General features: G+C 49.0%; 3 protein-coding genes across 7 annotated transcripts; 1 reads left to right on the top strand and 2 right to left on the bottom strand.

Moving 5' to 3' along the window:
• Window positions 1-23,383: 23,383 nt before the first annotated feature.
• Prss38 (serine protease 38) lies at window positions 23,384-25,553 on the bottom strand. Its single transcript, XM_027922408.2, has 5 exons — window positions 25,382-25,553; window positions 25,137-25,299; window positions 24,342-24,613; window positions 24,059-24,201; window positions 23,384-23,828 (listed from the first exon to the last, which is right to left on the bottom strand). The coding sequence occupies exons 1-5, from the start codon at window positions 25,551-25,553 to the stop codon at window positions 23,574-23,576; spliced, it is 1,005 nt and encodes a 334-aa protein (XP_027778209.2). The 3' UTR covers window positions 23,384-23,573.
• A 33,086-nt stretch (window positions 25,554-58,639) lies between these two features.
• On the bottom strand, window positions 58,640-133,016 carry Snap47 (synaptosome associated protein 47). 5 transcript variants are annotated; one of them, XM_027922415.2, is made up of 7 exons: window positions 132,915-133,014; window positions 131,709-131,771; window positions 108,553-109,096; window positions 90,406-90,896; window positions 80,933-81,057; window positions 66,597-66,766; window positions 58,640-66,300 (listed from the first exon to the last, which is right to left on the bottom strand). In XM_027922415.2, exons 3-6 carry the CDS (start codon window positions 109,050-109,052, stop codon window positions 66,620-66,622), a joined length of 1,263 nt encoding a protein of 420 aa, XP_027778216.1. In that variant the 5' UTR covers window positions 109,053-109,096; window positions 131,709-131,771; window positions 132,915-133,014; the 3' UTR covers window positions 58,640-66,300; window positions 66,597-66,619. The 5 variants fall into 5 exon arrangements, with proteins under 5 accessions (XP_027778216.1, XP_027778215.1, XP_027778217.1 ...); XM_027922414.2 differs by lacking the exon at window positions 131,709-131,771 and having other exon boundaries at window positions 132,915-133,016; XM_027922416.2 differs by lacking the exon at window positions 131,709-131,771 and having other exon boundaries at window positions 58,640-66,297; window positions 132,915-133,016.
• A 64-nt stretch (window positions 133,017-133,080) lies between these two features.
• On the top strand, window positions 133,081-141,940 carry Jmjd4 (jumonji domain containing 4). Its single transcript, XM_027922413.2, has 6 exons — window positions 133,081-133,496; window positions 134,721-134,886; window positions 136,998-137,132; window positions 137,239-137,506; window positions 137,835-137,981; window positions 138,182-141,940. Exons 1-6 carry the CDS (start codon window positions 133,235-133,237, stop codon window positions 138,479-138,481), a joined length of 1,278 nt encoding a protein of 425 aa, XP_027778214.2. The 5' UTR covers window positions 133,081-133,234; the 3' UTR covers window positions 138,482-141,940.
• Window positions 141,941-143,263: the final 1,323 nt, after the last annotated feature.

The following is a 143,263-nucleotide window of genomic DNA, read 5'->3' as shown; positions in this document are numbered from 1 at the left end:
GCTCCTGCTGTAGGAGGAGAGGAACCTGCTCCCTGACACCGTCTTCAGTGTGTGGCCTCTGGACAGCCCGGTCCTGAGGACAGCCCAGAGCCAGAGAGAGACAGAGAGGCAGAGAGAGAGAGAGAGAGAGAAACAGAGACAGAGGAGCAGAGGGGGACAGAGATAGAAAGAGAGAAAGACAGGCCAACAGTGCAGGTCACCTCCCCTGGGGAATGGAGCAGACAGGGACAGTCCTAGCGCCCCCCTTCCACTGGCGCTAGGCACTAGGGGTGCTTGGCTGGAGGAGGGGGTGGACTGGGCCCTTACTGGTGCCCCCCACACCCTCTCTGAATTCTGCTCCCCAGACCCCTGCATCTCACCCAGCCTAGCCTCCTCTCTGGTGCCTAAACCCAGAAACCTGGGGCTGCGGCCTCCTGGGGGATCAACCTGCTCATCCATCTGCCCTTCCACACTGTGACCCTGTGGCCAGCAACTGGACTGTCCTAGGATGCACCCTGTCAAGACCTAGGAGCCTGCCTGGAACCCCAGCCTTCTCACCCTTCAGTCAAACTCCCTTTCCAAGGGCTCAAGTGGCCAGGTGCAGTGCCACACCTGTAACCCTGGTAACTCTGGAGGCTGAGGCAGGAGGATTGCAAATTTGAGGCCAGCCTGGGTTACTTTGAGAGGCCCTGTGGGGGTGGGCTCAGCGTAGAGCCTGGCTTAGTCCCCAGTGCCACGCACACGACCCAGGTGCCACGTCCTCCTGCCTGCAGCCATCTGGGTTACCTGCCAGGCCCAGGGGATGGGAGTGAGGGTACACCCATCGCCGGGGGGATGCACCTCGTGTCTGTGTTCATGGGGAGAGGGGCTCTCTGGACCCAGGGTTGACTGGTGGAGGAAAGCTCAGGACGCCTCCCCAGCGGGGGTGAGATACGGAGGAGAGGCCAGACTTGTCCCTTGCTGCCTCAGGACAGTGATCAGTGCTGGCTGCCAGGAGCCCAGGGGAAGCCTGGGCGTGGGCTGGGGCGAGAGCTCACGCCAGTCAGTCCGCAGGGCTGCGGGGCAGGGACGGAGGGGGAGTATTATGTAAACACTCGGCTGCCGCATTCTAGCAGGATGAAATCATGCTCCTCTGGCTCGAGGCTGGGAGCCGGCCAGGAGGGCTGGGTGGGCCTGGGGCTGCACCAGGCCCTCAGTGAGGGGTCTTGGCGAGGGGCGTGCTGGAGTCCCCCAAGCTGAGGCAGCCAGAGTGCAGCCACCGCTGGGAAGCAGCGCCTTGGCTGGGTTCTTCTCCGCCAGGCTCAAGGGCCTGTGAGAGGAAGGGTCAGGGCCCTGCTGCCCAGAAGGCCGCAAGTCTCTTGTGGGGCCCACTCCTTCCATGTGGCATACAGAGGCATGTGCATAGAGGACGCTGCATAGCTCCTCCTGGACCCACAGCACCTGTGGCCACCTTGTCCCCTAGAGAGTCCACCCTGGAGGCCAGAGGCCTGGCTGTGCTGGACTTGCCCAGCCCCACTCAGCGAGGCCTAGTGCAGCCCAGGGCCTCCAGCCACCCTAGTAGCTCCCAATCTGTGGGTCACCCAGTGCTCAGGAAGGGACAAGCACTGAGGAGACCAGGGTGTGCCAGGTGGGAGAGATGCTTGGGGGCCAGGGTGTGACTAGACAGGGCTGCAGTGAGCCCTGCAGTCCCCTCTTGAGTGGGCAGTGCCGGACAGTCTGATGGCCTCCTGCCCCTTTCTGCCAGCTGAGGTCCAGGTGTGCAGGGCACAGGCTGTGTCTCATGGTGCAGACAGGGAGAGACAGGGGGACAGAGACAGGGATTGACAGACAGGGGGACAGAGACAGGAGACAGAGATAGGGATGAAGAGATAGGGAGAGAGACATGGGACAGAGATAGGGATGGAGAGATAGGGGGACAGAGACAGGGGACAGAGACAGGGGGACAGAGACAGGGATGGGGAGACAGGGAGAGAGACAGGGGACAGAGACAGGGTGAGACAGGGAGGGAGACGGGGATAGACACAGGGAGAGACAGGGAGGGAGACAGGGGGACAGAGACAGGGATGGAGAGACAGGGAGAGAGACAGGGATGGAGAGACAGGGGACAGAGACAGGGATGGAGAGACAGGGAGAGAGACAGGGATGGAGAGACAGGGGACAGAGATAGGGATGGAGAGACTGGGAGACAGAGACAGGGATGGAGATTTAGGGAGAGACATGGGGACAGAGACAGGGAGAGAGACAGGGGACAGAGAGGGATGGAGAGATAGAGAGACAGGGGACAGAGACTGGGATGGAGAGTCAGAGAGAGAGACTGGGATGGAGAGACAGGGAGAGAGATGGGGGACAGAGACAGGGATGGAGAGATAGGGAGAGAGACAGAGGACAGAGACAGGAAGAGAGACAGAGGACAGAGACAGGGATGGAGAGACAGGGAGAGACAGAGGGACAGAGACTGGGATGGAGATTTAGGGAGAGAGGCAGGAGGACAGAGATAGAGAGACAGGGGTCAGAGACAGGGATGGATAGACAGGGAGAGAGGGGATTGAGATAGGGATGGAGAGATAGGGAGAGAGGGGACAGAGACAGAGGTACAGAGACAGGGATGGAGAGACAGGGAGAGAGTCAGGGATGGAGAGATATGGAGAGAGACAGGGGGACAGAGACAGGGATGGAGAGATAGGGAGAGAGACAGGGAGACAGAGATAAGGATGGAGAGATAGGGAGAGAGACAGGGAGACAGAGAGTGGGATGGAGACATAGGGAGAGAGACAGGGGACAGAGACAATGACAGAGGCGGAGATGGGGACACGGGGAGAGACACAGAGACAGAGTCAGCGGGTGGGAGACATCCCCAGTCAGTGATGTGGCTGGGGATTGGCTGGGGTGGTGGCCCCAGGACATGGTAGTCTGTTGCCTCTGGGGAGTTCTAAGTCTTCTGAGGGCAGCTGGGGGGGGGGGTCACTGGTCATGGGGCCCTCATGTTCTGGCCTCTGCTCTGCGTGGCCCCTCCGTCCCCACGTCCCCAGGGGTGGACAGCCTGCTGCCCACTGCTCACCTCAGGAGCAGGAGCCCACACTGATGACTGCGCCTGCCTACTGGTGTCCCCCCGTTTCCTCAACCCCAGCCTGTGCTGGGTGTCACCGGTGTGTCCTCATGTGTGTGGGCAGATGGACAACAGGTGTCAGGGGCTGCAGCTGACGTGGGGATTCCCTGGGGACCCTGGGGCTCGAGCTCAGGTGCTGGGACCTGGGGAGAGACGTGGAGAGGGAACGTGAGTCGGCCATCCCGCCTGCCTTGGAGGGTGTGTGGCCAGGGACGGTTGGGGGCCAGGCCAGCCTCTCGAGTCCCCACCCCGGCTGCCTGCGAGCGCTGAGCTGGGGAGAAGCCCCCACTCTCGGCCCTTGGGCAGGGAGCCATTTGCCCACCTCGGGCAGGTTCCTGGGCCCTCCCCCATGGGTCCGTGGGCAACAGGTGGGAAACAGCGGGTCTTCCCAGCCCCCTGTGCACATGGGGTCCCCAGTGCTCAGATGGGTCTCCAGTGGTCCCAGGGTCACAGGGTCCCACTCTTGTCAGGCAAACAGGGAGGACTTCCTGGAGGAGGGTTGGGCCAGGCTAGAGCTGAGGTGGCCTCAGGGGACGGCATGGGATCGCTCTGGCAGCTGTGGGAAGAAACCTTGAGTTCTGTGTGTGCATGAGCGTGCATGTGCACATGTGTGCGCTCCCCGTCCAGGCCCTGTGAAGACCCCGGGAGCACAGCGACTCAGATCCATCTGACGGGAGACGCTGCGGCGCCGTGTGTCAGGTTCCGGGCAGTGGCGGTCAGCTCCTAGCCTGTCCCCTTCTGTGACTCCTACCTATGAGGATGTGGCAGAAGGCTCAGGTCAGGACAGGACTCTGAGCCGCTCTGGTGGCCTGAGGGCAGGGTGAAGCCCACCACCGCAGAGGCACGAGGATGTGGGCTCCTCTGGGTGACTTCGCTGATGCCACCTGCTTCTCAGCAACCCCGTCCCCTCTTCAGAGCTGCCTCCACTGGCTGGCCCAAGGGAGGGCCCCACTTCAGCCCAGTCCAGGGCTCTGCGCCCTGCCAGTGCCTGTCCAGGAGCCCTGCAGGACTCCAGCATCAGATCTGAGGTGGTGGTCCAGACCCCTGCTGCTGAGAGCAGGAGGGGAGACCCTCACCATGGCTGGGGTGGCCTACAGACCCCACTTCCCCATGAGGCTGTTGAGGGAGGACATGCCCAGTCTGGAGACTTGGGTCAAGAATCACGTCTGGCTGGTACAGATGAACTCAGCCCCCTCAGCTGCCCTGGGGATCAAAGTCCACTCTGGATGGGTCTGTGGCCTGTGTCTGGGAGTCTGGCTACCACCCGTGACCATCTCGGACCTCTGAGGAAGGGCCGCTCCAACCCCATCTCCACAGGGGCGCTCCTGAGCAGAGAGCTTCTTCCTCTCCAAGGTGGGTGGGCACCCAGGGGCAGGCTATGCAGGACAGGGCTGGGATACTGGGCAGCATCTTTGTGTGACCCCATGGAAAGTGGTAAGGCAGCTGGGTCTGGGGATTGGGTAGGGGTGTCCAGAAGAAGGAGGGGGATAGTCTCCCATCCCAGGCCCCTCTGCCCTCACTCTGCACTCCTTCAGAACCACAGGATCCTGAGAACCAGCCTCCTTCTGGCCTCCTGGCCTTTGTGTGGCCTGGCCTCTGGCCTGGAGTACTCTTCAGGCTTCGTGAACTCTTATTCACACAGCAAAGCCCATCTCAAAAGGCCCCCTTCCCTGGGCCATCTTCCCTGATAGCACCCCTGGACAGAGAGCTGGAAATTTCCTCTAGATGACTCTCCATCCTGGACCTACCCCACCACTCTGCATACGAACCTGCTCCAAGTGCCCCTTTCACTGTGGACCCCAACCTGGGCAGGATGGAGGTGCCAGCTCCTAGAACATGGCTCAGGGTCAACAAGTGACCACTCAGGGAGGGAAGATGTAGGACTGGATGGTCAGAGAGCACACTCGGATGGGGAGCCTGAGACCTAGAGAGACCCCCGGAAGCAGGTGCCCATGTGCCCCAGACTTCCCACACTCCCCTTCCTCCTCACTGCTGCCCTTTGTCCTCCTCCTGGGCCCAGTGGGCAGCCCAGGCCTTGCTGCCTGAGGGGAAAGCAGCTGGATGCCCATCCCTGAGCCCACGTGAGACTCCCAGTGGGCTTGGTGCTGAGCAGCTGCCTGACACACGCTGTCCACTGGGCCCTCAATGGGTGGGCACAGCAGGCCCCCATGACCAGGTGGAGCTGCTCTCCCAGCTGAGCATGCCCGGGGCCTGAGGCTGGCAGCCCTGAGGGACCTCCCCTCACACCTGGGGCCACTCTTCCCAGGAGCAGGCCGAGCCCCAGGAGCCCAGGCTGATTGCTGCCTGGTGGATGGCCCCAGCAAGAATGATCCTTTCCACCTGGGTTTGGGATGGGGAGGAACATAGAGAGGTCAGAGTCTGTCCTTGGCCAGCTACTCCATTCCTACTGAGTTCTGCCCTGACCACTGGGCGCCCATGCTGATCTTTGCACTGTCCAGCTTGGGGAGAACCCTGCTGTGTCGATGCAGCCGAAAGCCCTGCCCTCGCTGCTGCCCAGCTCCTCACCCCTCCACCCTGGATGATGTCTGGCCACTGGCCTGCTGAGTCTTGCCAGCTGGGTCCAGCCAGAGTGCCTGACCTGTGTCTTCACTGGGTCACTTTCTAGCGTGGACCTACCCTTGGCCACCAGTGTGCACTCACCACGGTGCTGGGGCACAGCTCTGTCTGCTCCCCACTGAGAGACCTCCCTATAAAGTCCTTCTGTCTTGACGAGTGTTGTTAGGCCTTTCTTTCTTAACGGAGGGACAACGGCAAGTCCAGGCAACGTCCCCAAGTCCCCCACTGCCCGGGGACGTGACTCCTGCTGCTCTGACGGGTGGGCCACCAGACAGAAACTAGAGTCCTATTATCCATGTGGACCATGCGAGTGGCCTCCGTGCCCACAAGTTGCCAGGCAGCCTCCGAGCCTTGTGGACGCCGGCAGTGGGGCCCTCTACCTGAGAAGCCTTGCCCCATTCCCCCACCCTCAAGCCCCAGGGGCCTCCTGCTCCTGGGCAGCCCCCGCTTCTCTGGGTGTGCACGCTCCGACCTCTCCACCTGTGTGTGTGTGTGTGTGTGTGTGAGCCTGTGAACGCTGAGAGACCCATCCCGCAGCAGGAGCTGGTGCTGCCCATGGGCAGGCATGGATGGGCACGTGTGTCCTGGACACACTGCAGACGTGGTGCGCGTCTGCAGGCACTCGTGTGTTGGCACAAGCACATGTGGGCACTGGCATGAGGCGGTGCACAGGCAGTGGTGTGGGCATGGACACGGGACGAGTGCATCTTGGATGCGTGTCTTGGGCACAGGCCTGTCTTGGGCAGCCTGCGTTGCTGCCGGGGAGATGCGTGGACACGGTATTTCAAGCTCAGACATGTAAGTCACGGGCACCCTGCACCCGCGTGTGGGCTCAGACCTGAGTGCCCAGGTATCTGTGCTCCACGGCTGTCCGGCTGCACCCGCCCTGTCCTACGCCCGGGGCTGCCCCTGCCCCTTGGCTTACTCTGCTCTCCCTGTGGAAAGGTCTGATACATCTGAGAAATTCCACTCCCAGGCGGCCCCAGGGACAGGTCTGGTTTCCTAACTGCTGGAGAGGAACTGGGGCTGCTGCCCGGGGTGGGGCTCCTGCCCCCTGCGGGTGTGTTCCCAGGATGAGCCCTGGGTGGGGAGGGCAGTTCCCACATGAAGGGCCCCAACTGTGTGGGGGTGACATTTGGGGACCCTGTGCATGCCACCAATGCCTGGGTGCTGCCTTGAGGAACCCCATTCTGCATCCTGGGTGGGCCTGGGGTGGTCAGGGGAGAGGCTGGAGGGGTGAGTTGGAGAAGCCTTGGGGAGCTCAAGTGCTCCCTGCAGGGTGCCCTCTGGCTCAGGTCCCGCCTCCTGCACTCTCCAGGGCAGCTGGATCTGTCCTGCTGGGGCCACCCTGCCTGCTTTGGAGACTGAGGGAAGCTGGCTGCGGCCCTTGTGGGAGGGCTTCACCCTGAGTCTGTGGGGCTCATGGGGACTCACTGGTGTGGGCTGATCAGCGGGGAGACTCGACATCCACTGGCCTCGCTGCAGCTGTGATAGCTCAGGACCCAGCAAAGCTGCAGCCAGACCACTGCCCACCAGCCTGGGGAGGACATCTGGAGACACCGCTGGGTGCATCCTGGGCTGGGGTAGGGGCCAACGGTTCCCTCTGTTCTCCTGGGGTGCTGGCACATCGGGCATGCCCGACCTTCCTGTGGCCTAGGAGAGGGGCAGGCTTGGAGAGGGGCAGGGCTCCCTAGCAAGGGTGGGGGTTGCTTTGCCAGGCAGGGTGCCAGCCCCAGACCTGTTTGTTGAGCTCCCCACCTGGTACACCTCTACCCTACCCTACCCCAACCCTTTCTTCTGGGGCCCAGAGACCCCAGGGCCTTGGGTGGCTGCTAGTGGATGGACCCTGGTCAGTGGCCACTGCAGCCTTCTGCTCTCCTGCCTCTCCCATAAACACAGGGCCCATACTGCTGCAGCTGCCAGCTGAGCTCCCTGAGAGTGCTCAGGCGGGTCCTGAGGGCCCTGCCCAGACCTGGCCTTGGTTCACCACAGCCTCCCTGGCCCCAAAGGCAGCCCCTGGTCCCGGCAACCTGGGATGGGCTGTGTGTAGCTGGCCCTGTCTTCCCTGGATGTCTGGGGCAGACAGACCCGGGGTGCTTCCCTGAGCCCCAGCTGGGGCTGATGGACGGAGGACATGGTGAGGCCAGTCTGAGGAGCTGCCACAGGGAGGCGGTGAGAGCAAAGGGCCCTGGGGGGGTTTCCAGTGTGTCCAGCCTGGGGGAAGGTGGGTGGTGGCCCTGAGGACTCCACTGTGGACTGGGAGCTGGTTTCTGCAGACGGAAAGGTGACAGTCCTCTTGAAGACTTCTGAAAGCCACTATCCAGTATCTGGAAAGTCACACCAGTCTTCCAGCACCTCTGGCCCCCTGGCTCTCCTCCCTGTGAATTCCTGGAATTCCTTCCCCGCCCCCTGCTGGGCTGGGTGCGACTGGGGCTGCACTTCCCAGGGTCAGTCAGGAGCTCAGCCTCCAGGCCCCAGGCAGTCGCCCCTGCCAGGCACCAGGCTGCCCTCAGAGGCCACCGGTGCTGTGGGGCTTCTGCCCTGCACCCAGGGCTTGGTTGCAGGAAGCTTGAGCTCATCCACCCCTCACCCTGGAGGAGGACGCACTGTGGGTGTCCTGTGGGCTCCTGACCACACATGCAGGGGTCCAAGAGCAGGTAGGGAGAGGCAGAGACAGGGGGACAAAACGGGGCGGAGACAGGAGGCCAGTAAGAGAGCAAGAAGGGCTAGGGGTAGCTCAGAGGTGGAGTGGGCACTTGGCTGGCCTGTGAGAGAGTCCTGGGTTCATCACCAGTGGAAAAGAGAGAGAGGAAAAGAAAGAGAGAGATGGAGAGAGAGAGAGAGGGAGAGAGGGAGGGAGAGGTGGAGAGAGAGAGAGAGGGAGAGAGAGAGAGGGAGAGGTGGAGAGACAGAAATGGAAAGAGAGAGAGGAGAGATGGAAAAAGGAGAGAGAGAGGAAGAGATGGAGGGGGGAGAGTGATGCAAAGGGGGGGGGGGAGAGAGAGGAAAGAGAGAGGAAGAGATGGAGAGACAGTGGGGAGAGGTGGAGAGAGAGGAAGAGATGGAGAGAGAAATGGAGAGAGAGATGGAGAGAGAGAGAGGGAGAACGATGGAGAGAGAGAGGGGGAGAGAGGTGGAGAGAGAAAGGGAGAGAGAGAAGGAGAGAGATGGAAAGAGAGGGAGAGAGATGGAGAGAGAGAGGAAGAGATGGAGAGACAGAGACAGAGGAAGAAAAAGCATAAGACAGACCGAGACGCAGAGGCAGAAAGGGAGATAGAAAAACAGAGAGTAAAAGAGGGAGAGAGACACCCAGAAACAGACCCAGATAGACAGAGCTGTAGAGAGAGGGAGAGAGAGACTGATGGGGACAGAGGTGGCAGGACAGCTGGGGCAGGCCGCAGCTGCGGTCTTTCGTGCCAAGGGAGAGGTCTCAGGCTGTGGCAGGAGCCCCGCTGGGGGGAGGTGGTGGTCTGGAACACCCACGGCTCTGAACTGCTGCTGGACATTTGGCCTTGTGGCTCCCAATGCGAGCTTCACCCTGACCCCAAGCCTGCCCTCTCAGGCCCTACTGACCCCACATTTAAATAACCTGTGGCTCAAGGCAGGTCGCCTGGGCCCTTGGCCTGCTGGCTGCACATCTAGGTGACAGCATCCACCACCTTCTGATGTGCTGATGGAGTGGGGGAAGAGGGCAGCCCCCCGGCTCGCCCCTGAGACCAGGCGGCAGGCGGGCCAGGGTCCATGGAAGTATTTGCCGTGGTGCCTCCCTTGGGTCCCCAGTCCTACCTGAGGCCTCTCAGGAGAAACAGAATGTCCCTGCGCCTGGCCTGCCCCAAACCTTAGTTCCCTTCCTGGGTCACAGATGGGGCCGAGGACAGAGGAGCTGGATGCCCAGGGGTCCCCAGCCTCGAGCCTGCTGCCCACTGCTGGGCTGCTCTCACCAAGACCCTCACTTGGGCAGAGTGACTGCCCCTCACTGTGGCATGGCCTGGCCCTGAGTTCAAAACTCCCCTCCTAAGGTGGGAACCCCCCAGGGAGGTTCCCAGCAAGGACACCAAAGGGACCTGTGGTGAAAGTGTGGGGGCACAGCCCAACCCCCCCTTCATAGAGGGCAGAGGGGATCTTCCAGAAAAGCCCACAGATATGGCGCCTGGGACCCCCAAGCCCTTGGGACGAGGGTGGAGCTGGCTTTCTCCCATGGTGGGCCAGAGCTGCTGCTCCCAGCACCTGCAGGCCATGCCCGGGCTACCGCAGACCCATGCCCCCTGGCTGTGGAAGCCTGTCCGCACAGGACAGCTGGTGGCTGCCTTGGTTCCCCTGTGGCTTGTTCAGGAGGTAGGTGGCCTGGTAGAGCCCCACCCACCATCTCCTGGCATGCTGTGGGGTGGGCTTGGGTTAGGGCCCCGTGTGCCCGATGATGTCACCTCTATCCCCAGCCTCAGTTTCCCCAGCTGTGAGAAGGAGAGATGACAAGGTTTCTTTCAACTTGCAGATAGGAGGGAGAGCACTCACTCCCCAGAGGAGCCACCAGAGGGGACATTTGTCCTGTGGATGCTCACCCTCACTGTGGCTGCAGCTCCCGACCCCATCGGCCTTCCCCTGCAGCCTGAGGTGGTCACAGTTCAAGGGGTGCGCTCCCTGCCCTGAGGCTCCTGGGGACAGCCTGGGTCCTGGCTCCTGTCTGGGGGGTCCTGCGCTCACTGGGCAACAGCAGGTACACCGTCAATGTGAAGGGACTACAGAGACCTTGCCAGGCATCCCTCTCCCGGGACCCCAGCGTGGCCCTATGAGCTGTGGGTGCTCTGGGACCAGTGTGTCTGCCTTTCCTTCTGACCCCGCGAGCTCCGGTGGAGATTCCTGTCGGCTCTGGGCCCAGCACCACTGCTGAGAGAGTGTTATTTCACCTGCTGGCTTCCAGCATTCCAGGGCAGGGCCGGGAGGCCATGAGAAGGTTGCGGTAACCTATATATTATTTTTATGCTGGTGCTTAACACGGCGTCTTTGACACATGTGCGGGAGTCCCCTCGTAAATCAGGCTGGGTCCACTGTGCACCCGTGCAGGGGGCCGCCAGGCCTCTCACACGTGTTCTGTCCGCAGCCTCCCTCTGGGAGCTGAGCTTCAGGGATGGTCTGGGCTCCAGCTGCTGCCAGCGGCTTCCCTTTGCCTCCCACTGAGCTTCCCCAAGAGCTGGGAAGGCCCAGGCCAGATGCCCAAGGCTAGTGTTGGATTTGGCGGCCATAAGCACATGTGAAAGTGTCTGCGTGGGTGTGCTCATAAGTGTGCATGGGCGTGCTCCTGTCTCAGTGTGAGCTGTGCTCATGTGAGTGTTCCCAGGGGTGTGTGTGTGCTTGAGTGTGAGCACTCATGTGGGCACGCGTGCTCCTGTGTAAGTTTGGATGTGTACATTAGTGTGCCACGTGTGCATGCGTGTGCTTGCTGGTGCACTGGGCGAGGGCTCTGTGCTCATGTTTGCAGGTGTGTGCTGGTGTGCTCGCGTGGCATTGTGTGCCAGAGGGCTCCCAGGCTCCCACGGGACACGGTGCTGATGCGTGTGTGTGGATGTGCTGGGCAGAGGCCCAGCTGCCCCGTCCACTCTGGTGTGGCCCTTGCTGTCTGCCTGGTTGGGCCAGGACTTCCCCAGGTGCTGTGCCTGGGCCTGGTGGCTCCCCTCCTGAGGGGCGAGGACACAGGTGATGGCACCATTCCAAAGCCCCCGGGGAACCCTGAGTCAAGCCTGGGATCACATGGATCAGGGCTCTCTGGACCTGGTTTCCCTCTCTGTTGCACACACAGGCCATCCCTGTGTTGATGGACTGGGCCTCAGATAGGCTGAGGGGACTGTGGGGACAGTAATCTTCCTTGGGGTACCTAGTCTGTGGAAAGTGGACATGAGGGATTGGTGGCCTGGGGAGACTCGTGGTAAAAGTGGGTCTTCTATAAATTGGGTTAAGGATCCTGGCCTTCCTGACCTGCCCCCCACCTGCAGGAACTTTGTAGGTGTCCTCTGACCCCATTTCTTTGGCCCAAGGCCCCTGGTCTGGGCAGCATGTGCTACTGAGGGCCACAGAGCCCTGGCCTAGCCCAGGGCTGGGCCCCTCCTTCTCTCTGCTGTGAGAGCAGACAGTCCCTCCTGGCTGGGGCACGAGTGGACGGTGGGTCCCCATAGTTGGCACAGCACATTGCGCCCAGAGACGTAGGAGAAGGGTGTTTTCTAAGGCGACCGTCCATGTCTTTGTGCGTACCTGTGGTGTGCATGCCTCAGTGGGCCTGGACCAGCACACCTGTGGGATGGCCCAACATGCCCCCTGGTCCTCAGGAGGTCTTCACTGCAGGACTTCAGGGTGTGCTCTGGTTGCACAGTGACACAGGGGTGGGGCCGATCTCAGCATCTGTCAATGGACACCCAAGGGGCTTTGCTGCCTGTATTGCCCAAGGGGCTGCGGTCCCAAGGTGGCCATGCTGTGGTCTTCTGAGTCTTCCGAGGGCATCTGCAAACGAGGGCTGGCTGTTGGCAGGGGCCTCGGTTTCTCTGCTGAGGGTCTCATGTGGTTGCTTGACTGGCAGTCCAAAGGCAAAGACGTCCCTCTCACTTCTGCCACATGTGTGGGTGCCAAGGGCCACCCTTAGCTCAGGACAAGTTGGACTTTCCAAGAAAAGCTTCATGATGCTGCTTCCTGGGCCTGATCTTGAGCCCAGGCTGAGCTGAGGCCCAGGAGGGATGAGCAGTGGAGAGGGGCATGTCTGGGGACCCCTCAGCCCAGATCCAGAGCTGTGGATACTGTGCAGATGCCGCCAGGCCCGGCACTGTGGGGAGGGCGGCTCACAGTGCTGCCTCGCCAAGGCCTCGGCTGGCTTGTAGAGTAGGGCTGGGTGGGCTGCCCCACGCCCCAGCCTCTCTTGGCCCCTCAGCCTCCCCATTCCTCCCTCTCTGGGGCACTGACCACCATCGAGGACCCCTAAAGCCTCCAGTGGATTCCAGTGTGCTACACCCTCAATAATCTCAAGAAGATATGGCCAGGGAGAGGACGGGGCTGAGAGGCAAGGGCAAGGGATTGGGGACCCTCCAAAGGGTCAGAGGTTCTCTCCATGGGTGGATTCATGGGAGGACAGGCAGGAGCCATTCTAGATAGCAAGGACAGCTGACTCCTCCTCTCCTGCCTGGAAAGCTTAGGGGAACATGGCTGGAGTAAGGTAAGGATTGAGATGGCCTGGAGCCGAGGGGAAGAGGGACACAGGGAGGGTCCTGGGGGCAGCTTCTCAGCACCCTGGGCAAGGGGTGTCTGGAGGTAGGCAGGGAGGGGGTGAGGTGGAGACTTCTGGAGGCAGGCCCCAGGTGGGACTGCTGAGCTGGGGTCCCAAGGAGGGAGCTGTCCAGCAAGTGTCCAGCTGTGAGTGAGGACCCCGGCTCAGGGGAACACAAGCCCTAAAAGGGAGGCCCTTCGTGACCCAGCTGCACCAGCCCCAAGCCCCCAAGTGGGCAGCAGTCCAGGCTGTCCAGGAGGGGCCTTGGGGGGAGTGTGGAGGGGTGGGGGTGCACTGGGCCTCAGTCAAGGGGCCTCTGCACAGAGGTGCCTGTGGGCTGCTGTGCCTGAGTACCCGGCCTCTCAGGCCCCTGGTGCCAGGCCACAGAGGCGAGCAGCTGATGATGAGGAGAGGAAGTCCTGTCAGTGCTGGCGGGAGGTCAGGCCGCGGCTGGGCACAGACAGGCTGTGAAGCAGACACCAGGGCTGGCTGAGGCCACTGGCCACCACATAGGCCACACAGGGCTGCTGGGCTGAGGTACTGGGGAGCCCCACACTGTGAGCTTCCTGGACCCTGAGGGCAGGACCTCGACCCAAGAGCCACAGTCCAGCCAGGCCAGATTCATCCCGGGGCTCACACCCCTCTGTGCTGAAGGAGACCCTGGCCTTGGGGGTAGGGGCTGCCTGGTGAAGGGCCCCTCCCCTGCCCCTGCAGCTCGAGGACATCCTGAGGGTTTCCAAGGCCCAGCCCTGTCTGTCCACCTGGGTGTCCTCCCTTTGCCCAGGGAGGCCAGTGGCGAGACCAGGGGATCTGGGGGCAGAGCCCCTGCTGCAGCAGCATGCTCACACACATTTTATAAGGACCCAGGACGATGGCTATGTCTGCCTTCCGCTCCAGCGCATTTTATTAAGAAGGAAAAGGAGGGAAAAGAAAGAAAAATAAATGAGAGTCTCCCACAAGGACCACACACGGTGGCCCAGCGTGGTCACGGGGCAGGGCTGGCCCAGCTGGCAGGCTGCAGCCCACAGCCCCTCCAGATCCTGACGGTGGCAGCAGCAGCCCTGGTGGAATTTGGGCCAGATGGGTCCCACTTTGGGTTCCTCACACCTCTGCTGCCCCTGGCTGCTCTGAGATGGGGGCTAGCGAGGCGTCCGTGTCCTTGGCGTGGTCCTGGTGAGGTCTGTTTGTCATAATCCTTGCCAGCAGCCCTGGCCCTGGCAGTGCTGCTGACCCAGGCAGGGACCCCCCCTCCTGGCTGCATGCCACCAGCCCATTGTGCCCCCTGGGCACACTGTCTCCATCCATCCACCCCATCTCTGCAGCCTCTGCTGGACACCAGGAGGTCCCAGGACTGGGCGAGGGCTATGGCCTGATCTGGATCCTGTAGGGATAAGGCCAGGGGCCTGGCATAGTGTCTGTCCCCCCTCCTGATGTCCCACCCGCAGTCTCGTCACCAGGACCCATAGGCCTGACAATACAGGAAGCCCCTCTGGGGACAGGACTTTGAACTGGGAACCATCCAGAGGGAGCAGGGGCTGGGAGAGCTGGGAGCCCCCCTCCCCATAGCAGAGCAGGCATTTGGCTTCTGGCTCCTTGGTTAACAACAATGGAGGGGGTGGGTGCAACCTGGAGGCCCCCCCCCAGTGTGCCTGTCCCTCATGCTTGCTTCAGGAGACAATCACTGTGGACCTCTTGGAAAAAATGTTCTCATTGTGAACATAAACAGGCAGCCCAGCTCTGCCAGATGTTCCTGGAAAATGTTTAGGATCCCAGTCAACATATGAAATTTCCATCAGACCTTTTATTAATCAGAAGGCATTTGCTGTCGGTTCACCCCGCCTGATCCCCTGGACGTCCTGGGAGAGGCCTGGGCCCCAAAGGGGACTGTCAGCACAGGGCCTCCTGCCTCCCCTCCACCCCCAGCAGAGAGGGCTCCAGGACTTCCACAGGGACCAGCCCCTGTCACTCAGCCTGTGGGTCCTCCAAGGACCAGGACCCTTCCCACGCTCCCAACAGCCCCTCTCCCACCACCTCTTCCCGCTCCGGGCAAGCCCAGCTGCTTCCAGAGGTTCTGGGCAACTCAGTGGTGATCTCTTTTATGGGGTGGGAGACTCGTAAAGAACCAAGAGCCCCACTTAGGAGCTGAGAAGCTTGGCTGGCTCCACAGCCCAGGAGGAGAGGCGGCGGGCGAGTCCTGGGGGTCAGGAGGGAGGGAGTGGCGGCAGGAGCAGGAGAGGTGACCTGAGGGGGAGTCCTGGGGGGGGGAGGCCTGGAAGGAGTCCTAGAGGGGAGGCCTGGGAGGAGGGGGCCTGGTGGGGCAGGCTGGGGGCAGGAAGCTGGGTACTGGGGAGCCCCAAGAGGGAGGGAAGGCCTGGAGGGGGCAGGAGTCTGTGGGGGAGGGGGGAGGGAGGGGAGGAGTCCCAGGGCTCACCAGACAGGGAAGCTGGGTGGGTGGGACCCCCAGACTGGACCCCGGGGCCCTCTCTTAGTAGGATACCCGGGTCCTGTGTGAGTCAGTGGAGCCCCTTGACTCCCCAGGCCTGTGGTGTGTATCACAACCAGATGGGCAGTGGCCCTGGCCACAGCAGTCAGGAAGCTGGAGCTGACTTTCACCCTGGTGTGAGGATGGGTGCACTCCCTCGCTGGCTCTGGGCGGGGCTGGGCAGGGGGACCTGGGAGGGCCATGCTGCCCAGGGGCTGGGGGTACTTCCTGCCCTCGTTCCTAGTGCGGCCTGCTCACCCCCAGCTCCTGAGCCTGGGGCCTCTGCCCTTGGCAGGGAAGCTCAGATTGGTCACCTCAGAGGTCCGGGCTCGTCGTCCTGGCACACGGCCAGCTGTGTCCTCAGCCCTCCTTATCTGGGCTGTGCAGGGCTGCAGGCCACCCTGGCTCGGCAAGAACCCATCAGCTTCCGAGATGAATGGCCGTGGTAAGGAACTCCGCGTGATGGCTCTTGGATCAGGTCCTGGCCGCAGTGTCAAAGCATCATTTTTTATGGGCAGCTCTGTTTTGGCCATTAAGTCATAGAGGGAAGGCGGGAGTGGAGTCCGGCCTGTGCTCTGAGGGTGAGGCGCCAGCATGGCCCAGCTGGGGCCTCTGGAGCAGACCAGTGCCCTGGGATGATGGTGAGGAGCCTGCGAGGGGATGCCAGTGGGTGGGCATGGTGGGGGGCTGGGCAGCCCCCTCCCACTCAGGCCTCTGTCGCCTCTTCTGGCCAGGGAGAACAGGGAAGATTCTCCCAGCCAGCTGGCCAGGACTGGGACTGAGCCAGGTGGGTCTGGGGCCTTCCTGCACAGAACAGGGCAGCAGAGCCTCTTGAATCCCTTGCTGCCCTGGGGGTGGTAGTGCGTGCCCTTCTGTCCTGGACCTGGGCTTTGCCCACTGTGTAGCCCTCCCTGCAGCATCTTCAACAGCTTATGGGAGTAGGACCTCACTGCCGTGGGGGAGGAACTGGCTGGCCCTCAGTGAGGCCCTCTCTGCAGGAGCAGAAGTGGCGTCCAGGCCAGAGCAGTAGGTGGGGACCTGCTGGCTGCTCATTGTCCTGGGCGCAGTCTTGCTGTGGAAGGCTGGGAGGGGCCGCCTTCCACCCCAGAACTCACAACGCCCCAACAGGTCCCAAGAGCTTGCAGAGTACAGAGAAGCACAGGGACGTGGGGCAGGGTGTGGGACGGAGCCGAGCCCAGCTCACAACTCTGACCCAAAGAGCTTCAGAGCCCACAGTAGAACCAGCACCAGTCACTGTCCCCACTCCCTGACCTGCCTTGTCCAATACTGAGTAGGCAGCGACACTGAGGCCAGAAGGGTCACCTGAAGGATGGGGAGGAGGAAGAGTCCTTGGTGGTCCCTTAGAGGACACAGGGGAGGAGTCCTCGGCAGTCCTCTAGAGGACAGAAGAGGAGGGGTTATCCTAGGGAGGTCCCCTGGAGGACAGAGGAGGAGGGGGTCATCCTAGGGAGGTCCCCTGGAGGACAGAGGAGGAGGGGGTCATCCTAGGGAGGTCCCCTGGAGGACAGAGGAGGAGGGGGATCCTACGGAGGTCCCCTGGAGGACAGAGGAGGAGGGGGTCATCCTAGGGAGGTCCCCTGGAGGACAGAGGAGGAGGGGGTCATCCTAGGGAGGTCCCCTGGAGGACAGAGGAGGAGGGGGTCATCCTAGGGAGGTCCCCTGGAGGACAAAGGAGGAGGGGTCGTCCTAGGGAGGTCCCCTGGAGGACAGAGGAGGAGGGGTCATCCTAGGAAGGTCCCCTGGAGGACAGAGGAGGAGGGGGTCATCCTAGGGAGGTCCCCTGGAGGACAGAGGAGGAGGGGGTCATCCTAGGAAGGTCCCCTGGAGGACAGAGGAGGAGGGGTCATCCTAGGGAGGTCCCCTGGAGGACAGAGGAGGAAGGGTCATCCTAGGGAGGTCCCCTGGAGGACAGAGGAGGAGGGGGTCATCCTAGGGAGGTCCCATGGAGGACAAAGGAGGAGGGGTCGTCCTAGGGAGGTCCCCTGGAGGACAGAGGAGGAGGGGTCTTCCTGGGGAGGTCCCCTGGGGGACAGAGGAGGAGGGGTCATCCTGAGGAGGTCCCCTGGAGGACAGAGGAAGGGTCATCCTAGAAAGGTCCACTAGAGGACAGAAGAGGAAGGGTCTTCCTAGGGAGGTCCCCTGGAGGACAGATGAGCAGGGGTCTTCCTGGGGAGAAAGTTGGAAGGTAGAAGAAGGGGCAGAAATGTGAACTAGGTGGGCTGTCACGGAAAGGTATGGAGGCTCCTCAAATAACTACCAAGGAAAGGATGCAGAGTCCTACCACTGGTCCTTCCTCCAAGGGACATGAAGTAGCGTGTCGGAGAGACATCTGCACTCCTGGGTTCGCACTGTCCATGGTGGTCAGGTGGGATCAGCACAGATGGATGAGGAGCAAGTGGTGCCGTCACAGGCCATCCAGCCACAACAGGGGTGAGGTCCTGGTTTCAGTGGCCAGGTGGGAGGAGCTGGAGGATCGTGGATGAAACACGCAGGCACAGAAAGAAGGGCTGCACATGTCGGCCACCTGGGGTGGTATCGTGACCTCGGAGAAACTGAAGCTTGTGCCCTGCGGCTCACCTGCACTCACCCTGATGGACAGCAGGAATGGGACCTTTCAGAGCAGCTACTAGGGAGGACTCTGAATGTTCCCAGCTCAAAGAAAGGATGACTAATGGCCAAAGTCTGAGGTGATGGACCTGCCAATCACCTGATCTGATCATCACACGTTGCACATGGAGATTAAGCGGCCACTATACCCACTGAGGGTGTCAACTGAAAGGAAAATATGTGTTAAAAAAGGAGAATGCTGCAGCTTCTGTGTGGTCCTCTGCTTTGGAGGAGTGATTTCCTAGTTCCAGGGAGGGTCCTGACCATGGCAGAGCAAGGGTGGGAAGAAGAGGAAGTAATTTTGATTCACCACGGAGGGGCTGGGGCTGGGGAGGATTTGAATGGGCAGTGTCAAGGGAGGTTGCATTTGTCTGTCTCCTGTTACTATGCCAAAATGCTTGAGGTAGGGTGGCTTTTTAAAGAAAAGAGGTTTTGCTGGGCTTGGTGGCATGCACCTGTAATCCCAGTGACTCCAGAGACTGAGGTAGGAGGTTCAAGGCACAAGTTCAAAGCCAGCCTCAGCAACTTAGCGAGACTCTGTCTAAAGATAAACAAATTAAAATGGCAGGGGATGTGGCTTAGTGGTAGAGTGCCCTTGGGTTCAATCCCCAGCACTGCACAAAAAGGAAAGGGGTCTGTTTAGCTCACAGTTCTGGTGGTCCAAGATCCAGGGGACACATTCGGGGACTGCCTTCTCACAGCAGAGTTCTAAGGCAGCGTAGGGCACCACGCAGCAAGACAGGGAGTGTGCGTGTGTGTCCTCCAGTCTTCCTGCATGTCCTGTGCTCCTCAGAAGTCACCAGGACTCCTCCCCAAGGCCCCACCTCTGAAACCTGCCAGGGGGGCTCAGTCTCAACACAGGACACACACAGAGGGCTCTCCTCACACCACGAGACAGATGAGACAGACGGGGGCCCAGGCACTGCTGGGGTCAGGAGGGAGTCCAGTCACATGGCTCCCCAGGATGGAGGTCCCTGCGCCCAGAGCCTGGGGACACGGGGCTGCAGGCTGCACTTGGGCACGGCCCACTCCTGCTGTGGGCTCTCCGACCCTTACTCCAAGCACCTGGCACCATGAGCCCCCTGAGCTTCCTGGCCAGGTGTCAACCAGGAGCTGGTGGGAGCTGGGGACAGGTACGGCTGGAGTGGGAAGCAGTGCCCTCGCCACTATCTCATGAGCCAGTGAGGTCCCTCTGTGGGCAGCATGGCACACCCAGTGTGGCAGCAAGGCAGAGGCCCTCAGAAAGCCTGGCCTGGGCCTGCGGCTGGCCTCCTGGATGCCGGTTCTCTCTGAAGCCTGTGCTGGGGGCTCTGCAATGCCAGGGCAGCGGAGTCCCAACCCCCAGGTGCAGCCTACCTCCTCTGCTCAGCACCCCAAGCCAGCGTCACAACTGCCACTCACCCCAGGCAGGCCACCGCCCCAGCTTTGCAAAGTAGGCCACTCAAATGTGCTGGGGCCCAGGGAAGTCCCACTTCCAAGAGGCCAGAGAAGTGCCCCCTGGTGGAGGAGAGGGCAGGGTGCCACTACGCGGCCACTGCTTTGGAGTCCTTGGAGGAAACCATGAAGTGGGAATTAGAACCCAGAGATGTGCCGGGACTTCAGCCCAGGATGCCACAAAATCCTCAAGCACAGCCGCCAAGCTGGGGGCCAGGGTGAGGCCTGCCCATGCACTGGGCTCTCCCCTGCTGCAACCATCACACCATGCACACCCCTGCCGAAGTGCCACACAGAACCCCGCAGACATGTAAAGGGCCACGTCACTTTACAAACTGAAGCTGGGAGCAGGGGAGTGTGCCCATGATCCTAGAGCCTCGGGGTTGAGCCAGGGGGCCAAAGTTCAAGGTCAGCCTAGGCAACTTGATGAGACCCTACCTCAAAATAAAATAAAAAGGGCTGGTGCAGCTCAGTGGTAGGGGATGCTGGAGCACTTTGAGGTCCTAGGTTTGATATTTATTTGAGGTACTACAAATAAATAAACACAACAAGCTAAAGAATAAACATTCCATCTCTGAAACAAAGCGGGTTCCCTTTAAAACGCACTCTAGCCGCGTCCTGAACGTTGGCTCCGCAAGTGCTACTACACGGTGCTCTTGCCGGGTGGGGTGCGAATGCCCCAGTTTGGGGCGTGGTTCCTCCAGGAGCCATGGCCAATGCAGGCACCGCAGAGCCATCACATACGCGGGCGATGGGGAGGCCTGGCAGCTGCTGCTTCCCATAGGCAGCCTCTGTGGCTGCGAGAGTCCCCTCCTGGTCCATGGGGCTGCGCCCACAGGGGCACAGTGGCCGGAGCACCCTCTGCACCAGCCGCGTGGTCAAGTGTGTTTCTCTGCTTTGACGGGTGCTGGAGGTAGTGCTGATCCCGGCTTGGGCAGCAGCCTGACTCTGGCTCAGTGCCATGTCGTGCCCACTCCCCAGGTGCCTGGCAGCTCTGCTCACTCGACAGTGGGAAGCCACTCTCCCTCCAGGAGCACCCACAAGTGCCATGGATGTGACCCAGGAAGACAGAGTCACATGCTGACGCTCCTTCGGGGGGCTCCAAAGTGTCTGTGGCTCCCCAGGCCCAGTGCAGGTGGACGACAGGCCAGGGGGAGGGCCCAGATGTGGTTAGAGCTGGTCATAACTGATCGTGGCCAAAACCCACGGGACTTGCCGTGTAAAACCATAGCTCTGTAAACACCAGTAGAGCCAGATAGCGGAGCTTCGTTTCAGTCTCCCGCCAGAAAATAAGCCCAGGGACAGCAGAGAATGATCCTTCCATCTCCTTGCCTTCCCAGGGCTGTGACTGGGACACAGCAGGTGTCCCGTGAATGTCACATGGAATGTGTTTATGTTTTGAGTGCTGCAAGAACGCTTGTGTTCAGCTGCCCTTCGGGGCTGCATGACCCCCTCCCTGGTTGGGATCCTGTGATCTCAACTCTATTCGACCAGGTACCTCCAGGAACTGAAGCGACACTTGTCACCCACCAATCCCACAGGCAGGGTGCAGTCTGAATGTCCAGCCTTACCCACTGACTTCTGTATGCATGGCAGACGTGGATCATCCAGTCTGTGGCCTGCTGAACTGCAGCGTCCAAGTACAACGTGTCAGTATCTTCTGACCAGCTAACCCATGAACTGTCTCTCCCTGGGCATTCCTGCAAGTTCATGTTTTGATAAAAAGTTGGAAATCAACTTATCTAGGTACAGAGGAAAAGAAGAACCTTAAGCTGCTCTGTCGGAGCTGTGTATTATTCCCTCGGGTGCACCCGCCGTGGTAGGGGCTTGCCCTGAGGGTCGGCCCCTTCAGCCCTCAGCAGCACAACAGAACCCTCCTGGTTCTGTTGTGCTCCTCCTTAGGCCATGGTCTGGGAGTGGCCTTTGAAGCCCATGTGCTGGAAACCCAACCCCAAGGTCATGTGTTGGTGGTCTGTGGAGGGACAGGGTCAGGAGGCCCTGCTGTCACCAGGGCCCTAGCGGGTCAAGGAGGATGTGGCTTGGTTAGGAATATGCTTGCTCTGGCACACCTGTGAGGGCCATGTGAGGCCCTTCCCAGGTCATAGTGGGGCAGAAAGTCCCCTCAAGAGCCCATGCTTCTGCGTTCCAGCCTCCAGAAGATGAGCCAAATAAGCTTCTATTCTGTCTCCTGCCTGTCTTCCTTTCTCTTTCCCTCCTAACCTCTATTCTTTATAAGTTTCCCAGTCTGTAGTATTTAGTTATAGCAACAGAAAATAGACTGAGCATAGGGGCATTTTAAAGAGCTCTGTGTATGACCTTCCATCTCTTTTTGGAGGGGGTAGGTGGGCTGTCCATCTCATTGCTCAAACCTCGATGCCCCCTAACAGGTGCACAGACTGCGTTTACACAGCTGTCTCAGGACTGCTGAACTTCCTGTCACCTGGTCGTCTCGTTCTCCAGGACAGCCCCCCACACTAAAAGCCTTCTTGTTCTTTACATGAGGACGTCTTAAGTGACCCTGCTCATGTCTCTGGACACCTCCTAGGTGATGACAGAGACACTGTCCTCCAACGGTGCACAGTGACACTGGAGGCAGAGCCTGCCCAGCCCCAACCCACGTGTCAGGCAGGAGATCCCCCATTAGGGACATAATGGCATCTCTCAGTCCCTGATTGTCGAGAAGTAGAGAGGAATGCTTTTATAGAATTTGGTCTATTTGAACCTTCTGTTGATTTTGATTTTTAAAAAATTCCTAAAAAGGGAATTAAAACTCATTTACATATAATTATGTAATATCTTGTGATTTCTTATTTTTTTTTTCATTTTTTTTTCTTTTTTACCCCCAGTGTTGGAGACTGAACCCAGCCTTGCACATGTGCTCTACCACTGAACTATATCGCCAGTCCTTATAATTTTATTTTGAGGCAGGGTCTTGCTAAGCTGCTGGTCTTGCTAAGTTGTTGAGGCTGGCCTGAAATTCGCCATCCTCCTGCCTCAGCCTCCCAAGTCACTGGGACCATAGGTGTGTGCCACAGCATCCAGCTCCTCTTTGTCATTTCTTTTTTTGTGTTCTTGTTCTCATTTCTTTCTTGATTAGGTTAGTAATCCCCTCTCCCCTGCCACTACACACGTTTTAGTTTTTTTTCTTTTTTAAAAGCACCATTTTGAAATACAGTTGTCCCTTGGTGTCCTTGAGGGTTAGTTCTAGGACCCCCCCACAGGTACCAAAATTCAAGTCTTTGTGTAAAAGGCTCAGTATTTGCCTGTAACCCAGGCAATCCTCCGTGCAGTTTGCATCCTCTCTAGGTGGCTTACGACACCTCATAATATGTAAATATTCTGTAAATAGCTGTTATACTGTATCATTTAGGAAATGACAAGAAAAGTAAGTTTGTTCATAGTTAATAGAGACAAAATTTTGGGAGGACTTTTTTCCATCTGAAGCTGGTGAGTCTGGGGTGCTAGACATGTGGAGGGGCAGGGCTGACTGCCAGCTGTGGTATGTTTTGATTTGGGCTCATTAGTTTCTGCACAGATCCTCTGGTTCCTTCCTTGGGCCCAGCTACTCTCAGCTCACCTTTTCCAGTTTTTCAAAGTGGATGTTTAAATGTCTTCAGGAATTCCTTTCTGTTTGCAGGTTTAAATGTTCAGACAATGCCCTTCCCTCTTGCCTCAGCTCTAGCTACAGCCCACAGACTCACGATGGCCTCTGGGTAGTCCTTCCTACAAAGGCTCCATTTGGTCTGGGCTCTTCCTTTCATGCTATGGGAGCTGCCTCACCCTGAAGGTGGATGTACAGGGGACAGGTGGGCCCTTCTCTGCACAGACACTCACTCTGAAGGAATCTGCTGCAACCCTGGGGCAGAAAGACCAGTACAGAAGTGCTGAAATGCTTGCTTCATAAATATTTAATAACCTTACCAAAGCCCCTGGCTCTCCTGCTGCATCTCCTCTGCCCTCCTGGGAAGCCCCTAAGCCTCCCCTGGGAGACCCACCTATGGACCCGGCACCTGGCTTCACCTGGCTCTGGAGAGACTGCCAGGAGGAGCATAGGGACCCGGCAGGCTGCAGCTGGACTGAAGCAGGGCATGCAACCATGAGGAAGCTTGGGGTAGTCTCGGTCCTCACAACACTAACAGGCCCACCAGAGTGGCCACAAGGACACCAACAGTGACTTCTAGGATGGGGCAGAGAGCAGGGGTCGGCTGAGGAGGAATGGGTGTGATTTCTATGTTATAACGGATCCAGTTTGAGAAATAGGAGACCCGGGCATACACTCCAGGGTACAAGGGCTGGGTACATCCGCGGCCCCAGCTCACGATTCCAATCTGCAACCATGTGTGGTTGAATTCACAGACCAGCGGCCCCCCAGAGTCACCCTGCAAAGGAAGTGGGGTTTTCTGTTACCTGAGGGTCAAGGGCCTGCTTCTCAGGTGCAGGGAGGGTGGCCTCGCTCCCCACTCACATGGCCCCCTCCCTGGCGGCAGCAGGCCCAGAGCCACAGTCTAGGCCTAAGGCAGGTATGAGGTATTCATGCACCATCATCAGCACACAGCCATCCCAGGGTCCCTGCCCAGCCCCAACTCCAATCCTTCCGGTGGGGGCATACCTCACACACAGTCCTCACATTAAAGAGGTCCCCAGCACACAGCATGTCTGGCAGGATATAGGACGAGTGTCTGTACAGCAGTGCACACAGGGCCTTGGAGACCAGCGGCAGCTGGACCTCCTGCAGCTCATCCGTGGTGTGACCTGTATGGTTCGGAGAGGGGCAGCTGGGTGAGTTCCTGGTGGGCAGGAGGCAGGGACAACAGAGCCTCAGCCCGCAAGGAACACAGCCCACCTGGGAGAAGACATGTGCCGGCTTCAGCGTGAGCTGCCCTTGTGCCTACCTTGCTGCGTGACCACTCCCCACCCAGTGGCCCAGCAAGAAAGGTTGGTGAGGTTCACATCAGGAGGTGCCAGGCAGACCGGAAGGACGGCATCGGAAAACACAATGGGGGTCTTCAGCTGCACCAGAGCCACGTCACCCCCCACGGGGTGGAACCTTTCGTAGTTGGGGTGCAGAATCACCTGGTTCACCTCGAACCACTGGGTGTGCTCGTTGGCCACCAGGAGGTTGACGATGCCCACGTACATGTCAAAGATCTGGATGCTCTTGTCCCTGGGGGCCAAAATGAAAGCCACTGCATGTAGCCCCCGCCATCAGCCTATAGACAGAACCAAGACTGGAAGGCGGTGCAGCCTGACCAGCAGAGGTACCCACAATAGGTGCCTGACTCAGATCGCAGACCATCAAGGGCCCCTGGCCAACAGCTCTACAAGCCAGACACCCCCACATACGAACCCTCCCTTGCAGGAGGCTGGACAGTACACACTTCCCGCAGCAGGCAGATGGCCAAAGGGGAGTCTTGTCCCTGTGCACCAGGCAGCTGCTGTGGACGTGACTGAGGCTCAAGGGACAGGGCCTTGCTCGGTTAGCATCAGGGAGCATGGCTGGGATGCGGTCTCTAGCGTGGGCACCTCGGTGTGGGGCGGGATGGTGCAAGTGGGGACCAGCCTCTCGGAGCGGTCGGGGCCTCAGTGCAGAGAAGGGTTCTGCTCAAGCAGACGGGCGGTACAAGTGGGAACCCTTTACGAGGTGGACGCAACACCATCATGGTGTTCCTGCCTCCCGGCGCCCTCACCTGCCGAAGCAGTGCGCGGCCGACAGCACCCAGTACTCGTTGAGGATGGAGCCCCCGCACACGTGGAAGCCGGCATACTGCACGCTGACCTGCCATGGCCACTTCCCCGGGGGCGCGGACACACCGCCCAGGATCTTGCCCTGCACCGCGCGCCGGCCACAGGCTGGGGAGAGACAGGCAGAGTGGGCGCGCGGCGGGGCAGCGCGAGGGGTCTGATGGCTGCCGGCGCCAGGGACGGGACCTACCCACAGCACTGCTCAGGGAGTTCCCCGAGCTCTTAAGGTGTTGGTGGGCCGCGGCGGTGGCCCGGGCCAGGGGCGTCTGCAGGAGCAGAAGCACTAGCAGCAGGAACCCCAGGGCAGCGCGTCGGGATGAGCCCAGGCCGGATGCGCCCAGGCCGGATGCGGGGGCGGCCATGGAGGAGCCTGCGCAGCAGGTGAGTACGTAGTTGCAGGTGACAGCGCCCCCAGGCGGTGAGGGCGCGCCAGCCGGACACGTGACAGCGCCTGAGCCCTGGATACCTGATGGCGCCCCCAGCAGGACATGCTCCCACCAATGACTGCAGGCCCAGCAGAACAAGCTCCCACCAATGACTGCAGCCCCAGCAGGACACGTGATGGCGCCCACTCTAGGCATGTGACAGAGCACCCAGCCCAACTCTTGTAGGTGTGGCATTCCATCCCATAGTCACACCTCGATCTTCCAGCTCTGAGAACTTCTTACCCAGCCTGGTATCCCCAGCTTTCTCCTTGGCCAACTCAATTTGGTTGAATCATTGTCTCTCACACCTGTGCAATACCCTGTGAAAACCTTTTATTTTTTTAAATTGAGGCTTCATTTACACACAGTAAAATATACTCATCCCAGCTAGTTTTGACAAGTCTTGTTATCATCAAGATACAGGATTCCAAAGAATTACATAACAAAAATGAGAAAAATTAGGGCAATTCCAAACAAAATCCTGGCATGGTCTTTAAATGTACTCTACAAGCTGGTTTTAAAAGTTATAATTCATGTTGGGTGCAGTGGTGCAGGCCCATAACCCCAGCAGTGACTGGGGAGGGTGAGGCAGGAGAATCTCAAGTTCAAAACCACCCTCTGCAACTTAGTGAGACCCTCTCTCAAGATAAAAAATGTATGAAAAACGAAAGGACTGGGGATGTGGATCAGTGGCTGAGTGCCCAATCCCTAGTATAAAAAAATTAATAATTCATGTGGAAGGGTAAAAATTTAAGAAGAATAAGGCAGATGAATTTCCCTACAAGACACCAAATTTTATTATGATTCTGCAGTAATTAAAACATCAGGGGGGCATAGGCTGGGACAGATAATGGAATTATCTTTATCAGTTCAAGTTGCTATGACAAAATACCAGAGACTGGAGGGCATGTCAACAACAGAAATTTATTCTGCATATTTTGAAGGCTAGAAGCCCAAGTTTGGGGATCCAGCATGGTCAGGGACTGGGGAGGGCCCTCCTGGGCTACAGACTACTGCCTGCTGGTGCTGACCTCACATGGTACAGACAGGGTGAGGATTATGACTTAATCCCCTCCTCAAGACCCCATTTCTGGATACCATCACACAGGGAGTTAGGAATTCAACCTATGAATTTGGGGAAAACACAAATATTCAGTTTATTATAGGAATGAAACCCAGAATTAAATCCTGATAGATATGGAGCTTCGATATCTAATTGCAGTGGTGTGTTAATCCACTTTCCATCACTGTGACAGACTACCTGAGAAAATCAACTTTAAAAAGGAAAGATTCCTTTTGGATCATGGTTTCAGAGATTTCAATCTACGGTCACTTGGTCCCGTGGCTTCGGATCTTTGTCAAGGAAGCATCATGGCAGGGGACACATGGTGGAGCAGAGTTGCTCACATCATGATAGCTAGGAAGCAAAGAAAGAGAAAGGAAAGGGCCAAGGGCAAGCTAGTGCCTTCAAGGTCACATGTCCCCTAAAGTTCCTACCACTTCTGAAGAGTGCCACCAGCAGGAGAACAAGCCTTCCTTGGGGTCACTTCATATCCAGACCAAAACAATGACAAAACATAAAGCCATCTCCAGAAGCAGGAGACACTTATAATGCGGTAAGGACCACCAGAACAGTGAGATCTGGGGAGCAAGGAGACAATGACCCGCCCCATCTGAGTGGGTGCTGCCCTTGCAGAAACGGCGGCAAAGGGGTCTGTCCTTTTGAGGCTACTGAAACAAAATAGGAGTCAGGACCCAGCAAGGGGTGAACTGTGGTCAACCACACCTGCTTCCGGCTGAAATAAAAAGGGATGCTCCCCATAAATAAGGGTGAATCCTAGGTAAATCAGTCCTTTAATGGCCACAGCCCAACTCTGAATCAACTGGGTACTCAAACCTTGAACCTGGAAAATCTCAAGTTCTCAAGCCCTGAAGGCAACCAAAGGTAACTCCAAGTGGCTGGTGTGCCCATGCACCTGGAAAAAAGCCCAGTGAGCTCCTCTTAGGGCAATGAGAGCATTGTCCATGAGGCTAAGGATGTTTCACTTGTTTCTACAAGTGAAACCTGACCTCTTTTCCAGCACACAAGCAAAGATGGCCAGAAAGAAGCACGAGATGTGCACCATGACAGAGAACCAGCAGGAAAACAGACACAAGAAATCCCAATGCCTGGATCACCAGCCAGAAAACATGAAAGAAGGATGCTGACTATGGGTAGGCTCAAGGGGGTCAAAGGCTTGTCGACTGTTTGCATTGACTGGAAGCTGTAAATTTGACCAAGGAGAATGTGAAAAGAATCATCATAGAAATTATAGAAATGAAAAGCCCAAAACCCAAAATTCAGAAACCACTGAATGGTTTTAACAACAGTTGAGGCCCAGATGAAGAGAATCCATGAACTAGAATGTGAGTCAGAAGAAAGACCCCCTATGGGAAGGAAAAGAGATGCTCAGAAAAGAAATGTGGACGTACTATGTGCTGGGTGCACGCACTTTTAAGAAAGAAAGTGCTGCTTTTATTTTGATTTTTTAAAATAAAACAATAAAGCCAAGTTGTATTAACAGGACCAGAATGACCTTCCACCTGAAACAACTCCCACCCAAAATTTAATACAGGAAGCTGGTGTTTAAGACCAAACATCAGGCAGTGAATGCTGGATCCCAGAGAGACAGGGAAGGAGTGGAGGTGGCCACCACTGAGCGACTCCCAGGACACAGCACAGCAGAACGCAGCTCCAGGGCAGTTGGAGGAGGCTGACAGAAGAGAAGGGATAGCAGGACGGCCATGGTGGTCAGGTTCTCAGGAGAGGGCACCAGACACAAGAGAAGGACAGAGAGAACCCTGGAGGACCGGAGAGGGCACCTTTGTGTTCTCAGCCTAGAGTTTGTCACATAAGCATGTGACAAAACCACCCAAGGATGAAGAGAAAACCCCAGGAGAATGAAGTGGAAAGCCACCCGGTACTCACAACAGGTGTGAGAGTCCCGTTCACAACAGGCAGGTGGGAAAGGTTCCATGCCCACAGGAGAGTGGCAGGTGTACCCGACACTCTCAGTGATGAGAACCAGTCATCACTAGACCAGACTGCACCCTCACCATCTAGAAAACCACAGAAGCAAGACCTGAAAAGACTTAACTGGAGTCAAGCCACACAAATGAATTCAGATTAAATTCAGGAAGATCTGTAGGAATTAAAAAATATATATACAGCACCCAGTGAGGTAAAATTCACAATGCCTGGCATGGGTTCAAAGAAACTAGACAGGTAAAGAAGCAAAAGCTCCCATCCCCAAACAAGGACAAATCACCTGCAACTGACTTCATTGTCAAAATGAGCAAACAAGGACATTAAAACATATCGTGGCTGTAGGACATTAAAACATATCATGGCTGTATTCCATGAAAACAAGAAGTCACACAGAAGCCTAAAAGGCACTAAGAAGCACAACCAAACTTAGAAATGAATCCACAATCCTGAGGCTCACTCAAAGTCTTACAGAAAGCCTGAGAGGAAGGAGGATTGCATATTATAGGTGCTAAGAGTGGGGCTGGAGGACCCTCTGGAGAAGGTCAGCGGTGGGTTATGTAGCATAAGTGCTATGATCAGTGGGCTGGAGGGCAGAAATAGAGACCTTCTAAAGGACACACAAAGAGAATCACTTTCCAACAGTTTAGAGAATGGTGTCTGTTAGTCAGCTTTCTGTCTCGTGGCAAAGCCTGGGACGATCAGGCTTGGGATGCAGGTCTGGGAGACCCTTTCCTTAGCATGTGGGGGGCACGGGTTCAATCCCCCACAACATGGCAGGGGATGGTCCTAATAAAATCAACTTAAAGAAGGAAAGATTTATTTGGGGTCATGGTTTCAGAGGTCTCGGTTGGTGCCTCCCTTGCCCTGGCCTCAGGTGAGGCAGGACAACATGGCACAAGGGCTTGGTGGAGGACAGCAGTCAGCTCATGGCTGCCGGGAAGCAGCAACAGGAGAGGGAGCTCAGAATAAGATGAACCTTCCAGGACATGCCCAGGGGCCACCTCCTCCAGCAGGCCTTGCCTCTCTAGGTGTCCACCACCTCCCCAGAGCACCACCAGCTGGGGACCAGTCTTCAACACACAGACCTTGGGGGACAGTCCAGATCCAAACGAAACCAATCAGAAAATGAGTAAGATATAGTAAAAAAGAAATATGAGGACTGGGAATGTGGCTTGGTGGTTAGATACCCCTGAGTTCAATCCCCAGTACAAAAAATATGAAATTAAACAAAAAAAGCAGACACAGGCAATAATAAATGTCAGAGAAGAAAATAAAATAGGAAATAAATATATAAATAGTTGGCAAAAAAAAAAAAAAAAACACAAAGAAACAAGAGCTGTTTTTTTTTTTTTAAATCACTAACATGGAGAAACCTCCCAGCAGAATGGGCAGGAGCTGCAGTTGAGGTCCACGCTGCCAGCATAGGAGGGAGTGGGACGTGGCCAACATCCAGCTGACAAGCAATGGAGGGAAGGCGACATTTGGAGCATGTTGTTTGGTGTTTCGTTTTTGGAACTGGGGATTGAACGCAGGGCTTTGAGAATGTGAGGCAAGCATGGAGCTACATCCCAGTCCCTGGAGCACGTTTCTGCCACCCAGGTGAAGTGGGCAAAGTCCTGAAGGTGGAGCTCCCACAGGGCCCTGAAGAGCAGACACCCGAGGCATCTGTCAGCCATAATGAGGACGTTCTGTGGTGAGCACGTGGTGCAGAAGGGCCCCGAGGAGCATGCCACCGAACATGGGGCAAGTCAGACGAGGCTCACCCAAAGTCTTACAGGAAGCCTGAGAGGAAGGAGGACTGCCCAGTACCTCTGACACCAGAGAAACCAGAAGGCACTGAAAGTAAAGGACGTTACAGAACTGTTCCTTCATGAAACCAACGCAACATTTCTCTACAATTTTTTAGCAAATCAAATCTGAAGGACATGGACAATAGGCCCCAGGGAACTTCCCTTACTATTCTTCTACCCATCCTCCTGCCCCACCCTAAAGGAGCCCACCACCAAAATTCCTCCCATGACCTGGCCCTGCTAAACCCATACCCTTGTTGGAGCCCACCACCATTTTCCCCTCAAAAATGTGTCCCTTCATTACTTAATAAAGCATTGCTGGTCCAGTGAGCTCTGCCACCATTTTCTTTTTCTTTTTTTATTCCCTTTCATGTGCTGGCATTTGGGGCCAAAACCCAGGATGGAGATTTGGGGCTGTCTACCCTTTCCTGACCTAAAGAACCTCTACGATGTTTTCATATTTCCCTCCAATTCCCCCTGCCTCTTTCCACCTTATACTCAGAGAAGGAGGCCCTCCGTGAGTCCTGGGCTAGAGTTTTGTTTCTTTACTGCCACAAGGATGGAGCAAGGACCCCTATGGGTGTACAAACTAAATATTAGCAGCATCCCCTAATCCCATCTGCTCCAATTCTTTCCTTCTCTTATGTATTCAGACCTCCAGGCTGCTTTTTGCCATTTTGTTCCTGCCTGCAACACCAGGCTTCTCATTCTTTGGAGAGGTAAGTTCTCTTCTGGTCTCTCACAGAGGTGCCCTGCCTGAGACCCTCACCTTTTGGCTCATCTGGATACCAGGGGTCCTCCACAAATGGGATTGCAGGAGGGGACACCCTCTCACTTTCTGGTGGAACTCCGGTGACAGGAGACATTAAGGAATGCCTTGATCTTGACTGACACCCCAGTCAAACCTCTCCAACTTGGGCACTAACCAGCCCATCCCACAGGATTCCCTCTTAGGTTGTCTCATTAAAAATTTCAAAATCCTCCACTTCCAATCTGATCTTAAAAGTAAATGCCTTATTAGGATGAGTACTCGGATCTGGCTGCAATATAAACTAGACAACCTTGTCGATGGCCCAAATTCAGAATTTGTGATATTTGACCTCCAAACCCTCCAAGACTTAGACAGTTTCCTCCAATGAACTGACAAATGGCCTGAAGTTCCTTACCTCCAAGCTTTCTTTTGCCTTTGCACAAGGCCCTCATTATGCCAACCTTGCTCTGCTCTCCAATTAATTCTCACTGACTCCCCACTCCATAAGCCCCTTAGATCTGGTCCTGACTCCCAGCCCTCTTCTTCATTTATTGTCCCCCAAGTAGCAGATAAACCCCCAACAAAAGTAAGTAAAACTGAAGGCCATAAAGGAAAGTTTCATAGATAGGAGTGCCTGATAACTATCAAGAGACTATTAAGGGCTGGGATATAGCTCAGTTGGTAGTGTGCCTGCCTTGCATGCACAAGGCCCTGGGTTTGATCCCCAGCACTGCACACAACCCAACACATACACACACACAAAGAGACTGTCAGAGTCATAAGCCATTTTTCTGAGATCTACAAATCTTCCTAACCTCCTATATAGGCAAGCTTGATCTGTGTTTCTGTGTCTGCTAGTATGATTATCTAGCCCCAAATGTATACCTCATATTGGTCTAAACAATGTAACATGGCACATAATAGTCCTAACGAACTTTACTAAGAAAGTTCTAAGTAACAGAAATAGAGAGATCTCTACTAAGCACAGAGGTTATGCTAATAGAAAGGTATTTTGTAAAAATCAGATGACATTAGATAACTACATCTTATGGGGGAATCTGTGACATTATAAAACTAATTATTGTGATAATCCTGGCAATGTTAAAGATTTACATTCCCAAATAAAGGCCTTATCCTCACCAGCTTTGTTATGGGAACAACTTCTCAGCTCTTGCACCTCCTGGTGAGATTAATAGTTTCCATCAACTTCATGATATTCATTGATCTGTTCTAGATGCTGTGATATTATTTTGCATAATCTCATTCCAGTCCTCATGTCTTTTTGTTTCTCTCATAGAAGCACCCACCCCCAGATGACTTTACAACCCATTCTTTCCAAACCAGACTTTTGCCATGGACACTTCAACAGACCCAAAACATTCCTAAAATGGAAACCCAAACTGGCCCCAGGTCATCCTGTCTCAGCTCAAAGCAGCCAGAGCAGCCATCTTCACTTTTCCCTTACAGCAGTAAGATTCCCTTTCTCAGAGGGGGGAACCGAAGCCAGGAGACAAAAAGACAGTGTAGATAATAAATGATTGGGTCCAAAAGGAGGGGCCTGATTCAGGAGGAAATAGAATGTTCATACCTCCAGGACACTTCCCCCATCCCTACCTGTGGCCAAGGTGACCTGCCTCCAGGGAACTCTCCTCCTGGCAAAGAGTTCATAAGGAATGAATGCCCCCATCCACTCTCGCTTGCTCTTCCTGCCTGTACCCCTGGGCTTTGTTCCTGCCCTGGGATCAGCCACCTGTGGCCCTCCTTTTGTCACTAGTCACAGGACAGAGAGAGAGAGGCAGGATGGCGTGGGGGGGGGGGGGAGCCTGCTAACTGTTGTGTATGATAATTCTATCAAGTGGGCCCTCTGTGCTGACCCCCACATGCTTTCTTTTCCAAGAAACGATTTATCTGCAGCCCTGCCTGGCCCCTGAGGACAGGATATGTCACATTCCTTAGCAAACTACCTGTTCACTAAAGGAGAACTGCAGACCCAAAGTAATATTGATAAGAGGAAACCAAGTATCTCTGAGGAAGATTTCGTGACCAGATTCTGAAACTCTGGGAGGTTCTCAAAGTAGAACTCCCCTACCTTTAAAATGAGACACCCTTCTCTAGACTCTCATAATACACATTTTCTCCTGTACTCCCCTCATCTGGCAGGAAAAGACCAGATAGCTGTCTCCTTTAACTAGAGTAAAACTAGCCCTCATCTGTCTGTCATATTTCGGGAACACAAATCATTTCTCTAGTGAAGATGTCACCCAGAGCACTAACAGACTTGCCTCCTACTTGAAATTGAGGCACATAATACGAGATCATGGTCCTGTGAATTTGAGGACCCAAAAGGACAAAAGGAACATGTAAGAAACTTTAAGGGCACAATTAGCTGGCAAATGTCCTCCCTTAAATTAAAATATTTTCAAGAAGTTAGTTATTATCCTCCATTTTGAGTGAGGCCCCAGCCAGAGGGTATGGAGGAAAAGGCAGAAACTGCTGACCCTTACAGTCTCCAGCATAGGGGAGCTGTCTTCTAGCCAAAGAAACATTTTTTCTCGGCACAGGTGCCCATATTTTTCTTCTCTTTTTAAAATATTTGTTCAGAGGAGGGTCTTATCCTCAAAAGTAATAGTAGGGGATGACTTAATCACAGATGAGATAAAGGAGATGCCTAAAAATTTTCTGCCTCCAACGTGGCCTGATTACCAACTGGGGAAATGAAAAAGGGTCTCTGGAGGAAACATAAAATGCAGGACCATACCTTAAGAGACTGATTTTACCAAAAGAAAAAAAAATGGTTAAAATGCAAGCTCATAACAGCAGCTTCCCTCACTTAGCTTCTGCCAGATCTCTATCTCATCAAGGCTTGTGTTGAAATGTAAAAATCGTGGAGGTCTGCTGGGCTTGCAGGGAGCTGATTTAGGACCAAAAGGGGTAAAAAGTGTTACTTTTAAAGCCAAGCCACTTGTGAGACCTAAATGGCTGGTTTATTTCCCTTTTGCAAACTAATGATCTCATGTATCAAGTCTTCTTTACCTTGAGAATCTTTACCTAAGGATTTCAGGGCTCTCTCTCACATTCTTTTAATATCTGAACTCTAATCTGAGCCAAAAAGTGAACTCTGATCTTATAACAGCCATGTTATTTTTCCCCTAGAACTCTTGTTTTTAAATTATATATATATATTTTAGGGAGAGGCAGGTAGGTACTGGGGATTGAACTCAGGGGCACTTGACTACTGAGCTCCAGCCCTAGACCTAGCCCTAGCCCTATTTTGTATTTTATTTAGAGACAGGGTCTCACTGAATTGCTTAGCACCTTGCTAAATTGCTGAGACTGGCTTTGAATTCTTGATTCTTCCATCTCTGCCTCCCAAGCCACTGGAATTACAGGTGTGCACCACCGCGCCCAGCTAAATTTTATATTTTTGAGCTCATAGTTTTATGATAAATTCACATTTGATCCTGTGTGCCTAAATTAATATTTTTTTCCGATCAGTTTTATTTTATCTAACTGTAGAGGTTTTTATATTCTGTCTTTGTTCAGGGGCCAATTTTCAAGAATTAGGTCTCAAATACATTGGGAAAACTTCCTCTTACAACAAACAACTATGAGATCTCTGTCTCCTATCTGTTTTGTGTATGTGTGCACACCTATGTATTGTGGTATTGTATCTACATATGTGCTTATGTCCATACATAATGTACATGATATCAAAATTGGCATATAGATAAATGAATACTCATAAATTAAAATTTAAATGATGAATAGATCCAAGTACCTTCGTTCATGTGACTTTTAAAAAGGGGTTCAATTAGGTAAACAAATGAGAGTAAAGATATCTTTAAAAATTACTCACAAGTTTTTCTAGATGGTCAGACAATTAATAGAGTGTTGGTCTCTATAAAATGTCTAAAATGGGGCTGGGGATGTAGTTCAGTTGGTAGAGTGCTGGCCTTGCATGCACAAGGCCCTGGGTTCAAACCCCAGCAATACACACACACACACACACACACACACACACACAATGTCTAAATTGTAATATGCATTGCTTTGAGGATTTTTCTTCAAGAAGAAAGAGATGGCTAGTATTATTAACTACACTATCTGATATCTTGTTTTTTACAGTTAAAAATAAGTAAATTAGATTTCACATAAATGGTATTAATCATAAATGTGTTTTTTAGAGACATCTGATTAATTTACAAAGTTAAAGTGCTAACTGCTAAATAGAAATCAAGTATGCTTAACCTTTTAAATTCCATAAGATAATGTATTTAAACATTATGTGTGTTTTCATAAATTGGTGAATGGAAAAATGTTTGAGATTGCTTTGCCTGTGTCTTCATTAAAAACAAGGTTACTGAGAGTTAAGATTCTATCAGGTATAATTTATATGCAAAGAGTATAATAGGTTTCAGTTGGACTTCAATTAAAGTACCATAAAAACATAAAAGTATTTCATCTTATTAAAGATGAAAAGATTACTCCATCTTATTAAAGTGGAGTAATCCGTCTAAATTCAGAAATTTCATAAGGGTTGTTTCACAATGTAAATTTAGAAAAGGATCAACACCTAGGAAAGAGATATGAGAAGGTTCTAGGTATGGAAATATATTTTAGTATGGAAAGTAGAAGGAAAAAGGAAGTGTTTGTGTGTGAGAAAATCTTTGGTGATGTAAAAAGTCGTAGGATGTCTAAGCAATTTGCAGAAGGTTGATGGAGGTTAAATTTCAAAATGTTTGTATGTAACTAAGTTGGATATATATATATATATATATATATATATATATATATATATATATATATATATATATATATATATATTTAGCATAATAAGTTAAAGCTATTCAAGGCTTTTCCCCTAAGGTCAAATATTAATAATACTGATATAAACCAAAGTTTAATCCTGTATATGTTGAAGTAACAAGGATTTCTTAAAACATTAATCTGCTCTTATCTATCAAGATAATTTCTTGTGTCTGTTAAGTTTTAGTCTTCAGAAAAATTAGTCTTAAAGGAATAAGGGTTTGTACAACTCTGGCTAAACAACAACTGTTATTTTAGTGTATTACACTACATTACTGAATCTAAATTTTTCTTTAAAAGCCAGACTTGATATATAAAAACATCAGTGTAATTGTCGTGCTATTATTGGATTTTTTTATATACTCAATGTATTCATACCTTCCAAGTATACAAGTCTTTAAAATATAAGATTTAAAAGAACAAAGAACATTTTACCAATTGGTGTTCTTCAAACTAAAGTTTAGAGTAAAGGTTTGGGATTATAAAAATTATGTTTCTTGGTTCCTAGCTATGATACAAACTAAATAGGTTTTTGCTCTTGTTAATTTCATTTTGTATTTTCCTTGTAGACTTAACTGTTGTCTGTTAGTACCTTACAGAAGTACAACTTTCAATATAACAACCTGAGGTAATTTGAGATAGTAGGCCATCATCTATAGACAGAGAGGATGCAAGGCTAACTTCCAGTACTCACACAGACCCCAGTTGAATAGAAGGGGTAAATTACTGTAAAGTTATAAACATTAAAATTAAAACCCAGTATTCTTTCTGTAAGACTGATGAAACTGGCTTGCTGAATGTTTAAGACCAAGTTAAGAAAGTAAAAGGGCCAAGAAAGAAAATAGCCAACATTTGGTTCTTGCCCTTCAAGTCAGTTTAAACCCATGGAACAAGGAAAATTCTCTAAGGGCTTTGCCACTCTGGGCCACATGACCTCCCGATCAGGAAGACCTATGAGACCCTGGAGAACAGAACACTGCCAGTGCACATGCTGCAAAGATGGGGGGCATTGGATAAGGGAGACATTCCTGATGCTTCCAAGGGAAGCCACAGTGTCAAGGAGACCCTGGTCCATCCTGGCAAATGGCACTCACATCCTGGCAAATGGCTGCTCACAAGCTCCTAAGAGTGACCCTGAGGGAACTCAGCTGATTCTTAACAGCAGATAGGAACAAGATCAGTATGCCAACTTGATCTTGAACACCTAGCAAAAACAGTCATAACCAAGTTACAGCCATTCCTGAGCATTTAAAAGAAAAGACAATGGTTCTTTTAATGGAACTTAAGATGTACACTTGTGTCAGGCCCACGGCCCTGGTGTCCCCTGAATTCTGAGGCATTTTTTCCTTTGTGAAGCTCATATTTACCTGCCTACCAAAAATTGGATTGGCCTCTGTACCTTTGTCCTCAAATTGATGTTTTACCTGAAAACCAAAGTTTGCCTATCCTGATAATGGTATACACCTGACACAAGAGAGCCCTTAAGTTTATTCCCTTGCTCAAAGGGCTAGAAATATCCACTGGGATTGAAACAGGAGGAGCAGGACTGGAAATCTCTATTCACTCTTATAAAAAGTTGTCAGAACAGGTTATTGAAGATATCCAACAGGTTGCCCATTTGGCACTGACCTTGCAAAATCAACTGGATTCCTGGGTATCTGTCATCCTACAAAATCATCAGGGCCTAGATCTCCTTTCTGAAGAACAAGGTGGCCTGTGCCTCTTCCTCAGGGAAGAATGTTGCTTCTATGTCAATCAATTAGGACTGGTAAGGGATAAGGTTAAACAGCTGTAGGACTGACTAGAACAGCAGAGATCAGAACTAGCTGATTCCTGGTGGGCCTTGTTGGATGGGAGACCTAAAGCAGTGGGCTTCCTGGCTTCTCCCTCTTTTAACCCCTCTAATATTCATTTTTCTTATAATAACCTTTCCCTCCTGCTTTGTTTACTTTATACAGAAGCAACTTCTTGATAAGGTATCTAGCCCATACCACCTCCCAAGAACATGTGAAAGCCATTCTGCCCCTTCACTCACAACATGACTCTCCTGAGCCCCACGATGGAATAAAGAAGGAATCACCCACATGACATTGAAGTTCCCTTCCTCTACGTCTACCTCAAGCCACATCTACCAGGACTAGAAGCCTAAAATGCCTCCCACCTCCTTATTGTCTTCCAGATCTCTGACAGGGGATCCCTTACTCCACCCCTTCTCAGCAGGAAGTAGCCAGATATTATGACATAGCCCCAACTCATTATACCCCTTTCAGAGTCTCGAATGGAGGATATGGACAATGGGCCCAGGGAACTTCCCCTGCCTGCCCTCCTGCCCTTCCCTAAACGAGCCCACCACCAAAACTCCTCCCATGACCTGGCCCTGCTAAACCCTATAAAAAACAGACTCTTGTTTGGAGCCCACCACCATTTTCCCCTCAAAAAGTTGCCCCTATGTTGCTTAATAAAGCATTGCTGGTCCATTGAAGTCTGTCTCAATTTTCTTTTTCTTTTTGTATTCTCTTTCATGCTTTCCAAAATTGAATAATATATAAGAAAAGTCAGTACACGGTAATCAGTTGTGGTTTATCCTAGAATTGTAAAGTTGGTTTGACATTTTAAAAAGTCCATCTCTGTGATTCACCATATTAACAAACTATGGCTGGGCGTGATGATGCATGCCTGTTATCCCAGTGACTCAGAAGACTGAGGCAGGAGGATCACGGGTTCAAAACCAGCTTCAGCATCTTAGCAAGGCCCTGTCTCAAAATAAAAACGGCTGGGGATGTGGCTCCATGGGATAGTGCCCCTGGGTTCAAGCCCAAGTACAAACAAAAACAAAAACAAACTATGAGAGAAAATATTGCTCAACTCAATAGAGACACAGAAACATGAGAAAAAGTCTAATACCCATTCCACATTTTTAAAAATGTCTAGTATTATCAGCCATCAGGGATGTGTAAATCAAAACCACACAAGATGCCATTTCACACCCACTCAGATGGCAATAATTTTAAAAATGAAAAATAACAACTGCTTATGAGGACATGGGGGAAATCACACCTTGCTGGCAGGAATACAAAATGTTGTACTCTGTGGTATTGCACTGGGGATGAAGTTTTCAACACAGGGTTTTGGAGAAACACATCCAAGCTGTAGCAGGTTGACTCATTACAAAGACAGAACAATTACAAACATATGTGCATCTAACTATGGCCCCCAAAACCATGCAACAAGAACAGACAGAATTAAAGAGAGAAGCAGACACAGTAACACTCAAGATACTTCAGAAATCCACTCTCAGCAGTGTGTCAAATAACCAGCAAAGTGCAGTGGGGAGACACAGATGGGAGCCATACTGTGGACAGCAAGGCCCAGAAGATGGCGGGCACTTCACCCAACAAGCAGGATCCACATTCTTCTCCAGACATGTGAACTTTCTCCAGGACAGACCAACATGCAAGGTCAAAGATGAACTTTAACTCATCAAAAAGGATCGAAATTATACCAATGTGTACTCTTCCCAAAGTAGAAATAAATATGAAAAGCAAAGCAGAAAAAAACTGGAGGAAGTCCATGAATGTGTGAGAATTAAACAATATACTGTTATGTAACCCAAGATGGGGATGGGGTTCCAAGAAGATACCACAGGGTAAGTTAAAAATATTTTGAGATAAATGAAATGAAAGAATACCATGTCAAAAAATAAGAGATGTAGCTAAAGTAGTTCTTTTTTAAAAATATATTTACTTTTTAGGTGAAGAGGGACATAACACAATGCCTTTATTTTTATGTGGGGCTGAGGATCGAACCTGGGTCCTGCCTGTGCTAGGTGAGCGCTCTACCACTGAGCCACAATCCCAGCCCCTAAAGTAGTTCTTATAGGCAAATTTATAGCTTTATTAATTAATTAGGTACTGGGTTTTATTTTTTATTTTAAGGCTAGGCTTTGCAAAGTTGCCCAGGTTGTGATCCTACTGTCTCAGCCTTCTGAGGCACTGGAATTATAGGCATGTGCCACTGTGTCCAGCAAATTTATAGCTTTAAATACCTATATTAGAAAAGAAAGCTCTCTCTCTTTTTTTTCAGAAGTCCTCTGAAAGTTGCTTTGCCTCCCACTTCCCAAGATTGCCCACAGCCCAGCTCATACACTTCAGAGCCTGGTCTGTCATCTCCCAGCCTGGTCTATCATCTCCAAGCCCATGTGTGTCCTGACTCAAGTTCCTCCAGGATCTATCTGGACTGAAGCACCTCACTAAATGCTGTCTCCCACTGTGCAGTGAGTTTGCTCTGGGACTCCCGTCCCACATTCTCTCAGCCTGCAAGCTGACTCTCTTGCTCATATCTGGGCTGCAGACCTACAGTGGGATTCTCAGTAGACTTCCAGACTGCTGGCCACTCTGGGTCTTGCCCAGCAGTTTTCATCTCTGCCCTCCCCCTGAGATCTTTCCAGGTCTAAACCCCCTCTCCAGTGTTCTGGACCAAGGGGATTTCCCTGAGTACACACAGTCTCTCTTAAGGCCCTCATCAGTCTAGTGGGGGAGACGGATCTTGTAATATCAGGGCCCTGAGCTCCCTAACCCTCCCAAGCTTCCCAGCAGCAGCACCAATAGTGCCAAGAACAGCTCACACTGGAAACAATGCTGCCTGGCCCAGGCCTTCCATCAGGATGGCTCAGGAGGACAATGATGGTCCTGCTCTCAACTCTGCCTGGCCACAGAGGGTCAGAAGTCCAGGCAGGAGCAATGCTTCTCTCTGGGTCTATATGTCTCTTTTGGACTATACTGGGCTCACTTCTTCATCCTTCCTTTCTTCTCTTCCTCCTCCTCTTCCTCATTCTTTTCTTCTCCTTATTTTGCATTTAAGGGATGGCAAGAATCCCGCATGTTGCAGATGCAATACACACCAGTTGTTTTCACTTTTGTTCTCTTCTTGCTGTGATGAAGGCTATGGGCTGACCCTGCTCCACACCTTATAGGGACCTGGGCTTCAGATGTGGGTACATTCACCTTGTGCAGTGACTTGTTTTCCCCACTTTCTTGCACTACACACTGTGAAATGCAGGTTCTCAGAACACAGTCCAATATTTGACAATGGATCCCTGCTTCTGCTGAGTCAGCCCCCAAGGCACAGCATTTGCATTTCCCTGGAGAATTCCTGGGGACTCTTATCCTTTCCTGTCTCCATGCTGGGGACATCTGCTGCCTTAATTTGCAGGTGAGGGGGCCTCTGTGTCCTCTTTTGAGGAGGATCCCACATGCCCACCTGACAGGAGGGTGGGGAGGAGTCAGTGAGGAGGATCTGTCTACAGCAGTGCTCCAGGTCCCTCTGGTCTGTGACAGCAGCAGGTACTATCCATGCTTTCTGCTTGGGTGGAGCATGCTGGAAGCCTGTGGCTAGGATGACTTGCTCCACCCCAGCTGTGTCCAGGGTCACTAGTGAGTCCTCCAAAGACAGAGACATGGAGGCAGGGCCGAGATTGGCCACAGGGGGTTTCTGAGCTGGGACACTGGACGCCTGGGCAGGGGATGGATCTGAGAACTGAGCCCAAGCTGGACCTGGCCACATCTTGAGGCTTGAGGTGGGAATGCATGTTTCCTTCCCAGGAGGGTTTGAGGCTAGGCTGTTGTGTCCTGGGAAGTTTGTGGCCTCTTTGGACAAGACATAGGGGAAGGCAGGGCAGTTGTGGGCTTCCCCCAGGGAGAAGCCACTGGATGGCTAGATTCCATGTGGCTGAGAGTTGCAGGGCGGGCTCTCCATACCTTATGCCATGTGCATGTGCTCCTGAGATACACACACCTAGTGCTCCAGTTTGGGATGACCAGCTTGACTGGCTTTGTGCACCTGCGCCCAAACTCTCAACATGCTTTGACACTTCGACGTCTTTTGCACCCCCAACACCTGCCACCACATCATCCACACCCTTCCCAGGGGACCACCTCCTGGATCTGCCCCAGGAGGGCCCCTTCCAAGCTCCTCAGGGCAAACCAGTGTCCCTCTTGGCACTGAGTTAGGAAACAGGATGAGGCTGGCAGAAGACCAAGTGTAGATGGGTGGTGTAGGTCAAGAGGGCCCTTGCCAAGGGCTACGGACCATAGGAGAGCTGGGCAGCTACTAACAGTGCCAGCCATGCGTCACCATGCACCATGCACCATGTGAAACACCCCAGATCAACTTCAAGGTGTGGGATGCAAAGAGCCCTGAGCTCCATTCAAGCACCCCACTAGTGTTCTCACCCTCATGTTCACACAGCCTGCCAGGGGCCAAGGACCAGAGACCAGCCCACCAAGTGGGGGTAAAGGCTCATGCCAAGTTCTTGCAAAGTGGCAGGAGCCAGCTGCAGGAGGGAAGATGGAGATTCAGTGTGGGTGACCCAGGGTGGCAGGAAGAAGACTCACTACAGAGATGGCAACTAGAACCTTGCAGTATCTTCCCTTATAACTCTGCCTTGGCTACTCTGTAGAACAGAAGACACCCATCACAGCTATGTGACTCAGCTCCAGGTCCATACCTCCCCTTGGCCTCAAAAGTAGAAGCCCTGTGCCAGGTTGGCTGGCACATGCCTGCAATCCCACTGACTTGGAGGTTGAGGTAGAGGAATTGTGTATTCAAGGCTACCTCGGCAACTTAGCAAGATCCTGTCTCAAAATAATAAATGGGGCTGGGGATGTAGCTCAGTGGTAACTTGCCCTGGGTTCAACCCCTGGGACCAAGGGGGGAAAAAAAAGTAGAAGCCCTTTCTTCCCAGCTGTAGGGCCAGCCTTGGAAGGTTGACCTCCCCCTTGCCCTGTAGGATAAGGCAACCCCACAGCCCTTAGGACCTGTATCCCACATGCACCTTTTAAAAATCTCTTGTACTGGGCAGATGGTGGCACCGGAAGCCTTGTTCAGTCTGTAGGAGCTGCAGGTTGTGGAGCCACAGTTTTCTGAAGGCCATGGGCATCCCTTGGGTCAGTTGAGAAACGCTGAGCTCTGTCCCAAGTTCCCATTCCCGAGTCTGTGCAGAGCTTGGTGTCCTGATCAGCTGGCCCTTGCATAAATCAGGGGCTACCAGGCGACAGGAGAACATGCCCAGCCTGTGGGAGCTTGCAGATGGTCCCTGAATCCATGGCCCACCTGCAGCCATCGCCGGCTGTTAGACAGGCGGCCCTGACACGTGGCTTCAATCACAGCAGGGCTGGGAGGAAGGGGGGCCAGACTGACTCTTCTCTTCCCAGACCAGAATCCAGACGGGACAGCACACCCAGCAGCAGGCCAGCCCACCCAGTGCTGCTGCCTGCCAACTGTCTGCCTTTGAACTTGGGGAAATCGGAGGCAGATGCCTGTGGTCAAAAGAGTGTGTGCAGGTGGGGCTCAATCCTCTGAGGGGACAGGAGATAGGGAGAGGGGCTGGGCTGGCCACACTGACCTCCCTAGCCACTTTCATGTGCCTGTTGTTTACCCACGGCTCAGCTAAGCCTCATCCATCCCAGGATGGACCTGCCGAGCAAATGATCACCCCTCCCTCAACACACACACTAACTCCGCAGGGGGAGCATCCGCGATTACTGACCCTGGGGCGGCACAAGAACATCACCTCCGTCCCAGACAAGACTCCTCAAAGAGTGTTGTCAGGAAGGGCCTGGTGGCCTTGCCAACTGACCTCTGCAGCTGTCCAGGAGCCTCGAGGCAGAGGAACGCCCTGCCTTTGTGCAGGGTCAGCCAGAGGCCTTGGGAGGCACCGCCCACCAGGCCGGGCCTGTTCCCAGCCTGCTGAGGAAGGCCAGGCAACCAGCATGCCTGGAATGTTCCCAGCATCCAGCTTCACCTCGGGCTAGAATGGCCCCTAGGTCACCCCTGGAGCCCCACGCTGCTTGCTTGCCCCTGGGACATGGTCCAGGGCAAAGCTGGCTCCCTGTCTGTACTTGGTCAAGAATGCACTGGGGTCTTCCCAGGACAGACAGTACTGGGACAGACTGTGATATGGAAAGGGAAATGCCCAACACCTGATGGCCACTGCTCAGGTGTCCTGGATAGACTCAGGTAGGAACGCTGGCCGTACCTGCAGAAGCTGCATGATAAAGCTGCCACTTTTCGGGGCCCTCGGGCCCCTCCAGCCCCTCTGGTTCAACGCTACGAACAGCTGCCTTTTTGTTTACTGTTGCAGATTGAGCATCCGTAATCCAAAAATCTGAAATACAAATTCTCAAAAGTCCAAGACTTTTTGAGGGTTGATATGACAGCCCAAGAGGAACATTCCACATAAGACTTCATGGATAGGTCCCAGCCAGAGTCCAAGTGCACTAGAAGTCCTGCCTACAGGAGTTTCAGACTGTTCTTAAGTGGCCCTGAGGCATATATGAAGTGTGTGTTGAGATGTACATCACACCTGCAAGATGAATATGTGTATGTAAACATTCCAAAATCCAAAAACCAAAAATCTGAAATCTAAAACACTTCTGGGACCAGCATTTCAGACGAGGGATGCTCGTCTGCTTTTCTTTATTTCTCCCTGTGTTTGGGGGTGGGTAGGTACGGGGTGGACTCAGTGCCACTTGCATGTTAGGCAAGCACTCTGCACCGAGCTTACCCCACCCTACAAGCTGCACAAATACACTCTGAGACAACTTCTTAAAGCCCAACATACTTTTCTGTAGGACACAATTATTACTAATGGATTTGTATTGAACAGGTAATCCCAGAATCAAGTTGGTAAGCACTGCCAAAAGCCAAAAAAAACAAAACCTGAAAATAACTATTTCCACTGTGGCCAAGTGATACTGCAAGGAAATACAGAGTGTTTTCAAAAACAGGCAGGGCAAAACCTCACAGAACACTGGAAAATATTTAATATTTAAATATGATAATAGAATGACGATATGATTTTTGGTACCAGGGATTGAGCCCAGGGATGCTTAACCACTGGGCAATATCCCCAGCCCTTATTTTTTATTTTGAGACAGTGTCTCACTAAGTTGCTTACAGCATTGCTAAATTGATGAGGCTGCCCTCAAACTTGTGATCCTCTGCCTCAGCTCCCGAGTTGCTGGCACTACAGGCATGCACCACTGCACCTGGCTAACATTTTCGTAAGTTTACTGTTCTAGAAAGAGTCTTAACAACTGTTGGACGCTGCACTGTGCTCTTAGCCCTGCTCCTTCTCCTCCTGCTGCTGCTTCCTGCTCTTGGCATATTCATCTCTGTATAGATTCTTGAGATACTGAACTTACTGAGTTCCATCACTTTTGATTTGGGTTTGTTATACAGCCTAAACTAACTGATCCACAGCCAATTTGCAACAGTTGGACCTGGTTTAATCTGTCACCAAGTTCTGGGCATGGCCGCCTCATACAGCTGCAAGTGGTAGTATCCTCCTGGGGCCTGGCTTGTTCCTCCAGGGCTGTAAATCGAATGCCCATCCTCAGGCTGACCCTCATCTTTGCTATCAACAGCATGAACCTGCTGGGCCTGGGAAGAAGCCCCTCCAAGGACACAGTAACAGTCTTCCCTGGATGTTGGGCCAGTGGATGTCTTGTTTTCTCCCTAGAGGGCTGTGTTCTGCTCTCTTCTAGGTGGATGGTCCAGGAGTGGTCTCAGATCTACAGGGTAACTAGTGCCTCTGGACTGGAATCTGCTGCAGCTGAGCTCAGGGCCTCAGTTTCCCCACTGTGATAGGAAAGGCTGCAGCAGGTCTTTCCTGACAAGGTCATGTGAGCTAGGCCCATGGGGCCTTTTCCTGTAGACACATTCCCCCATCCCCCCAGCACAAGGGAGGTGCAGCTGGTTCTGATTACAGGGCCCCAACTCTCCTTGGTGAGCGAGCCTGTCTGGCAGAGGCAACCCAACCAGCCCCTCACCCACAGTCCAGGCCCTGGAGGATGGGGTCAGCTGCTCCTAACTTGCATGGCTCCTGAAGGCAGGAGCCTCCCAGGAGGTGGAGGGTGAGCCTTCCCACAGGAGAGCTCTTTGCATAGCTGTGACCTCATGGTTTTTTGCTCTGACCTTGGGTGGGTGGAGCGGGACTGCATTTTTTCCACTTCAGTGGCCAAAGAGCATCTGATCTGAGCACAGTAGGACTTTATGGAATTATAGAAATCTCCTCTCCTGGACCCACTAAGATCTAACTTCCTTTGGCCCCCATGAGGTTCCACCCAGCAGAATGGGAGAGGTTCCCCAGGCCCCTCTCCTCTTGACTTGCCTCCTGGGCTCTGTCTGCCTCCTGGGTTGGGGCTGAGCATAGGGACTCTTTCTGGTGGTGTACCATGCATCCCCTGGGCATCTGGAATCATGAGGGCCCAGGGCCAACACAGGCCCAAGCACCCTCTCTCCCCTCATCCCTCCCACCACAGGGGGCCTCGGTATCCCAAACATGAAGTTAGGGCAACACAACAGAGACCCACCCTTGGCACCCTACAAGGCAAGCTGCTCCTGGAATGTCAGCAAGGCCACATGGACTCCCTGCATGTCAACTGCATATGCAGGAAGGCTGAGCCATGTGCTCCTTTCCTGGGGCATGACAAATGGACCGGGGCCACAGAAGCCCTGAATTCTCAACACTGGGCCTAACCTCAAAGGAGGGTGTGGCTAAACCAGGACCCTGACTCCTCAACCCATATACCACAGTCCAGACTTTCTACCTATTTCTCAGAAGTGACCCTCACAACCATCCAGGCATATTGCTTGACTTGGAAACCTGACCTCCATGGGAAGTTGTCAGACTCTAGCCTCTGAGAGGGCCCTACTGGAAGCAAAGAGCCAGGCTGGACACTGAGCTGCAAGAAGACCTGGCACTTGCTGAGGGTTCATTCTCCTGAGGTCCCCTCACCAGGTGGTCTTTGGGGTGGCAAGGCCCCAATTCTCAGTCCCCTTGGAAGAGGTGCCCAGCTGGTATGGGAGCTGTCCTGGGAAGATGCCGGATGCCAGCTAATAGGGCCCTGCACCCTCCAGGACAGGGCACTGTGGGGCCAGGGAGAGGCCCTGTGAATGTGAGCACTTGTGCCAGGTGTGCAACAGTCTGCAGGGGCTCAGGGTCACACAGATATGCCAACGGGGACACTGATCTTGCAGCCCATTTAGAGGCCTGTCAAAACTCTGCCATCTGCAGTGAAGGTCCCAAAAAAGCAAGCTCTGGGCCTGGGGGCCTAATGTAGACCTGGGAATTGAGTAATGCCAGTCTCCCCACCATGCCAGGTCACATCTGAGGCTGCCCCACTACCTCTTCTTCCTTCTAAGGTAGAGCATCCCTGGGGAGGTGGAGTTGCCCTGCTGAGGTGGAGCAGCTTTGGGGAGGTGAAGCAGCTCTGGTGTGATGGAGCAGCTTCTAGGGAAGTGGAGCAACAGGGATGCTGGCCCCTCCCAGGTCCTGAGCTTACCTCCTGTCACACCCCTCTGGCCTCCAGTCCCAAAGGACTGTCCAAAGTGACACCCTGCTTTGTCATGATCTAATCTCCCAGCCTCAAGGGTCTGGGGAGGATGCTCCTGTCCTGTCAGGAGCTCCCCTCCCCTTGGCTTCCTCCCTTGCACATTGTGCTCAGAGGGCCTCAGTCCCACAGGATGAAGGTGCCGCTGCCTGGCTCCTACATTGTGTAAAGCTGGCTTTCTTGGACATGAACTGAATCTGCATCCTTACACACTGAAATAATGTCTTTGAAATTCTTTAAATTCAGGAGATGGACAGTGGTGTGTGTTTTGTAAAAAGCTGCAGTCGCTTTCTCTCCTGGCACAAAGATAAAGGAGGCTTCTCTTCAGCCACCATAGCTGGGCCACATTCTTGGTCCCTTGAGCATAGTGAGTGCCACTCCTTGAATCCACAGACAGGCTTCCTAGGCTTGGCCACACGTCCCTCCCTCTGGGGTCAGCATGAGTGCGCTGGTATTCCAGGCTCAGAGGGCAGAAGCCTGACACCTTCCCCAGGGGTGTCATTGTGGAGGGTACCCAGACACGATGCTGATGGCTGCTGGGTCCTGGCCCAGAGCCCCCACCACTTTGTGAGCTTCCCCTCGCCACAGCAGAGACCTGCCACTGAGACTTCCCTCACCTGGCTTTTTAATGGAGAGTGAGTGAGGGCTAGGAATACCTGGGGAACAGTCACTGGTGTCTCACATGGAGGTGTGAGGTTGGGAGCCACTGGCAGGGGCCAGGCTGGCCTCTGCAGGGATCTCCACCACACACTGCACCTGAAACGTAATGCATGCTCAGTTATTGGCTCGGCATGTGAAAATGTTTTCTTGACAGGCGTTGTCTGTGTTTGATTTCAAAATCAGTCCTTTCAGGTCGACCACTTTCCTTGTGTATTTAGAGGTAACCTGGGCTCTTGGGTGTCTTGCAAGTCTAGGCAAAGGGGTAAGTAGGCCACTATCCACATAAGGCATCCTTTCTTGCTAGCCTAGGTCAGAATGCACTGATTCTTTTCTTTAAAGATGGAAATGGCTTCACAATCCTCACTGAACAGATAGGGAAACCAAGGCCTCAAGAGGGAGAGAAGGAGATGCCTAGACCACACCACTGGAATTTGTCTCTTGTCCATCAGCCCCTCTCTAGCCCAACACAGGATGGAGACAGTGACACAGGGGATGTCTAAGCACAAACCCTCAAAGTACATTCTCTGGTCCCCAAATGGTGCTTGACCTTGGGGAGACAGCCCCCAACATCTCCCTCACAGATGCCAAAGCCACAACCTTCACTGGAGGCACAAGAGACAGCAGTCACACCAGAGCTGTGTGTGAGGTAGCACCCGAGGGGGACTGGAGAGGGTGGACCCTGACTCTCCCTGATCCCAGCTCTGGCAGGGGCCCTGGGGTCATGAATGTACACCTGAGTTGGTTGTTATTTTTCTGCCTGCCTGTGTGACCATGTGTCAAGGCCTAGCAACAGATGAGAGAGGTTCTGCAGAGAATGGAGCCTCCTGGGAATGTCCTTGTAATAAGAACACACGTGCCACAGTCAACTAACCTGAAGAAGTGGAGGCAAGGGGACTTCTTGAGGCAAAATGAAGAGAAGTCTATAATTTGTTCTGTTAAAATGATTCTTGGCCACAGAATCAATACTAAGCTAGGTGTCAATAACAAGAGTCGCTCTACCCAGGGTTGTACATCTGCCCAGATGTCCCTAAAGAAGTAATTCTGTGCAAGGCTGCACTCTTCTGACAGTCCCTGCATTAGTCCCTGTCACCAAGCAGCCAGTGCAAGAGCTCTTCAGGCCTCCCCGGCTCTGCTTTGTCACTGTTTTAAACCTAATAGTTTTCAGTTGGTCCATGAGTCTCTGTGTGCAAGGGCATATGTGCGTGCAAGGGCATGTGTGCGTGCAAGGGCATGTGCGCACACACTGCTCTGCTAGGGGCTGAGCCTCCACTACACTTGACTGGGGGTCAGAGAGGTGCTGGGGACTCTCCCCACGGTAGTTTTGGTGGACCGGCCCCAGGAACTGTGGCATGGAGGCACATCCAGCATGAGTGGCCAGGAGAGCTGACTCAGAGATCTCCCCCTCGCAGGCCCTGCTCATGAATATGGAGTGGACAAGGCTGAAATGAGCACAATGAGCGCCCCCCAACAGTCCAAAAACACATTGACATGATGCCAGGCTGCTCTCAGCACTCCAGTGGCCCCAAAGGGTGTCCATCATGATCTCAAAAGACAGACTCCCAAATGCTGAGATCCTCAAAGAGCAAAAATCCCTGAAATCTAAAATTCCCAAAATTGCAAACTCAAAAGATTAAAATCCCCAATATTACAAGCTGAATTCCCCCAAACTGCAAATCCCATAGGAAAAAAAGGGGGTGCTATATTCAGGGTGTATCTCAGAATCATGGGCAGCACCACAATTTATGGGAAGTTTTGTCACAAAGACAATACCTTAGTAAAAGAAGTCAGTTCAAATGTATGTTCTTGATCTCACATTGGAGACTTAAGTGGTTATTTTGTGTCTGCTGTGCATACTAAAGGTCTGCAGAGGAGATAAAACAGAGAGCAATGCAGACAGACAATTTATTGATATAATGCTGATATAAGGCCAGTTCTTTTGTCTTATAATCCTTCCATAACCTGAAATTTGGTTTATGGTGCATTTATTTTTAGCACTGCTTGAGCCTAACTTTCTCTTTTCTTTGGACTGAGACCTCCACAAAGGATGAGTGGGTTGGCCTGTTCTTTTCTTCACTGTATCCCTAACAGCAATGCTTGACCCCTAGCAGACACTCTAATAAATGTCTTATAAAGGGATTCAAATCATTTTTTAAAATATACAGTGTATGCATAAAGCCTTCAGTACTAGAAAAAAGGGGGTACACCACACTACCATATCACAATTTGCTATATTATTTATTTTATCTTAGCATCACTTCCAACACTGGAGGTATAAGTTGTATTAAAACTTTTAGAGAAAGTTCAAATTCATTTTGTGCAAATTTGACTCAGAGAAAATGCATTGACATGCTGACTTTGTGTGTATGAAAAATAAATGAAGAGATGCCCTTTTTGTACATCTGCATTTACAAAAGACAATTTCTCAAGATCTGGGCTCCCTGAGTGACTGCATATTCAGTGGTAACCAATCTCAGTTTTTAACAATCTCCTCAAAAGACTTAGTATAGATGACTGCAGTTATAAACCTGAATGTGCACAATTACCAACCATGGTGATAATACATTTATATATTTTGCTTTTTGACCTATTTCTTTGTAATATTGTTTACTTCCTGTAGCTACTAACCCCGTGACTATTAGTACATCTGAGTGTTCATGTTTGCAAAAATGTGTATATTGTTATTGCCTATTTTATTCTGTAAAGTGGCCTACGAAGTATTCTCTTGTGTTTTCATGTTTCTCAAATAAATCTGCTTTTTTAAATGCAATTTGATGTCTTTAAAGAATTTAAATTTTTTTCTAGAAATATATGTATGTATACATATATATGTATATATGTGTGTGTATATATATATATATATAAAATTTGGTATCACAGATTGAACCCAGGGGCCCTTAACCACTGAGTCACATCTGCAGCCATTGTTTACATTTTATTTAGAGACAAAATCTCACTAAGCTGCTTAGGGCTTCACTAAGTTGCTGAGGCTGACTTTGAACTTTCAGTCCTCCTGCCTCACCCTCCTGAGCTGCTGGGATTACAGGCATGTACCACTGTGCCCAGCCCAGAATTATATTTTTAGGATTTTCTAACTCTAAAGTCAGAGTTACAGTGTTTGGGATTGTTGTTTGGGATTACAGCCCAAATCAAACTGAAAATTCATCCAAGGCTCTTGGACTTGGGCTCTGCCCCAACACCCACATTCTGTCTGCATGTCTGAGTCCTGCTTGAAAGTAATCTCCTTTTCCTTATGGAGATTTAAAACACAAAGCAGGGAAGAATACTCCTATCCAGCATCCATTCCCTTTCCTTCCTCTCACAGAGTGTCAACTAATAGATTTGGAAATGTCCCCTGGAGGTGTAACACCAACAGGTGTGGGCTCTGGAGGGGACCCATAGGTGGGAATGTTCCTACACAGAAATGACTGAAGGAGGATCTTCAGGGCCAATGATAGTAAACTGGTGTTTGGATGTCAACTCCATCAGTAGAGAAAAACAAGGGAAGAACAATCCCCAGGAAGGGATCAGGGACGCCAAACTTGCTTTTAGCAATGAAACAGATGAAGTCTGTATTTTAAATTCTGCAAGTATTGTTATATGCTTTAGTATATAACATTTATAAAGACAAAGACAATAAGTAAGAATATATTGAGTCACATAAAAATATGAAATCTGAGATTGAGTCTCAGCTACAATGTATTCTATGGGTTGTGCGGTAAATTCGATGTTATTTTATTTGACTGGTAATATCAAAACACATTTTGATCAGATTGAACTAGAAGCTCAAGAGAAGGAACACTTTTGTTGCAAATCAGTCACAATTGCTTTCTGTGCATGGTCATCAAGAAGCTGGGTATGGTGTTATGTTACAGTCCCAGCTGCTCAGGAGACTGAGGCAGGGGGATGGCTTGAGCCCAAAAGTTCAAGGCAAGCCTTGGCAACAGTAAGAACTGGTCAAAAAAAGAAAAAAAAAAGTCAGCAGGAGACACCCAAAACAAGACCTTGAAACCAGCCAAATATGTGAAAGCATTCAGTTCAAACACAGGGCCAGGGCCATGGGCACTGAGGCACCAGGGCCATATCAAGGAGCCCTGGACCAGCTCTGCTTCTACTTCAGAGAACCCTGAGGCCTGCGCTTGAGGAGTCATGGCCTGGAGGGAGGCTGTCTCCTCCCACTCCCAAGCTTACCTGTGTCCATGTAGGGAGACAGCAGACCCAATCACTGGCCCATGACTTGGACTCCAGGAAACTTGGTGGCCCCTGCTGAGCTCAGTAATAGCCAGTCTACTTTGTCTTCTGTTCCACCAAATGGTTGTGCTGTTGTTATTTCAGTTTTTAGTGTTCTGTATACAGTCCTGCTTGGCATAATACTATTTTGGCCAATGATAGATGGCTTGTATGGTGGAAGTCCCCTCAGAATATATATTTGAAAATTTCCTATCATGTGACTGACCCCTGCAGTTGTGGTGCAATGTGTTCCTCTCGTGTTTGTAGTGAGTTTGGGAGACCGGGTGGTGTTCGCATCGGACTCAGCATCCGGGCCTTTCTTCCCCTACAAGCTGTGCAGGGTGGGGGCAGCACCTTGGTTCTCTGTTGCTAATGACACGACACTGTGGGCTGGGTGGGCCATGGAGAAGATAGATTTGTTGTGGCCCACGGTTCTGGAGGCCTAAGGTCAAGGCACACGCCTGGAGCGGGCCTGCTTGTCAGCAGAGTCCCAGGGTGGTGCAGGGCACCACGGGGCTAGAGACAGGGGATGGGTATACGTCTCTTCTGGTCTCCCTTACAGAGTCACCAGGATTCAGTCATGAGCTTACCTAGCCTGGACCACCTTCCCAAGGCCCACCTCTGAAAACCATGGTGGACAAGCTTCCTCCCTCTTCGCACCTCACAAGGGGACTGCCTTCCACATACGGAGCCAGGGCAGAGGAGCACTCAAACCATTTCCAAACCACGGAACGAGCCGCTGTCAACAGCACTGACGTCCAGCCCCAGTGTCACAGGGGCCTCTGGATGCGGGTGCAAGAATGGCTCCCATCCAAGCCAGAAGTGACCAGGCATAGGGTACCTGGCCCAGTATTCTTCGCGGGGTCTGTGTGAGCCCTGCCCGCCATTCAGTAAAGCTCTGGCAGGAGGTGGCCTGAGTCCCTCTCTCAGCAGTACAGATGGGTATGGCTGCACTGTTCAGAACCCACCCAAAGTCTGAGGGCTGGAGGTGGGGTGCAGATGTGAGGCCCACCTCTCATAGGGAGAAATAAAGGGGACACTACATGTCAGGGTCTTTGCTCCTCGGTGGGTAGGGGCAGCAGAAGAAACAAGAGCTGGACCTCAGAGGAGCAACTGCACCCCAGAACCTTCCAGGAGAGGGAGGAAGAGGCTGCAGCTCATGCAGGTGGGCTCTGGGAACTTGAGTCAGTTCTTGTTGATGAAGTGCTGGACCCTCTGACACTGCCCTCCCTCAGAAGGCGGGGCTGTGCATTTCCAGGGTTCCTTGAGGGCAAGGTCTGCTGACATGGTTCTGTGTGGCCTAGGATTGTCTTGATTTTAGCACTACAATCTCAAGTCCTGGAAAATGCTCCTGAAGTCCTGTGGCAACCCCCAAGCTAGGAGTTGAGCAGGTCCAGTGGATACCACCCCACACTCTCTCACACATCCTGGTACACATGTGCACACAGGTATTCACACACACAGACCTGAGTATGCCCATCACAATTGTACAAACACATATACACACACACCACAAGCACACACACCCCAGCACACAATCAAGTATACAAACACCTGAGAACACACTTAGGTAAGCACACGTCAGCACACTCCTCACTCTTGCACACCCCCCCCCCCCAGTACACTGGCCTCACCCTTGGGTGTGCTAGTGCTCACCAGAGCCTGGAACCCTGACAGTCACTGGGGGAGGCTCTGGGGACCGCCCAGGAAGCCCTCACACCACCTCCTCCCAGGCTCTATCTACCTGACCATACCTACCTCTGCTGAGGCTGGAGAGGCCACTCTGCACTGGGAAGTCCTGGGACTTGTGCCCTGCATTTGTCAGCGTGTCCCCTGGAGCTGGGACCTGCCTGTGCAATCTAGCAGTTCCCCGTCAGTGTGGGTGCAAAGGTCACTCAGCTCCCATGCCTCCTGGCCCTGGGCAGGGTTTCGCCAAGGGATGGTCCTGTCCTCCCATACCTGGACAGTCAGTTCCCTCCCTCCGTATGCTGGGCTCGAGATGCAGGAACCCCCACCCACCAGTCTTGGACACCCTTGCTCCACTCCCCTTATTCCCTTCCTAAGCCCCCACCATTGGACGCCCTTGCTCCCCCGGGGTCTCTACCCCAGTCCACCGTCCCACGGTGCCCCTAAAGTGGACACCGTGTGCCTGGGGCCCCTCCTCTACTCTATACTGCCACGGTGGGTGGATGCCCTTGCTCCCCTGGGCTCCCGGGCCGCCCAGCCAGTGGCCTGATCCATCCTTGGGATTTGAGGGTGTCCGCAGGCAAATGAGCGATAGGCCTCCCCACAAAGGACTCTGTGGACTCTTTACCCGCCGGGTGTGCAGCCAGGGCGGTGTTCAAATGGGCCTCTCTCTCTCTCTCTCTCTTTTTATCAGGCTCCAAACATAAGGAAGAAATTAATCTCTGAGGAGGTATCATTTCCAAATCTAGAGATTCTTGTTTTGGAAACGTCTCCTTTGGAAAGCAGAGAATTGCGGAGACTCATATTTATTTGTTCAGGCAGTGTGCTCTCCAGGACAGCCTCTGGAGACCAACATCTGCTTCTCATGAGAGCCAGGGAGTTGTGGTGCCCAGCACACTGGCACCGCATCATGCAACCCGCTGGTCCACCAGGCGGTCTGTCAACAGCCCTCACTGCTGGTCACGGCAGAATTTCAGCCACAGACTAGCTCTGCCTGCTGTACAGCCTTTCCTCTTACCAGAGGTTGTGATTTCCAGGGTTTCAGTTGGCCACTGTCTGAAAATATTAAGTGGAAAATTCCAGAAATGATTCTTTTCTGAGTAGCATGGCAAAATTTCACACTCCCTTGCTCTGTCCTGCTCATTTGGGATGTGAATTGTCCCTTCGTCCAGAGTCTCCATATAGTATATGCTACCTATCTGTCAGTTACTAGGGAGCTGTCTTGGTTATCAAAGTAACCATGTTGGTGTGTAGGGGATGTCAAAGAGAAGTCAGGAAGTTCTTCCTTGAGGCAGAAAGGTGAATGTTTTTGACTTAAGCAAAGGAAAAAAATGAATATGAGGTTGCAAAGATCTACCATAAATTGTTAATCTCTTACTGGGTCTGATTTATAAACTTCACCAGTTATGTGTCCACAGGAAAAACAGTAAAGCTAAAGGGAATGTAGGGAGGAAAGGAAAAGGGGAAGCACTGGGGAAAGAAATGGAGTAAGTTATATTCATGTAACATAATCATGTATTCATATGTTGCCATGAACCCCATTATTATGTATGATTATAATGTGCTAATAAAAACCAGGAGAGCTAGAGTTTGGTACTATCTGAGGTTTCAGGCTCCACCAGGGATCTTGAACATATCCCTTACAGATAAGGGGATGCTGTATGGTATTTCACAGTCAGATGAAGCCAGCCAGGGAGGGGTCATCCTGTCCCGGCACCCCAGCACATTCACTGTGGGGCCACAGGGAAACTCTTCATTTCCCCACCCAGAAGGCCACCCTCTCCTAGATGCAGCCAGGGACCTGCCCTCCTTGTGCCCTGGTCTATGGTTCTCCCTCCTGAGAAAAGCCCTTGTGTCCAGATCCTTCCTCTCTGGACACCAGCCCCCTGAGCCCAAGACAGCTTCTTTCCCCTCTCAAGGAGCCGGGTGGGGGGAATTGAATGATTTCAAAGCCAGAAAAGTCAGATTCTTCTGGAGCCCAAACATGAGCTCTGTGAGGCCAGGGGCCTTGTAAGATGTAGTCCCAGAAGCCCCCATATCTATTTTCCCCCAAAGCAGAAGCTATGTTTCACATAGCTCGAAACATCAGAAGTATATTCTCTTAACTCCCAAGGCCAGAATTTGATATCAAGGTATTGGCAGGCTGTGTCCTCAACTGGGGTTCATCTGGGGCTCCCCCAAGTTCATCTAAGTTGTTGGCATAATTCAGCTCTTTGTGGCACTAGGGCTGAGGGGTCTCTAGCTACCCTGGATGTCAGGAAGTGTTTCCTTGAGGTAGAAAGGTGAATGTTTTTTACTTAAGCAAAGGAAAAAAATAGATATGAGGTTGCAAAGATCTACCATAAATTGTTAATCTCTTACTGTGCCTGATTTATAAACTTCACCAGTTATGTGTCCACAGGAAAAACAGTAGCCTAAAGGGAATGGGGGGATGTCTGTGTAGGGTGTCCTGACTCCAGAACCTCCCTGGACCCATGGTCTACAACATGAAGTGTGCGAGAGCCAAAGGCAGTTGGGAATGGATTCCCCATACATGGGAAGGACTGAGGTGAGGTGAGGCAGAGAGAGCTCAGAGACCAAACCCCTCATGTCTCCATCTCCTCCCCACTTTTTCCTCTGTTGGGATTGATGTAGCCATGAGGCAACCTACACCTCTGACCAGTGAACCAAGCATGATGTCCTCCTTTAAACCAGCCTGCATGCTGGGCACGATTCCGGGGCCCACAATTCCTCTGTCTCTTGCTGACTTCACAGCCGTAAACACATCTCCCACAACATAAACCATTAAATTAAAAACATGCCTGACATGTGGAACAAATCCTGACGTCTCTGTGCACAGGCTATGCATTTACTGTCTTTTCTCACTGAGAGTCGACAAAGCAGGAAAGCCCCTCCTCTCCCTGGCCTGGAAGTTGCTGTGGCTGCTGAAATCACTCTGCCCGGGAGCTCAAAGCCAGCAGTGCCCTTGGAGGTGATGAAGCACCAACTGCCTCCTCAGCAGAGATGAAGGCACCAAGGGGTGGTCCCACTTATGGCTGCACTGTGTCCTTCGTCTCCTGCTGACACCATCATGGAAGCAGGGGGTGTCTGGGAGCCTGCCAGCTCTGAGCAGCTCCTGGAACAGGAGCAGCCTTCAGGAAGAAAGTTTACCACATCTCCGTCAGCCTCTGAAGCCACATGAGGACAGGAGGAACTGCGGAGAAGTGGCCCACACAAGCTGGGTCTGGGTCAAGGGCTTTGCCTAGTTGGGTCAACTAGTCTTCCGAACTGTACATGGGAGGCAGGGACATCTCCACATTACAGATGCAGAAACAGATGTTCAGAGAGAAGTAACTTCCTGGGGCCCACAGTCCATGTGGCACAGCTAGCATTAAAGAAAAAGGCCTGATATACACAGGAGAGCCTTGGGTTTTTGAGAAGGCTATAGCAGTAGAAACACAGTCAGTTTGGGCTGAAAAGGTACAGCGGCAGGACCAAGTCAAAAAGGGGTGGTGCAAGTGAGAGTGGCAGCCAGAGCATGGCCTCCTGGGTGGAAGAAACACAGAGACCCGGAGGTTCTAGCCTGGTGCCCACAGCTCTTATGAGTTATCAACCCAATACAAACTAAGTGCTGGTGAAAGGTTCTGCAGATGTCATCAAGGTCCTGGATGAGTGGATCAGAGACAGGAGAGTCCCAGTGGGACTTGTTACACCAGCCCCTTTAAGACCAAAGTGTTCTCCAGGTGGTTGCAGGAGAGACCAAGGTCTGCAGCAGGAGGAGGAAGATTTGTGCTGCTGCTAGTGAAAAGACAAGGGGACAAGGGTCGAGGACATCCAGGGTAGCTGCAGGGGATACCTCATCCCTACTGCCACAAGGAGCTGAATTATGCCAACAACCTAGATGAACTTGGGGGAGCCCCAGATGAGCCCCAATTGAGGACACAGCCTGCCAACCCCTTGATATCAAATCCCGGCCTTGAGAGTTAAGAGAACCCATTTCTGTTGTTTCAAGCTCTGCAATTTGTGGTAATTGTCAAGGTCACCCTGGGAAGTGAATACAGAAGTGGTGAGTGGCTGTAACAAATGTATAAACAAAGTGGCTCTGGAACTAGGAAGATGAAAAAATGGAGACACATGATGGAAAAAGTCTAGGCTACCTTGAGCAGACTGTTGGTAGAAACATAGATGTTAAAGACTCTGCCAGTGCCTTCAAAAGGAAATGAGGAATATGTTATTGGAAACTGGAGGAAACTTGTTATAAACGGCAAAGCAGTTGATTGAAATGTGTCCTCCTGTTGAGTGGAAAGCAGAACTCATAAAACATATACCTGAGGAGATTTCTATGCAAAGGGTTGAAGGTGTGGCCTGGTTTCTCCTTGTGCTGTTTATAGCAAAATACAAAGGAAAGAGATAAATCAAGGACAGAACTATTAGGAAAAACAAGTGAAAATAGCACTTAACAACTTGGAGAAATTCTCAGCCTGTCAGGGAGCAAAGTTGTTAAATTAGGATATTCACTATTAATAAAATGCTCTGGAGAGAAGGCCAGGGTGGCTGGAAAAATGTGGTGATTAGTTGTGGCTCATGGTGTACACAGCCATCTCAACAGAAGCAGTAAGAAAGATGGGGCTTCCTGGGAAAGGGCTGTAAAGAACTTCTTGTCTAATGACATTAGTGCCCATGATATGCACAGGAGACCTACAAGAGATTTGAGAATGTTTTATCATCCAATACACAGGCAGCTTGGACTGAAAGGTACATACAGGATGAAGCAAAAAAGAAATGTTGGATTTCCAGAATCCTACAGAAAGGAGAACAGGCTGATAGAGCTGGTGGGCTGTGGACAAATTCTATCCTTAAAGGAGGAGAAAGAATGACTCCAAGGGTGGAATTTGGGGCCCAGAGGATTATTTTCAAGGCCTTGAAACCTAAAGAAATTTGCTCTGCTGATTTTTGGACATTGCTTGGGATGGATGACTCCTCCCTCCCTGCCTCCTCCTCCTCCTCTTTCTTCCTTCTCTTACTTTAAAAGCAGTTGTAGGTTCACAAAATTTGAGTGGAAGATTCAGAGTTCTTATATACCCTGTTGCTATGACATTCACACAGCTTCCCCCAGTGTTAAAACAGATCTTCCGTTAAGCAGTACATTGGGTACAGTCACTGAGCCCACATTACATTGGGGTTCATCCTAGTGTTTTTACTCTTTGGGTTTTGACCAATGTGTAGTACTGTTGTTGCCCTAAAACCCCTCTGTGCTCCCTCTCTTCCCCACAACTCCGGGAAATCACCCATCTTATGTTCCCCTAGTTTTCTTTTCCACAATGTCATGGAGTTAGAATCACACCTGATGAAGCCTTTTCAGGTCGACCTCTTTCCCTTAGGCTCTTCCATGTTTTTTCTTGGTTTAATAAATCCTTTCTTTTGAGGGATGATTAATATTGCATTGTCTGAATGTATGCAGTTCATCCATTTGCTTACTGAAGGATATCTCAGTGGCTTCCAAGTTTGGGCAATTATGAAGAATGTGCATGCACAGGTTTTGTGTGGATATTAAGTGTTCAATTCATTTGGGTAATCACCAAAGAGCATAATTTCTGGATCATAGGGTAAGAGTATAGTTAGTTTTGGAAGAAACTGCCAAACTGTCTTCCAAAGTGACTGTACCATTTTGCATTTTCACTAACAATGAGATTTCCTGATGTCTGTGTCCTTACCAACATTTTGTGGTATCTGTTTTGGAATTTGGCTATTAGAATATGGGTGTTGATTCTGTTTCTACTAACAGTCTGTTTAAGGTAGCCTAATTTTTTCCTCATTGCTTTAATCTGCAATTCTTTAACGACATGAAATTAGAGATGCTGAACAACTCTTCATATGCTTATTTGCCATCTGTATATCTTCTTTAATGATGTATGTTAATACACATTTTTAATTACATTTTTCATTCTAATGAGCTTTAAGAATTCTTTGTGTATTATGGATAATAGTTCTTTATCAGACATGTTGTTTTGCAAAGACTTTCTCCCAATCTGTGGCTTGTCATCTTTGTCTCAAGTGTCAATTGCAGGGCAGATTGTCAACTCATTCTTTCATGGATCATGGGCTTTGATAGTCTATCTAAAGAGAAGTTCTTTTGTTGTTTTTATTGTTGTAACAGGGATTAAACCCAGGGTACTTCACCACTGAGCTACCTCCCCAGCCCTTTTTATTTTGAGACAGGGTCTCAAAATAATCATAAGTTACTTAGGGCCTCACTAAGTTGCTGAGTTTGGCTTTGAACTTGCACTCCTCCTGCCTCAGCTTCTCAAGCTGCTGGGATTAGGGGCATGCACTACCTCGCCCAGCAATTTGAACAGCTTTTAAGAATCCTATCAAGGTAAGTCTACTGACAACATACTCTCTCAAGTTACTTGTCTGTGGATGTCTTTATTTACGTTTGAAAGATAATTTCACAGGATAAAAATTGGTGGATTTTCCACTTTAAGTATTTTGCTCCATTCTCTTCTTGCTGGCGTGGTTTGGGAGGAAAAATCAGATGTCAGCTACTCTGTAACTATCGAGTGGTTTCCCCCCTCTGGCTTCTTTTGAGATTTTAAAAAAATATTTGATTTCCCTTGTTTTATTTTTGAATACACTAGGTATAGGTGTAGTCATTTGGTACTTCTCCTGCTTGCTGTTCTCTGAACCTCCTGGATATATATCTTTGTGTCTGACATTAACTGGAGGGAAATTCTCAGTTATTACCGCCTCAAAACACTTTGTTCCTTTCTTTATTCTCCTTTTAATATTCTCATATGTGCATGTTATAATTTTGTAATTGTCCCACAAGTCTGGGTATTCCATTTCTGTCTCTTTTTCTTTCCTTCAGAGTTTTCTCTTTGCCTTCTATTATGGAAGTTCCTATTCTCATGTCCTCAAGCTCACAGATTCTTTCCAGTCTACTGATGAGCCCATCAAAAGCATCTTGATTTCTGTTAAAAGTCTTTGATTTCTGGCACCCTTTTTACTCTTAGAATATTCGTCCTCCTGCTTATATCATCTGTATTTTTACACGCTGTGCACTTTCCGTGTGTCTTTGTCAGCTTTTTGGCTGCTGTAACTAAAGGATCTGACCAATACAACTGTAGGGGAGGGCTCACAATTTCAGGGGTCTTAGTCCAGAGAAGGCCAGCTTCATTCCTTGGGCTCGAGGTGAGGCAGAACATCATGGCAGGAGAGGGTGGTGGAGGAAAACAGCTTACGTCACGGTGACCAAGAAGCAGAGAGACTGCACACCCCAAATACAGATACATACCCACAGCCATGCCCCAATTCCCACCTCCTCCAGCCACACTCCTATCATGGGATTAAATCACTGATTGGGTTAAAACTCTTACAACCCAATCATTTCTCCTCTGAACCTTCTTGCATTGTCTCACATGTGAGCTTTTGGAGGACACCCTTAGCATAGCTATCATAGTATTTTTGGAAAGATCTTGGTCTGATAATTTCAAAATTCCTATTATCCAGCTCGGTTCTGATGCTAGTTCTCTCTTTAGTCTTTCCTTTTTTTATTGGTGTATTATAATTATACATGATGGTGGGATTCATTATTCCATATTCATACATGCACATGAATGTACTTCTTTTAGTACGTAATTTTTTTTTTGTTGTTGTTGGAGGGACTTTATGTGCTAGGTAAAAGCAACTGCTGCACACAGGATTTTGGCAATGTGGTGTAAGATGTGGGGGAGGGAACTATTCTATAATGATTAAGTCTTGGTAAGTCAATGTCCCTGGTTCATGGACTTCACGATTGCTTCTCAGCACAGACCCTGTCCCCCAACAACCTCTCAGGTAAGATAGAATGGTTGGAAGGACCTGTAGTTGGATACTTCCCCTTCCCCAGGTCAGCCAGGCCTTTGTAGAATGGTTTCTCTTGAGGTCAGAGCTCAAGAATAGAATGCTCTTGTATACTTCAAAAATTTGGTTACTTAATATTTTCCCTGAGGAAGCCCCAAAGGGATCTTTCTCCAACATTTACTGTGAGAATATGATTGAGCTGCTAAAGGTGAACTCACAAAAGGCCATGGTCTCCCCTCTTACCATGTCTCCTGCGGTTTTATCTTTCAGGATTGAGTACAATGAGGCTCCAACAATTTGTCATTAATGGTGCAGATTTTCCTACCCCAATTTGGCCTCCAGAGAAAATTCTGACATGAGTTTCTGCTCCAGGAAGAGGGAATCTGTCTTTGCTGTCTGTTGCCAGCAATCATGGCGGCAGTGTTGGCCCTGTGACCTCATTTCCCTGAGAGATCTAGGAAAGTCTGTTCAAACTTTTACTTCTTGTTAGGCAGAGGGATAACGCCAAGGTCCTCAATGCATGACTGCAAAGGGAAAGCCCAGTGGCTCCTTTCTAATTTCTATTTTTTCCTCTCATCATTGCAGTCATATGCCAGTTCCACCACTGGATTTTGGTAGCAGACATGTTTCTACAAGTCGGGTTCCACAGGTTCATGGATGAAAGGGTTTTGCCCCAAGGAGAACAAACCCAGCAAATCCTTACTAACAGCAGACTCAGGAGACCACAACCCAGAGTGTGACATTCTGTGGCAGTGAATGGACATGAGAGACCCTACACCACAGCATGAGGTTCTGTTCTGTAAGCACACAGGGGAGACTTCATCCCAGTGATACTGAGGACACCCGCCACTCACAGCATGAGGTCCTGCATCAGGGAGGTGTCAAGGGATGTAGGACACCCTATGTGTCACTCTGATCCGGGTCCTGGTAAATGGATGGGGAGCCATCCAAGCCAGAGACGTGGGACAGATGTGCATCCCTAGGTGGTGGGATGCCAGCAGAGATGAGTTCTCTGCTGTTGGTCAGAGGAAGTTAAGTGGGGCTGGGACTCACTGCCAACATGTTCTCTAACTGCGGACCACACGCTCTGGGTTGCTGACAGTGAGCTGCACATGCTGCTCACGTGGGGTGCCTGGCAAGAGCGTCTTCTCCATTAGTACTGTCATGCCTGGCAGCATCCCCAGCACTGCCCTACTAGTGGTCTTCCCACCTGCAACTCCCATCTCTGGAGCTGGCTTCTCCTTGTCTACCCAGGACCAAAAAGTTTCCTGTCAGGCAGTGTCCTTTCAGGGATGAACTAATGGGGAAAACAGGTGGTAATACCTCATATAGGAAACAGTCTATGGGACACGAGAAAAAGGGGTCAGTTTGAGCCTAACACCATAGTCTCCAAATGTCTGCATTTTACACTATTGTAGTCCTAGACCTGCTCTTCAGGCTGGCTCTTCCTGTGTCGATCAGATCTAACGAACTTACAGAGAGGCTCTAAGGAAGACTCTAGAAGATGTAGGTCCTGGGGCAGGTGCACACCGCCTGTCCGTTTTTTGTCAAAAGTGCACAGAGCTCTCCTTCCACAATACCAGCATTTGATTAACAGAAATGAGACATTCAACAAGGAAGGACCCGGGTCCAGGTGGGACAGGCTGGTGCCCTCCAGGCCTCCTGGTATCATACTGGCACTCCACGTGTAGCCTCAATGTTCTCTGAGAGTTGTTTTCTACAGCCTCTGCATCTCTGACACTCATCCCAGGGCCAGCTCAAGTGCTGCCTCTACAGAAGACTTCATCCTGGGATTCCCAAGTAGAGTCCCTCGAGTCTGGGATCCTCAATGACCCAACATGTGGTTTTCCAGTCACCACAATCCTATCCCTATGGCCACTGCACTGTCACATACTGGAAGAGGCAGCCCATGGTCCAAACAACTTCCTGCAAGGTACTCCTGGGGCCCTACCTGTCATTATCTGAGGGATACCCACAATACAAGCTGCTGTACCCTGAACTTTGAAGGGTCCAACACCTGCTTTCCCCATGCCCACGCTCAAAGTACTAGCCATACCAAAGGTGAATTTCTGCCACCTGGGAGCTGGCTTCTTTAGTGGCAGGGTGTGGTCAGGAGTGCCCATGCACAGGGTAGAAGCTCTACCAGGGCAGCTGTGGTTCTGTGTGCAGCTCCTCCCCCGCATATCCAGTTTTCAGAGGGTTCCGAGAGCTGAAAAGACAACGTGGATGTAGAAATCTGCGGCCAACCTGAGAACTGACTGAGCAGAACTTCTGCTGTGCATAGGAGGTCCTGGGTGTTGGGAAGCACCTCCAGGAGCTGGAGTATGGTGCTTTCTCCTAGAACACGAGAGGAATCACTGTGGGTGGCACTCCACCTCCACTCACCGGGCCTTTCTCAGCCTCTTCCTTTTTTGTTTTTATTTTTTTTAAACCTTCATTTTATTTGTTTTTTATTTTTTTATGTGGTACCGGGTATTGAACCCAGTGCCTCACACATGCTAGGCAATTGCTCTACCACCAAGCCACATCCCTGGTCCCCTCTTTTTTTTTGTTTTTAATTGCCACAATAATGGCACCTATTGCCTTAGTGCCTGCTGAAGGGGGAAAACACCAACATTTCAGTATGACATTTCAGAACAAGTCTACCATGTGTAATGGTCAGATCAGGGGTAATTAATATATCTGTCTCCTTAAACACCATCAATTCTCTGGGTGAGAATACTCAGAATCACCTCTTCTAGCTGTTTTGCAATATGCTACTCACTAGAGTCACTCTACCATGCAAGAGAACACCAGAATCTTTTCCTTCTAACTAGTTTTGTTCCTGTTTTCCTACCTTCCTTTTGACCCCTGGTAACCACTATCCACTCTACTTCTGTGAGATCAGCTTTTGCAGTTCCACATGACCAAGATCACATGGTATGAATAAAGAAACTATGGTGTGTATACACAAAGGAATATTATTCAGCTCCCCCCAAAAGATGAAATCCTGTCACAGCAATATGGATAAACCAGGAGGATGTCATGCTAATGAAATGAGTCAGGCACAGAAATACAGGCACTGCCCATTCTCGCCCATGCAGAGACAAAAAGCTGATCTCATAGGAGTAGAGAGTAGAATGGTGATCACTAGAGGCTGGGGACACAGGGGAGAGGACAGATGGAGGGAGGCTGGATAGCAGGAACTAAAACACAGCTGGAAAGGAGAAATCAGCCTTCATGTTCTACAGCCCTGACAAGTGACTACAGTTCACAACAGTCTATTATCTATTTTAGGAAGAAGAAGAAGAGAGGATTTTGAAGTCTCCTAATACCAATAAATAACAAATGTTTGAGGAAAATGAAATACTTATTGCCCTGATTTGATGACCACACTCATATACATGTATGAGACTGTCACACTAGAGCTCACTGTTAGCTTTCCACTGCTGTGACACAATGCCTGAGGAAAACAATTTAAAGGAGGAAAGCTTTGTTTTAGCCTATGGTTTCAGAGGCTTAGTCCACGGTTGGTTGTCTCTGTTGTTTAGGCCTGAAGTGAAGCAGAACACCATGGCTGAAGAGTGGAGGGAAGGAGCTGCTCAGCTCATTATTGCCAGGACGGTGTGAGGCAGCAAGAAGAGGGGTGTGGTGCTGAGGTCAAGATGTACCATTCCAGGGCACATACCCAGGGACCAACTCCCTCCAACTAGGGCCACCTCCTACAGCTCCACACCTCCCGACACTCTACTCGATTGGAATTCCTCCATTGATTAATCCACTGGTAAGGTCAGAGCCCTCATGATGGGATCACTTCCCAAAAGGCCCCACTTCTGAACACTGAAGCATTGGGGACCATCCATACAGGAGTGTTTGAGGGACATTCCAGTCCAAACCATAACACCCACAAACATGCAGTGTACATTAAATACACAGATGGGTGACAGTGGCCTGCTGTGATGTGGCTTATGAAAGGACCATCTTTCTCTCTCCCAGGGGCCCCCTGGGAGAGGTGTGAGTGTCCTAAGACATAAAACATGAAGGCCAAGAGTAGGATGCAGCTGCAAAACCTATTTTAAAACTAGCATTTCTGGGCTGGGGATCTAGCTCAGTTGGTACAGTGCTTGCCTTTCATGCACAAGGCCCTGGGTTCAATCCCCAGCACCACAAAACAAACACCACCACCCCCACCGCAAAAAAATTATCACTTTTTTCCTATTACTGGAGAGACCTCGGGTCTGTCCAGAAGACAGAACTCTGCACTTTTTGTTAAGGGTGCTGTCACTTCTCTCTTGGGGGCAAAGGCCAGGCAGGTGTTTGCTGAGTGCTCTGGAGGTGTATTGGACTTCGTAACGCACGGGGAGCGACAAGAGCTGTCCACCAGAGGAAGCCAGAGCAGGATGTGGTGGTGAGTCTGTGGCTGCAGTTCCCACTGGGGGGGCTTGAGTGTCACTCCCAGAGCGTGCCCGTGACGCTGTGATGGAAGGGCAGGAATGTGCAGTCGTGTTCCTTCAGGAGGACTTGGGTATTGCCTTAGTGCCTGCTGAAGGGGGAAAACACCAATGTTTCATGTTGGATAGCTTGGGCTGCAGCCCTGCAATGGCAGCACCAGGCTGGGATCTCACAGCTTCAGGGACAGCAAAGATGGTCATACTGTGACAGGGCTCTGCCTCCATGCTCATGACACCCAGGAGGAACCTCATGTGTACAGTGGCTCCCTCCTTCGGCTGCCCATCCTGGGGCAAGGTGGGTTCCCAGACAGGACTTCAAACACCCACAGCCCTGGAATGGCTTCCCAGGCCCTACTGCAAGGGACACACAGGCTTGGGAAGTGCAAACCTGGAGGTGCAGTGTGTCTCCTCCTAGGTCAGCCTCTTCATCCGTCGGTTATGCTTGTCCACGGTCAGGGTCGCACGGTCCACGGCTGCTGTGATGCCACCCAGGGCCTCATCCTGCCGCTCTAGCTCTGTCTCAGTGTCCAGCGCCAGCCCCTTCAGCTTTGTCAGGATCTGGGGAGAAGTGCAAATAACACACAAACAGCTTTCCTGAGGATGTTCAGGAGCACACACACCACTCACAGACCTCAGGAGCTGCATGTGAATGCACGAAGTTTTCTGAGTTGATGGCAACAGAGCCCACAGAGCCCACAGAGCCAGCTCCTGAGTGTGGCCGCAGCATATAGAACTCAACCCTGCCAGCCGCCAGCACACAGGACCACCTGGAGAGCTTTCTCTGTCTGCCCATGCCTCTGGCCTTGTGGGAATATCCTCCATGAACGTGGGTGCCTGGGTGTTGTGTCAGGTGGCTGGGAGCGTGGGGCTCAGTCCAGGTTCCTGGTCCCATCCAGTCACCATGTATGTTACCTGTCTGTGCCCATCTGGATGTGGATTAAACAAGACTTAAAAGGAAGAGCAGAGTACTGTTTTCCATGTGTAGAAGATGTCACACACAAATATAACAGGCAGAAAAAAACAAGTTCTGACATGTACCACACAGTGACTCTCCATCAGCAATGGACTACACATGTGACAGTGGTCCCATGGGATGGTGACAGCTGAGAAGCCCTTGTCACATGATGCTGTAGCAACATCACCCTCTTCATTTCTGTGGCTGTGCTTCATATCTGTGGGCAGAGCTAGTGTGCTGCTAGCATGCAAACTGCAGGGCAAGTCATTGTGCCAGCACGTGACACTTAGTAATAGCTACCAGGGCTATGGTATGCTCTGGCTTATGCATCTACCACACCACACGCTTCATGTTAGAGTGCACTCCTCCTACAAACAGTGTGCCGTGTCTTGCTGGCCACAACCTCGTGCACCTTGTTACTACCTCTTGGTGGCAGTGAGGCCACAGCAGTGACTGCTCCATATCTTCTAAGTGTGTGTAGGTCACTCTGTGACGTTCGCATGAGGATGCAATTGCCTCACAGCATCTTTCTCAGATTATGTCCCACTTGTCATCAACAGGATGAGGAGCTGTACAACACAAACCCACCAGAGTGGGGGCACCTGGCTGCACTGATCTGTGAGTGGGAGGTTCACTGAGCATGAGGGCCTGGGGACAGTAGGGATATGCACAGGTCACGGAGGAAGACTGCCTGGGCCACTGCTGGCCAGCTCCTGTGTGCTGTGACTCACGTCATGTTTCATGGAGTCTTGTTCCATCTCCATTCTGTGGACACTCATCACACTGTGCAGCACTGCTGTTGAACTCATGCTTACAGAGTGCACTGGTCAAAACCTTGATAGACTCAGGCTGACAGCAGGAAGGAGAACATTTCAAAAGAAATAGTAATGACAACTACTTGAGATACACACAATCACCCGCTTTCAAGGGCAGTTTCAGAGCACCATGAGGTCACTGAAGAGGACCTGCAGGGCCTGATTCATAGGAGGAGCCCCTGTTGTACTGGCAGCCTCCCCAGAAGAGAGTTGTAGAAGATCCACTTACAGCACATTGAGTGTGCACAAGGACTGCCTAGGTGGTGACTCTGGAGGGCCAGCAGAGCTCCTCTAGAGACTATGGCTGTGCCTGAGGCCTTCCCAAGGCCCCCAGATGACACAGGTAGGAGCTCTGAGTCCACAGGGGTCTGGGAGCTCCTCTAGGGACTGAGGCTGTGCCTGAGGCCTTCCCAAGGCCCCCAGATGACACAGGTAGGAGTTCTGAGTCCACAGGTGCCAGAGTGGGTAAGGCAGAGCCATCAGCACAGAGTTAGCTGTTACACCAGCAGGTGTCTGCAGGTATCTGGAGATGACCCAACAGATGCTCCATGGCCAAATAGCAGACACTCAGTTTCTAGCATCATTAACCCCTTGTTCACAGGTCTGGCCTCTAAAGACAGGGAGACTTCCCTGTGCTCTGTGTCTGACCAACCAAAACAAAACAGGAAACAGGAGCCTGAGACAGTAAGACTCAATAGCTTCCCTGTAAGGTGAGGTTCGCATGAACACACCACGTAAATGAGCTCCACAGACTGAAGGTGACTCTGCAGATCCCAGAGGAGCCCGTCCTGAGCATGTGCATTCTGCAAGTGGGCTGTGACAAAGGGGCCGTCTATCCCTCTCCAACATATAGTGCCTGCGCTGGGCTCGCTGTCACGAGACATGGCTGACTGCAGATGGCCGCCCCAGATGAGCCTTCTCACTCCCTCTGGTAACTGGTGGAAACTCCATCAGGTGAGTCATTTCTTAGGAACTGGCCAGAGCTCTGGAAAGTATACTGTGGGGTCAGCTGGCTCTGGGGGATGGGCTGGATGACCTCATACAAAAGTAGGTCTTTTCCATCTCCTAGGCCTATGACCTCACATGGCGGATGCCCAGACTGCACATTAAAGAAGGAAAAATAAACCCCAGCCCACTGCCAGGGTAGATGGGCTCCTCCCTGCCACTTTTCCTGGTCAATGACTTCTTTCTCACTTACCTCTACTCTCAGTGCAGGAGGAAGGTCACCTTGTCAGGAACTGGCACAAAGGGTTGGCCTTTGCCACCCACCTGCTTGTCACTTGATGTCCCCAGACAAGGCCCTCAGCCGCCCACAGTTGGGTCACAAACAGCCCCTGGCAGCGTGTATGTAGTTTCTAGGTCCCAACGATCTCTCTGAAATGTGATTGAGTTTATGGCCACCCACTGTATAATGACGTCTTAATTAGTGATGGGCCTATATATGACAGGGGTCCCGTAAGATCACATGGCCTGGTGACACAGTGGCCATCTGATTTTGTACATCTGATCTGTGATGCTCCCACAGTGGTGCACTTCTCTGACTGTGTCCCCGCTCTCAAGCAGATACAGGACTGTGTTGGAAGTGGAGATGTACTGTGGACTGCAAGGCTCTAAGCTATGTAACCTGACTTCTTTGCACAGGAGCTGAGAGCTGAGCCTCTAGAAATATACCTGCACTGGAAGTCCAAGTCCTGGCTAGAACTCTTGGTACTGAGGCTTCTGCAGGCCACATATGGGTCCTATAATCCCCCAGCTACTTGGCTCCCTTTAGTGGAGATTACTGTTTGTCTTCTTATTGTAAGAATAGTATGTGTAAAAAGAAAAAAGTTGAAGAAGAAAATAATTGTTCATGATCCAGATTATTATCTGTCTCATTAGCATCCCTGTTCCCAAAATCCACAACCTGGACCTTCTGACCTGAGGCCACAGTGCAGCGTTCCACCCCTGGCTTTGTGAGACAGGCTGCAGCTGAAACACTGGTGCACCAAGAACTGTCCTAGGTCACCTTCAGACTCTGTGTGTAAGGTATATGTGAGACAGAAATGGATTTTGTGTTTAGAATCAGTTCCCCATCTCAAGAGAGCTCATTATGGCTATACAAATATTCACAGTCCTGAACAATCTGAAACGCATAGGACTCTTGTCCTGAGTACTTCAGAGAAGGGTGCTCAGCCTGTGTAAATCATATCTTTTCCCATCACCATATTCATATGCCCCCACAATGTCCAGGAATATGGGATTAGAGTACACACAGTTTTGTTTCCTGTCTTTTTCATTCCCTAGCCATCCTGAATAGAAGCTCATAGTTAGGAAACCCAATGTCAGGCACCCAAACATTGTTTCAAGACTTCACATGTATCATCTCAGATAATTCTCAAACAAACCTATTTTATAAATGAGGCCAAGAAAGGCTGGACACTGGCTGGAACTCTGGGGTGCACGGATCCAGGCTAAGCCAGTTCTAGAAGAAGCAGAAACACCTTTCTGACATCAGATTCAGAGGTCTGATGATGCACACACAGTAACTAGGACACTGCAGAAACTGCATGTTCCTGAAGAACACAGTGCAGACCTCACCAGGGGTTGGCAGGAGGGAAAGAAATGTCCCAGGGGTACTGGGTTTCAGGACCCGTGCTCTTGTCCATAGCCCTGAGCATGCACAAAAGCTCTCTGCTGAAAGGCCAGCTCAATAAGCAACTATAGATTTTTAAATACCCACATAATAAGGAGAAAAAACAAATATATCCCCAATACTACATTTCAAAATGAAGTCAATAAAAGCAATGATTGATTATGTATAGTATTTTAGTTCAACGAATGTGTATAAAGTCTTGCTATGTCAGTGTGAATGTTAGACTTAACACATATTTCAACTAGGACAGACAGGTGAACGCTGGATACATGTGACACGAGATCACAGGACCACAGGACCATCCTTCCAGAGGACCATCTCATCGACACACCCTGTGTGGCCAACACTTATGTCTCCATCATCCTCACATGACTCTGCCCACAAGGACTATCTCCACGTTAGACTTCCATCTCCATCTTTCTGAAAGGAATCAACTGCCTTGTTCCTATGCACAGTGAAACTGTGGTAAAGGTAAGAATGAATATATATATATATATATATATATATATATATATATATACACACACACATACATATATATATATATATATGTATATATATGTATATATATATATATGTGTGTATATATATATATATATATATATATATATATATATATTCCTTGGTCTTTGCCTAATAAGCAAAGTAATATATGCACCAGGGGCCAAAACCTGTTGACCACCTGTAAAATTTTGGGCATTTTATTATATAAATCATGAAATACAGAGTAGTTCCATTCAACTTTTGACTTGGAAAAAAGTCTCACTGAATTTTAAGCCTAAATAATAGAACTCATTCCAAAGGCCTGTTAAGACCCTTGCCCTGTCTGCCAAAAAATGCACTTGGAAAATAATTAAATATTGCAAATTCAAAAGAGATCTTTATAGTTACTACGTATGCAGACAAAGAAAATTACAAAGTTAACCTTCAAAGCATCAGTACCTCTGGAATATTGGTAGCCTTTTTCCTTTAAGAGAGGGACTGAAGTAATTAAACAGCATCGTGTGCATTCCATATAACAGGATGGAAAGAATGGAGCTCATGAAGTCTGGCCAAACCTTAAAAACAGTTGTTCCCTCTGTGGCTCAGGATGACAAGCTGTCTAGTCATCCATGTTAATGTTGCCAGCCGCTGAAATAACCAGGGGCCTCTCCGATGAGCCCTCTCTGGTTGTGAGTCAAAGACCAGGCTCCAAACAAACACGTCCCCAAATCCCTGCTACACAAACAAAGTAACCAGGCAGCTTTACCTACTCAGAAATTATCTGATTAGAAGTGCTTTAATTTTGGGGAGAAAGAAACATATAGCTCACATAGCACAGGCAAGACACAAAACCATGCCTGAGTGTCAGGGGAACCATTTTGGGGGAAAAAAAAAAAAAAACCCAAAGGAATGCCAAGGGCTCTTCTGCTTGGGGCATGTGTGTGTGTGTGTGTGTGTGTAACGATGGGCAATGAGCATGGCTGTCCACTGAAGGCACTGGGTTCCCTTAAGTATCTGTGGCAGGGAAGGGTAATGAATGACCTGAGTGACTCAGGCAGGAACCAGACAGGAAGTGAAAACACAACCTGAACAAATAAACTCAGGGAAGGAAGCAGACAAAGAGTTAAGAGCTGTGGCCCTTCAGGGTAGCACAAAAGCTACTGACCCTCCATGAACTTGGCTCTCCTGGCCTTGCCAGCCCCTGGTGTCCCTGACAATGCTCTGGCCCAAGAGCCTACAGTCTACTGTAGTATACACTGGCCACTTTACATGCTCACAGTTCCTTGAACTCAGGATGAGATCTACCCACAGTGTCCAGGATGAGCAATGGCACACCAGTGCACTGCAGGAGCAAATACGGAAAGAGCTCAGCCTTGCCATTTCCATTTATTCATATAGGAAATAAATTATGGAAACATGACTTACTGATAGCCATGGGTACTTACCAAAAGAGATTCGTGTGCATGCATGCACCAGCAAGGGGCAAGGCCCGTGCCCCACTTGGAATGGAGCCTGGGCCCTAACCATGGGTGGCTGTGCTGTCATAGCATAATAGGGCTCAGGAAGACCCACCCTGCACTCCCAAACACACAGTGATGTATTAGTTGTTGTCTCTGCATAGAATTTGAAAGATGTTCCGCTCCACCCCATCATACAGCCCTAGGATTCAGGGTACAACTGTGTGAATATTAACAGCCTACAGGGAGTGAGTATTAGTGAGGCTGTCTGCCCTGAACTGTTATTACTCTGACTCACCTAGAAACTGAATTTTTTTTCAGTGAGAAATTAGCACCTATTGAAGAACAGAGTGGGACAAATCAAGCTGTCTGTACCTCTCAGTAGTTATTAGATGCTGTGGAGAAGACAAGGAGGGAAAACTGGCAGTCCTGTAGCAAGGCCCAGGGGGCTTCAGGAACATGCTCTGCTGTGATCTGTCACAGGCAGCACTCAGGACACCCCAGACCCTCATCCCAGTGGCTATATTCCTGAGAGTCCCCAAGTGGCCTGGGGCTGGAAGGAGGATAGGTGGGAGGGTTCCCCTGCCCCAGTATACCCCCATACTGCAATGGCTAGTATCCCTGTGCCATTTCTGAGGGGATTTGGAGACAGCAGAGCAGCTGAGCTCAGGTCTTCAGGGATCCATGGATCTCAAGATACATCTGGGGGCTGGCTGCCAGTGAAAGCATTCTCACTTGAGGCCTAGATAGAAAAATGGTGCTGTTATATAGTAAGGGACCAGGGGATGGCCTGGGTCACACCATCTATCCATGCAACTCCCTGCTACCAGGCCATAATCCCATAAAGAGCAATAAGTTATGGTTTAGATGTGAGGTATTCCCTAAAAGCTCATGTATGAGACAACACAAGATGGTTCAGAGGTGAAATGACAGGTTATGAGAGCCTTAGCCTCACTAGTGCATTAATCCTCTGATAGAGGTTAACCTGTAACTGTAGGCAGGTAGGCTGTGGCTAGAGGAGGTGGCCCCTGGGGACATGTCTTTGGGGTGTATATTTTGTCCTTGAACAGGGCTCTCTCTCTCTCTCTCCTTCCTGGTACCATGTCCTGAGCCATTTTCCTCCACCACATCCTTCCACCATAATGTTCTGCCTCACTGCGGCTCTGAAGGAATGGAGTTGGCTGTCTATAGACTGAGACTTCTGAAACCATGAACCCAAATAAAATTTTCCCTCTCTCATTGTTCTTGTCAGATCTTTTGGTTACAGCGGCAAACAAACAAATAAATCAAACCAAACCAAACCTGACTAAAACAGTTCTCGCTAAATGAAACACATGCTGCATCTGCATGGAGCATCACCGAAGCTCATCTCACACGAGGAAGTGCATACTCAGAAGTCATATTAAACAGGGAATCTTCACAGTGACCAGAGGCTCAGCGACACACAGGCATAGAAAGGTACTGCGTCACCTTTATTCTTACCAACACCCTAGGAATGACTCTTTCCTGTGATGAGATGATACCGAAGCCAAGTGCTAGGACAAGGAGTGAATGGCTGAGAGTCAGCTAACAATCCCTTGCCCCATCTCAGTCCTCCTGCCCTCCTGCTGCAAATGGAACAGACAGACAGGTATGTGCTGCTAGGGCCCACAGCCAGCAGCCACCTCAACTTCGCTTTCTCATTTAATATGATTCAATGGCATCAAAAACCCAAGGCCTGGTTCCCAACCTAAACCAAAGACTGAATCATACCTGCTACATATATTTTAAAAGTTAATGAAAAAGATGTCAATAATGAATAGATCATCTAGACAGAAGATCAATAAGGAAACAGGACCTGAACAACACTATAAACCCACTGGATCTAAGAGACGTAAACAGAACATTCCACCCCAAAACAGTAAGCCTGTAATCCCAGATTTTGGAGGCTGAGGCAGAAGGACTGCAAGTTCAAGGCCAGCCTGGACAACACAGCAAAAAAAAAAAAAAAATTTTACAGAAGATGCAGATGAAGAGACACATCAGTGAGGTAGGGGAAGAGGCCTTCATGCCTTCCAAGCTCCAGGAACCTCCGCAGGTCCAGCCACCAGGCTCTCAGAACCCTGTGCTTTTGGGGGTTTATAGAAGTTTCTTTCCATGGGTGTGACAGATTAAATCACTGGCCACTGGTGATCCACTTAGCCCGCAGCCCCTCTCTCTTCCCTGGAGGTTGACCCTGCCTTGGTCTTTCAGGGACCAGTCCCATCCTGAAGCTGCCTGGGCTGCCAGTCAGCAGCGGGCTCAGCAGCAGACAAGACACATCACTTCAGAGACTCCCAGGACTCTAGGGGCTGTGGAAGACAGACAAAAAACCTCTGTCAGTACACAAGCAGCACGCCTGCTTCAGTGCACAACAACACTCTCCAATTATGCCGCATGGCCGGAGAGGAGTCTCCACGAATTCACCAAGACTAAACAACAGAACCTTCTCTGAACACAGTGGACTAGAAACATGGAAATCCAGAACATTCGCAAATAGGTAGCAATTAAACAGCACACTCTTAAAACTACCAGTGGAAGGAAATTTCTAATTTTTTTGACATGATTAAAAACAAAAATACAACATACTAAGCAAACCAAATCCATGTGGGACTAAGCTGGAGGGCAGGGGGCTCAACATGAGAAGACAGTGAGATTGAGGAGAAAAGCCACAAATGGTCTGAATTGACAGAAAAGCATCACCAAAGTCCCCAATCCCCTCCTGATACAAATGCTTAGAAAGCAGGAATAGAGGGCACCTCTCCAACACGGGAAAGGGTGTTTGTGAGAAGCACAGAGCTAACATGGCTGCAAGCTCTCCCCCAAGATCAGGACCAAGAGATAGCCGAGGCCTGTGTCCACCATTGCAATGTGCTGCCCTCACCCCAGAAGCCAGAGCGGTAGGACAAAAAAGGAAAAAGGCAACCATATCAGAAAGGCGGCAGCACAGCCATCTCTGGGCAGACGACGACCTACCTGCAGAAAGCCCCAGATTCCACAAACAGCAGCCAGAACAGACACCAACCTAGCGCAGCTGAGAACCAGCACAACGGCCATCAGTCTTCATATGGCAGCAACAATCAAAGAAAGAAGTTGAGAAAATAACTGCATTTATAATGGCATTCAAAAGAATAAAACAGCAAAGTTTACCCAAGAAGGTGAAAGGTTTGTACACAGCAAAGGACAAGCACTGTTGAAAGAAGCTGGAGAAGAAAACAAGTGAGAAGACATTCTCTGCTCTTGGGTTGGAAGACTTCATACTGGGGAGGACAAACAACAAAATGGGGGAAAAAAAGATAAACTGCGTTTCACCAGAATTGAAAACTTTTGTGTACTTGTTCTATTATAAAGAATTTGATTGGCCTTTGTCCCTGGTTCCTGGGGACAAAACTAAATCCTTGAAATTTTCCTAGCAATGGGACTGTTATCCAGAGTACTGGGACAAAACCTGAGTTTATGCAAACGCAATGACATAAACACAGGAAGAGCTGGAAAGACCAGCCAGGTGACTGGAGATAGGGGCTGTGGGCCACCTGATCCCAGTCCTATCTCCTGGAAAGGATGGGGGCTAGGGATTCAGTTCAGGCATGGAACTGATGATTCAATCAATGATGCCCCACAATGAAGTCCCAGTAAAGATTCTGGGCTTTGAAGCCCAATGGAGCGTCTTGGTTGGTGCCACGCTGATGTGACTGGAGGGTGATGTGCTGGCTCCATGGGAGACGGCACAGAGGCTCCACACTTGGGATCCCCTGGAACCTCACTGTGTCTCTTCATTTGGCTGCTCCTATCCGCACCCTTTATAAACTAAAACTTTAATAGAATAGTGCTGGGAGTGGCGACGGCACACACCTCAGGAGGCTGAGGCAAGAGGATCACAAGTTCCAGGCCAGCCTCTGCAACTTGGAAAGACTCCGTCTCAAAATAAAATGAAAACAGCTGGGGACGTAGCTCAGTGATAGAGCACCTCTGGGTTCAATCCCCAGTGCCCCAAACAAGAATCAAACAAACAAGCAAACCACAATATACCTACAAGGATGGCTTTTTTTTTTTTTAAATTAAAGTAAGTGTTGGTGAGGATGTACAAAACTGGAATTCTCATATACTGCTGTTAGCAAGGCAAAGTGTTGCAGCTGTTGTGAAGTACAGTGGTTCACCAAAAAGCTAAGCCTAGAGTTACCATGTGAGCCAGGGATCTCACTTCTACACCCAGGAGAGCTGGAAGTCAGGACCTAATTGCTTCTTATATGTGAATATTCACATAGCACTATTCACAGTAACCAAAAGTTGGAAACAATCCAACTGTCCATCAACAAATGAATGGATAAGCAAAATGTAGCTATCCAAAGTTATATAGCAAAATGAAGCAATGACACATGCTATAACAGACCAACAGCTATTCTTGAAAGCCATTCAGAGAAGTCATAGGCCATGTTGTCAGGAGCACTTAACAATTAAAGTACATGTAGGTCCTCCCCTGCACAGGACCAGAAGCATTTTTAACTTTAGAATAATTGCATAGACATTATAATGAGATATCTTGGAGATGGGACCCAAATCCAAATGTAAAATTTGTTTCTGTTTCATGCATACCTTATACACTGAACCTGAAGGTGACCTTATTAATGTTTTTAGTGTACCTGCATTTGGATTGTGACCCATCCTGTGAGGTCAGGTATGGAATTTTCTACCTGTGGCATCATCATATTGGTGCTCTAAAGGATTTGGATTTGGGATCACTTCAGATTTCTGGATTAGGGATGCTCAACTCGTGACTGAGATATGTAGCTGAGTTCAGCAACTAACATCTGGATTGAAATCAAAGCTGTCTATAAGAACGACATTAACTGCCCTTCTCACCCCCAAAGCCGACGTCTGGCTATGCCCTGTAATGAGGGAAAGAATGGATGGTCTGGAAAGCCTTCAGAGCGAAGCTGCGGCAGTGTGAGGAAGCCGAGGAGAGGAGGCAAACCCCGCCGTGTGCCAGCATGTACTCTGCATCTCCTCCACCCTAACCCTCGCAGAGCAGAGCCCGCTCCCCTGGAGGTCAGCCTGGCTGTCCTGCCTGAGGCAGTGCGACTTCTTCCAGGACACATACTGGCTCCTTTGCAGCCTATGCTGGCAGTCATGCAGAGAAACAGGCTGTCATCTCTATGCAGACAGTGAGTGCATGGAAGCCAGGATCGTAACTCACTGGTCTTTACGTTTACCTCAGGCTCAGGGACACCATCGACTGTGATCATCTGACATAGACAAAGTATACAGGAAAAGCTGAGTGATGTTTCTCCAATGGGGAGTGTACACAGAAGGACTGAGGCAAGTTTAAAGCCAGGGCACCAGGCACAGTAGGTAGGTAGGTACTGAAGATGATTAAATGTGTTCCATAATTTTTTGAAAGGAAAGAAAATGCAAAGACAGAAGCACACGAATTTCTTAAGATCGTCCACAGTCAGTGTAGAAAACCCCAGAAAGCTCCAGTAAACTACTAAGGCAAGCCCACGTGGGGCTGGGCTGAGAATGCAGAGGGTTTCCACAGGTGCAAACACCACGACAGGAACACTGTGTTCTCCCAGGTCTGGAGCCGCCCAGGGGCCTGCACGAGCCTGGCAGGGCCACACATTCTCCTCCTCACAACCCTCCCACCAGCTGTCTTTGCTCTTCACTGAAATCACAAGACTTTTTTTTTTTTGTTAGATTGAGCAAATCAAGCTGCTTTTCTTTTTTGTGTCTTGTGTTTACTGTGATAATATCACATAGAGCAGACAGATAAAGTGTCCTCACATAGCATGAGAGTTCAGACATGACCAGATACTTCCTGTGCCCCCACCTCTGAGGGGCCCCTGTGCTTTCTTATCACAGTGACATGTAGGGTGCTACACATAAGGGCCTCGTCTTCTGATGCAGCCCTTCAACACACCCTGCTGCTCTTGCACCCCATGGATCCCACCCTCTCCATTTCCACTGCTGCTTCCCAGTGAAACAGGAGGTGGAATGAAGAAACTCCAGACACAGGATAGGACAGGACAGAGAAACGGACATGAAGCAACCTCTTGTGAATCTGAAATGCCCTGCTTTGGGGACAGCCAAGAGCCACGTTTTGTTTTACCACTTTCAAACCCTGCATCAATGATGTGGCCTCTGCAGATCCTGTCAACCCAGCACAGCAGCAGTTCTGAGGGGGCACAGACTCTGCGGCTAGTCGAGGGGCTCTGCCAAGCCCACCATGGGACTGGCTGCCCTCTGGCCTCCTGGGCTCATCCTTCCTGGCCACAGTGACGTGACAGATGATGGCTATAGACCTCAGGGGCCTGCAGACTGGGTACCCACAAAGCCCATTCCCGTCCCTGTGGAATCCTGGCCACCTCCCCACAGTACCCCTAACTGCAATTTAAATCTCCGGACACGTCTCCATGTAATGCCTTAATGGCATCTGCAACCACAACCACAGCTGGATGGAGGATGGTTTCCTGCATTTTTGTTTACCCCAGAAACTTAACTCATTCCTACTTATGCATGAGCTCCAACTACATAGCTAAGAATTCCTCTCTAAATCTGAAACATCTGTTTCACCTCCAAAAGACCATCTCACATGAAACCAGGCCTTCCTGCTGACCAGCACACAGACTTCATCAGCCTCCTCCCTGCTTCCGCAGCTCCACCTGAGCCCTCCCTGCCGGGCCACAGGACCACTGACCCTCTCCCTCCATCTCTGACCTTGTGCTCTGAACAAGAGCTCTGACACAGGGTTCCACTGTTCCCAGCTCAGTCACTAGGAGCCCCACCTTGCCCTCAGCCCTCTGCACGCTCATCCTGATATGTCCTATCCCATCCTCTGCTTTGGAGTCCATGGGACAGGTTGGTAGATGGGACATTTGTAAACAGGAAGGGTCCTCTCAAACTACATGGCCACCGTCAGAATTAATAGGTAAATCTGTTCTTTTCATCCAAAGTATGGTCTACTTCAACCTGAACACAACTGTGGGACACAACACCATGACGGGGTAGGCATGGGAGCACCCTCAGACCCTACCCACCCAAAGCTCACATGCTGTTATAAGCTCTCAGGAGAATGATGGGGGAAACTCGGGTGCACAGGCCTTGACACACTAGTTTCTCAAAACACACAAATCTGACCTTTACCCAGTGAGTTCAGCTGTCAGTGTGACCAGTGGGGTGGCCTGCTGAGTGGACTAGTTACAACTAGCAACAGCGTGTCTGAGTGCCATGTCTGAAAATGACCCAAGTTAGACCAGGAGGAAAAAGTGATAAGTCATGTATCCCATAACAAAGATGAATGCTGGGCTGGGGCTCAGCGGCACAGCACTTGTCTACAACATGTGAGGCACTGGGCTCCATCCTCAGCACCACATAAAAAATAAATAAAAAGTTATTAAAAAATTCTGTTTTTTTTTTTTTTTTTAAAAAAAAGGATGAATGCTTTTCTCCCCTGCATCACAGAGGATAAAGCTGAACTCAAAAAAGTTTGTGCCTATGTGGACAAATAAAATGAGAATTTGTTTTTAAGCACAGGTTAACTCCTAATGGAAGTGGACAGCCCCCATGAGATATACTGCACCCCCCAAGTGCTGAGGTAGGTAGAGGCCCTGGTCTGGGCACACAAGTGACATGCACTGTCACGGGAGGACTGAGACACATGACAGCAACTCAGCAGTCGTGATACAGAGGAACTCTATTTATTTTTAAAGATATGAATGGTATCATGGTTATCTTTTAACAGCTCTTATCTTTTAAAGATACATATTGAAATAAATATTTCAGTGATATGACCACAAGGTACTACTACTAAAACTATCAGAGAAAGAAAAAGCCACTACATTGTCCAGCAAAACTGTAGGAAGACAGGTTTAAAGGTATTTACATCAAATATTCAAATTTCAATTTCTGGAGAAAAGTGGTAAGCCTTCTTCAGAACCCAATGCTAAGTACAAAACCTGAGTAAGCCGGAGTGCATGGACCACACATGTGTACAGTGCAGTATATGCCTAGCACACACATGTGCACAGTGTCTGTACAAACACGATAGGGTGCACACACATGTACAAGCCCGGCACACATGCACTGTGCACATATGCATGATTCACACGCAATACACACTCATACACACAGTGGTGGAGAGCTGCCAGGGCAACTGTCTGCATAGGAGCAGGCTGGCATGGTGTGCAAATCTACATGCCACGAGGCGCATGGATTGAGAACACTAAGGGAACATACAAACAGTGGGCCCCAGAAGCAGCAACCAGTGCAAATGAACAGAGACCCTGTCTTCAGGCAGGAGAGAGAAGAAGAGTCTGCAGGGAGGACAGAAATGCCACCAGCCTAACAGGGCACTTGGGGAGCCTTTACCTGTGTCAACTCCTGGGTTTCCCTCTCAGAGAGAAGTGGCTGATCCCTCTGCAGCTGCAGTTGCCCGCCTTCCTGGCCTCCTTCAGGCAGCTCCCGCTGTGTGGTACAGCCCCTCAGCCTGGGTGCTGGAATGGAAAGCTGAGGTCAGTGGTGACATCTTTCGGAAGACACAAACCACACACAAACATTCAGAGCCTTACAGAGGAACACTGAAGACTGCCCCAGCACTTTGGCCTGGTGGCGCGTGTCCAAGCACATTACAAGTATCCATCCCCACACCTCTGCTGAGCTGAGCGCCCCACCCAAGACCACTGTTTGGTATCATACTCATGAGATACTCAGGGACTAATTCTATAACTATCTCTAAAAAAAGGTCATTTATCCAAGAGTGATCAATTTTTCTTTTTTGGTACCAGGGATTGAACCCAAAGCACTTAACCACTGAGCCGTATCTCCAGCCCCATTTTTAAATTTTATTTAGAGACAGGGTCTCACTGAGTTGCTTAGAGCCTTGCTAAGTTGCTGAGGCTGGCTTTGAACTTGTGATCCTCCTGCCTCAGCCTCCCAAGTTGCTGGGATTACAGGTGTGTACCACTGCGCCTGGCCAATTTATTTTTTTCTTTGAGTAAAGACTGATGATTTGGAGTCTAAAACACAAGAACCTTTGAAACCTGGTGAAGTGTACATAAAACACATCACTAGGAAACTTCAGGGACATCTGGGATATTCCACAGAGCAAGTGGTTCCAGAGAGCACAGGAAATGACCAGCTATCAGAGCCAACTGAAACCGCATGTAAGGTTGTGCGGAGGTAGAGGGTGAGTCAGAGCTGCCCTGTGGCCGGGCTTGGCAAGATGTGGCATCTCTGAGGTTTGGGGTACCATGAGCTGCGGGACTCACAGAACACCTGCACATTGGGCAATCTCTAAGTCAGGGAGGTGCGCCATAAACAGTGTGAAAGTCCCCATGAAGTGTGGCTCCTGGTGGCTGCTCATAGGGGTGTCACTTGTCCTTTATTTAGAGAATAGCTCCAACTGCAACCCCAGCACTTCACAGGCCAGATAAGAGCTGCAATTGAAGTCCGATCTTTGTTCTTCTCCATAGTTCAAGCCACCCCAGATATGGAGCAGTTGGCCAAGTGGAAGGAAACAGCGCTGGCTAAGCAGCCCTTTCCTTTGGTACAGGAGGGACCTGTGACCTTCATGCCTTCCTCTGAGCTAGACAAGATACAGCAGCCTGGAAGCCACTGCTATACATATCAGAAAAGAACTGGAAAGAAAGCACATGGGAAGAGGGTGCCTTGTTGGGCATGAAAGGCAGGAACAAAATGGGTTAGGCTCAATACTTTCCAACAAACTGCACTTCACTGTCCTCTCCAGGAAAGACACTAGGCACCTCCAGCACACACACACAAAATCTCCTCCAGTCTCATTACCTCTTACAATAATCTTTCAAGGTAACCTCCCCTGAGAGTGCCAGACTGAGCAGAATTGGCTTCCCCACCAGGATGAATGTGGCTGGGGTTAGAACAGGCATGCACGAGAACATGGGCGTGGAGCCAAGGGAGGTGAGAGGCACACTCTAGAAAGTCAGGGCCATTAACTAATGACCACTCTGCATGTCTGAGTGGCCAGGTCTCACAAAATAGCACCTTTAGGATATATCACTTGGATTGGTGCTTTCCTATTCTGTTCTTAAACAACTACAAAAAAAGAAGAGTATTTGCCAAGTGCTAATGTTGCAGATGCTATCTGCAAAGCTCCCCAGTAGCTTCAGGGCCCTGCTAATTAGCACTTATCTGCAAGAAAACATCCAGGCACTGCCCTGCAGCAGCTAGCAGGGTGGGCAGCTAATGAGGTTGGACGATAGGACAGACACAAAAGATGTGTCTCACAGTTGTCATCAGCTTAAGCAGAGGATAGCAGGGCTGGGGACAAGACTGCAGCATGAAAAGGCTCTGCCAGGTGGGCTGCAGGAAGAACCCATCCCAGACTCAGAGGATCCCCTATTTTCTGCTCAGGTGTCTAGGGCAGTGCAGACCCCTTCAGCTGGCTTGCACCGAGCCATGCACTGTTCTACAGTCCTTGCATCTCTGCCCACAGCCTTGGTGGCCCTGGGTTGGTATGAGCTCTCCTAAGAGCCTTTCATGTGGGGTCCCAGCTCCAGCACATGCTCTGGGCAGTGGAGCCCTGGTGCTGCTGAGATGTGGCTGGGTTTTCATTCAACACCCAAGGCTATAGGGAGATACTGACTGACTGAATTCCAACAGCCAAGACTGCTTCAGCAACCAGAAGGCTGAAGCAGGAGTGTTCTTCTTGATATAACTAATTACCCACAGGTGCATGAAGGGCATGGGGATATTTTCTCTGAGCCGCAGGGTCAGTTGGGACTCAGCTAAGTCACAGGCTCCATCTCCAGGGCTGGTTGCTGACTCAGTCATGCAGTGTTTTAAAATATCTGAGGAAAAGTATGGTGGTCCTGTTGCTATCTCTTCAGTCATTAATAATCTCAGTTAAATAAAAACAGTAAAAATGGCTCTGCCAAAAAGGGGAAAAAAGACAACTGTACCTTCTTGGAATAAGGAGGCCTGAGAGTCCTAAGCGAGGTCATGCTGGAAGAGAGAACACAGACACTGGCCCCAGCAATGGCCTCTGCACTGTACCAGGTGGCAGGAAGTCCCCTCCTCATGCATCAAAGGCTCAGCTGTAGCCTGGGGACTTCCCTTGCAGATGCGACACAGAGCTGTACCTCTGCATAGGCTCAGAGGGAAACCTGCCAGCACGCTATCTGGGCAGACCTTCCCCTGGGCCCAGGCCTTGTCTCATCTGCACCCGGGGAAATGCCCCTCTACCCAGGCTATGTGGGATGGGACATGGAAAGCTCTGAGAGACATGGGTCAGAGGAACACAAAATGTGAAGGTGCACATCCATCCGTGTGCGAAGGACAGCACAGGAAGCTGAAACACAAGGAGACAGCAGTTCGTGGGACCCCAACAGACACTTGTATTTTCAAAGTGATGAAAAAGTATGGCAGAATCAGGCACGGCAGTCTCCAAGGAAGTCGGTGGACCAGGACTGAGAAGCTCCAACAGGCTTCGGGTCATGCAAGAGCACTTCATGCACAGCACATGCTTACATTCCTCAGGACCCCATCCTGGGATACTTAAGAACTCTGTCATGCATATTGTACAGCCTGTGTCTCCAAGGAACCTGTCCTGAGACCCCCAAAAGCTCTTTGATGCAGAACACAGTGCTTGCATCCCCAAAGATCCTGACCTGGGACCCCAGGGCTCTGTCATGTATAGCACAGTGCCTGCATCCCCTCAACTGAAGCCAGAACTCCTCTGCCTAGGAAGCCAGCCAGGAGCAACTGACCCTGCAAAGACACAGTCAGCCGTCCACCACTGTGCCTCCTGCTGCCTGGCCTGCCTGGTTCTGGGGACACCATGAATGACCACAGGCACAAGTGCTGTGGATAGGAAAAGTTCTGGGAGCTTACTTGATCCTGGTTCTGGGAAACCTCTTTGAGCAGGTGATAGTAGCAAGCAGCTACGACAGAATCTGCTAACAAATGATCCATAGAAAATGCTGTACAAGCTAAGTCATGGGATGTGAGAGGAGGGCACCTCATTGTGTGGCTGCCTTCCAAACCACACCCCAGGCAAACCACAAAAACACATGACACAGACTCTAGCAGGAACCTTGCCAGTCCTTCCAGAGGCTGTTAAGAGCACCGGGGAGGACTCTCAGGCATCATCAGAGTGGGGAAGCCCAGAAAGTCTAGGATCACAGGCTAGGGGGCTCTAGAGACAGAAGAGGATTTCAGATAGAGACAAGGGTGTCTATAGTGGGAAACACCCATGGGTGCTCCCTGGTTGTAATGAGGAGGCACCTAACAATGGCACAAAGAAATGGGGGATAAAGAATTCTGTACAGATTGAGAGTGAATATCCCTAACCCAAAACCCCAGAATCCAATCACTCCGAGCACAAAAATGACACAAGCAGAAAAATCCCACACCAAGAAAATTTGTTTCTTGTGCAAAATCTATGAAAAATATTGTATAAATTTACCCTCAGGCTGTGTGTATAATGTTTATGTAAAACATGAATGAATTCCATGTTGACTGGGGTCCTGGCTTCAAGATATCTCACTATCTATGCAAATATCCCCAAATCTGAAAAATTCAAAATCCAAAACATCTGTGGTCCTTAGCTTTCAGATAAGGGATACTTGGCCTATACTATCTTCAGATCTTTTCCTGCAAACTAGAAACTATTCTAAACTCTAAAGGCAATTTTGAGGATTCTAAGCAGAAAAGCAGCAATCTACAACTGCACTTCCCTGAGGCAGATGCTGTCCTGTCTTCCCATTCCCCTGGCTCTGCTCCTGAAGTGAGCACTGCCTCTCCCCATCTGCCTGAAACATCACTACAGTTCTCTGGAAAACTTCACCCCAGGAACCAGAGGACTGGCTGCGACACTGCGACACTGCCCCCATGTGGCTGTATGCGCACAGCGCACCTCCACCAGACTGCACCCAGGGCGAGTCATGGTTTCCACCCCTACTGCCTCAGCACGTTCCAACTCCAAGCAGTAAAAACAAAGCAGACAGACACACAACAGCAGCACATGAAGATGACAGTTTGAGGAAAGCTTCACCCCAGCCTGAGGTCAGGAACACTACTGAGTCCCAGCAACTCTTAGGCTATCTTTCCTACTGAGACCCAGTACATGCTTTCTGCAATGGTACCCGCCAGGACTGGCCCCCATAGCCACCCTGCAAGGTGCGCACACCAAGCCACTGGAGGTGAAGAGTGGGGCTGAGAGTGCAGCTCAGTGGAGGAATGCTTGCCTACTATGCAGGAGGTCCTGAGTTCATTGAAGCAATGGACAGGAAGGAAGGGAAGAAATGAAGATTGACTTCCTAGAGCATACCCTCCATATCTTCCAGAGAGTCCTCCCAAGAAGTGAAAAATAACTGAGATGGAAACCCTGTGTCATGCCCAACACAGGATCCCTGTGACCGTCTCTTTCCTATGTTCCTTCAACAGCGACTCAATAAATACTAACATGCTGTGGCCAGAAGAGTGTCACAAAGATTTCCTACACCCAGGCCCACAACAGGAACTAGCGAGGGTGGGCAACTGTATCACTGGAGCAGCACTGAAGAGACACCTCATTTTGAAGACATCTGAAGACTCTAGAAGGACAATAAATCCACACCACCACAGGCACATAGAGGGGCAGGAGAACACAGAGAGACAACAGGGGAAAGAACCCTACTGCTGCATGAATCAAACCACCTATTAGACTTCAAAATTCCCACTGTCTGGGAAAACAAAAAACAAAGAACTGGTTAGGATACAACACAAAACTCGTGCAGTCACACACCCAGCCACCTCCCATTGCCCACTCCTCTAGGACAGTCACCACCTCCCCAAAGGCCACACCTCCTCCATGAACTCACACACCAAGTCACCTCCCATTGCCCACTCCTCTAGAAGAGTCACCAATTCCCCAAGTGCCACACACCTCCTCCATGTAATCACACACCCAGTCACATCCCCATTGCCCACTCCTCTAGAACAGTCCCCAACTCACCAAGTGCCACACACCTCATGCAGTCACACACCCAGTCACCTCCCCATTATCCCCTCCTCTAGGACAGTCACCACCTCCCCAAGTGCTCACACCTCCTCTACGCAGTCACAAACCCAGTCACCTCACCATTGTCCCCTCCTTTAGGACAGTCACCACCTACCCAAGTGCCACACTTCCTCCAGGCAGTCACACACCCAGTCACCTCCCCATTGCACACTCCTCTAGGACAGTCCCCACTTCCCTAGGACAGTCCCTACTTCCCTAAGTGCCACACACTTCCTCCATGCAGACAAACACCCAGTCACCTCCCCATTGCCCACTCCTCTAGGACAGTCACCACCTCCTCAAGCGCCAGTTCTCCTCCAAGCACTCACATACCCAGTCACCTCCCCATTGCCCACACCTCTAGGACAATTACCACCTCCTCAAATGCTACACACCTCCTCCTCGAAGTCACATACCCAGTCACCTCCCACTGTCCACTCCTCTAGGACAGTCATCACCTCCCCAAGTGCCACACACCTCCTCCCTGCAGTCACACACCCAGTCACCTCCACATTGCCTTCACGTCTAGGATAGTCACCACCTCCCCAAGTGCCACACACCTCCTCCAAGCAGACAGACACCCAGGCACCTCCACATTGCCCACACCTCTAGGATAGTCACCACCTCCCCAAGTGACACACACCTCCTCCCCGCAGTCACATACCCAGTCATCTCCCATTGCCCACACTTCTAGGACAGTCACCACCTCCCAAGTGCCACACACCTCCTCCAAGCAGTCACACACCCAGTCACCTCCCCATCGCCCACACCTCTAGGACAGTCACCACCTTCCCAAGTGCCACATCTCCTCCCTGCAGTCACACATCCAGTCACCTCCCCATTGCCCACACTTCTGGGACAGTCACCACCTTCCCAAGTGCCACACACCTCCTCCAAGCAGTCACACACCCAGGCACCTCACTATTGCCCATACCTCTAGGACAGTCACTACTTCCCAAGTGCCACACACCTCCTCCCCGCAGTCACATACCCAGTCACCTCCCATTGCCCACTCCTCTAGGACAGTCACCACCTCCCCAAGTGCCACATCTCCTCCAAGTAGTCACACACCCAGTCACTTCCCATTGCCCACACTTCTAGGACAGTCACCACCTCCCCAAGTGCCACATACCTCCTCCCCGCAGTCACATACCCAGTCACCTCCCATTGCCCACTCCTCTAGGACAGTCACCACCTCCCCAAGTGCCACATCTCCTCCAAGTAGTCACACACCCAGTCACCTCCCATTGCCCACTCCTCTAGGACAGTCACCACCTCCCCAAGTGCCACATCTCCTCCAAGTAGTCACACACCCAGTCATCTCCCCATTACCCACTCCTCTAGGACAGTCACCACTCCCCAAGTGCCACACACCTCCTCCCCACAGTCACACACCCAGTCACCTCCCCATTACCCACTCCTCTAGGACAGTCACCACTCCCCAAGTGCCACACACCTCCTCCCCACAGTCACACACCCAGTCACCTCCCCATTGCCCACCGCTCTAGGACAGTCACCACCTCCCCAAGTACCACACACCTCTTCCCTGCAGTCACACACCCAGGCACCTCCCATTGCCCACTCCTCTAGGACAGTCACCACCTCCCCAAGTACCACACACCTCTTCCCTGCAGTCACATACCCAGGCACCTCCCATTGCCCACTCCTCTAGGACAGTCACCACCTTCCCAAGTGCCACACACCTCCTCCAAGCACTCACACACCCAGGCATCTCCCATTGCACACTCCTCTAGGACAGTCACCACCTCCCCAAGTGTCACACACCTCTTCCCCGCAGTCACACACCCAATCACCTCCCCATTGCACAGTCCTCTAGGACAGTCACCACCTCCCCAAGTGCCACACACCTCTTCCCCGCAGTCACACACTCAATCACCTCCCCATTGCACACTCCTCTAGGACAGTCACCACCTCCCCAAGTGCCACACACCTCTTCCCTGCAGTCACACACCCAGGCACCTCCCATTGCCCACTCCTCAAGGACAGTCACCACCTTCCCAAGTGCCACATCTCCTCCCCACAGTCACACACCCAGTCACCTCCCCATTGCCCACACTTCTAGGACAGTCACCACCTCCCCAAGTGCCACACACCTCCTCCAAGCACTCACATATCCAGTCACCTCCCATTGCCCACTCCTCTAGGACAGTCACACTTCCACAAGATGGCACAACTCCTTCATGCAGTCACACACCCAGGACCTCCCACTGCCCACTCCTCTAGGTCAGTCACTACCTCACCAAGATGGCAAGTCTCTTTGAAGTCCAACAATTCCCCTCTTTTCAGTTTCAGTTTAGAAGGGCAGATCCATGATCCCTCTTGCCCTCAACTCACATCTCAATGGATATTTATGGTTGAGTATTCTTGTGACAATTTTCTTTCTCATACCAAATACCTGTATTCTGTTCTGTGTCGTAGCATGTGATTTTTTACATGTTTGTCTCCATCTCTCTATGAACCCTTACCCAGTCCCTATGCAGGAATAGCTCAAGAGTTTGGTGGATGAACGCATGTCCAAATATATGTCCTCTCTTGCTGGACTCTCAGGTCATATCTAGTTTAGTGTCATGCTCCACAATGCCCCATTGTAGAGCATCTGGAGAAAGCTGAAAGCTCATGGCACTGCCATGTTCTCAATGAAAGTATACCTGGTCTCTGGCTTGGTAGATTCATGCCTTGAGCCAGGGGAGGTTGGATGGCTGGGAGGCATGGGGAGGGTGGCCCACCAGCAGAGGTAACTTATGCCAGGTTAGGGCTGTGAGTCCTCATTCTTGAATCAATCTGAGGAGATGAAGAGAGGACAGTGGATGTGGAGTTTCTTTATTCTGAACGACTAGCAATGCCCCTTCCTATGGTTCAGATGTGGAAGGTGTATATGGGGTCACGTGTTCAGAGCTTGGTCTCCTTGTAGTAATGTTGATATGTGCTGGGACTTTAAGGGTTGCAGCCTAGTGGGAAGTCCTTAAGTGATTGGGGTGCTGCCCTCAGAAGGGATTAAAGTAGTTCTTATGGGATCTTAATGAGTTCCTGAAAAGTCAAGTTTTTATAAAAGTACAAGCCTGACTTCTGAATCTCTCTGGCTTTCTGTCTTGCCATATGACCTCTCCCTCTTACACATACTCCTAGTACAATATCATCTGCCATGAGGCCCTCACAAGAGACCAAATAGAAGGGACTGCTCCATTTTGGGCCTTAAGCCTCCAAACCCATAAGATAAATGAACTTTTTTTCTTTATAATGTTTCCAGTTTCTGGTATTTTGTTATAACAACATGAATTCACACATATAATAATACATATAGTCCTATAATAAAATACCTGAGTCAAGTTATAAAGAAAAAAGTTTTAATTTGGCATGCAGTTCTAGAGGTTCCCAATTGGAGATCAGGCAATCCCACTGTTTCTGACCCATGGTGAGGCAGCACATCACGACACAAGCACAAGGAGGAGTAAAACCATTCACCTCATCACAAGCCAGGAAGCAAAAGAGACAGGAAGGGGCTGGGGTCCCTCAATCCCCTTCAAGGGCATATCCCTAATGACCTAAGGACCTTCCACCAGGCCCGACCTCTAAGGAGTTCTACCACCTTTCAGTAGTGCCACCCAGGGGACCAAGCCTTCATTCAACACAGGGGTCCTTAGGGGATATCCAAAATCCCACCATGGCGCTGACCAGTTTTGAAATCCAAGTGTCTATCGAGTATACGGTATAACTCAGCAGTCAAACTTGCAGTGTCCAGACTGAGTAGAGTAGCTAGAAACTGCTTTATGTCTGGACACAAGGGCTATCTGGTTGGGTCACTTACCTGCATGCCAGAAGGACCAGCTCCTCTCTGTGGAGGAAGAAGCCCCTGTGCTCCTGAGCACAGAGGCCTCTTGTGGCAGCTCAATCTTCTTGCTGAACTGTACTTCTAAAAGGGGAATGACCTCTGGCATCTTGGCAGATATCACTCGATAGGCCACATCTGGTCTTCCAATAAACCGCTGGCGAATGCTGATTTCATAAGGCGAGTGCACCTTAATGTCATCTAGGTCTTCCCTCTCAAACCTGTGTAGGAGCAAAGAGCTGGAGTCATGGATTTCCAACCCAGAAACCAGGATGGTGAGCCTTCCTGGCTTAACATGGAACTCTGTTCTTTGGGAAATAATAGCAGGGATTTTGGCCACGACCCCCTCCTTTCCAAATGGCTCAGAACCAGCCATGGAGGTGCTTTCCCTGGGCTTTACTTCTACTGGTGTCTTCCAAAGCTTGGAGCTGAAAGGCCACCATGAAGGCGATTCCAGTTCTGTCAGCAATCTAAAAGTGAAAAGAAAACACAGAAAACTGAGTCAACCTGCTTTAAAAGAGTAATGATTTTTGTTTGTTAAAAGACTGCTTTAACCTTAGTAAAGCACATTACCATTAATGTTTCTCACAAGCACTGATGAAGCAGAAAGAGCAGAGCTGTTAGCTCCATGGTTCACGAGGGGGATGGAGGTTCAAGGCAGTAAGGATACTTGCCTAGAGATACTCAGCTAATCTGTAGTAAGGACATGGCAAATATGCACATCAGATTATGATATTTCTCTTTCCATAATATTCTGCCTTGACCTGAGGAATTTTGACTCAAAATCAATCCTGATCTCAATTTCTGAGAGCTAAGATAACTTTCAGCAGTGTGGATGCTCTGCACTGTTCAATACAGTAGGAATCATACATGGCAGATTGTCGACCTGAAGAAAGAAACAAGTTCCAGCTATACAGTGATGCATGTTTAGAGACACATGGTAAAAATATGAAAACACAGGTACAGTGAAAACAAAGGATTAGAAATAGATATATCATGCTCAAAGTATGAATGCTAGTTACTAAGGGTGAAGAAGGCACTGCATGATAATAAGAGAATCTATCCAACAGAAACATTTAATATTAAATGTGTATGCATTTAGCAGAACTTTAAAATTAATTAAACAAAAAATTTAAAAAAACTGACAAGATCAAAAGGAGAAACAATCGCTGTTGTAGATGTTTTTTAAATTGGTAAAGTGTCTCTGGGTTTAATCCCCTGTACCAAATAATAATAATAATAATAATAATAATAATAATAATAATAATTCATTAATTTAATTAAATTAAAAAATAAAAGGTTTGGAAGGATATAAAAAGGATGAGAAGAGAGATGAGGAAGAGATGAGAGATGTCAACTTTAGTGAGACCCTATCTCAAAATAAAAAATAGAAAGGGCTGTGGATATAGCTCAGTGGTATAGCACCCTTGGATTCAATCCCTAGTACCACACACACACACACACACACACACACACACAGTACTCTGTACACAAAGAAATAAAACTAGAAAATCAATAATTAAATGATAATCTCAAAATCCTTAAATATTTGGAAATTAAACACGTGCTAAAGTAATACAGGGATCCAAAAAAGAAAAAAGGAAATTAGACCATATTAAAAGTCAATCAAAACGAAATTAGAACAAACACAAACTGGTAGGAAGCAAATACAGCAGCTGTTAGATAGAAACGACAGCTCTCAAATCTTTCTGGAAAGGCTGAAGTCAGTGATCTAAGCTTCTATTTCAAAAAGTTTCAAAGCAAAGAATAAACTAAATTCAAGTGAGTAGAAAAAAGAAATGCAGAGATCAGTGAAATTGAAAACAGAAAAAAATGAAACATTGACAAAACCAAAATTTAGTTCTTTTAATTTAAAAAATTAATAAATCACTAACAAGAAATGATCAAAGAAAAAAAAGAGAAAATGCAAATTACCAATATTGGGAATGAAAAGGGGAAAAAGATTACCATAGATCATGAAAGGCTTGTAGATATTATTCCCAACATCAATAAATTGACAACTTATATGAAATGGAAACACTTGAAAAATCAAACATTCTGAAACTAAGGCAAGAAAAAAGTTAAGAATGTATGAATTATACCTGTAATTCCAGCAACTCAGGAGGCTGAGGCAGGAGGGTTGCAAGTTCAAGGCCAGCCTGGAAACCTTAGCAAGACCCTATCTCAAAATAAAAAGTGCTAGGGGATATGGCTTAGTGGTAGAGTACTCCTGGGTTCCATTCACAATACTGCCACACAAAAAGGAATATGAATTGCTTTACAAAGAAATTGAATCTGTAATTAAGATCTTGTCATAGCAAAAAATATGATCTAGGTGGTTTAAATAAATAATTCATTAATTTAATTTAATTAAAAAAAAGGTTTGGAAGGACACAAAAAGGAAGAGAAGAGAAATGAGGAAGAGAAGAGAGATTCATGGGAGGAGAGACATCTCCCAAGAAGTGTCTGAGGAGTTCCCAAAGGGAGAACTTGACTCAGGACCAGAGGGGTTTTTGGCACAATACGGAAAAGAGTTTCAGAATGTGTCAGCCCAAGGTGTAAATGGAGGTGTCTTTAGGAAAGCAGATGCTCTTCAAGGAAGAACAGCCTCAGTCTCAAAAGAGAGATGTCTCTGGGTAAAGCAAGGAACATGCACCCGAGGAAGAGGGCAGGCTCTGCAGAGGGAGAGACACCAACCTATTGGTGCAGGTGTTCACATTTATAGGGGCTGGTGCTTGGGGCTGGACAAGAGGCAGAGGTAGGTGGAGCTGTACAAGTCTATGCCAGTGAATTTCCCTCGTTTTACAAGGGTATGGCCCAGTGCATGTCCCTTGATGTTTCCCACTGTGCTTTCTGTGTCTCAATGGCTCATGGACGTTTCCTTCAAGACTCAGTATCTCTCTATACACCCTAAATCCCTGTCTCAGTTTCACTGGTGAATTCTGTCAAACATTAAGAAAGAAATAATACCAATTGTATAAAGAACAGTGTAAGAGTAAGTGCCCTGTCCTTCATTTCATAAGGCCACATAACTCGTGCGCCAAGCCAATAAGGAGCTTGCAAGAAGATAACACAGAATGCATAGAGGTTGGAGATCTCCACAGAGGCAGAAGAGACTTCTACTTGGATCTTTCAGGCTCTTGACATATCCTGAAAAGAATTTAAGGAGAAGTCAGATTCTAGCAGAGGAAAAACTTTGTTAAAAAAGTGGAAGGGCTTGAAGATGCACATTTCTAGAGTAGAATTCGAGCCATCTCAAGAGTGAGGGGTGCCCTTTTTTAGAGAAACATTTGTGAGAAGGAGGCCTTTCTACCTACCTTTTATTTCTTCTCCATTTTACCTCATTACCAATAGGTCTTCCTTATGAAAATATCAGCAACTCACATCTGACAATGTTAGGGGAGAAACAGATGAGGATAGTAGGAACTCGAGGCTGAGAATGATTCTATAATTGGGCTCACTATGCTGACCCCTACATGCTTTCTTTGCCTGCAACCCTGCCTGGCCTAAGTGGACAGGATATGTCATGTTCCTCAGCAAACTGGGGCAGGGGCAAAGGTCAGGCAGTCAGTGAAGATAATGAAGGATGGGGGTCCAGAGAGAAAGGATAATGCTTGGTTATCAAAGAAAGAACAACATGTTGCTAACAGTTAACCTTCACACCCCTGCTCTCAGTCCCCTATACAGAGAAGAAAGAGAAGACAATCATTAAAAAGCAGAGTCTATAAGAAAGCAAGTCACCCCCCCCCCCCAGGGGATTCCAGCTCTGCAGCCCCACTTCCCTTCAGAGGAGTCTGTCTATATCACTTTCTTATATAAAACTCGCTCTCTATGCTTGCTTCCTTGTCTCTCCAGGGTGTGATCTTCAACACCGAGGAGCAAGAACATCTGCAGTGAACTGTATCAATGAAATAGGGGGTAAAATAAAACTTAAGAACGCGGTATTCATCTCAGGAAGATGATGTTGGAAATTAATCTATGTAATTCATCTTACCAGTAGAGAAACAGGATAACTCTATGATCACCATAACAGATAGAAAAAATAACCTCAAGAAATTCATCACTCAACCATGTTAAAACTTCCAGAAAGTTAGAAAGAGAAGGAAACTATTCAGTTGGATCAAATATAACTAACAACATGCCTGATGTTAACAAAGGATCAGAAACAGTAAAAACTGGGCAGATTTCTAAACTTATCCAAGCTTTGAAAGCATTCCCCAAGTGTGATATAGTGAAATATATTTGGTCTTCCTCCCCTAATCAGACATCCAGCTCCTAAGGTCCTTGAAATCTCTGAAGTGATATGTCTTGCCCGTTGCTGAGCCCGCTGCTGAGCCTGCTGCTGACTGGCAGCCCAGGCAGCTTCAGGATGGGACTGGTCCCTGAAAGACCAAGGCAGAGTCAACCTCCAGGGAAGAGAGAGGGGCTGCGGGCTAAGTGGATCACCAGTGGCCAGTGATTTAATCTGTCACACCCATGGAAAGAAACCTCCATAAACCCCCAAAAGCACAGGGTTCTGAGAGCCTGGTGGCTGGACCTGTGGAGGTTCCTGGAGTGTGCAGGTGAGATGGGGCAAAGGCCAGGTAGCTAATTATCAAAGAAAAGGAAATGGGTAGACAGCACTCCCCATCATCTGGCTGCTAACAACCTCTGGGGGAGGGGAAGGAATCACAAGCAATCACCTCCTAAAGGGCTCTCTTCCTGCCCTTCTGGTCATTTTTGGTCACATAGGCAAGGTGGGTGAAGAAGACACGAGAAGAAATGAAACCTGAAATCTATAAAAGGTGCAAAACACTCCCACTCTCTTGGGCATCAGTTCTGGACCCCCTCCTTTCTGGAGGAGTCTCTCTCTCTCTCCCCCTCTCCCTCTCTCGCTCTCCCTCTCTCCCTCCCTCCCCTCTTTCTGTTTTATTTCTTAAATAAAATTTACTTTCCGCTCTTGCCTTGGCTTTCCTCCGGGGGTTTATTCAATACCAGGGGAACAAGGACCCAGTCCTGAATTTCAAGACGGGGGTTTCAGAGGGCATGAAGCCTCTTCTCCTACCTCACTGATGCGTCTCTTCATCTTCATCCTTTGTAATATCCTGTGATAAACCAGTAACTGTAAGGAAGTATTTCCCTCTGCTTTGTGAACCACTTGAGCAAATTAATCCAATCCAGGGAGGGTTGCAGGAATCCCGGTTTATAGCCAGTTGGTGAAAGCACAGTTAGGAGAGCATGGCTGGCATCTGAGGTAGGGGCTACCTTGGGGACTGAGCTCTCAATCTGTGGGATCAACCTCCAGACAGACTCAGAACTGAATTGAGTTAGAATACACTCAGCTGGTGTTCACTAAAGAACTCCCTGCTTGCTGGGTGGGGGCGGGGAGGGAGGGGACAGGTCACACATCTGGTTTCAGAAGCAGTCTATACTGTAAGAGTATAAGAGAAACTGAGTCTGTTTTTCTCCACTTCAGGTATTGTATTTCACAGATAAAGACTTCAAGGAAGCCATTAGAAATGTCCAAAGAATGAAAGGAAACCATGTTAAAAAAAACTGAAGGTGAGTATGGTAATGATTTGTTAAAGAAAAATTACCAAATTTGTATTAAAAGAACCAAATGGGCCAGATGCAGTGGCACATGCCTGTAATTCCAGCAGTTCAGGAGGTTGAGGCAGGAGGATCGCAAGTTCAAAGCCAGCCTCAGCAACTTAGTGATGTCCTAAGCAACCCAGTGAAACCCTGTTTCTAAATAAAATATAAAACAGGCTGGGGATGTAGCTCATTGATAGAGCGCTCCCCCATTCAATTTTTAGAAACACGAACACATACACACACACACACACACACACACAACCAAATGGAAATTCTTAAACTAAAATAACAGAAATGAAAACTTCATGAAAGAGACTAAATTTGGTTTTGCAATCACAGACGATCCGAATTTGAAGACAGATATACAGAAATCACATAGCCTGAAGATCAGGAAAAAGGGGAAAAGAATAAAGAAAAGCAAACAGATCCTGGGCACCTGTGGGATCCACTGAAAACATTATCATTCAAGCAATGTTGGTGCGAGAGGAAAGGATAGAAGGTTCAGAGAAATGACTGGCAGAATGAAGTCTTAAAAGTACCTCCATTTCATGAGAAACACTGCCCATATATCTAAGACTCCAAGCCAACCTCCAGCCACATGGAAACAGAGATGTACATCTGGCCAAGCAGGGGAGCTGGACAGGCATTCCCCCATGGCAGTCCAGTGGGCCAGTTCCCTCCCAGAGTCACAGGGTCAGGAAAGACCTGCTGGAACACTAGTAAGCACAGAGTAAGTACAGAGTCTTGTAATAGAATACTCCAAGTGTCTAGAAGAGTGGAAAATCACTGGTTGTATCAAGAACTGAGAGAGTCTAACTGGGCGTGGCCTGTAATCCTGAGGCAGGAGGATCACCAGTTCAAAGCCAGCCTCAGTAATTTAGCAAGACCCTAAGCAACTTAGTGAGACCCTGTCTCTAAATAAAACATAAAAAGGGCTGAAGATGTAGCTCAGTTGGTCAAGCGCCCCTGGGCTTAATCCCTGGTACCAAAATCATCATCATCATCATCATCATCATTAAAAAATAAAAGAACTACAAAAATCTCCATCTGATTGGGAAAAGACAAAATAGCATATGCCCAAACCCAGATGATATGGATGGTGAAATTACTAGACAAGGGTTTCAAAGCAGCCACCACAAAAATATTACAATGAGCACTTTGGAACATACTCAAAAAGAACAAAAATTCTGAGTCTCAGTCAAGAAAAAGCAGCCATAAGAAAGTAATACATGGAAATTTTAGAACTGAGAAATATAATAACTCATATAAATCTGTCTGAATGAGAGAAATCCCAGGCTGAAGAGACAGAGAAAAGAGTCAGTGAAATCAAATATTAAACAATTGATACTACCCCATCTGAATAACAGAGAGCAAATCCTAAAACAAGAAAAAAAAATCTAGTACAGGCCCATGCCTGTAATTGCAGCTACTCAGGAAGCTGAGGCAGGAGGATTACAAATTACAAGGATTACAATCTGGGCAACTTAGCAAGATCCTGTCTCAAAATAAAAAATAAAAAGGGCTGGGGATGTAACTCAGTGAAAAAGCACTCCTAAGTTCAATCCCCAGTACCCCCCCACACACAAATGAATCAGGAATAAATTTAATTTAATCAAGGAGGAGAAAGACTCGTGCACTGAAAACTATAGAACACTGATGAAAGACATCCCATGTTCATGGGGTAGAAGACTTAACTACCATTTGTTAAAATGTGCTCACTTCCCAAAGTATCTACAGATTTGATACAATCCCATCAAAATACCAATGTCTTTTTTAAATAGAGATAAAACACAAAAGACCCAACACAACCTTGAGAAAGAAGAACAAAACCAGAAACATCACACAGCCTCATTTCAAAGTACATTATAATCGAAACAGAATGTTACTGACATAAAAGCAAATATACAGACATATAGAACAGCATGTAGACTCTTCTGCCCTGAGCCCCATTCAAAACTGGTAGTTTTCAAATCACTGGGTAAACGTACAGAGTGGCATGAGGAGGATGTTGCCTCCACAAACCCTAGACGCCCACCCAGGTGTTGTGCTCTTCCTTGGTTGGAGGAGGGGCAAATGCAACAACCTGCCCTTCACCTTAGCAGAAATATCTAAATGCGCCTCACACTGAGGGAGATGTAGAAGAGCCTAGGTGTCCAGGGCAAGATGGCGAGGGGACCAGCAGGGGACCCAATCAGACAGACCTTCTGTACTTGTGCTCCTAAGTGGGGGATCCAATATAAAAACCAAAACAGACACAAGGACACAGGGGACACCAGTCAATAACAGTGAGGAGAGCGTGGGCAGGGGAGGAGATAAGGAAAGGAGGAAATTCTAGAGACCATAAAAAGAACAGGCCAAAACTCCCCACGGACTCCTGACTCGGGGCCCTTCTCTTTGGAGAAGTCTGTGTCCCCTGCTTTTGCATCACCCTGCTGCTTGCTTGCTATCTGTGTCCTGCTCTTCAATTCTTTGCTGAACAGAGACAATGAACCCAGCACCTCTAGAAGGTATCAATATCGCTGAACCTCTAGAAATGTCAATGAAGTGGAAGTCCTCAAATTTCTGTCAGATTTATTTCCCACCCATTGATACACAAGCATCATATCAAGAAGCCCAGAGTGGCAGTTATGCCTCTCTCACTTGGTCCAAACGCCACGGTGTCACCCACGTGTCAGACCAGCGCAGTGCCTTCTGTGAAGGAACACAATGGTGTCACCCACGTGACAGACCGGCGCAGTGCCTTCTGTAAAGGAACACAATGGTGTCACCCACATGACAGACCAGCGCCCTGCCTTCTGTAAAGGAACACCATGGTGTCACCCACATGACAGACCAGCACAGTGCCTTCTGTGAAGGAACACCATGGTGTCACCCACGTGACAGACCAGCACCCTGCCTTCTGTGAAGGAAAAGCAGTTGAGATCCCAGCAAGCTGGATTCTGGTGCAGGGCTGGAGAGCTGACAGATCTTTCAGGCAGAACAGAGAAGGTGACCTGCTGGCCTTGTCACCTGAGAGCAAAGTGCTACTGTAGGCTGAATGGACAGCACTTGTCATTTCTTTGTGAGGAGAACATTCAGAATCCTCTAACTATTTTGAATTATATGACACAGTGACGCCAGTGTGCTAGAGGCTGGGAACGGGTTCTGTTCTTTGGCGTTGAAGAATAAACACTGAGGAATGCAGAGGCAAGCACAGAGAACAAGTTTTATTTAAGTAAGGGACAGAAAAAAAGGAAAGGGATAGAGAAAGACTTCTCCAAAGAGAAGGGGCCCAGAGCTAGGTGGCCGTGGGAGCGGGTGCAACTTGCTTTCTTGGAGACCCCAGAACCCCCGCCCCTCTTTCATTATTGTCTTCTCTTTTCCCCATTTGCCCGACTAGGAGCTGGCGACCCAGAGTTGGAGGAGCACCATCAGGAAGTTAGCCACTAGCAACCCATCATTCCTTCTTTGATAACCAGGTGTCTCCCTGGACCCCCATCCTTCATTACCTACACTGACTGCCTGGCCTTTGCCTCTGCCTCAGTTTGCTGAGGAATGTGACATATCCTGTCCACTAAGGTCAGGCAGGGCTACAGGCAAATTGATTTGTTTTTGGCAGTCCTCATCTGTCTGTCCCTAACGATAGCATCATTGACTCTAGTCACCCTTCTGTGAATCAGAAAAGCGGAACACATTCCTCCTGCTGAGTATCACTCTGTACCTGTTAGACAACGTCTCCCCACCTTCCTGCCCCTATCCTCCTCATCCTCTGGAGACCACTTTTCTCCGCTTCTATGAGTTCAGCTTTTTAGTTTCCATGCATGTGTGAAATCAGGTGATCCCATGTGGTACTTGTCTTTCTGTGCCTGGCTTACTTTATTTAACATAATGCCTTCCATCCAGGTCCATCAGTATTGTAGTAAACAGCAGGATTTCATCATTTTTATGACTTTATTGTATTAAACTGGTATGTACATTACATTTTCTTTGCCCTTTCATGTACTGGTGAACACAGACTATTATGACTATTCTGATCACTTCTGTGCTTCTGTTGCTCATTATGGTATGAGAAATGGAAAGTCTGAAAGTCTAGTGGTTCATTTTCAGAATACAGTATTTATCCTTAAATGTAAAATTACTGGGTATATAAGACAAATAGCCAGAGGGAAAATACAGAGTGTTTACCAGCAGTTAACTCATATAATAGCACAATAGTCTGCGGAGGTGGCAGATTCAAAGTTCACACACCTGAACAGCCCCTTGATAAACAGGGTCAGCCTGATCAACAGACAGAAATACCTCTGTTAAGAAATAGTAATGTAAGCCAGGTGTGGTGGTGCATATCTGTAATCCCAGCAGCTCAGGAGGACGAGGCAGGAGGATTGCAAGTTCAAAGTCAGTCTCAGCAACTTAGCAAGGCCCTAAGCAACTCAGCAAGACCTTCTCACTAAATAAAATACAAAAAGGGCTGGGGATGTGGCTCAGTGGTTAACTGCCCCTGGGTTCAGTCTCTGGTACAAAAAGAAAGAAAGAAACAGTAACTTAAATGAAGAAATAAGAACTACATATGTGCCAAAACGCGCTCACCTCAGGAAGGCTTTCCCTCCACAAGAGAACAAAAGGAGGAGACAACTTTACTGTCTTCAGTAGGAGACAGTAAAGCCTGGGTGACACCTTGGAAGACTGTGCACCCCACAAGTCTCAGGCAATAAGGAACGGGGGAGAGACCCTGCATACTAGGTGGTAGAATGTGGATTACAACCATGCTGGGTGTGCCTGGCCACCAACACTCAGCCTTGCAAGACCATCACTGAAGCCTCACTTCTGCTACACCTCGTGTCTCTGAGTCCATTCTCAGATTTGGCAGGGGACGTGTTTCTCACACGGCAACCATCCCCACCCTGTCTTTGGTGACTAAGACACCACTTGGCCTGATGGCCTGGATCTACCTGTTCCCACTGCACTGAAGGACCCCAGTCAGAGGCAGCAGTCCCACTGTGACCTCTGAGCCAGAGCTCTCAGGGGCTATGGGGCTCTCTCAAAGTCTATTTCCCACAGCTATGGTGCAGGTGTGTCCTGTAGTTCTCCTGGGGTGATGAGCAGCTCTTGTGTGATACACGAATTCCGTCATTCCCATCTCCCTATTTCTTTGGATACCTTCCTCCAAGGAAAACCTGACACTTCAAATCTGTCTTGCACGGGCCACCTTTTGATCCACGTTTCAGCCAGCCAGGCAACCAAGCTATCAGGACCTTTGCTAACCCTCAAGCACTGACATTGAACCCAGAACTCTGCTCAGTAGGCCATTGCACTACCCTTGGTCTGATTCAGAGTCGCAGCACTCTCGTCATGGCCCATTAGCCCTGATGTCCATTCCTGTCCATATTCTCCAAAGTTTTGCCTGTATGAACTGGATAATCACAGGTTTCCTCATGCATCACAACTTGTACTGCATCTTTCGGGATCTGCTGGAGCTGCTTATAGGATGGGACTCTGGATTTAGTTCAGAACTTTTAGCCCTGTGGCTGTGGGAGCCATGGCTTTCCTTTTGAGCAGGCATGGGAACTTCCAGGTCGTGTATGCAATGACCTGAGCGCACCAATTCTTTCTCCACACAATCTAGTGGAGTCAGGAGCAACCAGCCAATCTCACTGTGCTCATAAGTTTGACAATCAAATGCATGGTGACCCAGTGCAGTCCTCTGAGTGTCTGACCAGGAGCACCGTGGTGATATCTTGCATGTCTCTATGGCTACCTCCTGCCAGGGATCAGCAGGACCCTCTATACCACTGCAGATAGAGCCCTCAGCAGTTTTAACAACAATGAGGTCAGAGAATCAATTCAGAAAACTCATCCTTCACTCTTGTTATCAGAATTTGTATCAGTCAGGGTTCTCTAGGGAAACAGGACCAGTGGGGTGCATCAGTGTATGAGTGTGCAGGCACAGGGACAGAGGGAGGAAGGGATGGGGAGGGACAGAGAGGACGAAAGAAAGGAGAAGGGGCAAGGGGTAGAAAGAGAGAAGATGGAGAAGAGGGAAGGAAAAAGACACAGGGAGGGAAGGTAAAAGGGGGAGGTGGAGAGGAAGGGAAAGAAAAAGGAAGAGAGAGGGAAGGAGAAAAATAATTTGTTTTAAGGACCTAGCTCACATGATTTCTTGGGGGGCTGGGTGGGTACCAGGAATTGAACTCAGGGTTATTCAACCACTGATCCATCCCCAGCCCTATTTTGTATTTTATTTAGAGACAGGGTGTCAGTGAGTTGCTTAGTGCCTTACTGTTGCAGAGGCTGGCTCTGAACTCACGATCCCCTGCCTCAGCCTCCCGAGCTGCACCAACAACAACCACCACACCTGGCTCTCACATGATTTTTAACCACCATGGGCCAACCAGTAACAGAACTATTAACAAAATTGGAAAAATCACCTTTTATTTCACTAACTTCTAACTGAAATTTTGCATTTTCTTCAAGTACATCTGTCAACAACCATCAACACAGCAGTCCCTGTGATTGTCACCAATAGAAATCTCAGATACTTTTACACTATACTATAGTCAATGCAGACCTCAAAATGTGGTTTATATTCATTGCTACTTTGAAATTACTTTAGCTATTAGACCTGCCATTTGTTTGTAATATCCACATTAATGAGCACATGAATATTTCCTCACGAGAGGGTAATAATGTACACCTGCTTTATTACAGATAATTTTCCATCAAGATTGCATATAATTACCCAGAGTAAGCTGGAGATAGCCAAAAAAAAAGTTCCTTTTATCAACCAGCTTTTTTTGCCCAGTACTTTGCCACTAAAGGACCTGTGTAGCTTTCCAAAGGAGAAGGTCTCTCATGACAGGCATCTGGTCATCTTGGGCAGCTCTGACTACTCTCCTCTCGCGGCCAACTTCTGGTTTGCTCTTACAGAACACAGTATTCAAATCCCTAATAGTTGTTCATTCTCCCAATGTTACTCTAAGAATGTAGATGTAATATTTTGTTTACCCCAAAGGGAGCAGAATGGGGCCACCAGCACTAATTAAGATCACATAAGGCCATTCTGTCATCCACATAATTCCATTGATTCACACACAACCAAGTCTCTATACATCCAGCAACTATGGAAGAGAGTATGGAGGTTGCTCAGAAATTTTAAAATATGATCCAGTAATCCCACAACTGAGAATATATGGAAAGGAAATAAAATTGAGTTCTTCAAAGATGTCTGCAGCCTGGCATAGTGGCACACACCTATAATTCCAGTGGCTTGGAAGGCTGCGGCAGGAGGATCTTGAGTTCAAAAACCAGCCTTAGCAACTTAGTGAGGCCCTAAGCAACTCAGCAAGAACTTCTCTCTAAATAAAATACAAAAGGGACTGGGGATGTGGCTCAATAGTTGAGTGCCCCTGGGTTCAACTACCATTAAAAAAAAAAGAAAGAAAGAAACAACGTCTGCACTACCATGTTCTCTGTAGCACTATTCACAAAGACCAGGACAAAGAAACAACGTAAGTGTCCATCAGTGGATGAATCAACCATAAAAAGAAGGGAATACTGTCATATGTGACCGCATATACAAACACGGGGGACTCTGTGATAAAAGAAATAAGCCAGACATAGTGAGATAAATGTCCATGATATCACTTATATGCAGATTCTGAAAAGGCAGAAGCAGAATCAGGGGCTAAGAGACAGAAAATGGAGATATGGTTTCAGTTGTAAGGCAAGTAAGAAATCTGCCAGGCAGCAAATCCTATGTGCTCAGTACACACACATAAATTAATTGTGTAAGGGAACACACAGCATTTTTCACAATGTAGCACAACTTCAAATTATATTCCTTTAAATGCATACTTTTTTTTGAGGCAGGTGGGGGATCAACCATACCTCGATAAAGCTGAGGAGAAAATCACTACTCTTAAAAAAGAAGTCTTTATAGCCAGGCATGGTGATGCATGCTCATAATCCCAGTGACCTGGGAGGCTGAGGCAGGAGGACTGCAAGTTCTAGACCAGACTCAACAATTTAGTGAGGCATTGTCGCAAAATAAAAATAAAATTAAAAAGGACTTGGGTATGTACCTTAGTGGTAAAGTGCCCCTCAAGTTCAATCCCTAGTACCAAAAAAATAAATAAATAAATAAAAATAAAAAGCCTTTATATCAGCAGTTTATTTCCTTAGCCATTTTAGATTTTCTGACCCACTCTTTGAAATCCTGAACCAGGTCAAATCTCTTTCTTACATGTCCTGTCTCTGCACATTCTGGGCTTAGTGGACATGCTCTGTGAGGAGTCCTGCAGTGGTGTGTCTGCTCATATTGACAGGCTATGGTAGAAAGAGGAACCAGATGTCCTCAGACACTGAGGGCACCATATGTCCAGTCTGCCAGTGAGAACTGTTCATGAGAGAATATAACAAAATGAGAGGCAGGAACTGGGGCCTCACTGGAACCAGCACCCTTATGGTTCCAGTGAGATGCAACCAGAGCTGAGCCACTGGCTGCTGGGAGGACCAAAGCCTGTAATTCACTGTTCCTTTTTTTTAAGGAGCGGGGGTATTGGGGATTAAACTCAGGGGCACTGGACCACTGAGCCACATCCCCAGCCCTTCTTGTATTTTATTTAGCGACAGGGTCTCACTGAGTTGCTTAGGGCCTTGCCAAATTGCTGAGTCTGGCTTTGAATTCACGATCCTCCCGTCTCAGCCTCTGGAGCTGCTAGGGTTACAGGTGTGTACCACCACACCCGGCATTCACTGTTCTTGAACGACGTTGATGATATGGCCAACCTGAAGAGAAGTGAATGCCAGCGGGCACAGTGGTCCACGCCTGTCATCCCAGCAGCTGGGAGGCAGATGCAGGAAGATCACGAGTTCAAAGCCAGCCTCAACAAAAGAAAGGTGCTAAGCAACTCAATGAGATCCTGTCACTAAATAAAATACAAAATAGGGCTGGGATGTAGCTCAGTGGGCAAGTGCCCCTGAGGTCAATCCCTGGTACCCACATCACCCCCCCCCCAAAAAAAAAAGAAGTGAAGGCCACATGTGCAAGACAGCTGAAGATGTCAAGAACAGATGAAGATGGCCACTCTCAAACATCTATTTCATTTGAAGTTGTTTCATTTAGGAAACTGAAATATGGTGATGTCCCAAAGATAGCAAGAATCTTCTCTGTGCACACGTCTCTGGCTTGGGATGATGAGGGGCTCTGAGGAGAGACAAGAGCGACGCTCACCAGCCAGGGCCAATATCCTCAGGCACCACATCCTCTCCACCTTCCTCAGGGAAGCCCCTGGCATGCCCACAGTGAGCTGGGGCCAATAGGAGCTCCACAACTAGGGGACTCTGGGCTCCTTGGGCTGGGGGACAGAGAGCTGACCCATGGTCACAGGCCTATTTGCCGGCCTGAGGTGGATGTCATGCCTGAGCCATGTGAACACCCATCTGACTGGGCCACAATACCCAGGCATTTGGTCAAGTGCAACTCTGGAGGTTCCCGAGACAGGATTCTGGAGGTCTGGATGAGACTGACACTTAAACTCGTAGACTCTGAGGAAAGCACATGATGCCCCACAGTGTGGGGTGGGCCTCCTCCAGTCACTGGAGGACAGGAACAGGGCAGAGCCCAGCCTTCTTTGGGAAAGAAGAGACCAGCAAAGGCCCTAGGATTCAAGTGAGACTCTCCCTGGGCCTCCAGAAGACTTTGTATCTGTTGTTTTTCTGGAGAGCCCCAAATAAGAAAATGGGGAAAAACTAAGAAAATATTTGCTCTATGCACTTTGCTGTCTCCCTGTTTTGGGGGTGAGCATGGCACATGCCCATCCTCCACAGCACTGTCTGATTAAAGGAATCTCTCTGGCTTGGTGAGTGGGGATGACATGATTGCAGTCCAACCACCCATGATGGGCATAGACTTATGCCCAAACCCTCTCCAGGTATGAATCTGTATGGCAAAGGCTGCCACATCCAAGAGTGGGATGAGGGAAACTGAGCACTCTGCAGTCCCCTCATCTGCAGGGAACACATCCTCAGACCCCCAGGGTACTCCTAAAGCTGTGGGTAGTACCAAACGGTAGAGGTGGGATTGTGGGCCACCGTGCCTGGATGAAAAAGCACTTCACGGCTTCTCTTTGGCATACCTGAACTGCCAGCATCACTACCCCTGCACTTTGGGACCTTCATTAAGTAAAACAAACGTTACTCAAACACGAGCAGGTCTGATAACCAAGACTGCTACTAGGAACTAAGAGTAGGATAGTGCGAATATGCTGAATGGGTGATTCACACTCTGGGTGGGACAGGGCAAAAGGTGTGAGATTTCATCATGCTACTCAGCAGAGTGCACAAGTTACAATTTATGAACTATTTTGAGAATTTTACAGTCAAAATCTTTGTACTATATTTGACAGTGGGTAACAAACAGAGGACATAAAACCATAGATAAGGAGCACTACTGTTGTTACAAAAATCAGATTTCAAAACTAATTTTTGAAAAATACACAGAAATTTTTTAAAAGTCTGAACTGATATGATAAAAAAAAGAATATTTTCAAGGACTCACCTTTAGGGAGAATAGCTGGGGAACTGGTCAAAGATGGCAAACTGAAAACACAAAACATCCAAAAGGATGAAGGAAAGAGACAACAGCACAAGAATAAGGAAATGGGGGACAGGCTAGCTAGACAGATCAGGGAGGTGAACTGCAAGCCATTCACAGGGTTAGGCTGAAAAAACAACCTCGCTGGTGAAAAGGAAGTGGGGCCTGGAAAGCAGGAGTAGAATGGGGCCAGTGACAGCCCAGGTGGGAGGCGGAAATGGGGAAGCACAATGACACTGGGCTCCACCTGGGAACCCACCGTGAGACACTCTGTTTGGGACGATAAGAGAACTGGGTCCACCATTCCCAAACACCTGGGTGGACTCTGACAGGGAGAAGAAAGCAATATAGTCCACACTGGGCAGGACCCAAGAGGGCTCAGATGTTAGGTCCCAGGTGCAGCCAAGCCCTGGTAGCCCATCCACACAGGGATCATGGGACAGGGATGCTTCTGAGGAACACATAGAGAAAAAAAGAACCCAGAGAAAGAACAAATAGGAGAAATCAGACATTAAAAAAAAAAAAAAAAAAAAAAAAGCAAAAAAGACAACTGAAACTGCCAAGATAGGATCTGGGATATAATAGGTAGGAACAATATTGCAAAACAAAAATTCCTTGAAATTAAAATACAGAGCCAGGTGTAGTGGCGCATACTTATAATCCCCCAGAGACTCATGAGGCTAAGGCATGAGGATTGCAATTCAAGGCCAGCCTCAGTATTTCAGTCAGTTTTTTTTTGCTGCTGTGACTAAAGGATCCAACCAGAACAATTGTTAAAGGGGAAAAGTTTATTTTAAAGTGTCTTACAGTTTCAGAGGTCTCAGTCCACAGAAGACCAGCTCCATTCCTTGGGGATCAAGGTGAAGCTGACCATCATGGCCAAAGAATGTGGCAGAAAGAAGCAGCTCACATGGTGATCACAAAGCAGAGAGAAAGAATCCACTCCCCAGATACAAAATATATACTCAAAATCACGTGCCCAGTGCCCCATTTCCTTCAGCCACTCCCACCACCTCAGTTACCACACAGCTAATCCCCACTGGGGGTTAACTCACTGATTGGGTTAAGACCTCACAACCCAGTCATTTCTCCTCTGAACCTTCTTGCATTGTCTCATGTGAGCTTCTGGGGGACATCTCACATCCAAACCATGACCTCAGTGACTTAGCGAGGCCTAAGCAACTTAGTGAGGCCCTATATTAAAATAGAAAATTGAAAGGGCTGAAAATATGGCTCAGTGGTAAAGTGTCTCTGAATTCAATCCCTAGTACCAAAAAGAAAGAAAGAGAAATTAAAATACAAAACTAGAAGAGGAAGAGGGAAAAAAGAAATATAAAGTAGAATGAAAACAAAAGCACAAAGCAGAATAAAGAGGAAACATATAGGAACTAGTAAGAGAGGACAAACACCCACAGAGCAGGAGTGACACGGGCACCTGTGTTTAAAAACAGGGTGAGAAATTACCAGAGACAATAGGAAAACGCCGCACCCTGGGGATGAACTGTAAGCTCAATGAGAGACTAGGTAAAACACATTTTAAAAAAGAGACCACGACACATCACAACACAGATCACAGCAGGAAAAGACACAGACCTCCCTGCGCCTCAGTGACCTGAGGTCGGAAGAGCAACACACCTGTGGGCAGTCGTAGAGGATGCCGGCCTCACTGCACCTGTGACCCAAGACACCAGGACATGCATGGTCTCCACACAGGAGCCAGCTTGCACTGTAGGGACAGGAGTCACTCACACAGTCATCAGAGGACATTCACCTCACTGCACCTCTTCGAACTGCTAGGGCCCCGAGGTGACCCAAGGAAACCTTATTCAGAGCACAGCCTCTCAACACGTGCAGCTCTCTGGGATGTGCCCTGTACCAGGTACACAGCCCCACCTCCAGATGCTGGGTGTATCACATAACTGGACTGCAGTAGGGATGTGCCCTCCTCACGGGGGAGGCAGAGCAGTCTCAGGTTCACCTACCTATCGGCCACGTCCAGGTCTGAGTCCATCTTCTCCAGGTCCTTCATGACACTATCCAGTTGCTCACCTTGGTGGTGAAGGACCTTTGCTGTATCTTCCAGGCGCCTCTGGGAACTTGCCATCAGTCCTGTCAACTCCTGCCCCCTGGTTATGGGGGAAGGCGTCACCCCAGCAGCAGCACCTGGCGGGGACAAGAGCAGTTCCCTCCAGAAGTGCTCGATGATGTTGAAGACAGCATTGCGGCTGGGACGCAAGGAGCCAAACCAGTGCTTGAGGTGGCCCTTCTCCAGGACAGTGATGGCACTGAAGATAAAGTGTGACGCTTCCTTCCTGATCTCAACAATGCTGGACAGGGGCAAGCCCACGAGAACCTCTCCAGCAATGTCTGTTGTGAACTTGAGTGAGCAAGGCAGCAAGGACAGTTTCCCAGGGACCCATCGCTTCTCAAGATCCAAGTAGTAGGAGCAGGGCCAGGAGTAGATGCAAACATCACCGCTCATCTGTCCTGGGTCTACTGTGCCACACCAAGGCCACAATGTCTGCTCTGAGGGAGAAGAAACATATTCAGTGGGCAGGTGAGGCTAGGAATGGACGCAACACCCTTAGACTAGGGACCTGAGGAAACAACTGGTAGGAGCAGCCTGAAAGAAGCACCAGGGTAAAGCCAAAGCCTCCCCGTGGCAAGCAAAGGAGGCAAAGATGGGGTAGAGATGGATGAGAGGAGAGCTAGGGCTGCCATGCCCAGACCTGTATGTATCTCCCCTGTCACCCCAACCTGAGTCCCTCTGCCCCATCCCACCTGGGCAAGCCCTGAGAAGGCATGCCCCAGGGCCTGGGCCTCACTCCTTGGGCCAGACAGACATGCCATTATGGCAATGATGTCCTCATCATAGCACACTCAAGTGAGATTCACACAGGGTCCCCTTGAAACCTCCGCACACACATTTATTTATTTTTGGTACTGTAGATGAAATCCAGGGGTGCTCTACTTCTAAGCTACACTCATCCCTTTTTATTTTTAGAGAAGATCTTGTTAAGAGCAAACTTGTAATCCTCCTGCCTCAGCCCCCAAGTAGCTGGGATTACAGATGTGTCACATGCCCAGGTTTACATGTATTTAATCGCAGAGTAAACAATGCTGTAGACAAACATTCCAGTCTTGGACTCTAATTGCACAGTGTTCTGCGTAACTATGGAGTCAGGTGCACATGTACATGTTTATGACACACATAACTTTATGAGCCACAAGCAGTGAAGGTGCACCATCTGCGTTTTTATGTTTACATTTACACTTATCAAGGCACTCTGACATGTCATGGACGACAGGTTTGAATCAACCCTCATAAAGCACGTGGTTCAGCTTGCTCATTGCACAGATACAGAATATAAGTGAAGAAAGGATGAAGACTTGTACAAGGTTCTACCGTGAGTTTAGAGCCCTGGCCTGGCAGGAGCCAGGCCTAGTAAGGCGAGTAAAAGTCCTCTTCCAAGTAGATAGTGGTCAACATCAATGTGGTATCTTTTCTCCCTCTCCCTCCCGCTCTCCCTGTCTCACTCTCTCACTCTCCCCACCACCCCGTCTGAATCTCTGTCTCTCACTGTCTTTCTTACTCTGTCTCTCCCTCCATCTCTGGATGTATCTTTGCCTGTTTTACTTTTTCTCGGCACCTCACTGTCCCCCTGTGTCTGCCTGCCTGCCTGGTCATGACACTGCTCCTCCCACATGTGTCTGCACACACCGCCAGGCCAGGAAGAACCAAGACAACAGCTCACTGGTTGTGGCTGGACATTCAGGTCGCGGAGCAGAGGGAGACACACCATGGCTGAGTGCAGGTGCCCTGAACTCACCTCTGCCACAGAAAAGAATCAAGGCAGCAAAGCCAAGACTGCATCTGAGGAGTGTGACTAAGGGAGAACTCTGGAAATCAGCAAGGGAGAGTCAGAGACAGCACAGGGACAGGAACAAAGCATACAGCAGCATCAACTCCAGCTCCCTGGAAAAGGTAGGTGGAAAAAGAACAGCAGCAGCAGCAGCTCTACAGTGCTAACTGCAGAGTTCCACAGACCTCATAGGCTTTCCACCAGCTGGGGGCCTGGCTGAGGTCCAAGCAACTGCTTTACTCCAAAGAAGGAACTCACATTGGCCCTCTCTGAGCCCAGGACCCAGGCTGCTACAACAGCCACTGCGAGGCGCCATTTACCTGAAGGTCTGACCACCAGTCTGATGCCACTAAAAGCCTTAAGCCTATGAGTGTCAAGAGGTAAAAGACAGATCCAGCTCAGCCGCGCTGCTCCCAACAGACTCTTGCCGCCCACAACCCGCAGCCCTCTGCTGGGCGCTGACGGTCCTGCACGCCCGCCGCCACAGTAGCCGACGCGCCTGAGGAGGTTTGGAGATCCAACATGGCGGCGGGCGGAGAGGCAGTGCTTTCAGTACCCCCTCAGTGATGGGGTCAGAGAGACGCATAGATACACTTAGATTCAACCAGCTGAGAATCTCCTAGCAAAATTCCACTGAAGAGAGACCGGCCGGGAGTTACTAGGATTTTTGGAGGTGACAGTTTGCCCCAGACGAGTGAATCCCCACCACGAGACGCAGATGTCCAGACCCGCCAGCCGCTGTCCGCGCGACGCGGCGCGGCCGCCTGCCCACAGCCATCATGACTCAGCGGCTAGCCTCCCAAGACACAGCTTGGCAGGAAGAAGACTCTAGCCAAGCCTTCATGAAATAGCGAGCCGGGAGCTGAGGCCAACCGGGGACGGACCACTCCCACCCCTCCCTTCGGACACTCCGGCAAGGAGCCTGGGGCCCGCCATAGCAGAGAGGTGACGTCACTGGAGTTCGGCCGATGGAATTCCTTCCCAGCGGAATCCACTTTAGCACTTGTGTGACTCCCACCCCATCCAGATACAAGCAGCCAGGAAACCTCAGGGATCTCTCCGGGGGCGTGTCTGTAGGGAAGCAGAGGGGATTCCCGATCCCCAACCCTCCATATCACCAGCGGGAAGCAGAGGGGATTCCCGATCCCCAACCCTCCATATCACCAGCGGCGACTCCTAAGGTCTTAGCCGCCAGTTTACCACAGCACTGGGGCTTAAATGGGATGTGCAGTGGGGCTGCAAGTGTAACTAGATCTTTGGGGAACCGCTTCCGGTGAACAGGACCTGGCTGGCCGGCTGACAGGAGGAAGGGGGAAGGGGCCGGAGAAGTAAAAGGGCTCTGGACTGACAAGACTGAGAGACTCCCAGGAGCCGCCTTACAGGGATTGCTATCGGCACATAGAGGGCAGAAGCTCAGCTCGGAGGGCACAGCTCCGCCTACGGGAAGAGAAGAAAATGGATCTCTAAGACTTCAATTTTTTTTCTTCTCTCTCTGTTCTTTTTTTCCCCTTTTCCTTCTTTCTTTCTTTCCCGTTTCAAGTTTTATTGTTCTTTTCATTCTCCTCTAATCTATCTATCTCTCTCTCCTTCTTTCTTTTTAAGAGCACCTTCCTTCCCCTATCCCCCAACTTTCATCCCAAGCATTACATCTTCCATTACGTGTAACTGTCTAAATGCAAATAGGTGAATGTTTTGAGGCTGTCTATAGGGCTCCTAAATACCTAGCTACTACCAACACCCTAATCCAATCGCCTGTTAGTATCCCCCTTCAGTAGAGCAATCTTCAAAAGTAGCCAAGACATACTAACCCTCATACCATCATAGCACCTAACCTAAACATAAAGTCCTAAGAACAAACAACAAATCACTATATGCATACAGAATCCGGAAGCCTTTTATGAATTGAATGAATCAGCTTTAAAGTACAATAAAGCCCATCATTTCTAGGCATAGTCTACCACCACAAAGGAGAGACAACAGAGATATACAAAACCAAAACAAATTTATAGGAGAAAGCAGAAACACAGCAGTCAAACAGAGCTGAAAAGTAACGTGAACAACATAAAAAAACAAGGGAAAAAAGGATTACAAACAATGCAGGACAACTTAAATCTACAGGAGGACCTAGAAGCATCAGAAACATGGACAGGGAAAGAACTCAAGGCATACCTAACTCAGATGGAACGGAATATTAGAGAAGACATGAGACAGCAAGGCCAAGCAATGAAAGTATATTTTGAAAACAAATTAAACAAACAAATTCAAATGGCAAAGAACAAGCTTTACCAGGAGATAGAGATTAAAAAAAAAATCAAACAGTAATCCTAGAAATGCAGGAAACCATAAACCAAATTAAAAACTCAAACAAGAATATTACAAATAGACTAGATCAAGTAGAAGTCAGAACATCAGATAATGAAGACAAAGTTTATCAACTTGAAAAGAATATAGTCAACACAGAAAGGATGCTTAAATCTCACGAGCAATCTATCCAAGAGATATGGGATGTCATAAAAAAACCAAACTTGAGAGTCATTGGGATGGAAGAAGGTATAGAGGTTCAAACCAAAGGAATAGACAACCTATTAAATGAAATAATCCTAGAAAACTTCCCAGAGATGAAAGATGGAATGGATTGCCAAATCCTGGAAGCCTACAGGACCCCAAACATTCAAAACCGTAATAGACCAACTCCAAGACATATAATTATGAAGATAGCCAACATACAGAACAAGGAGAGAATATTAAAAGCTACGAGAGAAAGGAAGCAGATTACATTCAGGGGTAAACCAATTAGGTTAACGGCTGATTTTTCATCACAGACTTTGAAAGCGAGAAGATCCTGGAACAACGTATTTCAAATGCTGAAAAATAATGGATTCCAACCAAGAATACTGTATCCAGCAAAATTAAGCTTCAGATTTGACAATGAAATTAAAATATTTCATGATAAACAAAAGCTAAAAGAATTCGCAGCCAGAAAACCAGCACTGAAAAGCATTTTGAGCAAAATACTACAAAAAGAGGAACTGAAAAATAGCGCCCAAAACTAACAGTGGGAGGTATCTCAGTAAAGGGGGAGAAAAATAACCAAAGAGGAAAAACTAGCCAAACTAAAATAAATAAATAAATAAACATGACTGGAAGTACAAACCATATTTCAATTGTAACCTTGAATGTTAATGGCTTAAATTCACCAATCAAGAGACATAGGCTAGTAACCTGGATTAAAAAACACAAATCCAAGAATATGCTGCCTTCAGGAGACTCATATGATAGGAAAAGACATACACAGGCTGAAGGTGAAAGGTTGGGAAAAATCATACCACTCACATGGTCCTCGGAAGCAAGCAGGAATGGCCATACTCATATCGAATAAAATCAACTTCAAACCTAAGTTAATCAAAAGGGATAAAGAAGGACACTATATACTGTTAAAAGGAACCATCCACCAACAAGACATAACAATTATCAATTTGTATGCACCAAACAATGGTGCTGCAACATTCATAAAACAAACTCTCCTCAAGTTCAAGAGTCAAATAGACCACAACACAATAATTATGGGTGACTTCAACACACTGCTCTCGCCATTAAACAGATCCTCTAGACAAAAGCTGAATAAAGAAACTATAGAACTCAATAACACAATCAATAACCTAGACTTAACCAACATATATAGAATATATCAACCATCATCAAGTGGATACACGTTCTTCTTAGCAGCACATGGATCCTACTCAAAGATAGACCATATATTATGCCATAGGGCAACTCTTAGTAAATATAAAGGTGTGGAGATAATACCATGCACCTTATCTGATCATAATGGAATGAAACTGGAAATCAATGATAAAAGAAGGAAGGAAAAATCCTGCATCACCTGGAAAATGAACAATATGCTACTGAATGATCAATGGGTTACAGAAGACATAAAGGAGGAAATAAAAAAATTCTTAGAGATAAATGACAATACAGACACAACATACCGGAATCTATGGGACACAATGAAAGCAGTTTTAAGAGGGAAATTCATTTCCTGGAGTTCATTCCTCAAAAAAAGAAAAAACCAACAAATAAATGAACTCACACTACACCTCAAAACCCTAGAAAAGGAAGAGCAAAACAACAGCAAATGTAGTAGAAGACAAGAAATAATTAAAATCAGAGTGGAAATCAACGAAATTGAAACAAAAAAAAAACCATTGAAAAAATTGATAAAACTAAAAGTTGGTTCTTTGAAAAAATAAATAAGATCGACAGACCCTTAGCCATGCTAACGAAGAGAAGGAGAGAACTCAAATTACTAACATACGGGATGAAAAAGGCAATATCACAACAGACACTACAGAAATACAGAAGATAATTAGAAAGTAGTTTGAAACCCTATATTCCAATAAAATAGAAGATAGTGAAGATATCAATAAATTTCTTAAGTCATATGATCTGCCCAGATTGAGTCAGGAACACACACACAATTTAAACAGACCAATAACAAAGGAAGAAATAGAAGAAGCAATCGAAAAACTACCAACCAAGAAAAGCCCTGGACCAGATGGGTATACAGCGGAGTTTTACAAAACCTTCAAAGAAGAATTAATACCAATACTTTCAAGCTATTTCAAGAAATAGAAAAAGAAGGAGCTCTTCCAAATTCATTCTATGAGGCCAACATCACCCTGATCCCGAAACCAGACAAAGACACTTCAAAGAAAGAAAACTACAGACCAATATCTCTAATGAACTTAGATGCAAAAATTCTCAATAAAATCCTGGTGAATCGAATACAAAAGCATATCAAAAAAATTGTGCACCATTATCAAGTAGGATTCATCCCTGGGATGCAAGGCTGGTTCAATATATGGAAATCAATAAATGTTATTCACCACATCAATAGACTTAACGATAAGAACCACATGATCATCTCGATAGATGCAGAAAAAGCATTCGACAAAGTACAGCATCCCTTTATGTTCAAAACACTAGAAAAACTAGGGATAACAGGAACATACCTCAACAATGTAAAAGCTATATATGCTAAGCCTCAGGCTAGCATCATCCTAAATGGAGAAAAACTGAAGGAATTCCCTCTAAAATCTGGAACAAGACAGGGATGCCCTCTCTCACCACTTCTATTCAATTTAGTTCTTGAAATACTAGCCAGAGCAATTAGACAGACAAAAGAAATTAAAGGCATAAAAACAGGAAAAGAAGAACTTAAATTATCACTATTTGCTGACGACATGATTCTATACCTAGAAGATCCAAAAGGGTCTACAAAGAAACTACTAGAACTAATAAATGAATTCAGCAAAGTGGCAGGATATAAATCAACACGCATAAATCAAGGGCATTCCTGTATATCAGCAACAAAACTTCTGAAATGGAAATGAGGAAAACCACCCCATTCACAATATCCTCAAAAAAAATAAAATAAAATACTTGGGAATCAACCTAACAAAAGAGGTGAAAGATTTATACAATGAAAACTACAGAACCCTAAAGAGAGAAATAGAAGAAGATCTTAGAAGATGGAAAATTATACCCTGTTCATGGATAGGCAGAACTAACATCATCAAAATGGCGATATTACCCAAAGTTCTCTACAGGTTCAATGCAATGCCAATCAAAATCCCAACAGCATTTCTTGTAGAAATAGATACAGCACTCATGAAATTCATATGGAAAAACAAAAGACCCAGAATAGCAAAAGCAATTCTAAGCAGGAAGTGTGAATCTGGAGGTATAGTGATACCAGATTTCAAACTGTACTACAGAGCAATAGTAACAAAAAAAACATAGTACTGGTACCAAAACAGGCAGGTGGACCAATGGTACAGAATAGAGGACACAGAGAACAATCCACAAAATTACAACTTTCTTATATTTGATAAAGGGGCTAAAAGCATGCAATGGAGGAAGGATAGCATCTTCAACAAATGGTGCTGGGAAAACTGGAAATCCATATGCAACAAAATGAAGCTAAACCCCTTTCTCTCGCCATGCACAAAACTTAACTCAAAATGGATCAAAGAGCTTTAAATCAAATCAGAGACTCTGCTCCTGATAGAAGAAAAAGTTGGCTCCGATCTACATATTGTGGGGTCGGGCTCCAAATTCCTTAATAGGACGCCCATAGCCCAAGAGTTAATAACAAGAATAAACAAATGGGACTTACTTAAACTAAGAAGTTTTTTCTCAGCAAGAGAAACAACAAGAGAAGTAAATAGGGAGCCTACATCCTGGGAACAAATTTTTACTCCTCACACTTCAGATAGAGCCCTAATTTCCACAATATACAAAGAACTCAAAAAATTAAACAATAAGATAACAAATAACCCAATCAACAAATGGGACAAGGACCTGAATAGACACTTCTCAGAGGAGAACATACAATCAATCAATAAGTACATGAAAAAATGCTCACCATCCCTAGCAGTCAGAGAAATGCAAATCAAAACCACCCTAAGATACCATCTCACTCCAGTAAGACTGGCAGCCATTATGAAGTCAAACAACAATAAGTGCTGGCGAGGATGTGGGGAAAAGGGTATACTTGTACATTGCTGGTGGGACTGCAAATTGGTGCGGCCAATTTGGAAAGCAGTATGGAGATTCCTGGGAAAGCTGGGAATGGAACCACCATTTGACCCAGCTATCGCCCTTCTCGGACTATTCCCTGAAGACCTTAAAAGAGCGTACTATAGGGATACTGCCACATCAATGATCATAGCAGCACAATTCACAATAGCTAGACTGTGGAACCAATCTAGATGCCCTTCAATAGATGAATGGATAAAAAAAAAATGTGGCATTTATACACAATGGAGTATTACACAGCACTAAAAAATGACAAAATCATGGAATTTGCAAGGAAATGGATGGCATTAGAGCAGATTATGCTAAGTGAAGCTAGCCAATCCCTAAAAAACAAATGCCAAATGTCTTCTTTGATTTAAGGAGAGCAACTAAGAACTGAGCAGGGAGGAAGAGCATGAGGAAAAGATTAACATTAAACAGAGACGAGTGGTGGGAGGGAAAGGGAGAGAGAAGGGAAATTGCATGGAAACAGAAGGAAACCCTCAATGTTACACAAAATCACATACAGGAGGTTGTGAGGGGAAAGGGGGAGAAAAAAAACAAGGGAGAGATCTGAACAACAGCAGATGAGGTAGAGAGGGAAGGTGGGAGGGGAGGGGAGGGGGGATAGTAGGGGATAGGAAAGGCACAGAATACAACAGTCACTAATATGGCATTATGTAAAAATGTGAATGTGTAACTGATGTGATTCTGCAATTTGTATTTGGGGTAAAAATGGGAGTTCATAACTCACTTGAATCAAATGTATGAAAGATGATATGTCATGAGCTTTGTAATGTTTTGAACAACCAATTAAAAAAAAAAAAAAAAAAAAGACAGACCCACAGCATCCTGCAGTCCCAGGAGAGAGGCTACAAGTACCATATCTCCCTGCCTTGCGTAGCCTCTCCCAGTGGGAACCGGGAAGATCTCCCTCACAGCTGGATGTGAATGCACACACCTGTAACCCCAGTGACTCAGGAGGTGAGGCAGGAAGACTGCAGTTCGAAGTCAGTCTCAGCAACTTCGCAAGGTCCTTAGTTATTCAGTGAGGCCCTGTCTCAAAATGAAAAATAAAAAGGGCTGGCGATGCAGCTCAGTGGTAGTGCATCTCTGGGTTCAAATCCCTAATACCAAACAAAAATAAAACTCAAGAGGCTGGGGATATAGCTCAGCTGGTACAGTACTTGCCTCACATGTGTAAGGCCCTGGGTTCAATCCCTAACACAATAAAAACAACAATAACAAAACCCCCAAGTAAACAAAACCCAACTATATAAAAAACTCACTTCATTGGTAAAGATACAGACTGAAAGTGAAATGCTGTAAAAACATAAACCTTGCAAATGGAAAGTAAAATAAGCAAGAATAGCTACAGTAGTGTCAGATAAAGCAGATCTAAGATAAACAACTATAAAAAGAGACAAGACGGGTACAGTGGCACACATCTGTAATCCCAAGAACTTGGGAGGCTGAGGCAGAAGGATCCTGAGTCCAAAGCAGCCTCAGCAACTTAGCAAGGCCCTAAGCAATTTAGCAAGACCCTGTCTCAAAATAAAATATTAAAAAAGTGCTAGGGATGTGGCTCACTGGTTGAGTGCCCCTGGATTCAATCCCTGGTACCAAAAAAAAAAAAAAAAAAAAAGTGGAAAATCTACAGATACATGGAAAATGAACATGCTCCCAAATGAACAGTAGGTAACTGAAGAAATTAAAAGGTAAAATTTTAAATATTTTTCTTTTTCTTGCTTGTGTGTGTGTGTGTGTGTGTGTGTGTCTGTCTGTCTGTCTGTCTGTCTACCTGAGATTTAATCCAGAAGCACTGGACCACTGAGCCATATTCTCAGCCCTTTTTATTTATTTTTTTTTTATTTTGAGACAGGGTCTTGCTAAATTGCTTAGGGCCTCACTAAGTTTTTGGCCTTGAATTTGTGAGCCTCCTGCCTCAGCCTCCCAAGTCACTGGGATTACAGGTGTGCACTACCACACCTGGCTCCAATTTTTCTTAAACTATTCCAAAAGTTGAAAAAGAGGAAACTCTGCTAATTTTTTTTTCTTTTATGAAGCCAGCATTACCCTGTTACCAAAACTAGACAAAAATACAATTAAAAAAGAAAATTACAGACTAATGTCCTGGATGAATATGAATACAAAAATTCTCAATAAATCACTAGAAACCCAAATCCAACAGCACATGAAAAAAGACCATACACCATGATGAAGGGGGACTCATCCCAGAGGTACAAAGATGGTCTGACACTTATAAATCAATAAGCATGACCCAGCACACCAACAATAAAGTACAGAAACCATATGACAATTAAAAATACAGAAAAGGCACTCAAAAAGATTCAACTCCCCTCCTGATAAAGACTCAACAAAGTAGGTACAGAAGGAACACATCTCAGACTACTAAGGTCATATATAAAAATCCACAGCCAATATTATACTGACTAGGAAAAAAACTGAAAGCGTTTCCTCTAAGATCTGGAATAAGACAAGGATGTCCACCATCACTACTCTTACTCAATACAGTAGGAGAGGCTCAGCAAAAGCAATAGGGAAGAGAAAAAAGGCATTCAAATTGGAAGAAAGGAAGTCCAGTTATGTTCGCAGATGATATGAATTAGTGTAGAACCCCAGGTCTGCCAAGTACAGTGGTACACACCTGTAATCCCAGTGACTTAGGAGACTGAGGCAGGAGGATCGCAAGTTTGACACCAGCCTCTGCAATTTAGCAAGGTTCTAGGCAACTTAGTAAGATCCTGTCTCACAATAAAAAATAAAAAGGACTGGGGACATGGATCAGAGAATAAGTACCCCTGGGTTCAATACCCAAATATAAAAACAAACAAACAAAAGGCGGGGGGCAAGTAAGAAAGAAAACCCTAGGTTTACAGGTTTAGCTCAGCGGGAGAGCACTTGCCTTGCATGTGTTGGGCACTGGGTTAGATCTCCAAACAAAACCCTAATGACCCTATCGAAAAGCTGTTAGAACTGATAAACAAATTCAGTAAAGTTTCAAAACACAAAGTCCACATACAAAAATCAGTAACATTTTACATTCTGACAACAAGATTGCTGAAAAAGAAATCAAGAGAGCAATCTCATTCATAATACTTATAAGACAAGGATGAATTGGGGATAACTGTAACAAAGGAAGTCAAAGATCTCTACAAAGAAAATTATCAGACATTGTGAGAAATAGAAAGTCTAGTGGTCCACTTTCAGAATAATAGTTAGCCTTAAATGTAAAACTGGGATTAAGAAAGGCAGCCAGAGGGGAAAGAAAGCAGAATGCAAAGACACACAATAGCACCACACCTATGGATATGGCAGATCCAAAGTCTATGCACCTGCATAGTCTCTTGCCAAACAGAAGGTGGGGGAAGGGGTCAGCCTAACTAACAGAGACAGAAATCTCTGTTAAGAAATAGTAATTTAGGGCCAGGCATGGTGGTTCATACCTATAGTACCAGCAACTCATGAGGTTGAGGTGGAAGGATCAGAAGTTCAAAGCCAGCCTCAGCAACTTAGTGAGGCCCTAAACAACTTGGCAAGACCATCTCAAAATAAAAAATAAAAGGGGTTGGGGACATGTCTCAGTGGTTAAGTGCCTCTGGGTTAAATCCCCAGTACAAAAAAAAATAGAAATAGTAACTTAGGTAAAGAAGTAAAAGCTATACACATGTTAGAATGCATGCACCCCAAGAAGGCCTTCCCACCACAGGAGAACAAAGAGGGTAGGAACAGCTAAAAGTAGATTTCTTTAAATAACCCAATAGGAGACAGTAAAACTTAGGTGACATTGGGAAAGACTGTACATCCCATTGTACTCAGCCAGTGAGGAACTCGGGGAGGGACTTTGTGCACTAGGGGTAAAATGCTAATTGTACCCAATCTGTGTGTTCTTGCTTGCCAGATTTTTTTGGTAGCACATCCTTCTACAGAAGTAAAGTTTGCCTTGCTGAGTTAATTCTGAGCACGTGTTTGATTCCTCACAGCACCCGATACTTCTAACAGATACTGCTAAAAGAAATTATAGAGGACATACACAAAAGGGAAGATATTATGTGTTCATGGGTTGGAAGGATATTATTAAAATGCTTATAGTACCCAAAGTGACCTATAAGTTCAATGTAGTCTCCATAAAAATGCCAAAGGTATTCTTCACAGAAGTAGAAAAACAATCCTAAAATTCACATGGAACCATAGAAGACCCAGAATAGTGAAAATGAGCAAAACAAACAATTAAGCTAGAGGCATCATAATGTCTGACTTCGAAACATATTCTACAAGGATTGGGGATGTAGCTCAATGGTAGAGTATTTGCCTAGCACGTGGCAAGCCCTAGGTTCAATCCCTAGTACTGGAAAAACAAACAAAAAACAAAAGTAAAATCATATTACAAAGCCATAGTAACCAAAGCATGGCATAAAAACGACACTCATACCTTTGTAACAGAATAGAGAACCCAGAAATTAATCCATGTATGCAAAGCCAATTCTCAACATAAGCTTGCAGAAGTACCCCACTTCCCCACCCCCGATGCAACCACAGTGTTCTGCCCAAGGTGAGAAGAGCCACCTGGCCCTCTCCTCTCCCTGACCCTAACCCTCTCCCCTCTCTTCCTTCCCACGGGGGTGGGGGGAGGGGGTGTTGCAGAGGCTTAATGCGCTTGGGACATGATTTGGTACCTCTGGTTTGACTGGAAGCTTTGGAGAATGAAAACCATATTCTATTCTGAGTCCTTGTTCAGTGACTTCTTTATGACAGGCACTCATGGTTTGCCACATTTGTGCATCTGGGATTCTGGGGCATTGCTAAGGTTCATCCCGCTGAGTGGCCATCTCCTGTGCTTGGAGTCCCACTGACAGCAGTCTCCATCAAGTACTGTACAAGACAAGCTGAACAAATCAGAGTGACACAGCAGCTGGTCAGTTAGGGGTCTGAGGAGACTGTCACTGTGTCCTGAATTCTCTATGACTGGTAGGGCATCACCATACCCAGAACCTGCCACCTGGCTTTCATTTTTACCACGTGATCAGAGTTGGCCTCAGACAACAGGTAGCCACAGAAACAAGCAAACGTGATGATGAAGATGAGAACAGGAAGAAGGCAAACTTTACATAATGGCATGCTCAACATACACAAAATTGAGGGGCCAGGTTAGAGCTAAATGAAAATTCCAACAAGTCTGCTCTTAAATAAATTCAACTTCTCTGGTAATACAATTCATCTTAGGCTTTCTCTTAGCCATATTTCCCAGATATGAGCAAAGTACCAGAACACAGCTTTACCAGTTACTAATTCCTGAAATCAGGACACACTGCAAAAAAAGCTGATGTACTAGATTTTGTCATCATCAAAAAAATAAAATGAGTCTTAAAAGTAACACAGTTATCAGGGTTGAAGAAACCTTAGAAATAATCCCAGATCACAGATGGGACCTTGGTCCTATGGGGATCCTAAGCTAGGACTCCTAAGAACCTGTCCTTAGCCATACCAAAGGGAACCTCCACATTAAAAATAAACAAAATACTTTTACTCTCACCCTAAGAAAGCCAGGAAGTTAACAACCTGATGTCACTGGAACACTGAGGAAATTTTCTCAGTTATAGAAGACATCTTTTCTTTCTGTATAGAAAGTAGTCTTGAATCTGAGGAAGAAGTGCCTCTAGCAGGACCACCCTCCCCACAGCTCCCAGCATACCCCAGGTCCACACAAAAGTTCTCCAACAGGACAAGCCTTTCCAATGTCTTAGTATCTCCCAACACATGGATAAATCACAGTGAATCCTGGGCAACAGGTCCCTGAATTTGGAAACATACACTGGAACCCTCCACTGTAGTGACTCAAGAGACAGGAGCAGCCAGACCCAGTGGCACACGCCTGTTATCCCAGCAATTCAGAAGGCTAGGGCAGAAAGATTGCAGAATAGCAAAAATGGTCCTGAGCAAAACAAACAACAAAGCCAGCCTCAGCCACTCAGTGAGACCCCATCTCAAAATAAAAAATGCTAGAGATGTAGCTCAGTGGTAAAGCACCTGAATTTTTCAATCCCATATTAAAAGTGGGCAGGGGCAGGTGCTGAAACATTTAGTGCTACAAATAACCTGCATGTACCCCAGTAAGTACAGTGGCCACAGCACAGGCAAAGGTCACGAGTGTCACCCTCCACAAGCCAGTGGCACCACTTCTCAAAATTAGAGGTTGAGCTACTTCAACTCAGCCATGTCCTCAAAGTCTAAGAAAAGCACCAAAGGTGAAGAGCTCCATGCTTGAGTGCCAGTTGGCCCCTGAGGATGGCCTTGCCCTGTTGTTTCAGCTGAAAGGGGCTCCTTACTACCTGGTCACACCCATACGTGTGGGGATGGGGTGATCATGGCTCATTAAATGGTTCAATGCCTGGGTACATGCAGGGAAAAAAAAAAAACAAAAACAAACTCACATTGGGTTCCTCCTACTATACTCAACAAAGATCACTTCTGACACCACACGTACAGTGGGTTTTCCCCACACCCCATCCAGCTATCAGTTCTAAAGTGGACAGTTCTCTAACCCAACTCAATTCTGACACTGCCTGCTTGAGACAGGATCAGATCCCACAGGTTGAGGACTCAGTTTCCTAAGATGGTCCCCATTTCATGTCAATTGCCAGTCCAGGCTGCCTTAACCTGTGCTCTGACCCCCAGCTATAGATCAGAATTCTATAACCCTCTCCCTGGGTTTGATCAGCTTGCTCAAGTGGTTCAATGAACTCTGGGAAACACTTGTGTAAGGTGTGGGGAAGAGGCCTCCATGCCCTCCCTGGGTACCACCCTCCAGGAACCTCCCCACATTTACCTACCAGGAAGCTCTCAGAATCCTGTGCTTTTGGGTTTTCATGGAAGTTTCATTCCATGAGCTTCATAGATTAAATCACTGGCCATTGCTAATCAAATCAACCTTCAGCTCCTCTCCCTTCTCTGGAGGCTAGGGATGGGGCTGAAATTCCCAACCTGGAACCTGCACTTGGTCTTTCAGTGATGAGTCTCATCCTGAAGCTACCTGGGGCTGCTGGCCAGCAGGGGCTCTTCAGCAGACAAAAAGACTTTATCATTTCAGAGATTCCCAAGTTTCTTAGGAGTTGACTGCCAGAAAACAGAAAAAATATATATTTCATTCAATCACACTACTACACACATTATGGAAAGTGAATAATTACCTGACCACAAGTGACTTCCTGAGCATATACCTCATGGAGGTAGTCCATGAGTGTGAAGTGAAATTGTTCACCAATTCCCCCAAAGAATTACCTTACCTAGCGACAGAGAAAGCTTTCTGAGGCTCCTACTCAGCTCCTTCACTTTATCACAAACTTTGTAACTTTGGAAAAGTAACCTCACCTACTGGGCCTCTGTTTACTCTCTCTGGTAGAATAACTAAAAGACTTCAGAACACCACCAGCAGTAAGACACTTTAAAATTCAGAGAAAAGGACAGAAAAATAAAAGATGAGGAAGCACTTGTCCTTATGTCCTTATGACATTATAGATAATAAACAGGAGAAAAGTATTCAAATGTGAAATATCAAGAAAGCAGCAAAAGGAGAAATGTGTGGCCACAACTTTTCCTACCACAGATCTCCAGGGCACCTTTCCCAGAAAACCAAAGTAAATGGACACTAAGTGGAAGGACAGAAGTGAGAAAAAAACATTCCCACCATGCACCGGAAATCTTCCAAGCGTGTACAAAACCTCCATGTCCTTCCTCGTCACCTCCTGCCCCTGACATACAATCACTCATGCAGACTCCTCAGGAAGGGGGTTCCTGCCCTCCTATAAGGCCAAGCCTTCCTCCTGAGCTCTCCATTCCAACCCACTTCTCTCTAACACCAACAACTGCATCTCCCCCGTACCCGGTTCTGCAAACTTGATCTGTTACAAGCCAAATGGCAAGTACTTTAGACCTCACAGGCCATGGGTCTGCCATAGTCACTCACCTCTGCCACTGTAGAGGGCAAACAGTCAGACAACACATCAAAACAAGGACGGTGGGTGTCCCAATACAACTTCATTTACAAACACGTGGCAGCCAGACATGCCCTGCAGTGTGCAGTCAGCCAGCCATTCCCTAGGTCACCTCATCAGTTCACAAACATGCTCTAAGATCTCCAACTTACACACACACACACAGCCATGTGCTGTAGCACACTCCTGTCATCCCAGTGACTCAGGAGGCTGAGACAAGAGGATCACAAGTTCAAGGCCAACCTGGGCAACTTAGCGAGACCCTATTTCAAAATAAAAAGGGCTGGGGATGTAGCTCAGTAGTAGAGTGCCCTTGAGTTTTACCCCCAGTACTAGAGAGGGAGAACCACACACATAGGTCTCCCTCAGATACCATCATCCAGACCCCAGAAGAGACACTGCTTTCTGACCTCCCCCACCAATACCTAAGTGCCTCCAGAATGCTCTTATTCCCATCACTTCCCCGACATGTCAGTCACCAGTGGCCTCCAGATGGCCACCCAATGCCCATGCTTGTTCTTACACTGCAAAATGCATTCCCCTACCCGACTCCCAGAAGTCTTCATGTCAGGACCTCCTGGACACTACTCCTGGTCTCAGGCATCCAAGTTGTATAGGCACTGGTTTTCTGTGTCTTTTCCTGGTCCTTCCACTCATACCTGCCTAACTGGACATGGCCTTTTCCTATTAAAAAAAAATAATCCTCTCTTCGTCAAAAGAGCACGGATACCAGAGTCCTAGGCAGGGGCCTGACTCTGGGTATCCCACAATTCAAGTATGGCCACTTGCTAAAACCAAACAGAAAAGGTAACGGTGAAAACATGAAAGAAACTTTGTAGCAGCTACACGGGGAAGACAAGGGCACCCACGTCCTTAACCCTGTCTTGGGGGGTAATAATGACTTGAGGTTTTATACAAAGGAGAATGAAAACAAGGGTTGGGGATTTGCATAGCTGGAGGCTTTTTGAAGCTGCCAACACAGATGATGTTGATCAGGTGTAGTCTGTCCATCATAATCTCAGGATTGGTCAGTGGGGCCTTGTCCCAGATAAGAAAGGTGCCATCTGAAGCTGTGCGCAGTGGCGCATGCCTATACTCCCAACAACTCAGCAGGTTGTGAGGCAGGAGGATTGCAAGTTTGAAGCAAGGCTCAGCAACTTAACAAGGCACTGTCTCAAAAGATAAAGGACTGGGGATGTAGCTCAGGGATAAAGTGTGTTCAGTCCTAAGTACCCAAAATAGGGGGATGGGAGGGAGAGGGGGAGAGAGAGGGGGAGGGGGGAGGGAGGAGACAGAGAGATGTCAATGCTTTGACTCATCACAAGGTGTTTATCAGATCAGATCTTGTTCTGGAATCCGAGGTGACTTAAAGCAAAGGAGATGGATGCAAAATTGAGGCAGAGGGCCCAAGTCTTTAGTCTTGCTTTTAGCCACCCATCAGACATTAGCAGGCAAAAGTGAAGAGTCAAGGTCCTTGTTACAGAACCATGGCACTAAATGTCACTTCAATCAATGCTCATTCTACTCAATGTACCTATTAAGCCCTAAATTTTCTAGGCCTCAACTCAAATATCTGGTAGGCTTTGGGCATCTCCATACCACACCTACCAAGCAACAGTTGACAAGCCCCACTATCAGCTCCTCATCTGGCCACTTGCTGGGCACAGCCAATCCATAACTAAGAAGTACCTCCTACCTGACTAGCCCCCACAGAAGTGCTCTTCTCATAAAGACTTCACTGGACTCAAGTTTCCCTAGATTCCTCTCTTCCTCATCCTCCTGAACAATCCATCATAAATCCTGGCAGCATTCCACTGTTCTCCATCTCCTCATCCACACCTCTCCAAGGAAGGGCCATCACCCACCTGAACAAATCCTCAGCTGACCTCCCAATTTCACCCTGACCCCACCCCCTGTTCTCTGCCCAGCAACCAATAAAACAGAATTATGAAAAGTGACTCTTCTGCCCAAATCCCTTCCCAACGTAGAGCAGGGATGTAGCTCAGTGGTAGAGCATGTGTCGAACACCAGCAAAGCCCCAGGTTCCATCTCCAGCACCCCCGTCACTGAAAAAGAAACAACCACAAAAACAAAAACAAAAACACCTTTCCCAGTGTACTTGGAGTAAGTCCAACTCCTCACCACAGCCAAATGCATTCTGCAGCTTAATTCTGCTGCCCTTTCCACTAGTTATTCTCTCTGGAAATGAATGACACTTTTCACTTCAGGCCTCTGCTCAAATGGCACCTGAGCCCTTCCTAATTAATCCCCTGAACCATCACCTAGCAAAGCATTCCCACACGCCAGAGCTTGTTCACATTTACAATGCTATCAACTAAAGTCTGCACACAAGAGAAAGAGAACACCACAGCTAACAGGCCCCCATGCATGTGTGCTGAATGAGCCACATCCCACCACATGGAAATAAGGACTCTATCCATTCCCTCGCATACTGCCTAGCTTTCTGGTGATGCTCCATTCCCAGAGTCGTCATTGGGATGCTGCCTACTGCAAGCTGGAACAGCCTACACAGCACCAACATGAACCTGAAGACCTGCATTGACTCTGCGTGTACAACACAGATCTAGCATGGGAGGTCATGGCATGAAGCTCTGGGGTGTCTGAGGCTAATATATCCAAGTAACGCTCTTGGGGAACAAGTACTTGGTCACACGGCCAGCACTACTAACATCATGGTTTGCATAATGCATGTCTTTCAGCATTTCCATCATACAGGAGCCCAAGTGAGACTCAACAGTAAGTAAACACCCTATTTTTAGTTCATTTCCAAAGTAGCAGAGCTAGAGACATTTTACACACCTTCCACTACCTCCAAATTTCAAGGCTGGAAGAGAAAACAGAGGGGCAGTGTATGTGGTGGGGCAGTGCAGCTGGCTTTTTCCCATTACCTGTCCTCCCACTCTGCAGTATATCCTCTTTCCACTCCCTCAGAGGCTCCCAGCCCCACCCTGGAAGGCTCAGTCATGCTGTCCGAGGGCATTTCAACCCAACACCATGGCCTACTCTCAGTGCATGTGTTAGCTTTTCAGAGAGAGCTGATTGTGTGCTGTTTCCACTGCACTTCCTCCAAAACACTAACTTCAACCCCTTTCCTGTTGCTCTTTCAGGGATGGCACTACCCAAGAGGGTCAGGTTCTATAAGTCTGAGTGGGGCCAAAGGATGTGCATCACTAGCTGGTTCCTGGCTCTGCCAGGGAACTTCAGTGACATATACCTGTATTCCAGACCTCTCTTCCCTCCCACATGTACAACAGTGCTCACATTAACACCAGAGGGCCACCATGTGGATAAGGGGAAATATGGCAACAAATATCTGGCTCAAGAGTTCAAGGTCCTATACACAACAGTGAATCTCACCATTGCGTACATCCACAGACTTGGATCCTAAGTAAAATTACATATTTTCATAATTATACCAAAATGGATTCTATTGTCATGTATAACTAAAAAGAACCAATAAAAAAAGTTTAAGGTCCCAGACATGTGGATAAGAGCTTAGTTGTCCCCAGAGATCTTGGGGTATATGTGGATGTGCTGGCCCTGACCTCCTCTTTCTCAGAGAACTTGGTCTCAGGCACAGAAATTCAGCCTGGGAAATGCTTATCTGAATTTCAAACTGTGTGGGGAAAAAACAAACAACCCGTTCTGCCAGGCATGAGGGGGCATGCAGGTAAGTGATCTCAGTGACTCTGGAGGCAGAGGCAGGAGGATCACAAGTTCAAGGACAGCCTGGGCAACTGAGCAAGACTCTGTCTCAAAATAATAAAATAAAAATAGAACAAGCGGCCTTACCTCTGCTCTCACACCACAATCAACACAGGAGACTTCTGTGACCCAAAAAACTATAAAGGTTTTGCCCCACCAGCAAGTGAGCAATTCTGCAACAAGGGACACCAACAGGACATACTCTACTTTGATCCAATTCTGATTCAGCCTGGAGATAGCATCAGATCCTAGTTTGAGAGCTCAGTCTTCAAGATGCCAATCACAAGCCCCAGACTGTCTTGCCTGTGCTTCTGACAGACTCCCATACATAATCATAACCCCTTTTTTGGATTGGATTTCCTCAAATGGCTCAAAGAACTAGTGAAATACTTACTTACATTCACTGGTTTACCATAAAAGACAATACAAAGAATACAGATGAAGAGACATGTAAGAGGCATAGGGAATGGGTACAGGCTTCTACACCCTACCTGTGCACCACCTTCCAGGTACCTCCCTCTATGCGGCTACCTGGAAACTCTCTGAACCCTTTCCTTTCCAGTTGTTATGGAGACTATAGCACAGGCCTGACTGCTAATAGAAAGGGTGAGGAAACCCAGTAAGCCCATCTATTCAGATTATTTTTGACATCTCCAAGAAATTCTAGTTTCTATGGTTTGCCCTGTGGAGGGAATTATAAGCCAGGAACCATGGATAAAAAACAAAAAGCTGGGCGCGGTGGCGCATGTCTGTAATCCCAGAGGTTTGGAAGGCTAAGGCAGGAGGATCACAAGTTCAAAGCCAGGTGCAGCAGCAAGGCCCCACAAAACTCAGTGAGACACTGTCTCTAAATAAAATATGAAACAGGGCTAGGGATGTGGCTCAGTGGTTGAGCATCCCAGGTTCAATCCTTGATTCCCCAGTAGAACAGAAATGTATTTATTTTTATGTATGTGTGTATGTGTGTGTGTGTGTGTATGTATATATATATATATATATATATATATATATATATATATGTGAAATATCAATACACATACCAGTGCATTTTTGTAGTATCCTTTATAATAAATTAGTAAATGTTTTCCTGAGTTCTGTGAACCACTTGAGCAAATAAATCAAAATTGAGGAGGGGTTATTGGGAATGCTGATTTATAACTGGTGGGTCAGAAGCCCAGATGAGTCAATCTGGGCTTGTGAGGTGAGGTGGCAGGGCAGAAAATGATAACTACATAAAATATGCTGTTAACCTGAAATAAGTCTCCCAGAAAAAAAAAAGGGAGAAAGGAAGGGGGCTAAATGAGTGAATTCACACATGCCTAGAAACACAGGCTCTATACCAGAAAAATTTTAAATGGTCAACTGTGGATGGGCTTATGATTGAGTCTCTCTCCATTTTAACTTCTGTGTACATTCCCATTTCCTACCATGGACTAGCCCACAATGACATCCATGGTAGGGGACAGACAGAAGCAACTGGTGGTAACACAAGGTTAACTGCATACTTTATGCAGGTATTATTCCATGGTGTGTGTGTGTGTGTATATAATATCACACATACTTTCCTCATGAGGCAAATTCTGTGATGAATCATACTTCTCACGTACTGAGACAATTATAAACACTCTGCGCCCCACTTTTCCCATTGGCCTCCCCAGTCTGCATGCACAAGTGAAATCAAATACCCAAAGTACATTTAGTAAACACATGGAAAGATCGTAGTTTATTGTTAAGTTTTTTGAAAACTATATATACATATATAGAGTGTTAAGAGAAATTTGTGTGTGCACATGTGTGCAAAACACAAAACTCAAAATTGGTTTCCCCTATACTCTAACAACACACTTTGACACATGTATGGGAGTTTCACAGACACACACACACCAGGAAGCAAACAATTCAGCAATTCAGTAGAGGACACAAGTTGGATGTTCCCTAATTCAACTCAATTCTGATATTGTATGCTTGAGACAGGATCAAATCCAACAGACTGAGGGCTGTCCCTCCACCACTCCCCAGCCCCTTCTGCCTCCCCATTCCACCTCACAAGCCCAGATTGACTCACCTGGGCTTCTGACCCACCAGTTATAAATCAGTATTCCCAATAACTCCTCCTCAATTTAGATTTATTTGTTCAAGTGTTTCAGAGAACTCAGGGAAATATTTGCATTTACTATTTTATTATAAAGGATACTACAAAGAACACAGATGAAAAAGAACACAGATGAAGATGATTTTATATATATGGGGGGGGTGTAGGTAGGTAGGTGGGGGTAAGGTATGGGAAGAGGCCTCTCCCTGGGCACCACCCTCCAGGAACCTCCCCACATTTACCTACCAGGAAGCTCTCAGAACCCCGTGCTTTGGGGTTTTATGTAGGTATCATTCCATGGGCTTGATGGATAAAATCATTGTCACTACTGATCAACACAGCCTTTAGTCCCTCTCCCCTCCCTGGAAAATGGGGCTGGGGCGTAAATTCCCAATTTACAGTCAGTCTTTCATTGACAAGCCCCATCCTAAAGCCACCTGAGGCTGCTGGCCAGCAGGGGGCTCAACAGCAGACAAAACATTCATTTCTTCAGATATCCAGGAAAGAGAATGAAAACACACACACATCGTAACATTATGCCTACATAAGAAGACACTAGGGGAAGAAAAAAGGGAGAAAGGAAGGGGGCTAAATGAGTGAACACAAACGTGCCTGGAAACACAGGCTCTATACCAGAGAATTTTAAAATGGTCATCTGTGGATGGGCTTATGACTGAGTCTTTCTCTCCATTTTAATTTCTGTGTACATTCCCATTTCCTACCATGGCCTAGCATACAATAATGACATCCATGGTAGAGGATAGACAGAAGCAACTGGTGGTAACACAAGGTTAAGGGAGTAATTCCATAAAAATGGGCCCACTGTACTGACCCCCACATGCTTTCTTTTCCAAGAAGCAATTTACCTGCAGCTCTGTCTGGCTTAAGTAGACAAGATGTATCACATTTCTCAGCAAACTACATGTTACCTGCAGGAGAAATGCAAGTTTGAAATAATGTCTCTAAAAGGAATCCAAGTTACCCTGAAAGAGGAGATTTTGTGACCCTTTCCACAGACCAGATCCTGGAACTCAGGGAGATAAAGGATAGTTCCTCCTAACCATAAAACCTGTAAGAATTTAGAGTTAAGAATCCATGGGCCAGGGGGTTGTGGCTCAGCAGTAGAGCTCTTCTAGCATGTGCAAGACGCTGGGTTCGATCTTCGGCACCACATAAAAACAAATAAATAAATGTCCAACTACAACTTAAAAAAAAAAAAAGAATCCACAGGCCAAGGTGACAGAGTTGTCATGACAGCGGGGACCCGAAAGTCCGATGTCATCCTGCTGTCAAGTCAAGGGGGGATTCCCTAGAAACTTCACTGTGATCCCCAATAAAACTGGAGTGCAGGAGAGGCACGCTGTCCCTCTCCTGAGAGGACCTACTCTCTCCCTTGAGTGTCCCCTTTACCCTTTCCTATCCCTTCACTAAACTCATGCATGTTACTCGGAATGACATGTCTGAAACCTTTGATTTGACTGGGTTTGAAGAGGTGCGCGTGCGCGGTCAGTTTCCTGAAAGGCCCCAGCCCAGTAACCTCCATCCCCAGGGGTGGTGGCCACACCTGTAATCCCAAGTAACTCAGGAGACTCGGAGAGAAGGACAGCAACTTCGAGGCCAACTCGGCAAAACTCCGTCACAGACTTTTTTAAAAGGGGCTGGGACTAAGGCTTAGTAGTACAGACCCCGGGTCCAATCCCCAGGGCCGGAGGAAGAACCAGCCTCCACGCCGTGCCCACGGGAACTGAGGCCACCAGCACCGGGCCGCAGCACGCCGGCCCCCACCCTGCCCGCGACTCAGTCGGCCGCCCTTACCGCTCCACCTGGAAGCAGCCCCCAGGCTCCTCCAGCCTCCCGAGCCTCCCGCTCCTTCGGGACAAATGGTCCTCTCTTTCCAAAGGGCCCCCTCAACGACCCCGGCCCGGTCTCCCTCCCTCCCTCAGGTCCCCATCGCCCCTCCGCGCCCCGCCGTCCCCTGGAGACCCCTAGGGGCTCTGGGTAAGGAAAGGCTCAAACTCGTCGCCGCGTCAGCCATGGCGGCCGGGCTATCCCGGGGCTGGGCAGGAGCCTACCGGGCCGCAGCCGAGGCAGCGGGGAAGATACGTGCCAAGTCCGCCGGGTTTAACCGGACCCGGAAGCGACCTCCAGTGGGAGCTGGTCAGCTGTGAGGCGAAGAACTCTGCGCTTGCGCGGAGAGCGGCAGTGTGCCGGGCGCATGCGCGCAGGGCGGAAGCGTGCGGCGCCTCGGCCAGAGGTCCGGGCGGAACGCGGCGCCACCGAGTCTTGGTTCCGGCCCCGGTCCTGCAGTTTCCACGCCGCGGCGATCTGGGCGACTTCTCTACCTCCGCTTTCCTTGGGGAGTGTGAGTCCGAGCCTGCCTCCGCCGCGGCCGATGGACCGCGATACGCGCGCCTTTGCCGAGCAGCACTTCCGGGACCTCGGAGGCCAGCTCTATGGCGGCGGGCAGGCGCCGAGCGGAGTAGCCTTCATCAAGGAACCCGCCACCTTCTCCTACGCCGACTTCGTGAAGGCATTCCTGCTGCCCAACCGGCCCTGCGTGTTCTCCAGCGCCTTCACCGAGAACTGGGGCAGCCGGCGGCGCTGGGTGACGCCCGAAGGGAAGCCCGACTTCGAGTACTTGCTGCAGAAGTACGGTGAGGAAGAGCGCCGGGGACACAGGGAGGGCCAGACCCGGGACAGCCGGGGACACAGGGAGGGCCAGACCCGGGACAGCCGGGGACACAGGGAGGGCCAGACCCGGGACAGCCGGGGACACAGGGAGGGCCAGACCCGGGACAGCCGGGGACACAGGGAGGGCCAGACCCGGGACAGCCGGGGACACAGGAAGGGCTGATATACCTAGCCTAGTTCTCTCATTAGATCAGAAGCCAGCTTGTCACAAGTTATGAAGGATTCATTTCTGTTTCCTGTAAAAATATTAGGATGTCTGTATGGCCTGGCCATTAGTTGATGTTGTAAAGCTGATTGGAATGCCTGCCGTGCCCTGAACTCACCCATGTCCGGTTTTCCCTGACCAGATAACAACCCTTTCCTAAACCTTAGTGAGGCCTCATAAATTCTGGCCTTCCCTGGCAGGATAACGACCCTCTCTGAGTCTCTAAGATCTCCATAAATTCTGATGCCGGGGCCAGCAAAAATGTAAACTTGTGTTATGCTCTTCAGAGTGTTGTTATCTGTAACCCCCCTTTGTGTAACTTTTGGGGCTATAAAACTGGGCTGCAAAGAAGCCTCGTTGCTGTCCTTGGCGCTCACGATTTTGATGGGCAAGGCAGCCTGGCCGGTCGAAATAATAAGCTTGCTTTAATTTGATTTTAATTGGAGTCAGTGGTCTTTTCTTGTGTTGTGGTCTAACAGGGCCAGACCCAGGGACAGCCGGGGACACAGGGAGGGCCAGACCCGGGACAGCCAGGGACACAGGGAGGTCCAAACCCAGGGACAGCCGGGGACACAGGGAGGGCCAGACCCAGGACAGCCAGGGACAGCCGGGTACACAGGGAGGGCCAGGACCGAGCTCCTACTGCACACCGGGCCCAGGGACACCGGACTGAGGTGGGGGAGGATACAGGATGTGTTCCAGACCTCAGCTCAGGTGGGTGGGGCAATAAGGTGTCCAGAACCCAGAGGGCACAGGAACAGCCCACACCAGACAAGCAAAGAGAGCCAGGATGGAGTTCAGGCCCCCAGGGAGATCCAGGACAGAGAAGGAGACATGGGAGCTCAGCTGAACTACAGAAAGGCATCGTGGAGGGTAGGGAGGGAATGGAGTCTGGTTTCCTGGGGAATTCTCCTGCAGCTGGTTTGGAGGGTGGCCTGCGTTCAGAACTCACAGCCAAGTCTGTCTTGCTGTCTCACTTCAGGAGATGTGGTTGTACCAGTTGCCAACTGTGGGGTCCAGGAGTATAACTCGAACCCCAAAGAGCACATGCCCCTCCGAGAGTATATCAGCTACTGGCTGGAGTATGTCCAGGGGGGCTGCTCCTCACCCCGGGGCTGCCTCTATCTCAAGGACTGGCACCTGTGCAGGTAAGGGGGATGCTGGCCATGGGGCACCTCCCTAGAACTATGCCTCCCAAGGCCTTTTTGACAGGGTGCCTGCTGCTCCAGCAGAGTTCCAGCCTATGTCTCCAATGTGGTGGGAAGGTCAGCTCCTCACCAGGCCTGTGCAGTGCTGGCCACCACAAGGAACATGGGCTTTTTGTGGGCACAGGTGGGCTGTGGTCTCATCCCTTTTCTTTATTATTTTCCCAGCTTCCTTAAGAGGATCCCCTGGGACTGGCATTTTCTCCACCCCAGTGAGGAGGCCAGGTCTCTACCTGGAATATGCAATGGTCTTTAATGTCTTCCTGCCTCCTTGCTGGTCTCTCCAAAGGAGGAGGCCTACCTCACCTTAAAAATGACCCCTACCCCAGCCTCCATGCGCTATGTACAGATGACAGAATTTTTTTTTTCTTTTTCTTTTTTTGTAGTGCTGGGGATCAAACCCAGGACCTTCTGCATTCAAGGCAAGCACTCTGCCAACTGAGCTATAACCCCAGCCCTGATAGGATTTTTAACCTTGGGCAAGAGTGATCTGCATTCAATAGAAATTAAGGAGAATGGACTCTCCTTTCCCCAGGCTAACAGTATGTGGTCTGATCCATAGTTCCCAGTAAGCTTCACCATTCCCATAGAGAGCACTCATCATTCTACAGTGTCTTCAGTGTGCTGTGTTACTCAGCAATGATGTTTGTTCAATTAGTGATATTGTTTTGTTGTTGTTGTTGTTGTTTCTTGGTGCTGGGGATTGAATCCAGGGTTTTGCACATGCCAAGCATACCCTATTAATGTATTTTTAATTTATGGTATTTTCAACATGGACATATGAGAATATGAGCCCATTGTAAGCTGAGAGGCATCTATAATTCATCTGAAAAGCTTAACCCACCCCAGACCCAAACACACAGTGTTCACTCTGGGAAGCATATACATTCCTCTCCAAGGTGGTCCTGGGATTTTGTGTCCCTTGCTGGGTATGCCTTTCACAAGAAAAGGCTGTTATGCTCATACCCTCAGCAGTGGGTACATTGTGGGGCTCAGGTAATGTTGAATGAACCTGGGAACAAATTCCTGGGTCACTTTGTGCAAACTAAAGCTCAGAGCAATGGAGTGAGGCCCTTGCAGTTCCCACCAGGTCACGAGAAGCACCAGACCCAACTCACCCCATCACTCTGCTGCTTGCTTGGAGAGGGGGCCAGGTTCAGCCAGAGGTTGGTCCTGGCCCACAGGCATCGCCTGAACCAGCAGTGCAGACAGACACAGACCCAGGCGTGGTTGTGCACTGTGCTTGAGGTACTAGGTAAACAGATGGGTCTTGATCATTTGCTAAGTGTTTCTCAAATATTGCATGTGACATACATATGCTAGAAAATTGTTCATTGTGTATTTGGAATTCAACTTTTGACTTTCCTGAATTTTATCTGACAGGTCCAAACAAAAAGGGCAGAGGAAGACATGGGGTCGTACAGTCAGGAGGACACAGGGAGTGACACCTGAGCAGGATCTTTGTGGATGAGCAGACTTTGCTGGAAGCTCAGAGGCATGCTAGGCAGAGGGACCCTTGTGTGTTTTGGGACCCATACATGGTTGTTGCTGCGCATGCCCTGCTCTGTCATCATCTGACCAGCAGTTATGTGCGCTTGAATCCAGAAGTTTTTTCCAGCACACTGTTGGTTGGGCTGTGCCTTCTCTAGGGCCCATTGATGGGTTGAGAGGGTCCATGGATAGCCCTTCTGCCTGGGCCTGCCACTTAGAATCTACTAGGCAAAATGTGGTCTGCTGGTACTGGTGAAAAAGTGAAAGAGGCCCCCAATTCAGGAGTTGGGAGGATGCCCACACAGCACCAGAACCCCCAGCACAGGCACACACCAGAGCTCTGGGTCTGAGGGAGAGTGCCCACTGCTTGCATGGGTCAGTTGTGCTTTGTCACAGGCCACCCCCAAAGCCACCTTCCACCTTGCAGTTCTGGGCTCAGCAGTTTGAGGGGTTCAACTCAGGTTTCTCAGGGCTATCACTGTCCAGTAGATCCAGGAAGGCTGGGACTCTTCGGTGGCCTTAGTCTGTGGGTGAGCTCCTCACAGCCTCTTGGCTCTCCACAGGGACTCATCTGCAGAGGACTTGGGGGACGTGTTCACCTTGCCTGTGTACTTCTCCTCCGACTGGCTGAATGAGTTCTGGGATGCCCTGGATGTGGATGACTACCGCTTCGTCTATGCAGGGCCCCCGGGCACCTGGTAAGGCTGAGTCAGAGCTGTGGTTGCCCCACTCTGCTTGGAAGCCCATCAGAAGCAAGGCCAACCCTGGAAACTGCAAGGCACCAACAATGAGCTCTTGCCACAGGTCACCCTTCCATGCTGACATCTTCCGCTCCTTCAGCTGGTCCGCCAACATCTGCGGGAGGAAGAAGTGGTTATTCTTCCCACCGGGGCAGGAGGAGGCGCTGCGAGACTGCCATGGTAGCCTGCCCTATGATGTGACTTCCCCCAAACTCTTGGACACGCGCCTGCACCCTATGCTCCAGCACAGCAGCCCACCTCTCGAAGTCACACAGGAGGCTGGCGAAGTGGTGTTTGTGCCCAGTGGGTGGCACCACCAAGTGCACAATCTGGTAAGGTGGGCTTAGGCAGCCCAGCCCTCTGCCCACCTGGTTCCTGTCTAGCTGCTTTTCCACAGAAAGGCAGCAGAGCACCCCATGCTGTGGATGAAGCTGCAGCGGTCCCAGCCCCTGGTTCCATTCCCTGCCCAATTCCTGCCCTGAGGAGTGCGCTCCTCAAACCCTTGCTGTGCTGATGCTGCCTGGAGGTGGGAGTGGCCTTTCCCGGCTGAATACGCTAACCCTCTGAATAGGCATGTTGAGGCCCCCTGCCCAGGGCCTGATATGGGCTATGGGACATTGCCTCTGCTGTGGGCTCAGCCAGCCTGCTCCTGCCCTCCAGGATGACACCATTTCCATCAACCACAACTGGGTCAATGGCTGCAACCTGGCCAACATGTGGCACTTCCTGCAGCAGGAGCTCCGGGCTGTGCAGCAGGAGGTCCATGAGTGGAGGGACTCCATGCCTGACTGGCATCACCACTGCCAGGTGGGTGCCCATATGGGCTCAGTCTGGGGGCTGGGGCAGACACCAGGGCCAGGTTGCATGACTCAGAGTCCATCAGTCACCGTCTAGCCTCAGCATCTGTGCCTCATGGCTCCTGTGTTACTCCCTGAGAACTGCTTGTTAGGGTGCTGTGCAGACATGGCTGTGACCACAAGCTCACTGTCCTTTCCTCTGTGGCCTAGGTCATCATGAGATCCTGCTCAGGGATCAATTTTGAAGAATTTTACCACTTCCTCAAGGTCATCGCTGAGAGGAGACTTCTTGTCCTAGGGCAGGGGTCGGAAGCAGCTCAAGAGGAAAACATAGGCCTAGGGCTGGGCTTCCAGCAGGCTGCATTTGATGTTGGCCGTCTTGCAGAGGTGCTGGCCTCTGTGGTCACACACCCTGACTTCCAGAGAGTGGACACCAGCACGTTTTCCCCAGGGCCTGAGGAGCTGCTGCGTCAGCTACAGAATGCTGTGGCTGCTACTACCACCCTGTAGTTCCTGTGGGAGTTCGCATGGGGGCACCAGCACAGAGTAGCCTTCTCCTCCAGGACCTTCTGGGAATACAAGCCATCCTCATCTTTATGGCCTGGGGTGTGATCTTGCTGAGCAGAAGCAACCTCCTAGAAGGTCTGATGTGGCCATCTCCCCAAGGTCCTAACTATGGGTCTCTGGGGAGGCCCAGCCACAATGAGAGCACAATACTCTGAGATAGGCTGGGGGTATCCCTCCAACTTGCCTGTAGCAAAGTCTGCCAGGAACTTGGATGGTGGCCATGTGAGCAGGTTTCCGTGGATCTCCCAGCGCCCCCTAGTGAAGCCTGGACTGCTAAGTGATGAGTGTCCCATCTGTCTGCCTTAGGGTCTCCCCTTTCTGACCTGGCCCATCCCATCCCCTGATTCCTGGGACACATGCAGCAAGCCTCCCTCCATTCCAGCCTTACCCTCTGGCTGTGCTTCAGGGGCTCCCATCTCCAGCTAGGCCAGAAGTTGGGCACTGTGTGACAGGTTTGGTCATCATTTACCATGTCCAGAGGCAAAGGGCTAGGTGGCTGAGAAACCAGGCACTTGCCCAGTCCCGCCCACAGATTGTCCTGGTAGGGTTGGGCTGCAAACAGAGCAGGAGCTGAGGGAACACCTCTCCATGGCTGCCTCTGGTAGTCCAGGAGCCTGACACAGTCCTCTATTCCTGGGCCCTGGTGGGGTGGTGCTGGCTCTGTTTATCATATTCACTATAAATGGTAGGTGCTCTCTGTGCATGGAGAAGGGGAATAGGCAAGCCACCTGACCTGGCCCACACAGCCCTCCAATACCCTGTGTCTGGCCACCTGTTGTCCACTCTGATCTCTTTCCTGGTGCTTTTCTTGGGAGTGCTGGGCATACCTGAGGGCAGAGGAGTGAGATCAGTGAGACCCAGTTGCTCTCTCTGGGACTTGGCCTTGGCCCAGACACATGTGTGTACATGGGGCTGGAATGGAATGGACTCACAGGGCCCCCCAGAGCCCCAACTCACTCCACAGGGCACCTGGGACCCCCAGCTCTGCTAAGCCTCAGCCCCTCCCTTGTGACACAGCCTCTCACAATCTCAGGTGTTCCCATCAGAACTAGGAAGGATGTGTCTGCCCAAGAGGGCAGCAGAACACATCTTAGACACCACCTGCTGTGATGTCCAGTGGGATTGGATGAGCCTCATCTAGAATGGAAGCCCAGGAGAGCAGGGACTTGTTTTGTCCAATAAATTATCACATAGGAAGTGCCTTGTGTGTCACATGAGGCCCCAGCCAGCACCTTCCCAGCTACCTAGGATGGCCTGACCACACTGCCAATGCTGAGTCTGAGGGATTGCAGATCTTTCTACCAATAGAAAGGAGCTTTGCCCAAACCCAAGTTCCCAAAGGCTGAGTCTGGGGCTTCATGGTTAGGATGAATAGAGGCCTTACTGCAGGGCCTGACACTGGAAATTACCCTTTTTTCCCTGTGGTAACCCTTGACTGTGGTCTTCCTGTTGACACATTTTCAGAGGCTTGGAGCATTGCACTCATGGGCACCCTGCAGAGTGGCCACACTCAGGTGCACTGAAAATGGGGAGGAGTGATTGCCATCAGGAAGGCGGGCTTCAGAGCCCCACCATCCTGCCTACCTGCCCTGACTGTCCACAGGGAACAGGTACCACCAAGGTGCTGCTGAAACTCAGCCCAGGCCTTGTGCCTCTACCCCAGGAGGCACGTGTACAGTGTTAGGAGTACAAGTGCAGTTATGTGCTTGGTGCCTTTAGGCCATTTGCTCACAAGTAGGGAAAACACTGTCATAACTGGCACTACAAGCTCCGTCCTGTCACCAGCAGGCGCAACAGGGAAGCATTATCAGCAAAGCAAGTCAAGTTCTTGTGCTGAATTTGAACTGATAAAACTTTTTTTTTTTTTAGCTGTATCAGTTTTATCTAATCAAATAAAACCCAATTTGTCTTTAAAAATCATTCTGTCGGAGATTTGCATTAGAGAGTGTTAGCTAGAGTATGCAAACCAAGGCCTTGCCATTTGGGCAGAAAACTCATCATCACATTTTATAACATCTTTAGGGTGTTTTTTAAAAGGTATATTCCACAGAACTGTAAAAATTTTGAATGTAGACCATAAGAATTAATGTTTATATACCAGTTAGGAACATAATGTGTTTCTGCATACATGTACACACATTATCATGTCTTACATTTGCAAACTAGATTGTGTAAACAGTATAACTGAGAAAACCTGAAAAAAAGCTAGTCATTAAAATCTTTAAATTCTTGAGGTGGAAGATGGACAAAACAAAAGATGCCTCTAAACTATAGACATGACTGATGGTACTTAAGATGACTGTGAATAATGCATAAAGTCCTATTACATAAAGAGCAAGACACAGCAGGACAATTTAGTTACCTCTGTTGGCTTTTTCATCCCTGATCAAATTGCCTGACAAGAACAACTTGGGAGGCAAGATTTGTTTGGGCTCACAGTTCAGAGGTCCTCAGTCAGCCAAGTCCATTGCAGGAACATGGTAGCAGGAAAGCAGAGTGGAAGGGGGAAGGGGCTTTCCAGGGCTCCCCCAGTGACCTACTTCCTTCCTCTAACTAGGTCCCACCTCCCAGTTCTTCATCCAGTTTTCAGATTAATCCATCAGTGGATTAATCCAGTGCTAAGGTCAGAGCCCTTAGGATCCAGTAGCTGCCTAACCCGCCCCCCCACCACGGTAGTGCTGGGGTTTGAACCCAGGGCCTTGTGCATGCGAGGCCACTCTACCAACTGAGCTACATCCCCAACCCCAGGACCCATGCTTTTAACCCTTGAGCTTGTGGGCTGATGTTGCAGATCTGCAGCATAACAATGACCTTCATTTACAGCATTATATGTAGACTATCAGATGTTAAAATTATTATTAGTAGTAGTACAAGGGATTGAACCCAGCATGCTTATCTACTGAGCCTTATCCCAAGTCCTTTTTTGTGTTTTATTTTAAGACAGGGTCTTGTAGAGTTGCTCAAGGGCTCCCTGATGAGGCTGGGTTTGAACTTGCAATCCTCTTGCCTCAGCCTCCTGAGCCACTGGGATATTACAAGAATGGACTATCAGATTTTAAAGCTTTAGAATATATCAATAGTTTCATTGTGAAAATAGTTCATTTAACCAGAGTTATAAACCAAAAAGAGACTTTAGGACAAATATTTGAATTAAACCTAGCTATAAGGACTTAATTTTCATAACCAATCAAAAACTTATCAGCAGAAAACAGGAAATTGTCATGATAAAATCTTTGTTCTTGGGCTGGGGTTGTGGCTCAGTGGTAGAACACTCACCTAGGACGTTCAAGGCCCTGGGTTCGATCCTCAGCACCACATAAAACTAAACAAATACAGGTATTGTGTCCACCTATAACTAAAAAATAAATATTTAAGAAATTAATAAAATCTTTGTTCTTTAAACCATTTCTTTGTAAACTTTGCTAAAGCAGATCAGTATTTTTAAAAATCCTTATAGTTTTAAATATGAAGTATGAGATTCTGATTTCTTATCTGTGCATTATATATACATTTTTCCTTAATCACCCTTTCTAAGAATATTTACATGTTTTTATGAAAGATGTGAGTATCACATTGCTTTAATAGTTTCCGTTTACAACAGTGTCAGTTTGCTGTGTCATCATTGTGGGCAATGCCATGCTGCTGGATCCTCCCTATAAATGCTATTTAAGTTACTCTAAGGTTGCCGGGCATGGTAGGGCATGTCTGTAATCCCAGCAGCTTGGGAGGCTGAGGCAGGAGGATCCCAAGTTCACAGCCAGCTTCAGCAAAAGTGAGGCCCTAAGCATCTCAGTGAGACCCTGTCTCTAAATAAAATACAAAATAGGACTACTGGGAATGTGGCTCAGTGGTTGAATTTCCTGGAGTTCAATCTCTGGTACAAAAAAAAAAAAGTTACTCCAAGTTCTTCTAGAGCTAAAATAAAGCAAAGCAGAAAGGTGAAAACCATTTTCTGTATTACTCTTAACCAAAAGATATTCTTTATTTCCTCAACAACTTTCCCCCAGAAATTTCCATGCCAGTTATGTTCATTTGTACAAAATAGGTGTGTTCTGACGTACAGTTTACATTTGGGGGGCAAACTCTATCATTGCCAGGAAGGTGTGATGATTCCAAGGAATGTGAGAAGAAAGTGGAGATGGGAGCCGGCCACTTTGCCTTATCTTCAGGCTTTAGGGGATCGTCATCACAGAGCAACTTGGTTGTAAAATGAAGGAATATTCTCAACATCTGCAGAAACCCACCTGTCCATGGACATGCAGCCCATCCTGGGGGGTTCCCCTTCCTGTGGATGCTGTGTAGCCCTCTGTTTTGTCCTGGCCTGCCGCCCCAGAAGTACCTAAATCAATGTGGTGGTGTTACCAAAAGCACAATCCTTGTCCCCGTGCCAATCCAATAACTGGGACACGGCTTTGAGAAAATGAAAAAAATTTTATTGCTCTAATAGCAAAGGAGCAGCACAGAGGCTGTGATTCTGCCCATCAGAAGGGGAGCAGGGGCCTATTAAAGAGGTGATTCAGAAGCTAAATTCCAGGTGTTCTGTCTAGAGTTGCAATTCACTTGTTAATATGAGAGTCCTTTCTGAGATCATCTGGTGCCTCCCCAAGTCTGAATTACTTGTTCCCCTGTGGTGGGTGTGTCTAGAATGGGGAGGAAAGGTAATCCTGTTTTCCTGAGTAAGTCATGGTGGCAGAGCAGCAAGGACTTTATTCATAAAGCGAGCCA

The sequence above is a fragment of the Marmota flaviventris genome, chromosome 5 (genome assembly GCF_047511675.1).
Source record: "Marmota flaviventris isolate mMarFla1 chromosome 5, mMarFla1.hap1, whole genome shotgun sequence".
In the NCBI taxonomy this organism is placed as follows: domain Eukaryota; kingdom Metazoa; phylum Chordata; class Mammalia; order Rodentia; family Sciuridae; genus Marmota; species Marmota flaviventris.
This window is presented reverse-complemented; position numbering and strand designations above follow the sequence as displayed.

What these genes read in the sequence shown, in the direction of transcription:
- Prss38 (XM_027922408.2), bottom strand. Translation starts at nt 25,553, where the DNA reads ATGGCCGCCCCCGCATCCGGCCTGGGCGCATCCGGCCTGGGCTCATCC. An exon ending in GGGAGTGGTCACGCAGCAAG is followed by an intron (nt 24,202 to 24,341) that starts GTAGGCACAAGG and finishes CGAACCATACAG; the next exon opens with GTCACACCACGGATGAGCTG. An exon ending in ATGTGAGGACTGTGTGTGAG is followed by an intron (nt 23,829 to 24,058) that starts GTATGCCCCCAC and finishes CTTCCTTTGCAG; the next exon opens with GGTGACTCTGGGGGGCCGCT.
- Snap47 (XM_027922414.2), bottom strand. Translation starts at nt 109,052, where the DNA reads ATGAGCGGTGATGTTTGCATCTACTCCTGGCCCTGCTCCTACTACTTG. An exon ending in GACCTGGACGTGGCCGATAG is followed by an intron (nt 90,897 to 108,552) that starts GTAGGTGAACCT and finishes TTTCACTTTTAG; the next exon opens with ATTGCTGACAGAACTGGAAT. An exon ending in AAACCCAGGAGTTGACACAG is followed by an intron (nt 66,767 to 80,932) that starts GTAAAGGCTCCC and finishes ACTTCTCCCCAG; the next exon opens with ATCCTGACAAAGCTGAAGGG.
- Jmjd4 (XM_027922413.2), top strand. Translation starts at nt 133,235, where the DNA reads ATGGACCGCGATACGCGCGCCTTTGCCGAGCAGCACTTCCGGGACCTC. An exon ending in AAGGACTGGCACCTGTGCAG is followed by an intron (nt 134,887 to 136,997) that starts GTAAGGGGGATG and finishes GGCTCTCCACAG; the next exon opens with GGACTCATCTGCAGAGGACT. An exon ending in ACTGGCATCACCACTGCCAG is followed by an intron (nt 137,982 to 138,181) that starts GTGGGTGCCCAT and finishes TCTGTGGCCTAG; the next exon opens with GTCATCATGAGATCCTGCTC.